Raw genomic sequence first — 144,179 nt, 5'->3', positions numbered from 1 at the left:
AAAGAGACCTGAATGCAGACCTGGTCATCTTGGGAGTTTCTCAAGATCTCTATATTTTAAAAAAAAACCCTATACTACTGTGCTTCTTGGAGATAGGTTTGGAGTTACAAAGAAGTTATGAAGAATTGAACAACTACTGAAAGCAATCTGAAATCTCCCTGAATTAGGTCCATTAGAGATGAAGTTGTAGTTAACCCACATGGCCACATAGGGGCAGCACACACTTCATGAAGTGGTCCCATTGGCTTTGGTCTTAGTCCCACTGCACCATCTACCCTTCCACAGACTCTCAGAGCCTCACTCAGGGATCTAACTTTCTCAGCACCTGGCCTTCAACCCTCATTCTTGTATGCTAGGATGGGAGGGCCATCTACCTCCTGATGCCCTCTGGAGTCTCCTAGCCATGTTGTCACTTACCACCTCAACGTCCCAGCACCTTCCTTCCTACTTTCGGCTTGTCCTATCCACCTGCCTTGTCTCTCCAAGTCCTAGTCATAGTCTCCAACCTGGCCAGCTTCTCACCACTGGCAGCCATAGCTTTATCTCTAAGACTGCAAGTGATTTCACAGAATGTGACAAATCTGTGAGCAGAATGACCAAGGAGAGGAATCCAGCAGCCTCAAACGATGGGTTTTGAGTGCCATCATGGGGCACATTGTTCAGGCAACTGATATCTAGTTGATGCAGAGTAGCATCCAGGGAAAAGCCACTGATATGCCTTGAAAAAATGTTGACTTTCTGGTTTTGTTAACAATCAAGTCTGCCTTTTATTCTCAGAAATTGGGGAAAATTCATGGCAATCATGTGGCATGAGTGCTTCTTTAGCACAGTGGTCTCATCCTGGACATGTTTGCCAAAAGCCAGTTTTCCTTTTGCTTTTCTGGGAGGTCTGATCTACTTAGTTCAGGGAGGAAATATCATTGAAGTAGCCATATATGCCTGGCTGTCACAGGTGGCTGAGCAGGATGACACAACTTCTGGAGTCGTGGAGAAGGGACTCTGAATAAGAACTCTGAGAACGTGGGTGACAATGAGTGCATGCCAGTATTTTGACCTTCTACAGAGTCCAGTTCACCTCCTCCCAATCTGGAGAAAGTCTGGGATCTTTCCAGAGGGATGGAAGAAGTGTTGTACGTTGCCCTTGAATCCCTGCTTCAAATCCCACTGTCCTGAATAACCAGGTGACCATACTCTTTCTTTAGTTATCCAAGTGAACTGATGTGGGGAGGAACGCCAGGAGAAAGCTGTCTGGCTTCTCTGACACTTTCACCTCCGGCCTCTGAGCCTGTTAGTCTCAGCTCAGGCACTTGGTCTTTAGCATTTAGGTAGGAACTGAATCAGTTTTGACAGCACCCTGTGTAGTATTCACCTGATGTCCTTCCTACAAGGGGGCTGAGCCTAGTGTGGATGCAGAGACTGGGACACAGGTGCTGAGACTGTGACAGGTAACCCTCTTCCACTACAAAGCCAGCCAAACAAGTGTGGCCTCCAAAAGGCCACCAGAGGAGTGGGAGGAGGAGGGAGAGGCGGTAGGAAGCGGGGGCTCCTGAGGAGCCCATTTGGGTCAGGGGAACGGCAGAGATGGCCCCAGGTCAGCCAGGCAGCTCAGGGAATTGGCGGCAGCGTCTATTTGAGAGTTTATGGTAAGAGGCTGGAGCAGGCACAGACTGCACATCCCACCCTTTAAAAAAGTGGGGAGGAAAGCAGCAGGGGTGTGGTTAACGACTGGGAGGAGGAGGGGAAAACACCAACCTGTCAGCCCTCTTACTCAGCCACAGCCTCCAGAGCCACCGAACTGCACCGTACCTGTCGCAGACCCTGACTCACCTGAACCTGCGCAGCCCCCGACTCACCTGGCAGCGCCCTAGAAGCTGTCACCAGAGTCCGCGCCTCGCTCTCTGTGAGCTTCCTCTCGCGATTCGGGAACCCCTGGCACAAGGGTTCCTGGCTTGACTGGGTGGAAGGGGCTAGAGCGGGCGGCAGTTCCGGCATCGGGGTACCTGGTAGAAGGAACTAGGGGTTCCAGGAAAACGTGTGACTGACCCAGAAAGTGGGAGTCGCGGTGCTGTGCATGCCCTGAGCTCTCTTGCCTTCAACTGGGGGCCCAGAGGTTCTATTTTTGGAGTTAATTTGAGTCTCAAAGGTGTTTTTCCTTTTTGTGCTCTTGATATAGACAGGGGAGGCTGGGGCCACCGGCACGAAGGAGCGGAAAGCTTGTGCCTCTAAAAGTCAGAGTCAGAGCCATGAGCCAGTTGGTGGCTTGGGAATCCAACTTAAGCTCCTGCCTCCAACCTCAGCCCTTGCCCCGCCCGGCTCCATTCTCTAGGCCCTTCAGCACCCCCTGGGGTCACATTCTTCACCCACCCCATCCCACTCCACTCTTCAAGGTATTTCTTGTCTCCCTCCCAGTTTTCTATACACCGAGCTCTGACTGGAAGCAGGCTGGACACTACAAGGGGGTCTCAAGCCTAACTCCTAACTCCGGATGTGTGTGCTTGGATCTTTCTGAAGCTGTCTTCCAAATACCCCTCAAGGGTTAAGCTCTGGGCTGCTTGCTCCTGCTGCCAGGCTGTGTGTGGGCAAAGCTTTGAGTGGGTGAATATGGAGCATATGGGTGATGTTCTGAAACCCACCAAACGCTGCCACTTGCCCTAACCCTGGGCCATATGACACCAGAATGTCCCCACTCCCAAGGGGCAAGCTCCAACTGAGATCATTTAAGGAACCAAGTTGGGACCAAGGGGTGGCCTTAGCCAGCAGGACTTGGAAAACAGAGGCAGAAGAGGTTTAGGCAGACCTGCAGCTAGGCTGGCCTAATGAGGACATGAACAGGGTAAAGGGTGCCAGGAGTTTCTTCCATGTCCTAGCTGCTCTCTGCTCACCTGAAGGGCTGTTGCTGACCTAAGCATTGCTGAGGTTAGGAGGGCAGGGGGGAGCAGGATGCAGTCAATGAAAGTGACTCAGGAAAGAAGAGAGAAATAAAGCAGTCATTCAGAAGACCCAACTTTGGCAGGACAGTCTGCATTCATTCATTCTCTTAGTGTCTTCTCACCTGCAACCAGGTGCTGAAGCTAGGTGCAGAAAGGCAAGGTGAGTCTGACATGTCCCTTGCTTGCCAGGACAGAGTGGGGAAGAGCAGGGCATGCCATGGGAAGGGGCAGAGTACAATCAATCCAGTGCTTGGGTGGAAGAGCAGAGCCAGTCAGGGATAGCCAGGAAGGGTTCCTGGCACAAGTGGCTCTAAGTCAGACTGAAGGATCTATAGGAATTTGCCAGAAAAGAGGAAGAGGGGGAAGAAGACAGCACAGAGGAGGGAAGTGTAAATATCAGAGGCCAAAAGCAGCAAGTTAGAAGCAGCTTGACAAATGGTGTAACTGAAAGTAGCTTGATTAGTTGGGAGCCTAGAGAGCACAGGGGCAAGGGGAAGCTGCTAGGCTGCTATGGCAACTCTTGCTGGAGCAAAGCTTGGGACCTGGAGCCCAGCATGAGACTTCCCAGCATGCCTTCAACTCTGGGATTAAGGTGCCAGATTTAGCAAATAAAAACATGGGACACTCAGAATTTAATTTCAACTAAGCATATTTGAATATTTTTTTTCAGTATGTCAATTCAAAAATTTGGGACATACTTATACCCATACTTATGCTTATTCACCATTTATTTGCAATTCAAATCTAACTAGGTGTCCCATATCTGTCTGGCAACCTTTCTCTAAGTTGGAGTTCTTCTGGGAAGTCAAAACTGGGAACTGCCTTGCTGCCCTGAGACCGTGTCAGGATACATTTATCTTGTAACCAAATTCTCCCGGATTCCATTTTGGACTTCCATCACTGAGTGACCTATGATTATAATGATAATGATGGTAGTGAAGAAAATCAGTTCCTTGGTCAGCTCATTTGTCTATAGAGCTGGAGGAGGGTGGTGTCTCAGAAAGAAACTGGACTTCAGAGCCCTCTATGGCAGGATTCAAATTCGTGGAAACCAGTTAAATTCTCTGAGCCTCAGCTCCTGCTTATGGGGAGGATGGGTGACAGTGCACTCTGGAAAAAGTGGTCCATATTAATTTTTATGACACATTCACAGAGGGTGACCAAAACAGCACCCACAAAGTGCTTGGAGCTCCCTGATTTTCATTCCCATCCATGAAGCCCTCAGAAGTGTTGGGGGAATATGTGTAGGATTGTTCCTGATTGGGGGGATAGTCCCTGGGCAGGGAAGGGCTGGTGTTTTTTCTCAGGGCTACCATACCCATCTACATGGCCTGTTTCAAGAAGAGGAGATACCCAGGCTTGTCCTTGGAGGGTGGCAGGTAGGCCAAGTGGGTATGACTCAAAGCCCAGTTAGCTGAAGGGAACTGTGAAGGAATTAAAGGAGAATCCACATCAGATGCCTAACAATGCCTGATGCTGACAAATTCTTCATAAAATGAGGCTTTGATTATTCGTAGTTTTATAATGAGCTCCTTATTAGAAAAGTGGAGCTCTGGGATGGAGGGAAGAAGGGTGCCTTGTAAATCAGGCTTTGACTTTAATAAGACCATTTGTAAGGACAAATTAGAGGCTTCCTGAAATGGATCCTGGAGGGACTTAGAGTCTGTTAAGAGAAAGAGGTAATGGAAAGTGTGTCTACCTTGTGGGAACTGCAGGGTTATAAAGTGTCCCTCTTTCCAGTAGTAAATCTCCCTATCCCCTGCCGCAGGCCAGCTGGCTAGGCAAAATATCCGGGGGGGTGACGAATGACTTGTGTAGATTGATGCAGCAGGAATAGGAGCCGTTTATTGTAGGATCTGAGCGATATTTATACATTTTACACAGCTTATCTAATTAGCATAAAATAGATACAGCAATCAACCAATAAGGAATCTCCACACTTAATGGCTCGCTTTTGTTACTTCACAAACCACTCCCTCTGGCATTTGGCCAGGTGCCATCCAGACTTGTTTACAGACTTTAACATTTCTCTGGCAAAATAACAGGTGCCAATCTGACTTGTTTACAGACCTTAACAATCCCCCTGCCCAGTAATAAGTATTTTTGTCCCTAGTCCTTTAGGGCAGCATTTGCCAGGAGTGTTCAGAAAGACTCTGTGCCATGAGATAGTTAGAGGTGCTCCATTGGCAAAACATTCAAATGAGGTGTGTCATTCATACTGGCATGGTCAAGGTTATGGTAAGTGATGCTGAGTAAAGTATGCATCACTGGTTTTATGCAAGCACTCATTGAATGCAGCCTAGAAACCTTGAAAATTTTAAAGGATGTGGCATTAGGCATGTAGTGAGTATGGATTGGGGCACAGGGCAGGTGTCACAAAGGACTTCTGAAGGTATTGTTCCTCCTCTACCAAGGACCAGCCTATATCATCCTGGACTTAGCTGTGTCCACCTCAGAGATCTTTGGGGAACAAGCTCTTGTGTGCAACTCTCCTGGCATCACCATCCTTCCTTGAGAGACTCTCCCCGTGTTGTCCTAACCCTTCCCCTGCATCTTATGCCCCGTGTCCCTGATAACAGTATTTCCACATTCCTAAAAATGCTGATAAGGCTAGGGGAGAGGATATGGTGGTCCCCCCATGGACTCACGTGTAAGGTCTCTCAGATCTAGTTTTCCCCAAGTGGGCCTGGCCTCCTGGGTCAATGGTGGTTACACAGGGGAAGATGGGAGCAGAGAAGCACAGGAGCAGAAGTCAGTTTTTTGAGGGTATGGTACTGAGCAGTCTGGCTTCATGACCATTTCTTGTAGAATGGACCAGTTGCAGGGCACAGGAGCGAGAGCAGGGGCACAGTCTCTACAAGCCTCATGTGTGCTTCCCTCCTAAACAGGCCAGTGGTCAACAACCGAGGCTAGGAATCAGCATGCGTAGGTTCCAAGCCCAGCCCTGGGACTCTCTGTATGATGCTGGGCAGGTCGTTTAGCTGTAGTTTCCTCATCTGTAAGATATCCTTATCTTATGGGGCTTTGGTAAGGCTGGGGTGAGATAGTATACACTGGGGACACACACCAGAGATGACACTAGCATGACCCTAAGCAGATGGGACAGGCACTCTGCTGTTTCAGGATCACCCCAATAGTGGCAGATCAGGGGGACTATGGAAAAGAGGCAGGTCTTCAGGGGGCTGTGACATGTACCAATAAGTACAGACTATTATTTCAACATTTTGACACCCAGATGGCCTATTCACAATTTAATATCCTCAGCTGCACATGAAATATTCAGTCCAGTAACAGGCACACGGTGGGTGCCGAGTGAATGTTAGCTAATCTGTTTTGGCTTGTAGCTGTACCTGAGCTTGTGGGAAGCACTTCATTTATTTATTTTGTTAGTTAGTTATTTAGTTCCAAAGGCTGTGGGCCACTTTCTTGAGGCAAAGAAATCTTCCCTGGGAGCTGCCTCATGGGCACATATGAGACACTTAACAGTATTTACTCCTGCCCGTCCCCCTCCCAGTCCACTGCACCTTGGGAATAGCCAGGCCTAATTGACTCTTTAGCCAGCAAAGACACTGTCCAGAGATGCCCATCAGGAACTGGAGACCCAGTGATCATTGAAAGTATTCAGAGAGCTGATAGGAGAAAATGGTGCCTGTCCTTTCTGGGCCTCTTCATACTGTGTGCAAAGCTCTGAGCTGTGTGAGGGGGTGGGTTGGGGGAGGGGACGGCTTTTTGAGTCACTCTGCTGTTTCCCAAGGTATAATTATTACTCATGATGACAGTTTGATTAAGAGAGCAGACTCCAGGCTGCATATTCTGATGCACTTTTTACCTAGATGCAATGGGCAGATAAAGAAAATGTTGTGGTTTTATTTTTAAGAGAATCTGCAGGTGGGCTACAGGGATAGGCACTGCTCTAGGTTTTGGGGTCTTCTCCAGGTCTTCCATTTTCCACATGTTAATGGTGGGATTTGAGCCCAAATCCACAGCCACTAACATCCATGGAAGAAAGAGGGTTCCCTTTTTGCATCTTGGCTAGGGTCGTTAACATTCCCCCCCCCAGTTGTCTCTTCCTTTAATGTTCTGAGCCCCCACCCCTAGCATCTGGCAACAAGAAGATCACTCACTAACCACAGGACAGATCTCCCTCCACACTGGGCCAGCTCTCCCACCAGCCTTAGGGCTCCCCATTTTCCATGCTCTTTCTCTTTTGGAGGGTCTTCCATCTGACTCTCTGAGTCTTCCCCAAGCTAGGGCAGTCCCTCTGGTGCCCACAGGGTTCAGGAGGCTCCTCTCAGCCCCTCTGGGAATTGCACTCAGGGTGGTTTTGATCTTCAGGGGTTCCTGTCCCAGCTGTGTGGGAAAGGCCAGACTACAGTCCTGGCCCCTTGAGGAGGTAGCACACTTGGTCCTGGTTTCTAGTTAGTGTGCTTTGTTCTCCTGACACTTCCTCAGGCACCCAAAGCTCCTCTTTGTTCTGCAGGAGTGTGTAGCTCTAGAATCTTTCCATGGGGCCTCACCACCCACCAGCCCAAGTGCCTGCTTCTTACAGGTTCCAAGAGAGCTGATTCTGCTGCACCTGTGCAGACACTCTTGGCAGCATCTGGTCTGTCCCCTTGCTGTGGCACAGGTGGTTGGTGCTGATGTACAGAGCTGTCAGTTGAGGCCTTTGCAAGGGCCTCACCACAATTCCCATTCCTGAGCCCCAGATTCCACTGCAGCCACAGGTGGAGCTTTCTTGGGAAGTGGAAGGAGGGTCCTGCTCACAGCCTGGGCACTGTCTTCTTCTGCCTGCTAGCTGTGTGACCTTGAGTGTCTCTACTCTTCTAAGCCTCCCTTTCATGTTTGAAAATGAAGACTTTGTCCCACCTCTTTTATGGGGTCCTTGAGAGAAATACACTACTTGTGTGAGGATGCTCCAAAAAACTCATGGGAGTTGGCTCAGGGAATTGAAAGAGTTTGGGGACAGAATGATGTGGGCCTGAGTCTTGACTGATTTTGCCAGGTAATGGAACTGCTCTGAACTGCCCTTTCCTCCTGGAAACTCATTCTAGGCCTTCATTGAGTGTCCTTCCCCTGCACTCTCAGAGTTCCATCTTTTCATCCAAATTTGAAGGAGTCTGTCTGTCCTTGCAGGTTTACAGTCTGGCATGGGAAGCAACACGTGGAGGTGAATAACTGGCAATATGTGAATTTGCAATCCATTACAGGGGCACAGGGTGCTATGAGATTAGATGACAGGAAGACTGGTTAAGAAATGTGACAGAGCCTCATGAGGAGTGGCATTTGGAAAATCTCTGAAGGGACAGGTAGGATTCAGCTGTGGGAACTTGGGAGGGTGATGTAGTCAAAGAAGAGTGTAAGTAAAAGCAGAGAGGTGGAAAGACCTGGTCTCAGTGAATCATTTGGTGCAGAGCCCAGGGTGGCAAATGACAACAGAAAATAAGGGTGGAAGTGAGGTGGCCTGGATCTGGAGACGGAGGAGTGTGGGACACCATGGGATTTTATTGGAAAGCAGTGGTGGAGAGCTGTTGAAGCTGTTGCCTTGGGTGGAGGGGCCTTAGTCAGATTCAGGAAGTGGTGCGAAGTGGATTGGAGAGTGGATTGGAGCTTTTGCTTGCTGGATAAGGGACTTTGCAGTGGCTCAGGTCCTGAGAGTGAATACATTGTGTGGTTTGGGTTGAATGTAGGGTCTGGATGGTTTCTGTGCATCAATTGGAAGCTTCTACTTTCTCAGACCTGAAATGGGTTCTTTGACGACTTAGAAATAGGCTTGTGGGAACGTCAAGTGGTGTAGGCTCTATAGGTAATCTCCCTATTCTGAATTTTCTTTCTTCCACATTCTCGATTCACACCTACGTCCCTTTCTGGGGGCCTCACCTTGGAGGTGCTGGGTGCTGATGACTCCCAGGTTCTGCCTCACCCAGGCCCTCCATGGCCTCACTTGAGAAGCTCATCTTAAATGCCGCAGCTTTGAAATGAGACCTGTCTTTCTCTCTCCGCAAAGCTTGTCCTCCTCCTGCAATCTGCCTTTCCCTCTGCAGTGCTTGTTTTCCCGCAGGCTGGGTCGGAAACTATGGCTGTCTCTCCCCTACCTCTCTGCCTTTGCTCTTCTCTGCTCATATCATGCCCAACACTAAGTCCCACAGATTCTTTCTTCATGCCTCTCCTTCCTTCCTTCCTTACTCAAGCCCAGGCCTTATTACCTCATGTTACTATATAGTTTCTAAGGGCTTCTCTTCGAATCCCTCGAAAGTTCCCCAGTGCCTCTAGTGAGATCTAGATTCCCTTAAATTTACCCTGACTTTAATATCCCCTCCAAACCCAATGTTTCTGTACTTTCCAAAGGAAGCCCTTCACCCCTTCCAGCCTGCTGTGCTCACTGGTGACCATCACACCTTTGCAGAGTCCTGGGTCCTGCCTGGAGCACCAGCCCTGTATGTGTGCCCCAGTACCCAGTCCTGCATACTCATCCCTCAGGACTCGGTTGCAGGCCCACCCATTCAAACCCAAGCTCCACTGCAGCCTCCAGGCTTCTCTGTGTCCCCTGAACTCCCAACATGTATCAACTCAGCCTGCTGCTAAATTCCCCCAAGATAGGGAAACACTTTTCATGTTGTTCTCCTTCCTTTTGTCCTCAAATTGTCGGGCTAGGCAATTCCATTTCCCTGGGCCAAGAAGTAGGACCCCACCCCCACTGCACACTCATGCCTGCTCACCTGCACAGACACCCACAACCTCTTCCTCATTCCCTACACTGGGCATCTCAACAGCCAGTTGCGACATCCACACGGCAAGGACCATATCCCAAGCCTCTTGAGTTCTTGCCCCAGGGACAGGATGCCCTCCTAACCCCTCCTGAAGGTGGAGACTTCTGGTAGCCCAGAGAGGAGTCATGGATCTGCCCCCAAGTCTCCCTATCTGTGAGGTCCTGCTCTCTCTTCTCTTTTGTCCTCTGGCTTTGAGCCCTTCTGGGCCCTGGTGAATGACAGGAGACAGGAATCGGGTGGGAGTAAAATTCACCCCAACTAAGGGTGAAATTGCAGTGGGAAAACAGGAGAGAGACTCGTGGGGGTAGGGAAACAAGGTTTTAGTGACCTGGACTTTGACCTAGCAGTGTGCACAGACTTGCCATGGTCACTGGACTCTGAGCCCTCAGCTCATCCATTCCCAAGAGGTGAAAACACTCCATGTACATTAACTTCCTTATCTATAGAGGAGGCTTCCATTGTCCCCAGTGTGATCGCTGAGCCCTCTGCCTCCATCTTTACCTGACTCTCCTTCACCCATGTGCTGAACACTCAATCCCCACCCCCCACTGGGTTCTCACCCCGGACCCCTGGGGACATGGGTCAGAGATCTCTGGGTAAATGGCTGCTTCCTGGCCATCCTACCACAAGCTTCTGGATGGGTCACCTGAGAAAGCCTGAGTGAGCCTTAGGATTCTCATTTGTGTACATGATAAGGGGGTTGGGGACTTTTTAACAAGAAGAAAGCTTTCTTCAAAGTAGATGGTAGGTGGAATCCCAGTATATAAACCATGTGAGAATAGACCAATCAACAGCTGAAGTGGGGAGGGGAGATGCCCCAGTTCCTCTCCATAGTGGCTCCTGGGGTCATCTTATGAGGTCTATATTGAGGGGGGTTGTATTTATTGTTAGGGGTTCCATTAATTATGGGGGTACTATAAATGTTGAAGTGGGGTTATATACATTGTTAGGAGTAGTGTACATCATTGGAAGGTTGTATGTAATGTTTGGTGTGCTGTATGCATTGTTAAGAGATTGTATGTTTTATTGGGGGTATACCATTATTGGAGGTTTGTATATATTGTTGGGAGACTGTATATATGAACCCTCTGAAAGTAAATACTTTTTACCTCTAGGCAAATGCAAAAGTTCATAGCTTTCATCTGACTCTCCAAGGAGCATGTGACCCATAAAGATTAGGAAGGCCTCTTATAAAATGTTATCAACATTACACGTCATTCATACCCATGGCCATAAACTTGGGCTTCTCTTTAATTCTAGGCTGAACGCCCAGTAGACAACAGAACCACACTGTTCTGATGGCCATGATCACCGCCCCAGGATGCAGCCTGGTGCCAGACACATGGGCGTCATTCAATGTATACAGCATGCACCTAAGTGTTCTCCTAATAAGGAGGGCTTTTAAAAAAAGAAAAATATTAATTTGAATTTGTAAACTTTTTAGGGTAATATTTTATATACTATTTTAGTGATGGACCTTTTAAATGACATACTATATAAAACAATACATTATCTTAAAAATACTACATTCCCCAATGCTCCCTGATATGGATGGCTTTGAGCAGTTTTCCCATCTGTGATGCCAGCATCCATCTCAAACTCTTCCTATATCAGCTCTTGGTTCTGCACATACCTCCATCCCCATAGTCTAGGGAGAATTGGCTGTTTCTTATTAATCCACAACGTGTTTATTTTTTTTAATAACAGCCTTTTTGAGAAATAATTCACATTCCATAAAATTTACCCTTTAAAAATGCACAATTCATCGGTTTTTCAGATTGTGCAATCATCACCATTACTAATTGTAAAATGTTTCATCACTCCAAAAGAAACTCTGTCCCATTAGCAGTCAGTCTCTCCAGCCGCTGGCAACACTAATCTACTTTCTGTTTTTATGGAAAAATCTTTTCTGGTCATTCCATGTAAATAGCCTTTTATGAATGGCTTCTTTTATGTAGCATGTCATTGTACCTATCAGCAACTCACTCTTTTTCATTGATGAATAATATTCCATTTTATGGATCTGCCACATTTTATTTACCTTTTCATTTACTGATGAACCTTTGTGTTGTTTTCTCTTTTTAACCATTATAAATAATACCTCTATGAACAATCATGTGCAAAGTTTTTTGTTTTCATTTCTCTTAGTTATATACATAGGGGTGGAGTTGCTGGGTCACATAATAACTCTTTGCTTATCATTTTGAGTAATGACCTAACTATTTTCCACAGAATTTGTATTATCTTCTATCTCCACCAGCAGTGCATCATGGGTCCAATTTCTCCACGTTTCTGCTGATGCTCTTTGTTGTCTGTGATTTTAGTCAAAAAGGGATCTTAGTGGGGATGAAGTGTATCCTATTATGATTTTTCACTTGTGTTTCCCTGATCACTAATGATATTGAGCCTCTTTTCATGTGTTTGTATGTCTTTTTGGAGAGATGTCTATTACAATTTTTTAGATAGTTTTTATTTTTATCCCAAGTTCCCCCAAAAAAAGATGTTATTTATTTTTGATGCCCACAATCTAACCACTTGGTTCATTGCTTTTACAAAATGCTCTTCTATAGGTTTGTTTATGGCATTTAGCATTGGTTTTGATAAAAGTCTCTGAATCTATATCATAGTAGTAACCCACCTGCTTAAAAAAAGTCAAACCATTCTATCAAATGACCTTTGAAAGCACCCTAAACTAGCAAAACTACTAAGTGATTCCAGGCTAATATTTTTCCCCTGTCTATTTTTGTTTAAAATAAGGCAGTTGAGAAAGCAACCCATAATATGAAAGATCTGTAAGGATTTGACTATAGAATTCTTCATTTCTGACAGATATTTAGGGAAGGAGAAGTTTACCTTATATTTTACCATATGTGACATTGAAACACAAATGGATGTTGGATAGAAGAATGTAGATGTGGATGGATGAAGAAATAGTGGGTGGATGGATGGATGGATGGATGGTGGATGGATGGATGACAGACAGATGGATGATGGACAAGCAGACCAATGAATGAATGAACAAGAAAAGGCACCAGTGGAACAGCCATGGCAGTCTTTCCCTCAGGGGGCTGGGGCTGTAGCTCAGTGGTAGAGCACTTGCCTAGCACAGGTGAGGCACTAGGTTCAATCCTTAGAACCACATAAAAATAAATAAATAAAATAAAGTTATAAAAATGCTAAAAAAAGATTTTCTAATATCCACTTAGAAAACTGGCATTAGCCTTTAACTTACATTTCATAGAACTGTTTATAAAAGAATTTTTAAAACAGATTTGTGGTTACAGTTTAGAAGTCAGATGCATTTTCTGTTGCCTCATATATCTTGACTATGTTCCTTTAAAATGAGGGAACCTGAGGCTGCCCAGTTTCTAGATGTGGTCAAAACTCGGTGACCAAGTGATGTAGCTTCAGATTCTTTGTCACTGGAGAGGACCTTTGTGTCTGTGATTCACACAAGGATGTTGGGTTTGCCTTATTCAGGTCCTGTCTACACTGAGTCCTCGCTCTTTCCCCAGGCACCTTTCCTTCTCTCGCCTTAACATGGGACCGTCTGGTCATCTCAGGGACCAAACTCAACATGATTCACCACCAGTTTCCACAGAGAGATTCCCTTTCTGTTTTTCCCATTTTGTCCTCCCCCAGAAGACATATGGGAGCTGGCAAAGGGAACTTAAAGTCTGGGGTGAGAGAAGAATATCAGTTAAGAAGATAAGAAGGGAGCTGTGGCCAGACATGAAGAAGTGGCAGACATAGTCCCACTCTCCAGAGATGACTTTTAAAGGCTCAGACCCTGAGAGAGAAGAAGGGACAACAGTATTGCTCTCTGGAGAAAGCTTCACAGAAGCAGCTTGAAGGGCAGGTTCCTGTGAAGTTGGTGCTGGGAACTGTGGTGGGGGAGCAACTGCAAAGAGCAGCGTGGACAGGGCCGGGACCCCTTCCTGTTCCAGTGGGGTGCAGGGGGTTAGAACTAGGGCTTCAGATCTGAATGGATCAGATGAGCATCCAGATCCTTTCCATAGAACTTTAGTCCACTTCTAGATAGAACTGAGTGTGTTCCAGTGGAGTGACAGCTAGTCCTTCTATGCTATGTCAGGAGTGTCTGCCTGTCCTCCATGCCTGTCCTCCAGGTGGATGTTTCCCTGGGTTTTGAACATCTGCTAGGAAAAAGCCCTTATTCTTCCCCAAAGTCATGCTTCCTTTTTCAGGGGTGTAGAGCTGGTGGCTTTGAAGCAGTGAGTCTGGAGACCACCGCATTCCAGTTAGCCCTCTGTTTAGGTGTGTTCCGCATCTGCCAGTTAATCCAACAGTGGATGTAACAGGGCCTCGATGTTCACATCTGTACAGAAGGTGTGCAGATTTGTTTTCTTGTCATTTCTATTTTAACAATGAACTGTTAGGACTATTTACCTAGAACAAACACGGTATTAGGTATTATAAGTAATATGCAGATGAGTTGAATGTACAGAAGGATGTATACAGGTATGCAAATATGGAAATACTGTGCCATTTTATATAAGGCAAGGGACTTGTGCATCCATGGGGTTGTTATCTACGGTGGTGGTGGGGGGGTCTCAGCACCAGTGTCCTGTGGACACCAATCATGACTGTATTTACTACAGATCAGGAGCTATGCTGAACACTGGGGATGCAGAGGGGAGCAGAAAACTACCCTCAAGATGAAATAGCCAAGCACACAGTCATATGAAAAAAAAATTGTTCTGCCAGATAGCAATGCAAATGCCATGGAGCCACTAGGACAGAGCTACCAGTGTCCCAAAGGAAAGGCTCAAAAGGCATTACAAATGAAGAAAGATTGTGAAGAGTGGATAGAAGTGACCTGGACAGAAGAAGGTGGTGAGGTGCTTTCTAGAATGAAAGCAAACGTCCCACTGGGGATGCTGTGAACAGCCCAGGGGGCTGGATCTAGCAGGATCATGGTGGAAATAATCCTGGTAGGATGCAGACAGGCCTTCTATCACAGTGGCTTGCCATTAACATTATTCTCTGGCATCAGGGAGCTGTGGGATGTTTAGGATAGGATATGTAGCTGTTTTCATGGAGAGGAGAGTCAGTGCTTTGTTTTGGAGAGGACTTTGGCCCCAGAGGAGTGCTTGTGCCAAGCACAGAGAAGCTCTGAGTGGGAGATCTGCAAACAGGCATTCTTGGGTGTGGCCAAGGGCAGCAGGCAGGGCCGGGCCTGTGCACAGTCACAGGAAGTGCAAGCCCTCCAGGGGCTTGGTCAGGTCCACAGTGCCTGCTGACTGCTGCCAGAGACTGGTGATCAGGGCTGGTCCCTAGGAAGAGCCCACTTTCTGCTTTCTTTCCCTGTACTCCTGTTTGCAATAGGGACATAGAGAGAACAGCGGGCTTGGCCAGGTGAGCAAGATGAGACCTGCCTCCAGCAGGAGGCACGGAGGGTGAGACGTGCTTATTCCACAGGTGGGGAACCCACAAAGAGGATACCTACCTGGAAAATAAGGGGGTGGCCAGGCATGTGTTTTTGCCTGAGAGTTGGAAGGGCAATTGCATAGGAATGCTGGAGCAAGGAGGATGTCCAGGAAAAGGCTCTAGGGGAGGCTGAGGGCTTGGGCAAGGACAGGGGCTGGCATTCTGCCTCCTGCTGCCCCCCTCCCAGAGCACTTGGCTGCGGCATCCAGTTGTGCCTGGCACATGTTTTCTTGAGATAAAAATTATTTTTCACAAGTACACTCCTTGCTAAATGGAGTGGTGGGAAGGCAGGGGCCTTGCTTTGTGCCCTTTGCCTCCTAATCCAGCAAATGTAGAGATTCACAGCTTGCACTCAGGGAACATTCATCCAGATCTGAGGAAGTTTTAGGGAAAATACCAAAGGAAAAAGTACAAATGTGGAGATGGTTTCCAGTCCCTGTGGGAACAAAGGGTATCAGAGGGATTCAGATTCAAACAAGATGCACAAAGTCTCGTCAGCTGGTGAGGGGAATGCAGGCACAAGGGAGCCCTGGCCCTGGGATGAGGCCACTCAGGTGGAGAATGTCCCAAGGGAAAGCATATGTGATGACCCAGGAGAGTAGGTGCCAGCGATGGCCACTTTACTGACCACACAGTGCCATAAGTTTCTCTAGTGTAGAATGGGGGTCATGCTTCTTCAAGATATCAGAATCACCTGGATGATCTTTAAAACCCAAGTCCAAAATTTCAGCTCCAGGGCTTCTGACAGTATGTGAAGGCTGGGGCCTGAGAACTGCACTTCTGACAGGGTGGCAGGTGGCCTGGAGATGACATGTTGAGAACCACCTGGGCACAGACCCTGTAGGACAGCACCTCAAGTACCTTTCCACTTTCCTTCCTCAGGGGTGTACATGTGGGGCCCCTCACCCTGAAGTGCTTTTCTCACATTCTTGTGCCTGTTCATGGAAGGACTCAGATGGCCATTTCTCCCTCTCACTCAGGTTTGCTCCTAGAGTTCCAAAAATGGTTCTGACACCCATCCTGGTTGAAACACTCTGCCAACTCTCTGCCCCCGGTGCCATGACCACCAGGGTAGCTTCCCTGGATAGCCTTTGTCCACAGTGTCATCTCAGTCAGGACCCCTCCCCTGGATTCCCACCTTCTCCCTGAATGGGTTCCTGTCCCTGACTCTGCTGGGACTTTCCTTCTGCCTTACTGTACCCTGTATTATACATATGACTTTCCCAGTTAGATGTGGAATCAGGGGGACAGAGTCAAAGGCCCCTGCCCCTCATGGGTGACAGTGGAGACCCTGTTCCACAAGAGTCAGCTGAACCATAGAGAGGAGCTGAAAGCAAACCAAAACCAGCCAAGAGCAATTTGCATTGGTCCTTTCTGGCCACCTTCTGGAGAGTGACCTACAGAGGCCTAGGTGATGGGGAAGAGGTTGCTATTGCAGAGCCCACCATGAGATGAGGTGGCCCAGAGCCAGAAGTGGTGGGCTCCTCAGTCTTAAAAATAATGCAATTACTAATCTTCTTAGGGAACTGCCACCCCCAGAGCTGTATTAGGAATGTTTTCCTCAGGCAAAGAAATGTGCTGTCTTTGGTATCCAAGCCTGCCTCAGGAATTTCATTTTATGATTTATCCCTCTTTTTTTAATTGTTGGCTTTTTTCCCTACATTCCTGTAGTTCTTCCAGATCCTTTCCTTCCAGATCTCTCCATCAACACAGCCAAGCCTTCCCCTGCATTCCTTCAACACTCACATGACTTCCAAACACAGTTGCTCTGCACCAGGCCTATCTTTAATTCTTGTCCCTCATTCCTCTCCAACAAAGCGACCATGTCCCCCAGGTTCAATGGTTTCCCCTGACCTGCAGACCCCACATGAGTCTCAGAAACCTGAAAAGTTCCAGATGCTTCTCTGGGACACCTGTATAATAAAATGGCAGCATCATCTTGGAGAGAATTCAATTCACATGACATCCTTGAACTGGTTTCAGTTCAGCTTCTCCGCAGAGGTGCTCTTGGAAACTGCCCTTCAACTTGTACCTAATTCATTAAACATTACCATTGTCCCCTGAATTCTGGCCTTTCTCTTAAAACAAATCCCTCTGAGTACATGTCTCAGATTGAAGAAAGGACTCCTAGTCTTGGTTCCTGATCCTGTCTTTCACTTTTCAGGAAAATGGCATGTGTGTCCCCTCAATTATTTGTGTGCCCACTCTGCTATGTTCCCCCAGGCCTCCCTGCCACAGCACAAAGTTAGAGCTGATATTTTTGCTTTTTAAAATATGGATCAATAAGTCTCCCAGTTTGGGGTGGGGGACATTGGTTTGCACTTAAGCAGTTCTCCAGTGTATTAGGGAGGCAGGCCATAAGGTTGACACAGGACTAAAGCTCAAGGTGTGGCCCCTCTACTTCCCAACCATGTGACCCTAAGCACTTCTCAGCCTCTCTCAGCTCAGCTTTACTACCTGCTAAATGCTTATGGTAATTGTGTTTTCCTACAGCAATATTACAAAAATTAAAAGGAGATATTGGCATTCATAGTGCATTATACAGAATAGGTACTCAATCCATTAGCTATTCTGTGTATCGGTGGCCACCACATCACTAGAGGACAGATGAAAGGTCAGTGGGGTGTGCCCCTTGCCTAGCTGACCACACTTGGTGCAAAACCCAGCTCCTCAGCCGGTTTCAGCCCCAGGGCCTCATCGGATCTCTGCTGGTTCTAGGGCACTCCCTGCTCTGTACTGACCTCTTGGTTAGCCACATCACTCCAAGGTGCACAACTCACCTCTTTAACCAGTGACCCAGGAAGTCACAGACCATACAGAACACTGGTGATTTTGTGGGCTACGAAGGAGAAAAACAGAGAGGAAAATGTGTGATGTGAAAGCGTGTAGCAGTCACCACTCCTCTGGCCTCCTCTCCTCCTGCCTTTCCCTTCTTTCACAAAGCAAGGCACTAATTACCCCCTCCCCCCATCCTGACTCCTGGAGCCTCATCTTCTAGCTTTAATGGGGCAAATTTCTACACAAATGCTTTTCTTCCTAGAGGGACTTCTGTCTCCATCTCCTCTTCATCTATTACAAGTGTTTAAATAAAGATTCTGTGTCCTTGGGGCAGAGAAGCCTGTGCTTACATCTGGGTGGTCTTGAGAGGCAAGTGGAGGAGCTGCCCATAACTGGGATGGAGGCCTCAGTGGCCTGGAGAACAGCCACCATCTGGAACTGACATCCTGGGAATTTTGGCAAAGTGAGCCAAAGTGAGGTGCAGATGGCTGCTACTGTTTGTGAGGGGAAGGGGTGCTTTCCCCAAACTGCAGACCTGATATTCTGACTATGGGACTGGGTAACTTATTCATAAACAATCGAAGCACTGACTTTATGGTGAATGAGGAGATGAAGGAGAGGTAGGCTGGGAAACAAATGAGACCTCTGACAGGCCTGACACGTTCACGGGAGGGTGAGTCAAAGAAGAACTGCAGCAGGAGCTGCAGATACAACAGCTCTTCGGAACCCAGGGGCCCGGGCCCTGGAGTCCGCAGTGAGGGCTGCAGGCTGCATGGAGGAACTTAGGGATGCAGGAGATACGCCAGTCACTGGTTACAAAGTGACTGAGCCTGGCAGGATCCTCTGGTCCCCAGATGGTTTTCACCTCTCCTTCCATTGCCGGAAGAGCTATCTCTTCTACCCAAGCGTTCCTCATCCCCTCTTGCTTCCTATTTCTTCATGTTCACCTTTAATTCCTCCCCAACTTTCGGCCATACCACATCTGTGAGGCTGCCTGGCCCCCCTCTTGCCTGGGTCAGATTTAGTGGCCACAGCAGGCACCCTCCTCCTTCATTGTGTGAGTGAGCCTGCAGAAAGCTTTGCCTATCTTTAAATCCATTTTCAGCCCTGTCTAGTGACCTGGGCATTATCTGGCATGTAATCAGTTCTCCACGTAGCTTTTAGAACTCCATTCAACACGTCATGAAGAGTGGTTCACTGTGATCCCAGCATCGAGGACCTGATTCAGCTACATATCTGGTGCTCAAGGCCTTGGTGGGTGTTGGAAGCACTTCTCCACTTGTAGCTCCAGTGTTCCATTTGCAGATGGGAAAGAGCCCAAGAAAGAGGCTGTGTAGGTTCTCATGTTGAGTCTGTTCTCCTAGAATTCTTTGTTTTCTGCTCCATGCTGCCATAGTAGAAAGTAACATAGAGTCTCCTCTTGTCTCAGAGAAAGGGAGCATCACAAAGGACTGGAAATGTCCCCAATGAACAAAGCGTTTGGGAGTAGAGGGTGGACTGCTCAAAGTCAGCTAGTGCGAACTCCTTCTTGGAGAGAGGTTTTCTTTTCCTCCAGTGCCTGCTAGTTTTGTCCCATGTGTTCCATTATTGGATGCTTCTTACTGCTAGAAGGTTGTTCCTCTCACTGAACTGAAATCTCACATGCCCTGGTTCTAGAACTGCACTGTGCAATAGCCCAGGATGGTGGCTGCTCCTTAACACAGCCCTCAGAGATAAGAGGGCCACCTCCCACTCACTCTCTAACCTCGGCTTAACATAGAAAGTTGTTCCCATTTCTTTGCTTGCTGTAGTGGTCCAGATGCACTGCCTCTGTGGACCTCCAGGGCTGGACAAATAATTTTGTTACCATCTTGAAAAGTCCTAGCCAGCGGTATACATTACCACAAAAAACAGAACCTCACAGCTGGTGGTTTGCAGCCTCCTGCTGGTGTGAGCTCCTATCTTCTCCTCTATACATGAACTTTATGTTTTGCAATACTTTTTTTGCTAATTAAGTTTAATAAGTAACATGCATCTACAAATCCCTTCATTTTTGAATTCCTCAGCCTGACATTTACGACCCCACAACTCCTCTGTGGATCTCCATTCTCCCCACCTTGTTCCTCATCAGTCCTGTGTTAGTCAACTCGGGCTGCCATAACGAAGCACCAGACCTGTGGCTTCAACAGCAGACCTTTACTTTCTCCCAGTCCTGGAGGTTGGAAGTTCAAGGTCAAGTTGTCTGCAGGTCTGCTTTCTTGGAAGGCCACTTATCTTGGCTTGCAGATGGTTGTCTTCTCCTTGAATCTTTTCAGAGTCTCCCTCTGTGTGTGTCTGTGTCCTAATGCCCTCTTCTTCAAAGTCACCAGTCAGATTGGACAAAGGACCACCCATATGAACTCATAGTATCCTAGTCACCTCTGTGAAGGCCCATCTTCAAATGAAGCCATATGCTGAGATACTGGGGGTGGAACATATGAATTTTGTGGCTCATAATTCAGTCCAGAGCTCTATGTTCAACTTTCATCTAGTTATGCTGACCTCATCTCCTCTTTTCAGAGCACACCCTTTATTTCCATCTCTGTGCCTTTGTCTCTGCTACCCTCTTGTCTTCCCGGGATGCTCTTCCATTAATCTCTGATGCTAAGCATCATCCAGTCTGCTTAGATGCCTATGGAGATAGACAGACTATTTCTCCTGATGTATCCCATTCTGCTTGCTTCTAGAGACTCACATCATAGCAAAGCTGTCTTGTTTCACAAATTGAAGGTGCTTTTCTATCCAATTTAGATAAAATGATCTCTAGATAAAATGAGATCTGAGTAGCATATGAAACAAAAAATTCAAAGATCCCAGGAAGGTGAAATCTGATACCTGAAACCTGTCTATTGGAAGGTAATGCTCTTGGGGAGCAGATTTTTTTCTTTTGAATTTTTTTCTAATTAGTTATACATGACAGTAGAATGCATTTTGACACATTGTACACAAATGGAGCACAAATTCTCAGTTCTCTTGCTGTACATGTTACAGAATTACAATAGTACTGTAATCATACATTATATAGGGTAATAATATTGGTCTCATTCTACCATCCTTCCCATCCCCACAGCTTTTCTTCTCATTCCCCTCTGCACAATCTGAAGTTCCTTCATTCTTCCCCACCCACTCCCCTCCACTTATGGATTAGCACCCACTTATCAGAAAAAATATTTGGCCTTTGGTTTGTTTGGATTTGCCTTATTTGGCTTAGCATGATAGACTCCATCTCCATTAATTTAACTCCAAATACCATAATTTCATTCTTCTTTAGGGCTGGGTAATATTACGTTGTGTATATATACCACGTTTTCTTTATCCATTCATCACTGAAGGTCAACTAGGTTGGTTCTATAGTTTAGTAATTGTGAATTGAGATGCTCTAAACATTGATGTGGCTGTGTCACTGTAGTATGCTAATTTTAAGTCCTTCAGCTATAAACCAAGGAGTCAGATAGCTGCTCAAATGGTTGTTCCATTCCCAGTTTTCTGAGGAATCTCCATACTGCTTTCCAGAGTACTTGTACCAATTTGCAGTTCTTGGGGAGCAATTTTAAGCAAAATCTGGCCCTATTCCTATGCTGAAAAGAGTCAAATGGTTCTTCATTTGACCCTGATCATTCAGAAGTCCTGTGATCTCTACCTGTTTCCTCTGCAAGACAGAGCACTCCTAAACAGCACTTGCCAAGACCTCTCAGTTGAAGCAAAATCAACAGAGCCTACTTTTTATATTTCAAAGTATAAATCTGTATTTTATTTTCAATTTTTATTTGTTCTAATTAGTTATACATGACAGTAGAATGCATTTTGATACATCACACTTAAATGGAGTATAACTTCTCATTCTTCTGGTTGCACATGTTTAGAATCACACTGGTAGTGTATTTGTGTGTGTACACAGGGTAATGTCTGCCTACTTTTCTTACCACTTCACTTTCTAGCTCTTCCCCAGCCTGTGCACTCCAACATGCACACCTCCTAGAACTTCAGCCTTGTGCATCATCTCAGTGCTGTTTCCTAGTAATAATATGCTTAGCAACCAGTAAGGGAAGTGTGATCACACCTCCCAGCATTGTACTTGGAGCACTGCAGACAATACAAACAGTTCCCTGATTTCTCTCTGCAGCTAGAGGAAGGTAACTGTCAGAGGTGACCAGCATTATGCTCCAGAGATTGCGCTCATCATCTGGAGGCCTGAATTGGTTGCTGTTTGGCTTTTACTTGGCATTGGGTAATATCTTTGTGGGGGCGGCTGGGTAGGTTGGTTCTTGAAGGGCCAGATCTCTCTGCTTGCACTTGTTTTCAGGATGCTTGCAATGTGGGCAGGGCAGCTAGCAGAACCCTCTCTGCTCCCACACAGCCCTGCCCTTCACCAAGCCTTTGTCCCACTATCCCCAGCCGCCTTGCTCCCCAATGAATCATCTACTTTCAGGGAGTCCTTCTGTGCTCTGGCACTGCCCTGGCCCCTTCCTGGTGGCTCTCTTGCTCTTCCAGTGCCCTGTGTCTGCCTTTTGGATGCTTTCCTGTGATGCTGGACAGCACCAACTTTTTGTTTGAGGCATGTCCTTCCCCCTCCCTTTTTCTCAATTCATGTGTATCCCAGGGCCCAGTCTTTGGGCCAGACACCATACAAAGTGAGGTGAGGCCCCCCACCTCCTGCTCTCATTGGCATTATGATTAAAAACTGGAGACTTCGCTGGGGATTCCTAGGTGTCCATGGTGTGACACAATATAGAAAGGCAGATGTCTGAGTCTGAGATATGTGTTTCATACTCAGATATTTTTCTTTACTTTCCCTTTGACTATGTAATTTAGGCCACATTTCCTTAACCTAAGTCTTAATATTCTAAGGAAACAACTTTGCTGTTAATCTAGAAATTTCACAATGACCATGCTGGGCACTGGGCCAGAGTTGAGGGTAAAAATAATATGGTCTGGTCAGAGCGTTATACCCATATTCATTTCCTGGTTTTGATGTTATAGTCCAAAATGTCACCATTGGGGAAAGATGGATCATGAATACACAGGACTCTGTGTGCTATTCTGCAATTTCCTGTGTGTCTATAATTAACTCAAAATGAAAAGTAGAAAGAAATATCTACAGGGTAAAAATCCTGAGAAGCTGCATGAATCGGACCATGGAGGTGGTTATTAATATAAACACTTCTCAGAAAAGATGATGTTCTTGTTGAAGACCTGCAGTCAGTAGCAAATTTTTAAAAATGGAAGTAACCCACATGACCTTCATTGGGTGACTGGTATATCCATTCAGTGAAATACTACTCAGCAATATAAAAGGATGGAATCACAGAAACACACAAACACCTAGATTAATCTCAAGTGTGTTATGTGGAGGGGATAAAAGTCAATCTTGAAAGGTTATATGCTGTTTGATTCCATTTACTAGCATTCTTAAGAGGACAACATTGTGGAGACAGAGAACACAAGAAAATTGCAGAGATGAGGGGCTGAATATGACTATAAGGAAGTCCTTTCATAGTGATGGAGGAGATAACGTGTCCTGATTGGGGTGGTAGTTACATGACTACGGATATGAGATGAAATTTCACAGAACTACATGCACACACATACATGCACACAAACAACTCCATGTGAAAAGTGGTGAAAATGGAAAAAGGTCTGTGGTCTGGTCAAAGTGTTATACCCATATTCATTTCCTGGTTTTGATGTTATAGTCCAAAATGTCACTATTAGGGGAAGATGGATCATGAGTACACAGGACTCTGTGTGCTATTTGTGCAATTTCCTGTGAATCTATAATTATTTCAAAATGGAAAATAGAAATAAATAGCTACAGGGTAAAAATCCTGACACTTCTGTCTCCTGGGCTTTCCTTACCACCCAGATAGTTCCAAGGCCATCTGAATTGGGGTTTACCTCATCTTCTTCCCATCATGGCCAGTCATTTGCTCATAGACATGTGGAGAGGGAGGTGAAACCAGCCTCCCACCACAGAGGGGAAGGGAAAGCTCATATCCTCCCAGATCCTCAGGCCACCTTGTGCCTACCTGCTCCCTCGCCAACGTCCAGGCACCATTTCCCAACCACCAGCCTAAAATTGGCTGTGTTTGTGAGACACCGGTGATGCTGTGCCATGTGTCAGGAGCCAGGCTGTCTTTCTCTTTGCTGTCTCAGTGCCAGGCATCACTTTGCAGGTTTTATGAGCAGACCAGGTAAAAATGGCAGCTGGTCTTATGAAGATTACATCAGGTGGTCTGGATGCAGACTTCCTGGCTCACCTCACATATGACCTTGAAAATTTCTTATTATCTTTGAAGCTTAGTATTTTGTTTGTTGTTTGTTTGTTGAGGGATGGGTTACTCATAGCAATTGGATTAACTAAACCAACCTCCTTGGATTCCTCTGTAGCCACATGAGAGGTTTCACCTAGTACTTAGCACCGTGTCTTAAATAGGAGCTGCTCTGTGTTCTCTCTATGTTTGCCCGTCCTCTGTGAACTTCACTCCCATATGCACTGCCTAGAATTGTCTGAATTCCAGCAGGTTATGCACAGGGCTAAGGACACAGCTCAGTATGGAAGGTTTCCTTGACTTGAACACTGCACGGTTCTGCTAAGCTCAGGCCAAATGAAGTTGTGAAGGAGAAAAGGAGGAATTCTTTTTTTCTTTCTGCTGATATTTGTGTCATATTCTTTTTAATTCTCTGTGTTTTGGTGCATATAAGTTTATGATTGTAACTTCTTGTAAATTTTTCCTTTTTAACATCTTAATTTCTCATAACTGTGCTAAATGGTTATTTTATATGTCATCTTCCTTTCATTTAGTAATGGACTGATTTATATTTTTCTACCTCTTTCTTTCTATTTTGTTTTAAGATTTTAGATTTAGTTCTTGTAAGATTCATATTTAATTCACAATTAATCCAGATTTTTAAAAAACTACTAAATCTAAAGATCTTTATATTTTAATGGGAAATTTAAGCTACTTATTTTTAAAATTTATTTATTTTTAAATAGTTTTAATTTTATTTATTTATTTTTAAAATTCTGATACATTTGAATGTTTCTCCTTTATAATACACTTGTCACTAATGTGGCAATACTAAGAGATGGTGCCTTTAAGAGGGATTGGGTTATGAGGGCTATTCCCTGGTTAAGGCCTTTTCAAAAGAGGCTTAATAGCTGCTCCCATGCAACTTGCCAACTTGCCCTCTGCCTTCTCCCATAGGAAGTGTGGGCCCTTGACTTTGGACTTCCCAGCCACCAGAACCAAGAGAACAAATCTGTTTTGTTTTAATAAATTTCCCAGACTCGTGTGTTTTGTTATAGCAGCACAACATAGACCAAGACAACTTTTCATATATTTAATACATTCCTACTCTATTATTTCACATTTTTAAATTAGCTGTGTCTTATATTAGACCTTCCCATGCTCTTGCCTTTATTGGATTGATTGCTATTATTTCCTCCTTTATTAGTTCTACTCTCTTGGTGGTTTTATGATTTTGAACATGGACTTGAATTGAAAGTCTAAACATGAGTTAGTTGCATTCTCCTCCTCCTCAAGGTGGAATGGCTTGGTGACACCTTGACTCTAGCCTTTCTGCCCCTTTCTTCTAAGCTATTGTCAACTAGCGTTTGAGTGTGGCCTTCCTTTTAACATTCTCACTCCAGGTTAGCAAGTGTTCTACCACTCAGCTGCCCTCCAGATCCTCTACTGGTTTTTAGTCCTCAATGGCTCTGCTCACTGCAGTTCTTGATTTTTGACTCTGGCTTGTGTCCCCTGCCTCTTACTCAAGGTTGGCAGAGGATGCATGTGGATCATAATTGTGAACCGGGAAGGGAGTGAACTTTTCACATATATTTGATTGTGGAAATGTCCTACAGAGTGTTCCTTGTTCCTCTGCCTGAATCATTTGTCACCATTTCTGGATTTGTTTATGTTTTAATTACTTGGGTTGGAATTCCCGCTGCACTGAGTAGAATAGCACAGACTTTGGTTATTATAATTTTTTCTTTCTTTTTTTTTTAACTGGAACCTGGCCAGAGGTCAGGCTTCCCCATGTGTGGAGAACTGGTAATCAGTGTGTCTAGAGCCCGACTTTGAGTTAGGGCAGCTGTTTGTTCTCTGTGTTCTGTCCCTGCCTCACAGGGATCTGAAGTCTGATGTTACCATTCTGCATGAACATGAATCCCCAGCCCCAGCTCCTGGGGATGATCGTCTGATACCGCTGGGGCATCCCCAGCTTCATCACCCACCCACTGCTCTAAATTTGAGTATCATTTCTGATACCTGGAGATTTCCTTGGTGCCACATGGTTGTGACTGAGGCTTTTTTGTTATGTCCACCCCCACCCCAACCCGGAGCACCCATGCATTTGGAGGGGTGAGGCCCAGTCTGCATAAGGTCCATATGTTGGAGCCACTGCAACCCACACATGCCCACATGCCATGGGTGGAAGTTTACTTCATTTATTCAGGCAGCAAATGTCACTGAGGGAACTATAGCCTAGGGCTACTGTGATAAGGCAAGAGAAAGAATTCTCCCCACCCTCCCAGAACCCCTCAACCGGAGGGGCACACAGAGTTGACTCCAACAGCCTAAATAAATATGACTCTGCAGCTCTGGAAATGCTTCCAAGACTGTACCTGCTGTCAGGGAGGCCTGGTCTGGCCAGAGGTCAGGAAAGAGGCAGGGAGAGGTCACAGAGGCCAGCACAGCTAAGGAGGGCCAAGCTACAGGGCCCTTCCTCCTCCCAGCTCTCCCACCTTTACCTGGGAGCTAACCTGCTCCCTGATCAGGTACAAGAAACCCAGGGTGATTAAGTCCTGAGGGGCAGGGTCAGTGAGGGGGCAGGCCTGGCCCAACACAAAGCCCAAATTCTGTGAAGCAATGACAATGCTCATGCTGGGTTAAGAAATAGAAGCATGAGCAAACTCTGCAGGAGCTGAACCTGCCAAACCTTGACAAATGGAGTGGGGTATGAGGGTTAAGACCCCTTGCCCTCTGGGTCTAGATTTCAGGATTTCTTCTTCCAGATGATATCAGGAAGAAGGAATCATAGTAATTCTCTAAATACAATGTGTTGGTCTTTGAATTGTCAGGGAGGTGATGAGGGAAAGGTCAGGCAGGGTTTGAGATTTTAGAGGCAGGAGAGTCTTGGACTGGGAGGGGCAGAGCTCACCCTCTGACTGGGGTGGGACTGTAGGTGGGGTTCATTGGCACCCACCTTCTCTGTAAAATTGGGAGGGTATACAAAGGCTGGAAGGACCCTCTATCTCAGCACCCAGCATTTCCAGGGCTCCCAAGGTTACCTCCTCCCTGGGCCTGGCACCTGTATTGATTGGCCTGGAGCTTGACAGCCCCCTGCTGCCTCACCCTCCCCACTGTGTCAAGAGAATGCAATCTGTGTGCTCTGAAGGCCCTTTCCAAGTGTGTTCATGGCTTACTAACCTGGCCAGGTCTGCATGATGGGAGGGGAAGCATGGATCTCACTTGGAACTTCTTTTTATGCATACAAATTGCTAAACAATCCCCAGCAGCCTGTCCTAATCCAGGTCTGGCCCTGAGCCTCTGATCATTTTGCTGACTCAGTTTGTCATCCTGGAGGCAGGACCTTGAGTTGAAGTCAGAGCCTCTGGCAAGGCCATGATCCTGCGCCCCAAGTGTGTCTCCCTCTCCCCTCCTCTCTCCAGACCTTCCCTGAGGCAACCTTCTCCCATTCTGCTTCCGGGGTGTGATTCACAGGCAGCTCCCTCTAAGCATGGCAGGTATGTGTCATTTCCTTATGCTAGAGAGACAGATGATGACAGACAGATGGCAGTGTCCACCATTCCTGCTACTTCCCTGGCCTGAGCAGGGCTGGACAGTCGCATCCTCCTAGGAATCTGTCCTGTCCTTGGCACCTGTTCCCACCTGCCCCTCCTTCCTTGACACCTGGAGTCTTTGGCAAACCAAGACCCCACCCCATTCAATTTCAGCACTGTCTGTTTCCCCACCAATGCTCTCCTGAAACCCTTTGTCCTTGCCCAAAGCCCTTTGCAGCAGCCTGCCCATGCTGAAAGAGAAAATGGACCAGTTCTCCAAGTCCCCTACTGGCCATCTCTCAAAGGAACTTAGCAGACCAGAGTGAAAGTGTCGGATGTGGGCAGAGAGCCTGCCCCACATGAGGCTTTGGAAGTGAGGTTCAGTAAGCTTTGTAGTGTCACAGATCAGGAGCATTGTCCCAATTCTTGGTGGCAAAGGACACCTGAGATGCCCAAGTGGCCAGAGTGGGCAGGGAATTCTTGCATGTCTCCGGCAATAGCGTCAACTCCTGCCCTGCTCATGGTGGGAAGTGGGAGAAGGCTCAGTGCATGTTGCTGGCTGAAGGCCCTGATTCTGTGGGATGTAGGACGAGGGCCAGCTCCTTCTGTTAGGTCGTGGCACTTCTGTGCTTGGGTCCAGTTCTGAAGGATCCTCTTCAACCCGCTAGAAAGACTTTGGGGCAGCAAAGGTGAAGAACCTGAAGAGGACATCTTGTGGGAACTCTTTGAAGGATTTGAGGCATCTTAGAATAAAAAAAACTGGGAAAGCAGATGAACAGTTTTCTCATAGCTTAGGTGGCCACGTTGGTCCCCAAAGCAGACCCAGAAAGTTGCAGAGAAGTACATTGGGTTTTTTTTTAAACATATTTACTTTTTAGCTTTTTATGTGGACACAATATCTTTATTTTACATTTATGTGGTGTGGAGGATTGATCTCAGTGCCTCAAGCATGATAGGCAAGCCCCCTACAACTGAGCCACAACTCCAGCCCCCTACATTGGGCTTTCAAAGGAAAGCTTCCTAAACCTTAGATCTTGGAGCCCATGGAAGAGGTTGCAGAAATGCTGAGATAGGGAGTCCCCTTTATTGCCAAAAGAATTCAAGCAGAAAGTGGCAAAAGGGAATTTCTATCTGTGCTGGGCTTAAGTGAGGCCAGGGTGACCTCTGACAGCCCTCTCCACTCTGAGCCTCTGTGACTCTGATTGGGATCTAGCAGAGCCCTGTATCCAATCCCTGTCTTTCCCATCAGAGACTTCCTCTTCTTAGCGAGGCAGAGGCCAAGGTATCACCAGGCCTATATCTGGGGTGGGTTATTATGTGATGACTCTTGGATGAAGCCCCAGGAATGTCTGCCCTGTGCTTAGCTGGTATGGTCACTTAGCATCTCTGGGACATGGATGTGTAAATTCTAACCGGTAGTTTCATCACCCCCGTTCCTGTGGGTCACGATTACTCTCCCTTGCGCTGAAGAGGAGGAAGTGAGGAAATAGCCAGGCCACTGCAGAGCTAAGGTTAGAGAGCCTGGTGGTTGCTGCTCCCAACATGCTCCTGCATGCAGAACAGCCAGGTGCTTGCTAGCTGACAAGTGTCCTGGGGCCTGGCGCTCTCCATACGGCCCATATGCATCCAGCTGGCTTTCGATCCTCATGACTCCTAAACAGCTGCATTATTATTGCCTTGTTACAGGGGAGGAAGCCCAGCCTGGAACCATTGGCAAAGGGCTTGTGACATGGCTGTCCAGGGGTGGAGTTGTGACCTGCCCCCCAGGATGCTCTGTCTATGCTGCCAGCTGCCAACAGGAGCTAGAAGTGAGCATCCAAGGAGGGTCCCGTGCACCTGCAGAGCACAGCTCAGGGTCTTGAGCTAAGCCCATTAAGCTCCACACTCACCAGTGAATGATAGACTCCTCTGGATGTTCCAGGTCCTATGCCAAATATGACTCAGAAGTATGTCACATACTCTTCCAATTTATGAGAAACCAGTAGCCCCAGAGTGAATGTATCTGCAAGTTGTACCATAAAGGGTGCAAGAGCTTATCCTACTGTGGGTGTAAAGAAAGACTTCAGGGTGGAGGTGGCACAGTTAGGTGGACTTGCAGAAAGGAGCACTGGACAGGCGAGAGATGGGGTGAGGGGAGCAAGCTGCTGCATTCAGGGCCAGAGGGACCAAAGAGAGTTTTGCCATGAATTCTTGAGCTAAGGGAGCACTATTGACTTCCCCACTTTCTCTGCCCTTCCATGGATGGCCCCAGCCCCAAACAGAACTTTCCAGACCAAATTCTCACCTGACTTAATGACTGGCCTAAACTTGGTCCCTCTCATTGCCTGATGCTTCTCTCCCAGTCAGCTATGGATTCCTGTAGATGCCATCTTGGGAATCTCCCCCAACCTGTCCCTTCTTTCTCTTCAGTGTTGTCCCCATTCTTGGTGAGACTCTATTCTTGCTAAAATCAATGCATGGGCCACCAAGATGCTGCCCCAAGGGACTTTTCCTGCAAGTCCATTCCTTACTGTGGGTAGAGTCACCATAACCTTTGTAAACCCTTTCACTTTTGACAAAATTGTTAGCAAGTCCAGAGTTTCCTGCTGCTTTGTCCCCATTCACTCTGAGTTTTGCTAACAGCTTTGCCACCCTACTCCTCTTCTTTACGAGGCCGTCCGCCCTGAAAGTCTGGGCTCAAGCAGTGCCACTCTCCATGATGTAAGATTAACTGCTTGCACTTGCACAGCCTCCTGTGTAATCTGTATCTCTCTTGTATTTTCCACACTGCCAAGTGGCATTATCTGGTGGAAAAGTCTGCCCACCTTCATGTTGGTTTCTGGGTCATTCTTTCCTGGTCTTTGTATTCTCTCTTGTCCACCCACCGGGTAGATACTCAAGAGTGTTTGTTGAATTGATTGTAATCTCAATCGCTGCACTTTAGCCCCAGTCCAGCCGAGGGTAGGCAGGAGGAGACAGGTCACTTAACCTTGGCAGCTTTTTGGTCATTGTTGTTGTTGTTGTTGGAAAAGAAACAATTAGCAAGAACAGGGACCTACCGAAGACCTGCTTGCTTTCCTCATGATCCAAGGTAGATGCCATATGTCTCCTTCAGAGATGGTATTGTGTGCCAGTTAAGGACAGAAGAGCCAGATCTGCCATTTCATAGCTCTGTGATGTTGAGAAAGTCCCTTTGATATGTCCATGCCTCACTTTCCCCATGTGCGTCATGGCTGGAAAACAATAGTACCTATCTCTTTGCTTTGCTTTGAGAAATAAATATATTAATAATATTTGTCATTGGCACATTTTAAAAAGTATAAAATAAATGTTTATTACCTTAAAGTTATTATTATCAATAGCCTGTGTCCGCTCCTAGACACAACAGGCCCACAGCTTAAAACTAGAAAGGCTTGAGATGACCCTGATGATGGGGACAACTTGCTTGGTAATCTGCCTTACTCCCTCCAACCTGAACCTCAGGATTGGAATATGGAGCAAGATGATGAGGGATTAATGCTTACAGTCCTGGGGAAGGACACCAAATGACACGCATCATACCTTGTTCTTTTTTCTTTTTTTCCTTGGGGCTTGAACCAGAGGTACTTAACCACTGAGCCACATCCACAGCCCTTTTTATTTTTTATTTTGAAACAGGGTCTCACTAAGTTGCTTAGAACCTCACTAAGGCTTGTTCAGGCTGGCCTTGAATTTACAGTATTCCTGCCTTGGCCTCCCGAGTTGCTGGGACTACAGGCATGCACCACCATGCCTGGCCATCATGCCTTGTTTCTGTGCATTTCCGTTGACACTGAGACATTAGAATCTGGCTGGCCTGCCTTTTGTGACTTCTCTCCTCTGTCACATACACCCTGGTCCAATCAAGCTTCTTTGTCAAATAGGACATGACCTGATACTTCTCTTTTCTTTGTCAAATAGGACACGACCCACCTGATACTCTACTTCCTGTGATTGGCAGGAAATCTGAAAACCCAAGAGGTGACTCATAGCTCTCTGATCTTCGAGTGACACAGAGCTTGGAGTGACTCCATCCCATACCCAACCTGAGAGTTAGTTCAGCATCCCTGGCTTCAGCCTCCTAAGCACCCCTCACACCCCCCTCCTCCATCTCGTCATCCCAGGGATGGCAGCTCCTTCTGTGGGGCAGGGCTATGGATAGCTTCTCCACTTCCTTTTATGCTAACCTAATTTGTCTCCTGTGTGGACAGCACAGTCTCCCCAGCAATGTCCAGCTTCCAGATTTGAGTATTGATGGTTCTTGTGGTGGTAGGCCAGCCTTCACCCAATCAAATCTGGGAAGTTTTTCCACCAGCCAGATCCTGCTCTGCCCCAAATCCAACAGGGTCAGAGGCCAGGATGAGAGCAGGCATCTGGGCCTGGCAATGGCTTCTAGTGCACTGAGTTCTCCCCTACCAGCTAACTTCCCATTCCCAGGCAGATATTTCCTGAGCAGGGGTCCTGTGCAGGTCAGTCTTTGCAACATGCAAATTTCCTGGGACTGAACTATGTCCCCTGAGAATACAGGAAGTCCCATGTGAAACAGAGAACACAGAGTAGAGGTTGGGAGAGGACCGGGTCTGAGGTTTCTGCTCCCAGTATGTCATGGGTGTTCACTTTTGTGTGTGACAAGTGCAGGCACTAATGGGCAGGGACAGGGGTGGGATATGTACAAAGGGAAGCAGTCAGGCAGCCTAAGAAACAGATTGGAGAGGAGAGAACAGGAGGGAGAGAGGCCATCCTCTGCTTGCCTGGCATTTGCAAGCTCAATTTGAGGAGGTAGAGATTGCTGAGAACAGAAAGTTCCAGAAAGGTCTGGACTACTTCCATTTTTAGAGGCTCTCTTGGTTATAAAAGAAGAAAAAGAAATGCCAAAATAGGGAAGCAGACTGTATGATGTATTTTAAATGTTGGCCTTTACCAATTAATAATTTAATGCCCATATGCACACACACATGCACACAGACACACACGTACACAAATTGATTTGAATGGATTCATGTAGAAAAAATGTTCATGCTCATGTATTCCATGAGCCAGAACCAAGTGGCTTTCTGGTTTGAGGAGTTGCCCAGCAACCTCAGCCTGAGAGATTCTTTAACGGAGTAAGGGAGGCAGGTTTCATAGACCATTAAAGGAAAAGTCCCAGGTGCTATGTCAGGATAGCTCCTGGACCCTCATGACTCGCTGGGGCCCAGGAGGGGCTGAACAATCTAGGTGTGGAAGTGTCTGGGCCTTCCCAGATGGGTCCAGCCAGTCAAGTATCCATTTCACCAGGGAGACAGGCTGTGGGCCCCCAAAAAGAAACTCTCTCCCTCTAGGCACCCTAAGTCAGGCCCCTGCAAGTACAGAATGTGTTGCAGGGGAAACTCCTGTCAGGGTCTTGGATTCCTCATCAAGAGCCAGGAGACAAAGCAGCCCCTACAGAACAGAATGCTGAGGACTCAGGTCAGGCTGGGCCTGCTCTGGGCCCAGGTTGGCAAGCCTAGGCTGCCCTTGTTTTAACCTGCCACATAGCCTTGGGCCATTCTTTCCCTCAGCTGCAGGGTGACCGTATGACAGATAGGGACTCATTAGAGCTGATGCTCATGTGGTGTGAGGAAGGGAAAGAGCTATGTCCCCAAACACACTGCTCTCTCTACTTCCCTTCCACTGATGAGGATGCCCTCCATGGCCAAACTTTCTCTTCTTGACCAGGCCTCATCCTTGACCTGCTAAACCTGTTCACCCTGCTATCATTGCTGCTTAACTAAGGTCCTCTTAGTAACTGTCCATCCTGGTTTCCTCTCCGTGCCCTTGGCTATAAGTCCCCAGCTGCTCCTCTGTGGTTGGAGTTCAATACCCCCCCCAGCAAGTCTTGGCTTCTTAGTAATACTCTTGAAAAAGCCTCTCCTGTTGAACTCCATCTGTTGTGATTTCTTGTGCACTCAACACACATAAACTATTAACTCAGGTGCTTCACAAACCATCTTATCTCCTGCTCTCAGAAAAGTTGCTTGATAAGGAGATTGAGGTCTGTGGAGACATCACCTGTCCCGTGTGGCCAAGGTGTCCCTGTGAGGTACAAGCTGGCCAGGCTCCTTGTGTTCTGGGAGTGACTTTGCTCCCTGGAGTTCATGAAAGATAAACCAGGACTGCCTTGAGTAGAGAAATTGGGGAAGGGCGGGTGGGAATAGAAAGAGCTATCAGGAGCATCTCACCTCTCCTGGCCCTTCTGTGTTCCCATCCCTTGGAAAGGGTTGTTCCGAGCTTGGTTCCTACAGAAGCATTCTCTGTCATTAGAGCCATTTCTCGGCATATCTATTTTGGAGCTGCAGCTGGTTGCTTCCCAGAATAAACAGAACTGTGATATGGGGATAAAAGAAGAAAGGAACCTCATGTCCTCTTTGTGTTTTTGCTCATCCCAAAAGCTTCCCAACCTCCTCTTCCCTCTTCTTAAAGGTCTTGCCCTAATACCGCTTCCTCCACACTCCCTGCTCTATACCTCTTCTTCTACCATCTTATAACCATAAAGGTCCTTCATAGGCATGTAGGGAACACTGCTATGGCCAGGCTGTGTCCTGGGCTCAGAGGCTCCAGGCATGTGTACCTGCAAAGACCCCGTGTCAAGTGAAACAAAGATTCATATACAGATTGAGTGGTCCCTTCTCTGAAATGCTTGGATGCCAAAAGTATTTCAGATTTTGGAATGTTTATACATAAATAAGAAGAGATCTTGAGGATGAAACCCAAGTCCACAGGTGAAATTTATGTATTTATTTTTGTTCCACGTATATCTTATACTCATAGTTCGAGGGTAATTTAGACTGTGACCTGTCACATGGGATTGGATGTAGAATTTTTCACTTGTGGTGTCGTGTCCTCCTCAAAAGGTTTTGGATTTTAGAGTATTTCAGATTTTGGGTTGTCAGACTGAGATGCTCATCTTGTACTAAGGACTTAAATGGAAGAATGTAAAAGCTTACACAGCCACTTCCTGCTGCAGCGAGGCAACTGAGGTCCCCTCCTGGGACTGCTGTGCTCAGGTTCTCAGGGCTCCTGAGAGGTCAGATAGGGCCATAATACCTGACCACACAGGCTTTCCTTGGGCCTTCCTCTGTCTTTATCAGCACAGCTGTGTTGTAAAATTCCTTGAAAAGGGAGCTGAAGGGGACAGAAAGATAAACCAGACTATTGTTTGTCTCAGACAAAGCTGTTTTGCTTCCCCAGTGTATTTATGGAGTGAATTGGCTCCCAGGGAAATTAGGGATGCTTTCTTGAACCTAGAGTGAGAGTTTCTGGTCATGAACAAGCAAAGGAATAGACTTGTGTGTAGACTCATCTGAAGCCAAGTAATTTGTCATTTTCTAGCACCTTCTACAGCAACTGGGTCTGGCAGCCTGTGGGGACATGTGGGCCTCTCACCTCTGCGTTGGTCCCAGGGTCCTTTGCCCCTGTGCTCAATGTGTTTTTTTCTTTCGTGAGTTGTGCCCAACTCCACTGACTACCTGTCCCTTCTCTGCTATCCTGCCCTGTGGCTTTCCCCACAGGCAGCTTGAGAGCACAGGAGTTGGTATTCCTGGACCCTGGACATGGGGCCTCAGACCCTTGTCCCTCCCCCAGAGTGATCAGCCTCCTCTTGCTCTGTGGTCTCCCTTCTCATCCTGAGCATCAGGTGGCCTGGCTCCTCTGCTACCAAATGCAACTCTGAGTAAAGGGGGCAGCTTGGACTTGTGCAGTGGATTTTCTCTCGTGGTTTTGTTTAATTTTTAAACATGAAAACTGTGGTTGGACTTCTAAATGAGCCTTTAGAAACCTCAGTGGATAGCTCATAGCAGAGCTGTCTGTCTGGAGGTGGCCATGGCTTCCCAAGCTGCAAAGGGCCAAACTCTGGGCATTTCCACCACCTAGGAGGGTCATAGGTATGAATTTCAATGTCAGTGGAAACGAGACTGACTCTTGCATGTAGAGTGGGAGGAGAATGTCGAGACAAGAACGTGGATCCTGCCACTCTGTAAGGCAGCATGGAGATTCCTCAAAAAACTAGGAATGGAACCACCATTTGACCTAGTTATCCCACTCCTCAGCATGTATCCAAAGGAATTAAAATCAACATACTACAGTGACACAGCCACATCAAAGTTTATAAGAGCACAATTTACAATAGGTAAGCTATGGAACCAAACAAGGTGCCCTTCAACAGATGAATGGATAAAGAAAATGTGGCATATATATACTATGGAGCATTACTCAGCCATAAAGAAGAATGACTTTATGACATTTGCTGTTAAATGGATGGATCTGGAGACTATCATGCTAAGTGAAATAAGCCAATCCCCAAAAACCAAAGGTTGAATGTTTTCTCTGATATTTGGAAGCTAATCCATAATAAAGTGGGGAGGGGAAATATTTAACTTCTGTGGATTAGATGAAGGGAAATGAAGGGAAGGGTGGGAAGAGGGAATCAGAAAAGGAAAGACAGTGGAATGAATCTGACATAACTTTCCTATGTACATATATAAATACACCACAGTGGATTTCATCATTTTGTATATCCATAAGACAATAGAGTCCTAATTAGAACAAGATATATTCCATACTTATAGAATTATATCAAAGTGTACTATACTGTGATTGATAACTAAAAGAAAGAAAGAAAGGAAGGAAGGAAGGAAGGAAGGAAGGAAGAAAGAAAGAAAGAAAGAAAGAAAGAAAGAAAGAAAGAAAGAAAGAAAGAAAGAAAGTTCATTCTAAATTCAAGTGAATTTGGGAGCATATCTCAGTTCCACCATTTCTGAGCCCTGTGGCCTGAGACCTTATACTAGTAATTTAGTTTCTTTGGGAGTCCATTTCTCCATCTGTAATATGAGAATATTAACAGTTTTAAAGAAGAGCACATTGTTTAACTCAATGCATCACGTTTCTGAGCACCTTTTCTACACCATGTGGCTTACAACCTGGGAAGAACTGTCACAGTTCTGTCCTGAGGAGGCTTGTAAGTTCTGCTGTTATGTGGATTACACAAGAAAGCATATAGGCATTGCTTAGTACCATGCCTGACACATAAAAGGTGCTTGATAATTGGGTGTATTTTCAGGTACAGTGTCTTTAATTCTCCTTCAGATTAGAAGCAGGAGAGATGGGCCTTGGGATCAAATCTTCTAGAGCTATAGAATAGTGAAAATCATGCCACCTCACTTCTGAGCACCTCAGGGAACAGGGAGGGTGAGATGGGACAGAAAAAACCTCCAGAGAGCTCAAGGCTCCAGCTTTTAAAGATCTGAAGAAATGTCACATTGAAAAGGGATTGGAGAGGACAGATGTCCACCCACCAGCTAAGAGAAGGCAGGTATGTGCTGAAGGGAGAAAGGCTGGGACAGAAGGCAGTGAAGGCCCAGGCTGACAGACAGCAGGGGCTAGAGAGGGCTTCATTGTTAGCCTGCAGGCTGCTGGGGGGGGGGGTTCCAAACGTTTTTCATGCATGCATAAACTCTGAAAATTTTGCAGAGCACACAAGAGGTAAACTGGAAGGTATTTGGAAACCCAAAACAGACTGTGTAAAAGCCCAGAGTATCTAGGATTACTTTCAATCAGATGCTACAAGACTCGCCTGTGCAGACACAATGTCATGAAGGAGGAAGTCTGTACTCACAGTAGTATGAGCCACACAGGTCATGCAGGGACCCTGTGCAGGTCAGGAGGCTGAAAGAGCATTTATTGTGTTTTCCATGGGAAAGAACAGGTACGGCAGGGTGAGTAGGTATAGTATTGGCTGGAGTGGGTGATTTCAGCAGACTCTGGGGAACAGGAGTAGTCCCCAGTTGCCTGATACCTAGCTGGGGTGCTTAGGGTAGATGGATATTGAGCCAGAAGTGACCTGAGAGTCCAGCCTTACTTCCTCTTCAAAGAGACCTGAGCCTAGGAGAGATTTGAACCACTCTGTTCAAAGTCTCATAGTTAATTAAACCAGGTACCTGGAACTCAAGGCTTTCCCAGCATTCCAGGAGTTTGCAAGGCACTGGAGGGAGCATGCATGGGGTCCTCAGTTATGGGAGTGCATGGACACTGCAATATAGAGGCTCAGAAATGCCTCCCACCAGCAGTATTGCAGCTCCCTGGGGCACTAGGAAAATGGGGGCAATAGGAAGGTGGGGGCTGTAGAGCAGACCCTGCCAGACTAGTGAAGCTGCCCTAACTCTAAACCTGGCATGGACACACAGGGAATTCTTAGAATCCAAGGTCTTAGAGCCTGGATGCAGCCTGGGATGAGACCTCGATCCAGTCACAGCTGTGCCCTGAATCAACTACTTCTGCTGAAATGAGGATCATTTTCCCCACCCATTCATTCTGACCGGTAGGTCTAGGGTAGTTACGTGTTTCAAATGATTTTAACCAAGAAGCATCTGAACTCTGGAAACCAGCAGACCAGATGCTCTCTGAGACCCTTTGGTCTGGGCTAGTCTACGTGGGTAAATCATCACCGCTGAACCACAGAGAGGGCTGGACAGAGGAAGCTATGCTTGAAGGTCACAAGCTACTAGGCCCCATGGGCTGAGAAACAGAACTCCTGCCCCTGGGGCATTGGTCTTCCTCTGCCCTGCAGCAGCCCCTTTCTCCCCCCCACGCAGCAATAAACTGGGGATGCCCACTGTACGTAAGGTGTGCCTATTCACATGGACATCTGGTGCAGCATTTGCCCACATGACCTTTTTTTCCCAGAAGGGCAGTGAGCTGCAGTGGTGAGCAGGGAAGCCAGTGCTCTGGATCCTCCTTACCCTCACCTGGCACACAGCCAGGCAATTAGACACTTGACAAATTATGGCGATGTTAACAGTCAAGAATAGAACACAAAGTGGGAGGTTAGTCTGCTCAGCCAGTGCTGTGGGCATGAAGTGCATGTGGTTGCTACCTCATCTAGAGGATGAGCAGGGACCAGACTTCAGAGTGGATGGAGCACCAGACAGGAGCCACACATATGGGCTGCAAGGCCATAGGTAAGGATCAGGGCACACGAACTTCAAGGCTGATTGAGCTCCCAAATCCCAAGACCCCAAGACCTAGGCCAAGAGAGGAGGAACTACAGGACAGGTCCAGGCTGGGCAAATGTGGGCAGGGCCACCAGGCATGGCTGTTTTCCTGGACCTTCCTGGGAGTGGCCTTTCAAACTTCTAGCTGCCATCACTGATGTCACCAGATCTCATCAAGTCTGATGCCTACAGGTATCTTGAGGTTGGGACTAAAATGCATATGAATAGAAGATGGTCCTGGTAAAGAAAAATCTGTGAACCCCAAACCCTTGTGCTTTCTATAGTTTTCTGTTTAGAAACAGAGACTGGCTGTGCAAAGCCAGAGCAGGCAGGGCCAGACTCAGATCCTGCACTCCAAGGCAGCCTGTGCTGGAAGTTGTGGAAATTTCCTTCAACACATTGTTGTGAAGACCTCTCTGGCACTGAAAATGTCCAAAGCATTTATGCAGATTCTTGAAGGGACCTGAGAATCTGTGATCATGACCAGTAGCTGGCATTGGAGATGTGTAGTTTACAATTAAGTGCTTTATATACATGAGTATTGCTAATTGTCACAACAGTTCTAGGACAGACAGTTTCACATGCCATACCTCAGTGGACAAGCACACTGAGATTTGGGGAGGTACCAGGATTTGTCTCAGAGGAGCTGACTGATGAGTTTCCTCCATACCCAGAACAGTGGAACTTTCCCTATCTAGAATCCCTCCCTAAGCAGAGCCTGAGAGGCTTCTTCTTGCTCAGTTTCTGGCTCCAGTTGAGTGTAGGTCTTAGCCCTTTCTGAGCCAGTGTCTCCTCCCTATAAAGGGCCAGCATCGTCTCCAGAGTGCGGAGGGAGGAGAGAAGCTACCACAAGCAATTTGTGAGAGGGAGAGCATTTGTACTGAGGCCACAATTAGATGAAGACTCAGGGCCTGGGCAGGGCGCACATTGGCTCAGGCCAGAAGAAGCCTTTCCCTGAGGGCAGGGCAGGGTAGAGAGATGCTGGATGTGGTAGAGAAACTTCTGGAAAACAGCCCTCTTCTGTTGAACTCTGTACCTAGGATCATCTGTACAGTCAGCCCTGAGGGCTCACATGGTCTCCAGCAGCCACCAGGGGCATACCTGAGAAGGTGGGCCTCCTGAAAAGCTCAGAGGTCCTTTGTCCTATGCAGCAGAGGACCCCTACTCTGTTCCCTAAGGCCTCAGCTTTGTGCCTTTGGAAGTCACTTAGCATCTCAGCTTCAGTCTCATCTGTGAACAAAGGAAGTAAAACAAATGACCTGGAACCCCTTGAAGCTCCAGTTCCCACTCTCGGGGAGCTCACAATCTTCATTATTTCCACCTTCTCTATATCCCAGTATTGTATATCTTTCCTTTCCTAACTACTCCCTTAAGTCTTTTTTCTCTTGCCTAATCTCCTCTATTCTGAGATGAGAAAAACCGAGTTCCAGCAGATGGACAAATGTGATGTCTTGCCAAAGTTATCTTAGTATCTTTCTGTAATGTCAGTTGGATGTGATTCCAAAGAATTCTTATCATTTTCATGACTGTGTGTGTTTGTGGGCGGGCACATACTAGAAAATTCCCAGTCAGCAGAAAGAGAGCTTACTCCCTTTGGTGGTGCTTGAACACTTGGATGTGGACATACATCCGCCCAACACCCCACTCTTCTGCTTGTTCTGCCAACCTTGTCTGGCCTGGGAGGCGTCCAACATGCAGTCCCCTGAGCCTCTGACCTCTGTTCTCTCCCTCTGGCCTTCAGATTGTGGTGAGCTTTGAAGTGAGCTTTTTTCTGACTTCCTGTGTTCTTCAGAAACCTTAATGAATGAGAGCTGAAGGAAGAAAGGCCAGGGACTGTTACACCAAACACCAGCTAATATCTGATGTGAGCTGAATTCATGACTTTGACAAATAAAACCCATGATTCTGACTACTCTGTCCCCAGCTTGGCTGCAGAGCAAATGCAACTGCTTGGAGGCTGGAAGTAGGGCCTAGGACCCTCATTATTTTCAGACTTGGATCAAACTTATCTAAAAGAGAGCTAAAGTGATCCTTCACCATTGAAACCAAGCCAGTGTTGATGGGAAAAAACAATTTCCTCTCTACTACAATTGCTTTAATTTCTCTATTTCCTCTTACTATAAAACTCAATTGTAAATATGCACGTTAGCAACTTTTTGTCACTGTGTCAAGAACTCAAGTAAAACAAGTGAAAGGAGGAAGAATTTATTTGGCTCACACTTTTGGAGGTTTCAGTCCATGGTTGCTGGCTCCATTGCTCTAGGCCTGAGGTGAACTAGAATATGATGGTGGAAGGATGCAGCACAGGAAAGGTACACAGTTCATGGCAGCTGGGGAGCAGGTAGAAATAGAAGAGAAGGGGTAAGACCCAGGGACAAGGTGTAGTCCCCAGGTACATGTCCCCAAGGACCACTCCCTCCACCAGGTTCTACCTCCCACAGCCTCCTCCACCTCCAGGATCCATCCAGCTATCCATGGATTAATTCACTAATGAGATCATGTTCCAGTGACTTCCCAAAATATTCCACTTTCTGAACATTACTGCACTGGTTTCCAAGCCCTCAACTCACAAGTCTTTGGGGGACGCTTGATATTTAAACCATAACACTGTGGGAGTACATTTGTATAGTGACTGTGTATATAATATTTGGAGTTTGCATATTCCTTTAATTGAATATGAATTACTTTAATTGAACTGTCTGCTTATTAATTACTTAATAATGAATGAGGCTCTGTACCCAGGTGAGATGGTACTACGGCCAAAATATGATGTTGCTTCTATTTTTTTTTTTTTTTGGAATGCTATGGTAACTGTCCACAAACTCCCATTCTCAGGGTCTTGCTACTCAAATTGTGGTCCACACACAAGTCTAAGGGTTGATTCTTTTCTGCCCAGCCCTCTCCCAGGTCTAAACTTTTATGCCTGGCTCTTGTTCCATGTGATTATTTTCTTCCCAAACTCTTAAAACCCCAAGACTTGTCTTTCTACTGTTCATGTTCAAGAGAGTGTCAACGAGGTTTTCTCTTTTATTTCACTCTCTAATCAGGGAGGAAAACTACTAATCAGCCTGAGCAGTGGTGGGGAAGTTGCTGGAGAAGAGCTTTGTACTGGGGAGTTTCTTGGGTCTACACCCAGACTCTCCACTTGGAACTTTCACGGCTGGAGTTTCAGAAGACCAAAGTTCCCTAAATTTTGTAAGCTGTGAACAATTGAAACTGTTTTTTTCTCTTTCTGCCCATTTCCCAATAAAGGGCTTGGATAACCAGAAGAAACTAAAATAGAAACCAGCACTGTACTCTGAAATCAGAGGTCCAGAGACACATAGGCATTTACCAATTGTAACCCATTAAGATCTGTTGCAACACCAAGCTTGGCGTGGACACCACCCTGAACACTGAACATGTGGTTCGGAGGAAGGGATGCACAGTGGGGGGTCTGCCACCTGGGAACTGGGAGACCCCAGTTCCAGCTGAGAGACTGCACCACTTAATCTCTCAAACTCAGTTCTCACCAGTGAGGCAAGGACCAGAGCAGTAGCTCCTGACTCTCACTGGGCAGGCATTTATCATCACCCCCTGGATAATGGGGAGATGGTTGTCAAAGGAGACAGAACTTCTAGGACACGGAATTTGTAAGCCCTAGAGGTCTAATGTCCTGTGATTTATCACACTGTGTTATGTACTGGATATCTGCTGAGAGTGGATCTGACATGTTCACACACACACACACACACACACACACACACACACACACACACACATACACAGTAACTATATGGAGAGATGAATATATTAACAACCTTTATCACAATTATCAGTTCACTATGTATATGTATATCAAAATATTACACATTGTACATACAATTGGACATACAATTTCAACTAATTTTTTTTAAAAAAATAAAGCTGGGCATGGTGGTGCATACCTGTAATCCCAGCTACTTGGGGGACTGAGACAGGAGCAACTTAGTGAGATCCTGTCTCCAAATATAAAATTAAAAGGGCTGGGGAATATAGTTCAGTGGTAGATCACCCTTGGTTTCAATCTCCATTAACACAATTTTTTTAAAAATTAGCTAAAAACTATTAAAAATCAAACCCAGGATTGATGGCACATGGCAATAGTCTCACCACGTGGGAGGCAGTAAGAATTGCTTGAATCTAGGGGTTTAAGGTCAGCCTGGGCAACATAGTGAGACTGTCAAAAAATGTTTTTTAAAATCACAAATAGAGAAGGCTGAGACCATCCACACAGGTCTACACTCTAGTATGGAGCTCAGGCCTGGGAGGTCCGAGCCTCACCTCCCCTAGTGACACACTGATCATGTGTTTAGGGGGAGGGATGCACAGTGTTTCTCCAGGTTATGTTTTTAACCTGGAAAGTTTAAAATCCAAAGCCCCAGGGCACTTTTCTGGGTGTGCTGTGGGGTAAGGCCTCCTGGGTGGACAGGCCTGGACTCTGGCTTACTGCCAGGCCCTTCATCACTGCAGGTCAGGGTGGCAAAGTGCCCTCATCTGGAGCCCTGTCCAACTCCATTGTAGTCCCATTTCTGCTCTCCACTTGCTGTGTGACCTTGGGAGTTACCTGCTCAGCCTCAATTGCCCCATGGATGAGACAGGGGATGCAAGTACCTCCCTGTTGAGCTGTTATTAGGACAGAATGGACTCATGGTTAAGGTGAAATGCTAGGCTGGGACAGGGTGAGGAAAGTGATCTGTATAATTTCTCAGAAATGAGAGCAGGGAGGGGTGAGAAAAGGGCCCAGGTGGGGCTAAGGTATGAGGGCTGCAGAGCGACCCACAGTTGCAGTGTAGGAAGGAATCTTGAACCCTTGCAAGACACTCTGGGTTCCTCACAGACTATTTAGAATCAGGGACAACTCCTATGGTCTCAGTCTCTCCTGTCAAATTTTACTGAGATGTCTCTCTGCATTGTTTACCCCAAACCTGATTTTTTTTATAGGATCCAGAAATTTCCATTGTAGGTGCCATATGTGCTCTCTAGTCTAGCTTTGTGGCAAGAACATTGGCCACCCTCTCCATGGGCTGCATGAAGAGCACAGAAAATCGGACCACAAGAAAAGGCTCTAGAGGCAGATGCACAGGAAAGGGGGACAGCTTTATCCTTGGGGACAGACTGTACATATTTTTAAATATATTTAAGAAGTTTAACAGTAAGAGAACAAAGACCTTTTAATTGCATGTAACTTTAAATATAGATGTGTTTTTTTGTAGTTATAATAAGTATGTAAATTCCATTCTCTGTCACATTACATTTTTATATAAATCTTTTCATGTGCAACTATTCCCCATATTCTTCTCATAGTATATCATGATTGGTATTGCTTAGCTTTTCCTCTGAAAATTTCCCTGAGCACTTTGTCTGGGTTCTCATGATTTCACTATGATCAGTGGTACAGGTGTGAACATCTTCGTGCAAATGACCCACACCCCCTGTGCGGTATGTTTCCCACAGGTGGAGGACCAGGTCAACATTTAAGTTATTTTATATTTAACTAAGTTGTTCTTCAGGAAGCCAGTGCTGAGTTCATTGGCAACTGTACCAGTTTCTTCATAAGATATAAATGTAGGTGTTTTTTGAAATATTATTTGTCTTTAGGTCTCTTGGCTTGTTTGATGAGTTTCTAGTGATTCCTTAAAGTATTTATTTCATTTGCAGTTTTAACCACTGAGGGGTTGCCCATATATTTTTCAACTTCCGAAGTCTTTCACACACAGGTGGTGTCCAGTTTGCTTGACAGGGCATCTAAATTGGTATTTTATCCAGCTCTTGTTAAAATGAAGGCTGACTGCTGCAGTGTACAGATGGGGGCATTGTCAAGTTGGATGTTTTCGGTGTTTGTTTACATGAAGCAAGTTTTTGGTGCAGACTGCATTTGCAATGAGTGGCAGATTGGAGGCTGGCAGGTGGAGATGCTTGTTCAAGGGATGTTTGTGTTGCTTCTAAGGTGATGATGGATGCACAGGACAACACCTGTGCTGTTAGACCTGTGTTTGTGCTTTTGGATTTTTTTAAAAAAGAAAAGTACTGAGTCTTCTTTTAACCACCAATTGTTTTGGGTTGTTTCTTTAATGTATCCTATGAGATGCCTTAAGAAAGCTCTATACCTCTGACATTGCCACACCTATTAATAGTGTTGAAAGCTCACATTTATTCCAGGGCCACATGGCTAGATGCTGATAAGCTTACAGTGAGCAGTTTGGGTTCTATCAGAATTCTGGAAAACAGGTTCCTCTGAGCACTTCTTGGGCACAGAGACAGAGGTGCGGGAGACCTGAAGTCTTAGGTTCTGTATGAATGTGGGGTAAGATGGGAAATCTGAGATCTGGTCCAGGCTCTGCCACTTAAGAAAGGAGGCCCTAGGCTGGCTGGCTTTATTGGGTCACTTTTTCTTATCCTCAAACTGGGAGGGACATCTGCCTTGGGAGACATCGGCAAATTAGCAAGGGTACAAACACATTAATGGGCAACTGTCATTCAGTTCGCCTTCCGTGTCTGAAGGTTCTGCATCCATGGGTTCAACCAACTGAGTATTGAAAATGTTTGAAAAAAGAAAAATACTTCACCTGTACTGAACATGTACAGAGTATTTTTAACTTGTAGTTAGTCCTCAAATAAAAGGGTAAAACGACTATTGACATACAATTTACATTATATCCGGTATAAGTCATCCAGAGGATGTGCTTAGCTTAGATGCTAGTACTGTGCCATTTTATATAAGGGACTTGAGCATCCTTAGATTTTGATTATCTGCAAAGTTCTGCAATCAGTAATCTGCAGATTGTGCTTAGCTTAGATGCTAGTACTGTGCCATTTTATATAAGGGACTTGAGCATCCTTAGATTTTGATTATCTGCAAAGTTCTGCAATCAGCAATCTGCAGATATTGAGGAATAATATATATATATATATATATATATATATATATATATATATATATATATATATATATATCCTCCTCCCTTCTATCTTCTGTGTGTTGCATTTTATTTTAAACCTTGACCTGGTTGAAGAAATCAGATTCATCTTATTTTTTTTTTACATGGCATCTCAACCATCATAGGAAATCTGTAATCCATCCTGCCTTCCCCAGACTCACTTCTCCTTTTGGTCTCAGCGGTCTGCATCCTGCACCAAGGTCCCTAGCTCACAGGGATCCAATTTTCACACCTAGAACACAGACTCTTAAGCCTCTGGGCCCTTAGCAGGCAGTGCTGAGCTGGGACCAAGTGTGCAAAGCCCAGGGGAATTACTATTCTCCTTTTCAGGATTTTCTAAAACCTCAACACTGCATTAATGTTTTGTTTTGGGCAGCCACATCACAGTGACTAACAGTGAGTTTACAGTTAGCTTTAACCCTGTTTTTTTAAAACCATACTGCTGCTCAAACCACATCTTCCTTATCGAAAACTGGGGAGAACTATATGTTGCTGTTTGCCTTTAAGAAGGCTACATTTATTCCATTTTCTAAGTTACATTTTTTTACATGGGAATGTCCTGCCAGCTTGTGAGGACTTCAGGGATCCTTTATTTATTGATTTTTACTTGTAGATGCACAAACATCCTTATTTTGTTGATTTGTTTTTACGTGGTGCTGAGGATCCAACCCAGTACCTCCCACATGGGAGGCAAGAGCTCTACCACTAAGCCACAATTCCAGCCCCTGGAATCCTTCTTTATCCATGGCATGAATCATAACCTCTCCCAATCCTTTACTCAACTTGCTGCCTCTCATTGGATGACCACAAACTCCTTCATACCAAGTTAAAAGGTGCACACGAGGAGCATTTAGAACATCAGTCGGTCCTTAAGGTTAACATGGATATTTTGATCAGCAGTCTTTGAGGAAACCATTCCACCTCTTATGAATTTTCCTGCTTATTATCTGGCCTTCTCCTTAACTTTTGAATCAAATGGGGAAGAACTCAGTCAAAGATCTAGCCAACGCATTGATTAATCATGCCACCAAATTTCCCTGCCTGACCACCAACTCTAAATCCTACTCACAGAGGGAAATGTGATTTTTTTCTGGGTTTGGTGGCAAAAGCTGAAAGCATGATTCAAAGTGGAGAGTCTAGTTTGGGGTTAGAGACAACAAAGAGTGTGGCTTTGAAAATTACAGCTTCTAGGAGATTGGACAGTAGCAAGTTCCTTGCAGAAGGGCCACCTCTTGAGTTGTGGAGCTTCTGTGTCTCCTGTACTTCACTGTCTTGCAGTGCTGGGTGATGACACCACTATAGGAACAAATGGAAATCAAGGGTCAGATGCTGGCTGGAGACCAGTGACCCAGAAATCTGCACTCTTTGCCTGGGTTCTCTCACTGTCCTCGCAGTGGTGGGCTGTAAATACCTCTCATAAGTGGTTGGTGCCCATTTCTCTCCAATTCTGCTTCCAGTGAGGTTACTCTTGTAGCTTCAAATTGGCCAGAGAAAGTTAGAGCAGAGAAATTCGCCAATGCTACAAATTGAGGCCTCCCCTCTCTGGTTTGCCAGTGGCTAACATGCACCAACCTATACTAATGGTTTCGCTATCTCCCAGCTCACCCTGGTGCTCATATTTTGCCAGATTTATAATTTTAAGATGAAAATCTGCTTTTCAACAGAAGGAAGCTCAAATTTCTTAACATACTGCCATCTTCTAGCCTTATTTCCCGGCAATTCCTCACCTATTCTCTTTCTCAGGCTGACATCATGTCATTTGGCTTCCTCATCTTGCTTGGTCTCCAATCCAGTCCTCAGCCCTGTCCTGAGGTCCTCTTGTGCTAGGCCACACTGTGACTGGTGTGTGAGTGTGTCTTTTCCCTCTGTTCTGAATGAGAAGGGTCTGTCTGTTAGGCAGAGACCCTCTCCCCTCTTCTGCTTATCCTCATATTTCCAAGCTCTGGCATGACTCCTGAGACACAAGAGGGTAGATAGGGAGAGAAGGGAGGAGAGGGCACAGGGGGAAGGAGGGAAAGAATGCAGGAGGAAGGAGAAAAGCCATTCATGAACTGCCAGATAAAGAGCAAGGGGATTGTGAATTTTTGAAGGGTCTGGAAAGCAGTGGAACCCAGAGATCAAACAGGAGGAGAGGTGAATCTGGCCAGCTGAGGGCAAAGGCCTTGAACTGGCGAGGGAAGCAGAGGTCCTCTCAACAAGGAAGAACAGGGTAACATGTCTCATGGCACCCTCCTGCCCTCCTGAGTCAGCTGACCCCTTGGTGGGCATGTGCTGGCAGCAAAACTACTCCTGGTGGATAATGGGCCCCAGGGTGGGAAGCCAAAGACATGATAAAGTCTCAACAAATGCTTTTAGAATTATTCTGAATTATAGCTGGCAGTAATCACAACCTTTCTGGCTCCTTCCTTCACAAGGTAATGGGGAGGGATGCCTGGAGAGCAGAGAAGGGATTAGCCCAGTGCTGGGCTCAGAGGCTGGCAGCAGAATGCTTCCCTGCAGTAACTGGGGACTGAAAGGGCTTGGGCAGTGAGGGGGCACCACTTGGAGCCAGCAGGGCCCAACCTTGCCCAGAGACACAGGAACGGCTCCCTGACACTGCAAAGCCACTCACAATGAGTTAAGTGGCTTTACCCAGCAGACCTACAACAGACCAACATTTCCCCATGTTGATGGGGAAATGGCAAGGGAAGTGACTCAGACAGAGTGGAAATCAAGTGTGCTTCTTGTGACACTCTGACTTCAAGCTGGATCCAAGGAACTGGTGCTCTGTCTGTCTTCTGTGAACTTCCTTCCACAGAACATGCTTCTGAGTGCTCAGGCCAGAGCAGTAACCTGCATGTGAGCAGAGCAGGAGGGAGAGTGACCTTCCTAGGTGGTGGGTGGAGAGAGGAAGGTGGACTTTGAGGTGAAGGGAGCCTCTTAGCTCTGGAAGATGAAGAGGCTGTGGTGACTACCCAGTCCCTCACTTACAAGGCCAGGTGTTCTTTTAAGAAAGGGTCTAAGTAGTACATTTCCAGTCCTTTCTTCTGCCAATTTATAAGCATTTTTAAAACATATGAGCCAGGGACTTTACTGAAGTATCCTCTGATTCTCCAGAAAAGTTCTGAAGAATTCAGCCTTATGCCCCAAGAAAGGAAACTAAGGCCTAGAGGGGTCAGTCACCTTTTCCAGATGCACAGCTGGTAAGTGGCAGACATTTACAGCCCCAGATTACCAAAAATTATTTTTCTCCTTTCATCAATGAATGAGCATCATAAATACAGGAAAAGGCAGACAGCATAATGTTAGAATAGGACTGTCCTTCAAATTGAGCTTTATCATGAATTTTCTGCAGTGTCCTTATTTTTTCCATTTTTTCATGGACACGTGAAAAAACATCAAGGCCACCATCAACCTATCAGCCACTGTTGGGGAGCCTTATGTTTCCAGGCATCAGAGCCAGTAATGGCAGAGCTGTGACATTACCCCATAACTGTGGTAGCAGGACATGACACCTGCTCCCAGCATTTGGTAATTAGCATTAGTGAGAAGGGAGGTGTGACATCACGGAGAAGGCTGACACAGCTGATTCATTCAAACCTGGATTTAAAACCTATGTCCTCGGGGCCTCCATGACACATCACTACGACATTACTTACTCTGGACTTTGAAGTCAGGCAAAATGTCTGCCACTTACCACCTGAGTGATCTGGACAAGACTGTAGGCCTGTTTCTTCTCTCAGGCATGACACGAATATGACCTACCTGCAGAATTTTTCTGGAAAATCAGAGATTATTTATGTGAACTCCCTGGCACACAGTATATGTTCAATAAGGCATAGCATTACCCTACAATGTCTTCAAGGGCACGAATTCTCTTTTTCTGTGATGTTTACCCCTGTAGCCCTAACATCTTCTTCAGGCCAGGATCACCTGTGAAATCTCCAAGGGATGGACATCCTGCCTCAGTCGCCCCTCCTTCAGACAGGTAAACGTCTTGCCATTCAGGAAGAGCATAATTTATCTTCTTCCTGAAGCTTCTTGGACTCAGAGATTGAACAGCCTCCTTGAGTACCCATTGCAGGTTAGGGCCAACAAGTTCTTATAGCCAATCAAGACATTTCCTGTTTAATCTGGGCCCATTTACTTGTGTTTGTTATACTTTGACTGTGACTATGGAAGACCTGAGGGCTGGAAAGCAAGTTAGAGCCCAGCATGGCTCAGGGCCAGGGATTTTGCTAATGCCACAGCATATAGGCGCCTCTGACACCACTCAGTGGGTCCGAGGCAGACCAGGACAAGGGAGGAGCAGAAGCCAGGGCTGGGAGAGTCAGGAAAGAGGTCTGGAGAAAGGGTCAGGGCTTTTGTCTCACACATTGAGGGTCAGAAGACTGCAGTTATAGAAAACCAGAGATGGGCTATTGATGAGAAATTCAAATATTCAGGCAAAATTCAAAGGAACAATCAAGTTTGCTTATCAGAAAGAGGAGCTGGAGCCTTCTAGAGGATTGTGCTTACCTCTACCTGACTAAACTTTCAATGATATATGTTAGTATCTTGAAATAAGCCATGGAGGGAATATTTACACCATGGTAATAGGCAAATGCTGGAAATCAGATTTTTTTCATTATAGAGAGCCATTGGCAGGAGGAACAAAATATGGGAATTGTTTTAGTCAGCTTTTTCACTGTTGTGACTAAAAGACCTGACCAGAAAAATTGTAGAGGAGGAAAAGTTTATTTGGGGCTCATGGTGTCAGAGGTCTGAGCCCATAGACAGCCAGCTTCATTCTTAGGGGCTGGATGTGAGGCAGACCAACATGGCAGAAGACTGTGACAGAGGTAAGAGGCTCACATGATGATTGGGAAGCAGAGAGAGACTCCACTCACCAGATACAAAATATATATCTCAAAGGCAAGCCCCCAATACCCACCTCCTCCAGCCACATCCTACCCATCTTCAGTTACCTCTTAGTTAATCCCTCTCAGGGGATTAATTTACTGATTGGGTTAAGCTTCTAAAACCCCAATTATTTCTCCTCTGAACCTTCTTGCATTGAGTCACACATGAGTTTTTTGGGGACACCTCACATTCAAACCATAACAGGAACACATGCAAGATTTCAGAAAATAGGCAACTAAAAACTGTGATGAGACTTGCCATTGAATGCTGTTAATGAACATCAATTTATGTTTTCTACTTCATTGTCACAACATTTCCAATAGGAAAAACAGAGCAAGTAGCCCTGTCCCCATTGTATAGATGTGGAAAATGAGGCAGAGAGAGGTTAAGATACTTGTGTTAGGTCCTGGAGGTAGTCAGAAAGTGAGGTGGAACCCAAACACAGGCAGAGTGAGCATGGGGAGTGTAGAGGGGTGAGTTCTCCAAGACCCCAAGGACAGGTAGCCTGGATCTTTCTTGTGTGACTCCTCTCAGGTACTCTACTTCAGAGAGTTTGGGGAGTTCATTACAGATCTGTATCTACTAGTGAGAGTTTGGGGCACCCTTGAAGAAGCAAAGTGCATAGTTTACACTAGGGCTCACTCCTGATGCTGTACTTCCTATTTTTTGGACAGAAGCATAAATACCTGTATTCACCATTACACTACCGTAGTGAATAGTTTCACTACTAAAAATTCTTCATTCTCCACCTATTCATCTTTCCCTTTCCCCTAACCCTGGAAACCATTGATCTTTTCACTGTCTTTATACTTTTACTTTTTCTGCAATGTCATACAGTTCGAATTCTACTTTGTAGCTTTTTCAGATTGACATTTTTATTAAAAATAAATATTTAAGGTTCTCCCATGTATTTTGTGGCTCCAAAACTCATTTGTTTTTAGTTCTTATATTTCATTGTATGGATATACCAGTTTGTTTATTCATTCACCTACTGAAAGGCATCTTGGTTACTTCCACCTTTTGGCAGTTATGAATAATACTATTACAATTATCCCTGTGTACATTTTTGTATGGACATGTGTTTTCAGTCCCTTTGTGTAAATACCAAGCGGTGTGATTGCTAGATCTTATCATAAGAGCATGTCTAGTTTTGTAGGAAATTGTGAGGCTGTTTTCCAAAATGGCAGCATCATGCTGCATTCCCACCAGCAGTAAAGGGGAGTTCCTGTTTCTCCACATTCTTGTGTCCTGTTTTTTCTCGAGTTTAAAAGCACTATCTGCTTTTGTACCATCAGCTGTAGCAGCTTAGGCACAGAAGCACATGTAGATTCTAATATCGTCCCCTCAGACTTTGCCCTGTCCCTGTCACAGGCATGGACTTCTAACTGTCCCATACCACTATGCTTCCACACTCCACCTGCCAGTAGATATATATAACACTGAAGATGGAGTTTCCCCAGATCCTACCAGTGAATCTCTGAATTATATAGACATTTTATTCCTAAAACATTCTCTCTCATATTCTTACCAGGATAATTTAGGAAGTCACTGAAGTGTCTTGTGTGTACTCACTGGAGTATCACCCTTTGGTAAGAATGCTGGCTGGGTTAAGGTGACAATTCTTAGGGCACCCAAATCTTCAGAAACACCAATTCCCTTCATGAAAGCTATCTGGGAGATTGCGGTATAAGCAGCAGATATGGGTACAATGCCCTTCTTTCCAGATTTTAGACCATATTCTTACAAGCATGACATTGCAGCATTATAGGTGTCCAAGTTTCCCAGTGGCCATTGGGAAGCCAGGCTGTCAACTTTCATTTTAGAGTCCTAGGAGTTCTGTCTTAGTTTGGGCCATTATACAAAGTACCATAGACTGGGTGACTAGAACAACAAGCTTTTATTTCCCACAGTACTGGAGGCTGGAAGTCAAAGATCAGGTGTGAGCATGCTCAGGTTCTGATGGGGGCCTTCATCCTGCTGATACATGTGGCAGAAAGAGAGTGACACAGTTCTCTTGGGTCCCTTGTAAAAAAGATCCTGATTGATCCTATCCATGAGGTCAAGCCACCAGCTCTGCATCTTTGTTAAGGAATTTCTCTGTTCTCCCTTGCATAGAACTGGATGGAAATGCTGGGGACAATGGCTGTACGAAGCAGAGTCTAAATATCCCAGGTCTCTCACGGTCTGGGTGGGTGTATTCTGTCAGGCTCCCGGGATTCCCAGCAGAATTAATTAAGCTGTTCAAATGATCCCTCAACAGACAGCTTTTTCGTAGCTATCTTGCCTTCCCTTCACACATTCTGTACTCTCTGAGTGGTATTCCCTGGGATCATCTCTCAAATGACCTCCCCTAGATTCCTTGTGGCAGGTCAAGGGGAACTGAGATCCATCCCACTGCACAGCAGGCACTGGCACCTTGACGTGTTCAGTGATGTCTCTGGGAAGATGGAGTGGACACTTCCATGATGCTGGGTGGATGGTGTATAGATATGTACATAAAGATGTACATGTATATGTAGCTTCCCTGAGAACTCTGAGCCTGGTGTGTCCCTTTGTCCATCTGCCCCTCAGCTGAGTGACAAGCCCTGCTCTTCCCCCATCATTACAATACCTCTTTGAACTTTCCTAGTACACATTTGCTTTTTAAAATAAATGGTTCCTCAAAGCTGCTGTCTAAATCTTTTTTTTTTAACTAGTGCCCAGCATAGTATGTTTAATTTTCTTTTAAAATCATAGGCTGTAATTCCACTTTTTAAATATTTGACCCCACACTTGTTTTTTAATATGGCCAACTCCATCATGTTTCCCCCAACTTCTGATCCAGAAATTTTCCCTTCATATCATAGGATCTTTTGAGATCTTTTTTCTGTAAGGGTAGATTTCACCATGAGAGCTGAATGTTAGGGCACTCCTAGAAATTTAAAATATACTAGTGTTCAGACCTCAATAGCCCTTTTGTAGACAGGACCCAGAGTTAGTATTCTTTAAAACTTCCCAGGTAACCCCAAAATAGAGCTTCAGTTGACACCATCAATCCAAAGCATTTCCATCACTTCTTTTGGACAACCCTGTTTAGACCTCTAAAAAGTAGGTTCTTGGAAGTCTTATTGGATCCAGAGAACAAGATCAGTTTGCTGAAATTTGGGGTGAACTACAGACTCATGGGATTCTTATAGCTTGATCTGCATCAAGCTAGGCTATCATGAGAACTGGATTAATCTTAGAGTCCAGACCCTCCCACCCTAAAGAATACACTTTCATAATACTGGAGAGAGGGTGGGAATTGTCCTTCGTGTGCTGAGGAATGCTCTATTTGATGAGTCCCTGGGGGATCCAGGCTTCCTATCATGAAAGCTCTGGCTAGCAGCTGAGGCTGTGGAAGGTCAGGACATCATTCAAAAGCCAGGTTCACCATCTATCCCCTCTCTTGCTTTCTCTGTTCCAGGTCCCTCAGAGCTATTCATTCTCCAAATCTGTCTCTTTTCTGCTTTCTCCCCCTTTTCCCTGTTTCTTTTCTGCTATTTTCTCCTGCCCCACTTCTCACGTTTCTGCTCCACTGTGCCTTGGAACCAGGCTGTGGCCGCCTCCTCTCAAAGCTTCATTTGCTCTATGTGGGCCCCTTGCCTAGGAGCCATTGTGCGGGGAGAAATGGGAGGTAGAGGGGGCTTCCAGAGGAGAGGGCTAGCATGCTTGGAAGCTCCAGGTCCAGATTTTATACCTGAATGTTCATGTATCCTGCTTCCACCTGCTGCAGATTCCCAAGAACATCCAAGAATGCTGGATGCTTTTGGGGGAGTTTTCAGGAAGAGGAGAATAGGTCATTTGCTTGGTGGTTGCACCTGGGGGGCTAAGGCATGAGGGATTCTAGGCACTCATTTCAGTACTGTCTCTCTGTTGTCTCCAGAGGACTGAGATGTGCTGGTCCCAGCTGCTGTCTGAGAGGATGTCCGGGATGTCCAAGCCCTGAGCTGAGTAAAGGTGGGCACATTCGCCGGCCTGAGGGTCCCCCAGAGCCCATGGTGGTGGTACCAGTTAACATGGAAATGGCAGATGTGTTCATCCTCAAGGTTTGCTTCTAAAGCAACAGCTTCAACCATGGGAAGAACTTCAAACTGGTCAAATGCACTGTGCAGACAGAGATCCAGGTAAGCTAGAGACCTGTGCACTCTGTTTGTCTGTTCCACCCTCTGCTTCCTGGACAGTTGAGCAGAACTCCTTCAGCCCAGCAGGCTCTCCTGTACTGCCTGGCAGAGAGAAGTTGGCATCAGGAGAGATGTTCTCAGCTGATGTGGCCAAACTCCTCTCCAGGTGTGCAACTCCACTTCCCTAGGGGCTTGGGGGACAGATGCTACAGCCTTTGTTTGAAACCCTGATTGTTTGTTTGGTCTTTGTTCAATTCATTTCAACTCATTAAGTATTTATGACATTTGAGTCTCTGCAAAGGACTTAAAAGTCCCCTCAAATACTCTCCAATGTAATTTGAATTAGAGGCATATGCAAGTGATTACATTTTCAAAAAAAGCTATCTAAGGTTTCTGCTGGACATTTAGAGGATGGAGCTGGTGGGGCATTTAGAGGATGGTAATGAGCTACAAATGCCCTGGGCTAGATGGGCGTCACCAGGCTCTTTTGCCAGAGCAACAGCTCAATGGGCTTATTCTTACTTAGGGTCCTAAAATCTGTTAACAGATCCAGGTATCCACCTCATCAAGGCGTCTAGATACCAGGAATTCAGTTCAATTTAACTAAGTCTATATGAAATTTTCATTAAAAGCAGAGATCCAATATACTGGCTGATTTCATCACCTACATGCATTGAACAATAGCTACATGGGAGCAGTTAGGTGTGTCTTTCTATACTCATGATCTCATTAAATCCTCTAATGGCCCCAAAAGATGGATTCAGTGAGAATGCATCTTTCCTCTGCCCAGAACATTCCTTATTGATAATGGAAGGGAAAGTCAAATGGGTTCTCAGAAGGTTGCTTGGAGGATTTGTGATTTGAACAAGGAAGCAGGGAACTTGGAGGAAAGGCACCAACTCTGGGACAGCTGCCTGAGCTCTTCTCCATGGCATTGCCAACCCTTCCTGTGTCCTGAAAACCCATGCCTCTCAACTTTGTGAGTGGCTCCTTTGGTTGGTGCTGTGGCAGCTTGGCCAGTTACCATTGTTGATTCTGGCTCCATTGACTCCTTCTGTTTCCTGTAACTGATTTGATAAGGGCCTTGATTACTTGTCATATGGTTTCTGATATGGGATCATAAATGTGCCTGAATATAAGCCCTGGCCCCCTTCTTCCAGGGGACATTTTTCTATTTTCTTAACTGTCCATTTCAAGAGTCTTCCTTCAGGTATGTCATTTTCATATATAGATGATGCCGTCCACTGCGAGCCTCACTATCGTAATTTTCAGAAGTTAACCTGATCTTCAAGTTTGAGGAGCACTCATCGACCTTTTGTGCTGAGAAGCAGAGAACATCTGGTTGGTTCCACTTGGGACAGGTTTTATTGAGTTAACAGTGAGAAGGGCCCTGAAAGATGGGTGGGATTTAAAGCAGAGACTCTGGGGTAAGAAGGGAGCAACACAGATAGAAGCTGGGAGACTGCTGGATGGTCGGTATTCTGGATTGATGGAAGCATTGGATTTATTTAGAAAAGCATCTCAAGTCAAGGCCAAGGTAGAAATTGAGGGCAGATAAAGAGGCCTAGAACATCAGGTTAGAAATTTGGAGTTGGGCAGGCACTGGGGGACAGCACCTAGTTTTTAGGAAGGGGGAGAGAGATTTTCTTAGAGTTGTGTGATGGCCTTGTGGGTGTCTAAGGGGAGGAAGAGCAGGAGGCCTATAGAAAGGGCAGTAAGGCCCAAGCTCAAGAATGGCTACCAGTTCTGGGGGCATCATCTGGACGAGTGTGGGGACAAAGGTGAGGCAGCAGCAATAACAGAAGGATGGAATTGCCTTCTAGGAGTTTCTATCCATATTTTGACTTTTTCTGCTTCTAGTGTCTCCTGCTGGCTAAAGGTCACCTTCTAATGTCACTGATTATTACAAACAGCTGTGGCCATAAAGCCACTTGGACTTCTAGCCATGAGCTGTCCTACCCTTAGTGGTGTGTGGCCTTGGGTCTAAATGCTTAACCAATCTGCACTTCAGTCTGCCCCCTGGGGACCATGTCCATCTGCAGCCTTGCTGTAGGATTGGAGATGGCAGATGAAATGTACCTAGTGCACAACAGGGTCTCAAATAATTGGAAATATTGGTTGCATGGATGAGTATTAGGTGATTACCCTGCTCAAAAATCTCCGAGGATCACTAATTGCCCAGAGAATGAAGTTCAAGTTGTCTTCTTTGGGTATTTATCCATTCATCTTTCTTATTTTCAAACTGAGAAGACAATCACATTAGTATTTTAAAATAGCACACGGTGTTCTGAAAGATATTAATGAGGTTGCCCTGGAGAAAGGGTCTTATCTCAAGGAAGCTTAGAAGATAATTGGTTAAACAATTCTGAACAGATTCTTTTATAGCAAGCTTTCTCAGAACCTTTAATAAGCTAATATGCCCAGTGAGTCTTTGAGACAGGGGCACAGAAGTATTATTTTCTACCTAGCTGTTTCTTATTGGCCTAAAGAAATGCTCTAAATGCTCTTTTAAAAGTTGGTCCACTAGTCTTCTGAAAAAATTATTTAGGGAACTTTTATCCCCAAACCCTGGCAGCAGAACACAAAGGGTTAGAGAAAGAAGCTGGTAAATGGGAAGTGGGTTAGGTGGCTGTTGTGTGAGAGGGAACTGATGAGGACCTGAACTAAGGGAGCGTCACTGGGAACAGATAAGTCAACCCATCTGAGTGTGTCTCTGGAGGCAGAGTCAACAGAATTTGATGATTAATTGGATGTAGGGAGGGAAAGAATGGAAGGAGACAAGGATGACTCAAGCTCTTGCCTGGGCAGCTGAATGGGAGCTGGCACCATTCATTGAGATAGGAGCAGAGAAAGGAAGGGCCTTGAGATTCCAGCTCTACTTGTGGTGTGTTTGAAGTGTGTTAGAAGCACCTACACAGTGAAATGTGGGCCTGGAGCTTAGGAGGGAGAAAGGACTTGGAGGTAAAGATTTGGCATTGTCATGCGATGGATGCCAAGCAAGAGGGCAGAATCATCCATGGAGGTTGAGTTGAGCAAGAGCAAGAGTTCCAGTAGGGAAACCTGGGGAAGTTAATTTCCAGAGGAGTCATGAAGAAAGAGAAGCAAATGAAGGAAAAGAAGAGTCAACAAAAAAAATGAAGAGAACTGAGAGAACCAGTCAGGGGGGCCAAAGGCCAAGGGGCTTTAAGGAAGGAGTGTTTAGCAATGTTAGGTGCTCAGAGAAGTCAAGTCAGGGGAGGGCAGAAATAGGGTCATTGCCTTCAGCCACAGGTGCCATGGGTGACTCTTTTCTGGGCAGTTCCAGTGGAGAGATTGGGGCAGGGATCATTGTACAATGATGGTTTAGTAGAGATGGTGAGAATAACTAGCATTTTACAGTTTTGACCATGAAGTGAAGGAAAGAGGAGAAAGCAAAAGAAACGAAGTCACCAGCCCAGGCAATACCACATGTGGTAGTCCTTGAGTGGAAAGGTAGATGGCAGGTTGGAGGCTGAGAGTTCCTTAAGATTGGCTTCTTAAAACATGTTAATAGTTTTGATCTTTACTCCATCCCTTGTGGGAAGATGCTGATGTAATTTAATCGATATCCAGAGACTGTAGGAGATGGAAGAGACAGGCTTTGGTGATGGATGGGAGGTGCAGGAGTGAGGGATAGGGAGGTGTGAAGAGTGGCAGCCCTGGTTCAGGTGGACAGGGCCCCCTCCCTAAGATGATGAACACTGGAGGAGAGACTGGGTGGGGAGTGACGTGTTCCCCAGTGCAGTTACAGATCTTTCAGTGCGATTGAGGTGCTTTAACACTTTCACATGGAAATGTTGAGTAACCGTTGGTGCATGTTCTGGAGGGGAGAACTAGTGTGAGCACAGACAGTTGAGTGTGGTCAGCCTCAAGGTGGTGGTTGAAACCATGGCTGTGGATGAGGTCACTGTGGAAAGAGTCTTGAATAATTCCATGTTCCATTCCACAAACAGAGTTGGGTGCCCATCCCTGGCACCGTGCTGGCCGTGGCCTGGGGCAGCAAAGTACCCCAAAACACAGGTACACTCTCTGCTTTCACAGGGTTTCCTGGCCAAGGGTGAGACCAAAATTGACTCAAACCAAAGAACAAATGATTACAAACTGAGGCAAAAGCTCTGACAGGAAGAAACAAGGCGGAGGAGAACAAATAGCACAGAAGAGTTGGGTCTGAACATCAAGGACTAGCTTTGCTATTCAGAGCCCACTAGAGGTGTCCAGTAGGGAATGTCCAATAGGGAACCCAGGCCTGGCATCCTTGACTGAGATTCTCCTGGAGAAGTACCTCCCTCCATCTACTTCCTGACAGCCTCCTTTTCCTAGCTTGGCTTTGACTTCAACAAATTTTTCATATTCAGCTCCATATCTTCTTTCACCATCCTCCGAGTACTCAAAATGCTGCCAGCACTTCCAGATTTGCCAAGCACATGTCCTTCCATAAAAACACTCCTGAAATTCCAACACCCCCCACTTGGCTGCATCTGATCAAATAGAAGCAATGGAGATTCACCCTGGCACAGCCGCTGCCGGGGCATCTTTTCAAAACATGATTACTCCAGGCATACTTGCTTACTTCGTAGAGTTATCTTTATCCCCAACTTACTTCTATGCAAATACAATAGACTCATGATGCTTGCCACGTTCAAAACCACAAAAGTACTCCCTGGATTTGGTTCCTAGGACCCCTCAGAAATCAGATAGATGCTGGAGAGACTCAACAATGTGCCAAATGAAAACCATACTTGGCTCTTCTTGATTTTCCACTTCCCTTTGGTTTGCTATTCAGAGGAAATTGTGTTTGTTTGGGAGCTTGGAATCTCTGTAGCAAGCAGAGGCTTATATCATTCTATTTTCTTCTAATGTGCTAATTTGCTTGTCTTGGAAAGAGGATAAAATGGCATTCTGAAAACAACTTGCAGAGCATCACCCAGACGTGCCAAAACGGGGTGTCTCCTTCATGATCATGATTACGTGCACGCAGTCCCCATCCTCTCTCTCTCTCCTTCTCCCTCTCCTTTTCTTCTCATTCTCTTTTTGGTGAGAGGGCTTACTATATGTCCTGGTTTGTCTCAGTTCCAGGTTACACATAATGTCCAGGGATAATCATTAGGAATGTCCCTGCCAAGCACCAAAGTACAATGCATGTGAGGTTGAATTGTTGGTCACCTGCTTCTAAGTGCCATGTTCTGTCGTCCCCGTGCCTGGCACACTGACTGCCTGTTTCGTGGTGTCTTCTCCCTCTGGCTGTCACCAGCAGACCCACTCTCTGTGTGTGTGCATCCCTATTATCAGATCATCTGTTTTTCTCTCTCAGGAGGGTAGTAAGAAAAAATGGGCATTCGTCCATGATATGGTGCAATGCAGAATTGCTGGCAGGACCCCCACTCCTAACCTATCTCTCAGCCAGCCTCCACTAGGCTGAAAAGCTGCATTTGAGATACATCTTCATTTTTTTCCTGAAGTGTCACTGCACTGGGAATTCATATTTGCATTCCCAGGAGGGACAGGAACTAAAGCCATTCTGTGTCCTTCCTGTCCTTCCAAATGCATTCCTCCCACCCACAGCAGAGTCTCTGCATTGCAGGTGTGGGCCCTGGGTGTGGCTTCCCTGGAATGGGATGAGGGCAGAGTCCAGTTTCCAAGTGTGCCCTGTGCTTGTGTGACACCATCAAATTCCCATCCAACTTAGCTTCAAGCTTAAACCACTCACCTGATGTGGCACAGTGTGCTATGCACTGGATGTTTTTTGCTCCTCCCCAATTTACATGGTACAGTCCTAGCCCCTGATGTGGTGTCATTTTGGAGGAGGGGCCTTTGGGAGCTACTTGGTCAAAAGGCTACATTGGACCTAATACTGAGTGTGACAGCATCAAAAGCTCTGGCCCCATGAATGAGATTATTGCCCTTCCAAAGAGGTTGAAGGAAGCACCCTCTTCCCTTCTCTGCCATGTGAGGATGCAGCAAGAAGGCACCATCTTGGAACCCTCACCAGACAGTGAATCTGGTGGTACCTTGATCTTGGACTTCCCATCCTCAGGATCTGTGAGCAGTAATTCTCTGTTGTTTATAATTATCCCTCTTAATGTATTTTGTTATAACAACAGGAACAGACTAAGATAGGAGGTAATTAGATTTAGGTAAGACCTTGAGGGTGGGGCCCCCATTATAGTATTAATGCCCTCAAAGATGAAGAGAGTCCAGAGCACACTCTGTCTTAGCCATGGGAGACACAGCAAAAAGGGAGCTGTCTGTAAGCCAGGAATTGGACCCTCACAAAGAACTGGCACCTTGATCTTGTATTTTTCAGCCTCCAGAACTATAAGAAGTTTTGTTTAGGCTGCCCTGTCTGTGGTATGTTGTTTCAGCAGCCCAAGGGACAGAGACACAGGGCCAGCAGCTCCCTGAGTTTGGAGGAGCAGTCTGGCCTTCAGACCATTGGTCCAGGTTCTTGGTTTCCAGAGCATTCCTGCTGCCCTCGTTCAGATGCAGCTAGGGCAAGGCCTCAAGTTTGGGATGCAAGGTTGGGGTGCAAGAGGAAAGGAGGGGAGGGCTACCTGTACTAAAAAAAAACCTACCCTAATAAGAATAGATGAAATTATAGAAGGCCAGCTTCCCGTGCATGAGAACGTCACTGGCATAGGAGAGGAAAGGCTCATCCAGGAAGCCACAAGCTAGTACCACACAGACACTCAGAATAATATAGAAGAGGCACACTCACAGGCCTCCTCCTTTCTGCACCCTCCCCATTTCCTGTGAGTGCTCCTGGCCACCCACCCACACAGACACCTACTGAGGCAAGCGCAAGGCAAACATGCAGAGTTCTGGGCCCCTCTGTTTATCTGTATGCTTAGATTCATGACAATGACAAATTTGCAGTCAGATGTCTATCTTTTTATTTTTAACCTGGTGGTTGCTTTGCTAAATGTCCTGGTTAGAGGCTTTTATCACCTCTAACTGAATGCTCTCAGAGTGAGAAGTTATGCTAACTTTTATTATTTTGTTCTTCTATCACTTTTTTAAAAATTATGCCTTATGTGTTGAGGACATGGAACTCAGATGGCCTTTGAATCAGTTTCCTATTTCAGTCATAATGTATTACTACAAACCTGGGACTTCAAAAACATAGGGATGGTTCCTTTGCAGTTCTGGAGGCTGGAAGTCCCAAATCAAGGTGTCAGTGGGGCCTTGGTCTCTCTGAGGGCTCTAGGACAGATCCTTCTCTGACTCTTCAGCTTCTGATAGTCCAGGTGTTCCTTGGCTAATGACAGCATTGCTCCAGTCTCTGCCTCTGTCTTCACACACCCTCCTTCTCTTTGTGTGTCTTTTATATGAACATTGCCATACAGGTTATGAGCCAGAATGACCACAGTCCAGAATGACCTCATCTTGAAATTCTTAACTCAGTTACATCTATATAGACCCATTTTCCAAATGAGGTCACCTTGAGGTTCTGGAGGTTAGGACATAGGCATACTTTGGGGGACCCCATTCTTCTACCTCTTGATAGCTGTCTCTCACTATCACTGTGTTTGTCACTGGTTTCTGTATGTAGGCTAGCACAGACCAGGACATACAGATGTACAGACCTAAGTGTGAGCTTTCTGCACACACTCCACCCAGACGCACAACTGGCGTTGGAACTGACCTTTGAACTTGGCTGACACAAGTCTACCCCTCCTCTCCACTTCCCAGAATTCTCAGCTGCTGGCCACCTGCAGGTTGTGTGCCCTAATGTGAGGCTTCCTGTGATGTTGCCAAGCATGTGACCCCCTAGGGTGTTGCCTTGTCACTCTTCAGGTGATCTCCTCCAGTTCCCCTACCTATGATTCTAACCTAAGTGGTGCCATATGTGTACTTCTAACTTCAGGCTCCCACGACTCCCAGTCTCTTCCCCACCTGCCAGGTTGCCGTCTCCACTGACCATATGTGCAGAATCAAACATCACCACTGGTCTTCTCCTCAGTCTTTTTCATTACCTCATGCTCCACTCTTTGCCAACAATGTCTCAGGCCTTAGAGCTGTCATGACTTCGTTCATTCTCTCGGACTCTATTCAGTCCACTAGAAAGTCCTTTCAGGCTCCACCATCACAAACACCCAGATTCTGACTCCCTTCAACCATCCATTGCCTCTTTCTTGGTCCAAGCCATCAGCATCTCTTGTCTGGAATAACTCATTTGCCTGCTAACTGCTCTGCCCTTAGACCCACATGCTCCACCCTATAGGCAGCAGCTATGGTGAATTTTTAAAACACAGGTCAATTAGAGGGACATGTTTAAGACATAGCTTAGATCATATCATTGCTCTGCTTTAAACTCTCCAGTGGCTCCTTATCTCACTTAAAATCTACAGTCTCACCTTGGTTCACAACAGGGTTTACAAGCAATTATTGTTTTCAGGCCAAATACAGCCGGTTGCTCTCATTTTTGTAAATACAGTTTTATTGAACCACAACCACACTCATGTATTATCTATAGCTCTTTTGAGCTACAGTAACAGCGTTGGGAATTTGCAACAGATATCCTATGGTCCACAAAGCCTCAGATATCTTCTACCTGACCCTTTACAGAAAACATTTGCTGACACCTGGCAGAGCCTCCCTGACCTTTTCTCCTATCAGTTCCCTCCATGCTGTCTTCACCCCAGCTCCTGTGGCACCAAGCACACTGAATCCTCACATCCTCCCACCCAGGGCCCTCCATAATTTCTGGACCATTTGTCTGGAAGGCTCTTCTACAAAAAAGCAGCTCTGTTCCCCTCTCTCTTACTTCCTTCATTTCCCCAATTTGCTGAATTAATTAATGAGTCCTTATTTAATGATGGATGGACCAATGGGTTCCAGTTATAAAGCCCAAAGAGAATGGCCACAAATCCACATTGTCGTCACTGTCACCACAATTGGGGTCTGGGGCGTGGCTGTCTGTGGGCTGTAGCTATTGGTGTAGAACAGACCCACATGACAAAGAAACTTCTTGCCTCAAATGTTAGTGGTGCCTGTTGAGACTCATTGATGACAATTGTGGAGCATTATAGTAAAATGGGTGCCTGGGACCCATCACTGGACATGAGAAAAACCTGCTTTACCTGGACACTGAAGTAACCCACGTCACCCACCCCTCCTGCTGAGGCACATGCTACATGTTGACTTCATAGTGAATTGGAAAGTCATTACTTTAACAGGCAGAAATTTTTGAAGAAATACACCACCTGGTACTTTCCTTCCTAATCTTTATTATCCATCATTATCCATCATTCCTCCAAAACTTAGCAAAAGGCCCAAACTGGTGGTATATTAGCAAATCTGAATATAGATAGAATAGTTTTACCTTTAACAGAGTGGTTTTTTTTGGGGGGGGGGAGGCACCTCTCATGCACTGTAAGTCAGCCACAGAGAAGCTCTTGTTCCTTCTTCATGGCTTCCTTGCGCCTACTTCTGGTCTCACTACAGAAGGGAAAAGGGAAGCTGCTGCTGGGCTGAGTGGGGTGCTGGGGCTGAGGCCCTTCATGGCTCTTGCTCTGAGCAGAAGAAAGTGTTTTTTTTTTTTTTCATTCTTTCTTTCATCCAGGTGGCATGGCTGCATCAGCTGTTACCATGGCCTGATTGTCCCACAGGATCATTTATCATTTACCACCCTTTACCCACCTCTGCTGGTACTGGCTTCAGCTCACCAACAGCCTTGGGTCCTTTTCTTTCTCTTTAATATTTATTTTTTAGTTATAGGTGGACACAGTGTCTTTATTTTACTTTTATTTTACTTTATGTGGTGCTTAGGATTGAACCCAGTGCCTCACTCATGCTAGGTGAGCACTCTACCTCTGGAGCCAGAACCCCAGCCCACCTCAGGTCCCTTTCTAAAGACTGCTTTCTTCAACACTTCACCCCTTCCTTGGAGCTTGCAGGTATTGAGTGACTGCATCCCACAGCTCTGGGCCCACAGCTCTGGCCCCTTCCTTTGGCCCCTACCTACTGGGTTTCTGCTTAGGCACTAGCTCCCACTCACTCAGGCAAAGCCTGAGCCATTGGAGAGATGCTCCATCCTCAGGTCTCAGACTTCCTGGGCCAATCAGTTCAGCTCATCAGGTTGACTTGACCTTTGGGCCAGGTCAAGCACCTACTGTATGCCAAACACTACACTAAGCTCTTTATGTATCTGTGATCCACATAAGGCCGGCCAGTCTTAGTTCAGTGTCACACTGCAGAAAATGTTAGTCTGACATCTAAAAATAATTGGAAATGCATTTAAATCTTTATTGTCATCACTTGGAAAGGTATGACTGGAAGATCACTGTTAAGACAGGTAACAAAATTTCTTAAATTTCTCATAACCATTTACCAATTAGAACTAAAATGAGAGTTGGTGTTTGTCTTATCAAAGATCAGACCTAGACTGTGGTTTTAGTTCATATTGAAAAATGTCTTCATTAGTTTCCCAGGGCTGCTATAACAAAGTCTCACCAACAGGGTGGTTTAAAACAATGAAAATGAATCATCTCACATTTCTGGAGGCAGGAAAGCCAAGAGCAAGACCTCAGCAGGGCCACGCTCCCTCTAAGACCTTAAGGGAACCCTCTCTTGCCTCTTAGCATCTGACGACTTTCCAGCATGCTTTGGTGTTCCTTGGTTTGCAGATGTGTCACTCAAATCCCACATCTTCACCTGGCACTCCCACTGTGTGTGTTTCTCTCTGTTTCCAAATTTCTCCCTTTTGGAGGATACTGACCATATTGGATTAGAGCCCAACCTAAAGTTTTCATTTGAGCTTGAGTAGTCTGCAAAGACCCTATTTCCAGATAATGTCACATTCTAAGAACTAGAGTTTAGGACTCCAATGTGTCCGGGAACAAACTCAATCCATAACAGTTTCTTGCTGGATTCATAAGCAAAGTCCTTTGTTATCTCAGTGATAAAACAAGAGCTCTGTCAAGGGCAGTCTGGAAGGGATTTCCAGAGGACTTAAGTATGGACTGGGTCCTTAAAGGATACCTGTGATGACTGGGAGATCTCCAGGAGAAGTCAGGAGACAGAGGGAGCCAGGCAGGAAGAAGATGTAGTCAAGCACAGAGAAAAGCAATGGCATGCTGTGGTGAGGGTGGAAAGACCAGCCCTGGGGCTAGGCAATTTGTGGGTCAAGAGGGGAAGACAGGACTGTGAAGAACATATGGAGGGACATTCCAAAGGGCCTTTTAATCCTAATGCTAAAGAAAGATTGGTTCTTATTCTCTTATCATATAGAAAACAAGGAACCAACGGGAATTTTCAACTGAAGTCACTTGATTTAAATTTGTTCTCAATCTTAGAGTGACACCTTTTTGGACAAAGTTGAAGCAAGACTCTCTTGAACCAAAGCTTAAGTAGATCTTATTCATTATAGGTTGAATTCTGTTATCTTAAAAAAGAGGATCATTTGGTCTTGGTAGGGCAATGAGAAAGGAGGGTGAACTGAATCAAGCCCAGAACATAGTCTACAAGCCAGAGTCCCAGTGGGGCTCCCAGGAGGCAGACCCGGCTTGGAGGCCTGGGTGGAAGAAGTGTGAATGGGGACTCTCACAAGATGCACCTGGAACAGGAGATGCAGGATCGGCTGGGGCAAAGCTCGGCTGTGAAACAGTCCATTCCACATGGAACTCTGGATCTCTGGAGCTAGGGCAGCTCAGTGACATTGACCCAATCAGGATGAAAGGACAGGCCTTGATGACTATCTATTGACCAATCACTGTATGTGAGCCATCCCTCATCAGGGATGTGACCTTAGGCAAGGACCATTTTTTGCAAAAGAGTGGAGGATGATGGGGACCACATTTATCACATTGTTTTGAAAAATCCAGCCACTGACATACAGTATGTCTAATAAGCTCAAGGAAAACAAAAAGATTAGGTGATGCCTAAAAACAGATGAGCCTGAGAAAATAGACCACAGAGATTACAGGGGAAGTACCTCAGTGTGATTGATGTGGTTAAAGACAGAGAAAGTAAATGGAGAAGATAAGTGCTTGGATGTCCTTTATGTTTGGGAGCATAGTCGAGTGTCACTCAATGACAGGAGAAATACATCTCGAGGTGAATTCATCCTCATGTGAACATTGTAAAGCACACTTACACACACATCTGATGTCACTAGATGGTATAATCAGAGTGACTGCTATCCTATATGTGGTCCATTATTGACTATGTAGTGCATGACTGTAAGTTTTCCTGCTCTTAGAGACAAGACACCCAGTCATATTCTTTCTTTGTTTATGACCTACAAGAGGAAAAGCCAGAGAATGGGGAGATAGGAGAAGTCTTCTGGAGGAGGTTTTCACACTATTTGGTAAAGAAAATAAATCATCATTAGCCAAAAAGAAAGAGAAGCCCTGGAAATGCCAATGTTTGCAAAAAAGCGCCAGAAGGCTTCTCACATCCAGGCTGTGCACCAAGGGCAGGCTGAGTGCTTGGAAGCTTCATCCAGGGCAAACAAGGCCTTCTTGCAGAAAACAAATCCTGGGCTTATCCAAAGAGCAACTGAGAAAACTAAGACCATTAAAAAAAATCATGTTTCATATGGCAATTGAGTGAGTAGTATGCATCTTGTACTATAATTTTAAAGGAGTGATTTATGAATAGAGAAAGAAATATTGACTCATTAGTGACAGGTGATGACAGTGGGTAGAGCACCCATGTTGCTGCTTCCACCATTTGAGAAGATGTGCAGGTACCAGAGAGCAGCAGGGAGCACAGAAGACAGGACCACTATGGGAGCCAACACAGGGAGGGTGGCCCCAAGGCCCTGAGCTTGTACTTCTCTGACTCCTCCCTGAAACTCAACCACTTTCTTCTACCTACAAAATCTAAGTTCCTCCACAGCTGAGGGCTCTGCATGCCAATGATGGAGCCCCTAATTTGCTCTGCACGGTGTGAATGGGGTCGATTTTTGCTGATGGTTTGAAGGAAGACCCTTTCTGCAGCTCAATAGAGAACAACTGGGAGAGGACTGTCCTATCTTGCTAAAAGTGTGTCAGAATTGGATTCACACCTTGCAAATCACTGGTTTGAGAAACTCCAAAGTTACTGTTCTTTTTGTGTCACTTGTGGTCATCAATCTTCTTTTTTCTCCCTGCTATGCCTAATGGATCAGCCCATTTGTAATGTAAATTCTGCAGTCCATATAGTCTTCACAGGTTGGGGGCATAGTCCACAGGACACCCCTCCCCTCAGACCCGAGATGCAGGCTCCAGCATTCTCAGACCACCAACACTTTTGATCAACTGACTATGGATGTGGGAGTTCCCTCTATTTGCTTAAGTTTCACCAAACCAACTCATAGAACTCAGAAAAGTGCCATACACATGAATGATTTTAGTTTTGACCAGTCAAAGGAAGAAATGCATAACACAAAGTCCAAGAGGATCCCAAATATGAAGTTTCCATGTCCTTAGGATGCATCACCAATCAGGAAGCTCACCTGAGCCCACAAGTTTCCAGGGTTTTCTCAGTGTTTATTATGGGGGCCTGTTTAGATGGTTGATTGAATCATTGGCCACACTGAACTTAATCTCCAGCTTTCTTCCCTCCTTCAAGATAAGGCCATCATGTGGCTCAAAGCTCCAACACTCTAATCACAGAGTTGGTCTTTCCAACTTGAAAGCCTGAAACATGGTTGACCAGGACCCATCCTGAAGTCATCTAGGGTCCCTCTCCGTTCATTAGCATAGATTCAAGTGTGGTCCAGGTACCCATCATGAATTTCAAAGGCAATCCTATCACTTGGGAATTCCAAAGGTCTAGAGGCTCCTTCCCCAGAACGAAGGTCATAGAATAGCCAGATTCTTCACCATACAACCTCAGTGACTAGTGGTAGTCATGTTGGTAGTTTCCCTGGAGATTCAGGTTTGTCCCTGATAAGAATCTTCCCAGCACTGGACAGCCTCCCAGAGAGTGTGTTTGAGCTTGGAGAAATCCCAAGTTCTTCCTTTCCTGGGGCTGAAATCTATCTTTCTATAAGCATCTGTTAAGCAAGGAGTTATGAATTTCCACTCCAAGGATCTAGAGTTACCCCACTATCTTCTCTACAGAATCTTTCACTTCCAAGAAAGAAACCTGGAAATTTATTGCCCAGAGCAGGTCCTAGAAAGTTTCACCAACCATGAAACAGAGAGCTGGACTCTGTCCAACCCCTCTCAGATTCCTTGGAAAGCAGCAAGGCTCTGTCTGGCCTGACAGAAGTTTTATTTATCCCCTTGATATAGTATTTTTCTTTCACATGTCCTAGGTCCTATAAGAGTCTCTCCTCTCTTTTTATTTTGTAATTATTTCAAATTTAACAAAAAGTTTGAAAAAGCAGTTCTAAGAATTCAAGTCACCTTCACTCTGGTTCCACAGTTTTTCAATGTCTTCTGCTTTATTTACTAGCTCTTTTTCTTCTTAAGCACATTCATTCAAGCATGCCCTTCATCTTTTTTTAAAACTATTTGAGGGCAAGTTGTGGCAATGCTGCCCATTATTAAAATGCTCCAGTGTTTATTTTCCCCAAACAAGGGCAATCTCCTTCCAAGTTCCACTACAGCCATGTAAATTGGGAAGTCAGTGTTATTCTGATACCACCACACAACTCACACCCCTGACACCATCATTCAGCCCATATCCCTGATATCACTGTGCAACCCACAAACTCCATCTGACTGACCCAGCCATGTCCATGTCCCTCAGTCCAGGAGCATACATTGCTGTCATATTTCTTCTGTTTTATCCAATGTGAAAGAGATCCTCAATCCTTTGTTCCACAGGGACTCTGGGGAGACCCCTCACTCTGGGTCTCATCACCAGTCTTGGGCCTCAAACTCTTGGCAGGACATCTCAGAAGTGAAGCTGTACTTTTCTTGTCACATGGAGGCAGGAAGCGCACCAGAGCTGCCTGTCCTAAACTGGGAGATGCTAACATGGACAACTGGGCCTTTCATGCCTGCCAGGTTTTCTTTTGTATTTGGTTGACATCTGAGGAGCAATGCCCTGAGACTGTCAATCCTCTGCCCACCATCAGACCTCCACTCTCCAACTTCATCATCCTTTGATGAAACGTGCACTGATTAACCAACACTGAGCTTGTTGCCAAATGGTGATTTGTATTTCCATCCTTTTCATTACATTTACTAATTGGCCTTCTACTAAGAAGAGAAGCATTCTCTTCTCCCCCGTTTATTTATCTATTCAGAGTATATTTTTTCCATTGGATGTAATTCCTATCATTATATGTTAATACTTAGGTTGTCCCAGATTTGGCCATTCTGGGTCCCTTCAAGCTCATTCTGTCTCATTGTCATATATTCCCAACATCCTCTAAACATTTTCTCTTTTCCTGGCACAAAAATGATGTTTCAGGCTCATTTTGTACTTTTCTCTTTTCTTCTGCCCCAGCTCTGGAATCACCCATTTCTCCAAGGAACCTTAGATAACTTTCAGTGAAGAAGGTTATTTATCTGTAAACTACGACTTGGGTGGTTGGTTTGCAAATCACTAGGGAATGTCCTTGCCCCTAAGCCCTTTCGTAAACAAAGCTCAGTCTCTTTCTCTCTCTTTGTCTTAAACTATGAGTCAAACACTATTTCTAATTCCAGTTCCTTATATGGGGTCCTCTATAGCCTTCCCCTCTCAATAGTCTGTGTACTCCTTCCACCAGTAAAAGTTTCCCAGCATCCTCATAGATTTCTTCTTTGCTCAGCCCCCTGTGTGGAGCCAATTTCCTAATCACTAGCTGACTCTGCAATGGGCCCTCAGCCTCACCACTTTCACCTTTGGCCGTGCCACCACCTCCTAGGGAAGGAAAAAGAAAAAAAAAAGAGGAGTAAAACAGGAGGCTCCAAAATTTTGTTTTCCCAATCTAGTTTATGAAGCACCAGACTTTGCAAAAGGTTGTTGTTAAAACAATGTTTTATTTGTTTGTGTTTTTAGTGTTTACCTTGAGTCAAGTGATAGTCTAAAGAGTTCTAATTAATTTAATTCTCACAAAACCATTCCAAATACTGCCATTTTTCCCATGTTCTAGATTTAAAAACAAAAAATAAAGAAATAAAGAAACAAAAATGGATTCCAGAGAGCATCAGTGTTTTCCAAGGACATCTAGCTGGGTACTGGTGAGTGGTTGGGCCCTGCTAGAGTGGCACCAGGGCTTGCTATTCCTGATATTTTCTATGTTGCTGTCTGGCTGTTAGTGCCTTGAAAGGAGCTCTCAGCTCCCCAGGCCTCTTCCATTTTCAGAGGACACAGATTTGTTCATAAAATAGCACAGAGATTTCAAAAACAGTGAAATAGCTTGGTTGGACTCATCTTCTTGCAGGTAACAATGATAAAACCAGGACAAAATTTTAAAGCCATCTCTAAGGACTGAAGAGTGTCTACAGCAAGCAGAGACTAAGAAGGACATCAGCTCTTGTGACATGGACTGTGATGAATGAGTGGGAGTGCCTGGCTTTTCTTTGGAGGATACTATCCAGTCTGGGAGGGGCACAGGCAGAAAGCAGCAGCCTTGCTAGCCCAAGGTGTAAGCGGTTAGAAACCAGGGCCGGCAGAGCAGCAAGAAGGGAGTCACAGAAATGGTGAGCAAAATGAATAATCAACTTTTAAAAATCCCAATTTAAAAAAGCATCGAAATACACCAGCCACTTAGGACTAAAGCCTATAACTGGAAACTATAAAGCATTACTTAAAGAAACTAAAGAAAATTTAAAGAAACAGAGAAATACCATGTTCAGAATTGGAAGACTCAGTACTGTTAAGAGATCCATTCCTGCATCCCCACCCCATTAAACTAGAGATTTAACACAGTCCCAATCATAATAATGCTACAAAGTTCTGGAAAAGAACAGGGAAAGCTGTTTTTAAAATCAATATGGACATGTGAAGATCTAAAAAACCAATAATCTTGGCGAGAAACAGAAGATTTATCCCATTTGACTTTAAGATCCCTAAAACTACAGTAATGTGTACATTTATGGTATCAGTGAGGTGTGAAGAAAGATCAATAGAAAGGAGTTAGAATTCAGAAATAGACCTAAACTTAGATAGCCAACTAATCTTTTACAAAGACAGGAAAACCATTCACTTGGAAAGGAAAGTTAACAACCAATGCAAATGACTGTAGAACTAAATGAACAAGTGTTTTTTCCCTGCTTCACACCACACAGAAACATTCATTTAAAATGCATCAAAGACCTAAAAGTAAATATTAAATCTATGAATCTTTTTAAAAATATTTTTTAGATGTAGGTGGACACAATGCCTTTATTTTTATTTATTTATCTTTATGTGGTGCTGAGGATCAAACCCAGTGCCTCACCTATTCTAGGTGAGCACTCTACCACTGCTCCAATACTATGACTCTTATAAAAGAAGACACAGTATATCTTCATGACCTGGAAGCAGGTGAAGATTTCTTAGGATGCAGAAGGCACTAACCGTAAAAGAAATTTTTGATAAATTATAGATACCGAGACACTAAAATGGAAATGATTACAGATCTGGAGAAGATAGTAGTAAAACAGATCATACAAAGTTCTTTTAGCTAAAATGTATAAAGATCTCCTAAAACTCAATCACAAAAACACAACATAGAAAAAAGGGCAGAAGACTTGAACAGACACTTCATAAAGAAGGAGTGTGAATGGCCAATACACACATAAAAATGTGATCAATGTCGTCAGCCATCGGAAGGTGCAGATCAAGGCACAATAATATACTACTAGCCCTGCCCCTCAAGTGGTTCCCACACTGATCTGCTAATACATGCATGCCGTGCCTCAGTTTCCCTACTGAGATGACACATATTAGAAAGATGACAGCACCCAATGTTGGAGAAGGTGCAGGGTAACAGAAGCCCCATGTCATGATGGAAACACAAAAGTGGAACAAGCATGGCAGTTTCTCATAAGGCCACACAATTCTACTCCTTGGTGTCTATTCAAAGGCCATAAGAGCATCTACACACAAAAATATTGTAAATTAGTTTTCACAGCAACTTAATTCATAATGGTCAAAATTAGAAATAGCCCCTATTTCTAAGAGTAGGGGGATAAATACACATATTGTGTTTTCTTTATAAAGTAGAACATCACCATTAATAAAAAGAAACACATTACTGAATTATACAACAATGTGGGGAAATTTCAGATATTTTTCTCGGTGAAAAAAACTGTGCCAGACACAAAAGAATGGCACCTATAAAATGACCCCACTTATGTGAAGTTCTGGAGGGGGTGGTTCCTGGGAGGGAGAGGTGGGAGTGAGCCACGAGGGATGACTGAGGAGGGAGAAGAGAAAACTTTTCAGGGATCTGGAAAACTGCCTTTCTTAATTGGTGTGTGGGTTTCACAGGTGCATTCATGTTTCAAAATCATACAGTTAAAATTGTGCATTTTAATTTATATAAGTTTTACCTTAAAAGAAGAACCACAAAATAAATTAATAGTTGAGTCACAGTTGGAGAGTAGGGGGTGGCACAGATGAAGCAGGAGGGGCAGAATGTTGGTCATTGCTGAGGCTGGGTTGTGTGTACAAGGGAAGCTATTATGCTTCTCTGTTTACCTTACATATGTTAAGGATTTTCAATAAAAAACAGCACAGGGACCCAGCCCTAAGGAAATTAGACATTACCCTAATGAGTTTTAACTGGGGAGAGGGAATGCTCTCAGTTTAAACACCTCAACTGGGAACTCCAGATGGGGCTCAGGAGTGAAAAGGGGTTGGGTACCATATCATGAGGACCTTGTGGACAGAGTGGTAAAGATGAGTGGTATAAGTGGGTGGAGAGTGACGAAACTGTCTACTTCACATCCTCTTACCCATGTCCCTCTCCCAGTGGGTACCCTAGGTCATTGCCCTCTTCCACATCCTGAGCGTCAATTGATTCCCATGCTGATTTGTTACAACTGATGACATGTTCATGCTATGCCTCAGTTTCCCCAGCTCTCTCACAGATCAGTAGTCAACTTCTCTGCAGTAGTCAACTTTCTCTGAGGGGAAAGGGAGGTTTTAGGCTGAGGGTCTTCTAGCATCCTGGTAGGAGATAGCTGGACCCAGACACATGTGTGCTTGGGCAGATGAACAACTGGGCATTTCTTCATAGTCATATTATTTTAATATTAGTTTAACATTCTCCTAGTGGAGATAGAAAGAAACAGATTTTCTTCTGAGAAAAAAGATGTCATATCTCCTTCTTTTTGTTCCAATTAAGAGATTAGCTGCATTTTATTTACTAAATTAGAGAATTTCTTGGAAGGCATGGTAAAAAATAGCAACAACAAAAAAATCATGAAATCTAAATAATAAACTGCCTCTGCTCTTTCTGGTCAGAACAGCAACTGCCTGGGTATCGATCCGTCTGTCACACCACCAAGCCATCCAACAGGATAGGTCAGTGCCTGCGGGCTTCTAAGTTTGCATCTGAGCCATCTCTCTGCTGTCAAGAGTCGGCTTCAGTCACCCATTACGTGTGGAACCACATAAGAGGCTTGAGGAAAAATGTTGCAAAAGTGATGTCAGAACAAGGCAAGGCCTCAGAGGTTCACATCCAGGCAGCCAGCTGCCCAAGTGGCCCTCCTGTCAATCCAGCTCTGGCTCTGGCCAGGAAGCTAGGACATCAGGCTGTGGGCAAGTGGCCCAGTTAACTAGAGGCCACCTTTCTTGTCATATCTTCATTTCCTATGACCATCCTTCTTGTGTAGGGACTGTGCCACTTGCTCCCTTGAGGTGAGTCTTGTCCTTCTGTATTGCCCTCTCCATCATCCCAGTGAATCAGCTTGGCCTAGTAGAAATCTAGAGTCCAGCAGGCCAGGGTTCAAAATCCCAGCATAATGCCATGGCTTGTGTGACCTACATCAGTTTCCTCTTTGTCACACAAGGACAGTGACACCTGCTTATTTCCCCATGTTGGACAGATTCAGTGAAATCGTGTGTGTAAAGTATCTAGCAGTGCCTGGTCTGGTACTCAGTAAGGATGGTGAACTTGGGAACCATTGCGAAGGTGCTTTTTACATGGCAGGTGCTCAGTGAGTATTAACTGGTTCAACTGGAATGCGTGCAGAAGCATAGCACCTGTGTTGTCTCCTCAGTTCTGTCTCTGTCTCATTTTGGCTAAATGAACAGCATTTGTTCATTCACAACATACAGCTCACTGTGTACCACATCTTGCACTAAGTGCTAGGGAATCAGAAACAAGTACATCGATAAGGCAGAATCCCACCCTAGAGAATCACACACCCTGGGGAACCCAGTAAGGAACACCCCTGAGTTGTGTCCCTCTCTTCTCTGCAGGAAATCATCACCTCCGTCCTGCTAAGTGGGTGGATTGGGCCCAACATCCAGGTTCCTGAGTGCTATGGACTGAGGCTAAAGCACATGAAGTCAGATGAGATCCACTGGCTGCACCCCCAGATGAAGGTGGGAGAGGTGCAGGACAAGTATGAATGTCTACACGTGGAGGATGAGTGGAGGTAGGAATGTGGGGTGGGGAAGCCCTGGAGGTCCTCTCCAAAGCACTCCCCATCCTCAGAATCTTCTAGAAAATCCAAGTGGCATCGTAGACTTAGACCTCCTACAATATCTAATGCATGCATTTTCAAAGCCTGACGTGGACTCACAGTAAATCTGTATCCAGAAATGTTCCCAGTTGGGATACTGTAGTGCTATGGTGAAGGGGAGCAAAGGATAGGGAGGATGGAGGGACCCACTTCCTCCTGGAGATTCGAGCTTCCTTGCATCACCCAGAGTCTGACTGCCTATCACAGGTATGACCTTCAAATCTGCTACTTGCCGGAAGACTTCACGGAGAGCCTGAAAGAGAACAGGACCATGCTGCTTTATTTTTACCAACTGATAAAAAGTTCCTCCAGAGTCCCATTGCACCCTCCAGACCAAGTGTATCCATAGGATGATGGAAAGACAAAGCCCAGATTTGTCTTTTTTGCTATGCCTGAGGATCATTGTCAGTTGTTCCAACCTTGGTGCAGACCAACCTGTTCCATAAGCTCCCAGCTCCTCTAGGACTTCCTTGGCTTCCCAGGTGATTGGGCTAATTAAGCAGGAGCAGGTTAACATACAGGCCCTGGGGTCTTTCATAACTGGTTTTTAGCCAGCTCTGCCATTTACTAACCAGAGACTTCATTTACCTACATGAAACTGTCTCCTCGTCTATAAAATACTAATACCTACTCAATGGGGGCTATTGTGAGGATCAAATGACATCATTGGCACTGTGCAGGTAAGCTGTCTCTGGGAAGATGAGACCCCTGGTTTAGAGCACCTGCCAATTCCCATGGTGTAAATGCTCCTTCCAAGACCTGATTCAAGCTACCAATGGGATATTCACCAGTTCATTAAACTTCTAAAGATGTGATAACTGGCTCTCTTGAACAATTGCCAAGCCTCTTTGACATGCCATAGCATTAAATAAGTGCCCAGCACCTGTGTGAAGATGTGCCAAGGAAGAGTGAGCTACTTCCATTATTTTCTAGCTAGTCTCAGCTGCATCTCCCCTCTGGTTTCCTGAACACTAATCCAGACAGGGCTTTGGAAAAATTAATGACTCCTCCCCAAATATGGGGGGGTCGGTTCTCTCCAAATTGGGATGGGGTGAAGACTCTGAAGCAGGAAGAGAATGTGTATAAAAGTTCACCTGTGAAGGGGCTCAGGGGCCCAGGGGGCAGAGGCAGAGCTGAGAGGGAGCTCCCATCCTGCTCCCCATCCCTGCTCAGTTCTTGTCTGTGGTTAGGTGAGCATGAGACGGCTCAGAGGCAGAGGTGTGTCACCTCCTGGGGCCTCTGCTCAGGGAAGGGGACAATGAGGGTGTGAGTCTGAACTGTGATCCTTCTCTTGCCAGGTCCGGAGTGACTACATGCAGTGCTATGCCAGCAAGGTCAGCGAAGGCATGGCCCTGCAGCTGGGCTGTCTGGAGCTCAGGTAAGTGGCCTCAAGGTTTCACCTGGGAGAGCTGGGCCAGAGGCTGGCCTGGACTTTCAAGCATCTAGGGTGGAAGTGGGAGTAGGCATGTGAGAGCTGAGAAGGGGAGGATAGGAAGCCAGCAGAGTGGGCCTCTGAGGTGCTCATCATCTGGTCCTTGGAATAAATGGGAGAGAAGGACCAGCTCAATCTGCTCAGTCCCCACCCCCTGCCTTGCCCTTTCCTCTGGGCTGCCTGCTTCTCCCTCTGTCCTTTTCAAGTGTTTCTGCAAATGCTTCAGAGCACAAGGCCAGGCCCTGGGGATATTGGTATGTAGGGGTACCCATCTTTGCTGCTCACTATAGCACCACAGCTCCAGGAGGTACTCTGTGTGAAATTAGCACAGCATTCAGCGATGTCCTCGAGCTCACAGTGTTTGGGAGGTGACAGATTTGTACATGGTATGATTTTCTGAACTCTTCCAGGGATGTGACTCTTGCTTGAAAATCATGGGTAACAGTCTCTTGTCCTGTTAACATCACAGATTATACACTTTGCCTATGGCTAACGGCATCACCAGGAAAAGAGTATGCATTGTTTCTTGGTGTAAAAGAGAAGTATGGTAGGTGCAGCAGACATGAGATTAGGGACATGAATCCTCTGTGGACTCAGATCAGATCCTATCTGGAGAATTGGATATAATGATGTACATCACAGGTCAGAAGCTGGGCTTTCTGGGCATGCATCCTGGGGCTTGCATTGACTCTGTTATTCTGGGCAAGTCGTCTGATCTCCCTGTGCCTCAGTTCCTTCATTTGTAAAATCGGAATGATGGAACAACTTCACAGGGTTGTTAGGAGGAATTAGTGAGTTACTATATTTCAAGTACTTACAACCATGACAGGGACTAAAGTGTTCTGTAACTGTGTATTTACTTGGCTGACATTTTTCTCTCAACCCTTATTTTATTTACTTATTTGTCTCTAATAGACTTTTGTTCAGAGAAGTTTTAGATTTGCAGCAAAACTGAGCAGATGGCACAGAGTTCTCTTGTGCCTTCTCTCCCATACCCGCACAGTGCTCCATCATTGCCACTCTGCGAGTGTGGAGCAATTGCTCCGATTGATGCATCATTATCACCCAAATGCCACAGTGCACATGAAGCTTCTCTCCTGGAGGTGCACATTCTCGGGGTTTGGACAAATGCTTGCATCCACAACTATAATATCATATGGGCTAGTTTCACTGCCCCCAAAATGCTGCATGTCCCCCCTCTTCATCCCTCCCTCCCACTTACTCCCCGCAACTTCTGGGCTTTAAATTGTCACCTTGTTTTGCCTTTTGCAGAATATCATATAGTTGAAGTGCAGCCTAACTGATGTTTTATTGATCTAGTGAAGATGCTTTACAAATGCCAACTATATTATTTAATCTAAATCTCCTGCTCTAAGTTAAAATGTGAAACTCATGGCCTATATGCTAGAAATAAGTTTGAGGAACCAAATGATTTGTCCCCCTGTGGCATCTTAAACAGACTCAGTTTTCCCCAGGTAAGAAGACCCTCTGTCTTACTGTGCCTGGAGTTCAGTGGCCTCCATTCACTGGGTAGCTCCATCCCCGTGTCTCCCAGCATGCTTATTTTCTTTTGAATGACAGCTACTTATGTTGCTTGACAATATATTCAAAGACACCATTTATTAAAAATTGTTCAGGACATAATATTGTATTTTTATGCTCCTATTGGAGGTTTTTTTCTATAATTTCATGCTTTAGATGTTCTTGACCCTGTGATATGAAAATATTTTCCTAGATTTCTTTTTCTGGCTTTATAATGGTTTTATTGCTTATATTTATCTATGTTTAATCTATATCTATATTTATCTATATTTAGAAAATAAATATTCTAGATAATAGTTTGAGGTGAGGATCCAACCTTCCTATTTTCTAAACAGGGTGAGCAGTCTGAGCTCATTGCTTCGGGGTCATAAGTTACTTGATTCTCTCTGCTTATAGTATTAGTAGCACAAAACTGGTCTCAGATGTCTATAGGACACCTGGCTTAAAGGATTACTGAGTTATTATTTTTTTCTTCTTGGTACTAGGGATTTAACCTAAGGGTGCTTTATCACTGAGCTACATCCTCAGCCCTTTTTATTTTTAATTTTGGATCTCACTAAGTTGCTGAGGCTGGCCTCTAACTTGAGGCTCCCCTGTCTCAGCCTCCCAAATCACTGGGATTGCAAGCATCAGTTACTTTAATGTAAGATTGGACAGTGTCTGAAATAGTCAGTGAAATGACTAGACACAGCAATCCTGACAGGGAAGGGAGGCTGGCATATGCAGGGACATTGGCTATTTGGTCTCAGCTGAAACCACCATTGCTACAAATAAATATGTCAGTCATGCATCAGTTACTAATGGAGATACATTCTGATAAATGCATCATTAGGTAACTTCATTGTCACATTAACACAATAGAGTCCATTTACACAAACAAAGACAGCTATGACTCTAGGTGATATAATCTTATGAGACCACCATGATATGTGTGGTCCATTGTTGACCAAAAGGTCATTACGTGGCATCTGACCGTACATACAAGTTTTCATGAATGCATATATTTTTAGGAGAAATGAGACTTGAAGAAGATGTGTCATATATTAATTGATGCCACCTCTGGTGGTAGGATTATGAATTATTTATATTTTCTTTTACAAATTCAAAAATTTTAACATGTTCATTTAATTATTGTTTAGGTGAACACACAAACATATGTACACATTTCAGAGATAGCAAATAGGCAAAAAAGAAAGTGCCCAGGAACCCAGGACCTGAAGGTGCAGGTGGTGTTCCTGGCCTCCTGGGCTTGGCCGCCATCTTCTTCCTCAGCCTCAGAGCCCACAGCCCAGGAACTGGGTCTCCCAGAGCATGAGGATGTTGCCTTTCTGGGAACAAAGTCTGGGGGATTTCCTAGTCCTCACTGTTTTCTGAAGATCCAATTTTACCCCCCTGCCACCTTGCTCCCTCTCCGCAAATCCCACCTCTGGCAGGGGAAGGGCCTCCAGGCCAAATCCTGGGCATGAGTGCCCTTTTATTTTATTTTATTTTATTTTATTTTATTTTATTTTACAGCCCTGATGGCCTTCTTCTCTAGTTACCGAGTCTCCCCTCTGTAACTCCTTTCTCTCCAGGCAGTTCTTCACAACGCCCTTGACAAGAAGTCCAGCTTCCAGCTCTTGGAGTAAGTGCAGGGCTGCCTCCTGACCTGCCTCCTTTCCTTCCTTCCAGAGCCTCCTTTCCCACTCAGCCCTGGACCAGAGCGGGGTAGTCAGGGCCTTTCTCTTTGTCCCCAAGCCCTGGTACCTCCTCCCGACTAGCCAGAAGTCCTGAGCTGGAGAGAAGGAGAGTCAAATGCTGCTTCTATTTCCCTGTTTTCAGAAAGGAAGTGGGACTCGACCTGTTTTTCCCAAAGCAGATGCAGGAGAATTTAAAGGTGAGAAAATCAAAGGGTGAGGGGCCCAGAAAACCCTTCTTTGTGCAGATCCCCTGGGCTAGAACTACAAGGATTGGGCTGGGGATCCTCAAAGAAGCTGGGGCATCTGTGCTGTCTTGAGCCAGGACATTGGACAGCCAAATGCCCCCAGTGGGCCACTTCTGTGGTGGAGAATCAGGACGGGCTGCACTTGGCTCTAGCCTCCCAAGAGGCAGTCTGAGCCCTGGGAGGCTGACTTCGCTGCCTCCCACTCAGGGTTAGGGTGGGCCCTGCCTGAGACCACTGAGTGTGTTTTGAGGAACAGGTCAGTGTTGCTTTCACGGCAGGAGCCCTGGGGGCATATTCCAGCATGGGCATCCTCCCAGTGAGACCTAGTGGAAGGACAGGTGCCAGGAGGGGCAGGGCCTGGCTCATCACTGCCAACCTTTCCCCAGCGTAAGCAGTTCTGGAAGATGATCCAGCAGACCTTTCAGCAGTACGCCTCACACCAGGAGAAGTGTGTCATGAAGTTTTTCAATACCCTGGCGGGCTTTGCCAACATCGATCAGGAGACCTATCGCTGTGAACTTGTTGTAATGACCACCCTCCTTATTCTCTCTGGGCCTGGGTTCTGGGCCTGGCAGGCTAGGGGGCCAGGGAGCCATTTGGGGCCAGGAACAGTGTTCAGACAGCAGGGCTTTGCTGTTACCTGCCTGTGGCGGAACTCATGTTAATCCATGTGCCAAGCAGGGAGCTGAATGTTGGCCTCCAGCTGTGGGAGGTGGGCAGGTGGGCAGTTATCCAGAGGGGTGAGCTGTAGAGACAGTGGTCCCTGTCTAGCTTCATGAGGCTTTCTTAGAGTGTCAACACACCAGGTGGCAGAAAAGAGATAACAGTCCTCTCTCTCCTCTATTACAGCAAGGTTGGAACATTACAGTGGACCTGGCCATTGGCCCCAAAGGCATCCGCCAGCTGACAAGTCAAGATGCAAAGGTAGAGAGCACTGAGGCCATGCCAGCCCCTGGCTCTAGGTCTTAGATTTCCGACTCCTTCTCTGTCTGCCCAATCATTCATCTTCCCCCATTCCTGAGAGCAGAGAGCCACACCCTTGGCGTGAGCTCTGTGGACAGTGTTTGGGGATGGCAGCTTGAGCAGATGGCTCCTTATTGCAGACATAGGTGCAGAGAGAGAGAAAAGGACATGCTTGACATTCTCCTGGTACAGAGAGAAGAGTAGCTCTGTAAGTGGCAAAGGGAGGCAGTTCTGGGTCCAGTTCTGATTCTACTGCCACCTTGACGTATAACCTTGGGCAAGTCCTGCCTTTCTCCACACCCCATTTTCTCTTCTGTAAGGTGAGGGGCTTGGACTTGATGATCCTTCCAGACTTTCTCCCTTCATCTGCAGAGAGACTCCCAGTCGCTCCTCCCTCCCCCTACTGACCCATCTGTATTGCCTGATCCCAGCAATGGGATGCTCTTAAGGCCCCCTTCTTCTCCACAGCCCACCTGCCTGGCTGAGTTCAAGAAGATCAGGTCCATCAGGTGCCTCCCACTGGAGGAGAGCCAGGCTGTCCTGCAGCTGGGTATTGAAGGCGCACCCCAGGTAAGCCTCTCTGGACACCTGGAGTCTCTTCAGGGGTATCACTTTGGGTTAGGATGCCCTTGGGTCGACATGACTGTGACAAGCAGGCAGCCAGGGCTTCAGTGGCTTTGAGGATCTTGTTAAGAAAACTGCACCCATGCCCTAACAAGGTGCTGGGATGATGGTTTGTATTTTTATTTTAATGTCAGGAAAGAAGTAGGGTCTAATATTGACCAAGTAAAAATGACTTATAGGTCAAGATCCCAGGGATGAGGGGATTTCATGGTGGAAGAATCAGAGACCTCCAACTGCAGAGCATCTATCTCTGCTCTCACCAGTCTGTCCCTGCACCACTCTGTTTTCCATTTTTCAGTTTCTGCTTTACATAGGGAGCACCCCACGTAGTACAAGGCATCCTGCTTTCTCACTAGTCTTCCCAGAGCTCAAGGTGGTTAGTAGGAGGGAGCACAAGCACGCCCACTAGTGGCAACAGAGAAGGCCAGCAGAGATGGGAGGAAGTGTGGGTTGGGGTTGGGGGTCCTGCAGCAGGGTTGGAGATGAAGGTCCTGCAGCCTCTCAAGCAGCACTAGAGGGTACAGTGTAGCCAAGGCTTGAGGTCTCACCTTTGGCTGGCTTTTTCTCTGCAGTCTTTGTCCATCAAAACCTCATCTCTGGCAGAGGCTGAGAACATGGCTGACCTCTAAGATGGTTACTGCCAGCTTCAGGGGAAACATAAAGGCTCTCTCCTCATCCATCCCAAGAAAGGTAAGTTTCTCTAAAAGGCACAGTGGACAGCTGCGTGCTGAGCCAAGCCTGCAGGGTGATGTGGAGGCATGGGGGGTGTGGAGCCATTGGCCCTTGAACAAATGCGTTCTTTTTTTTTTTTTTTTTTTTTGAGCTTTAAAATATGTGATTATTTTTATTCCTTTTCTCAAATGTGAGTGAATCAAAGGTTCAACATTGGCATTCCATTTGGATCACAAGAGGAAGGACATTTCAAAGACAAAAGCCCATCAGAGAATACAAATTGTTTCTAAGTCTTCAAAGTTCAAATGTAATAACCATTTGCAAGATCAGTTTAGTGGATATCAATGGCCATTGAGATTGCATTCACTTAAGGAGGACATCAAAGGAAACCAGAGTTCTCACCACATGTGATTTATGGATTTGGCTTGAACACTTGTAATTACTTCTTTTGCACTGGAGGAAGAGTATAGATGCATGAGAGCCACCAAGTTCCAATCCATCTGAAACAAATGCATTCTTCAGGGGTGTGAGGAGGCACTCAAGCAGCCCTGCAGGTGCTTCCTGTGGGGCCATCCTGGGTCGCCAGCTACAGGCCCTGGTCCTGGACAGCCACCCCTGGTCCTGCTAGTCTGAGCTTCATAGAGGCCAGCTTCTGGAAGTGCTGTATTTGTAGTACCAGGGAGATCAGAGCCATTGCTAGGACATGGGTGGACCTTCCTCATTTTGGGACCAGGGTCAGCAACTAGCTCTGAGATGGATCACAGGGTGCTGGCAGGAAGCCTACAAGGAGGATTCTGATTCTGGTCCAAAGCCTACATAGCTTCCACCCTGATGCTGAGAGGGGACAGAAGGTGGGGAGGGGTCTCCTTGTGGAGCAATGACAGGCCCTCCATCCATCCTGGACTCTGTGTCCCTGGCTCCGATCTACCCTCCTGTCCTCTCTCTCCAGATGGTGAGATGCGAAACAGCCTGCCCCAGATCTCCATCCTGTGAGTACAGTGGGGATTTGGAAGGGCCCTGAGCTCAGCCAGTGTGTGCTGGGAGGAGGATGAACAAGCAGGGTGCCCCCACCCCCTCATTTTTGAGAGAACTCTAGACCCTGGCCTTTCCCACAGTGTGTTGCCCTCCATGCAGCCCCCTGGTGACATCCAGGAAGGATTGCTGCTGAGCCCCATCCCAGGCCCAGGCCATGCCCCAGCTTGTTGCAGCCAGGTGGGCTACTTCTGCTATCAGGCGGTGGGTAAGGGGGACCAAAGCTCTGGGGGAGCTTTGCAAGCTCTGGGTTTATCTGCCTCCTGCCCTCTCACCTCCTGCAGAAACCTAGAGGCGAGGTGGTCCCACCTCTCAGAAAGCTGCAGCATAGGTAAGCCTGCCCACCCTGCCCACGGCCTGTGCCCACCCTGTCCATGGCCTGTGCCCACCTCCCCATGTTTGGTCCCTCTGCCTGCTCTTCTGACCATTCCCTCCAAGTTACAGAAAACAACCTTTCCTATCCCTTCTCAGCGCTGGCTTTAGAATATCGCCAGTTGTAATAGCAAGCATATATTGAGTAGTCTGTACACATACTGAGTTTGTCATAACGAGAGGTGGCTCCAAACAAAATCCACAGACCACATGACTACAGATAGACATTGATTTCTCACAGTTTCAGAGGCTGGCATGTCCAAGGTCAAGGAACCAACAGATTCAGGTGACTGCCTTATCACTGTGTGCTCCTGTGGGGCAGAAAGAAGGAACTCTGGTGGCCATTCCTCCTCTTATAAGGACACTAATCTTGTAATGGGGGCTCCACTCCCTGACCTCATCTAATTGCCCCTCCAAGCTGCATATCCTAAAACCATCAAATTTTGAGTTTGGGCTTTGAGACACAAGCACACAGTTCATAATGGTTTTAAATGGGTGGTAGGCATGTTTGAAGGAGATGGATTTGCCCTAGATAACAAAACAGAGACTTGAGCCAAGACACCCCAGGCTCAGTGGCTGCCCCAAAGCCTGGAACAGGAGCCACAGACTTGCCCAGCTTCCTCCCCCCCTTCAGCACCCTGACCTCTGGCTGTGCTGGGCTCCAAGTGGGAGCCACAACCAGGTTCCTTGCCTTATGAGACATCTCACCCATGTGCTGGGCATCCTCCTGTCATTCCAGAGTCAGACATCTATGCAGAGATTCCCAACGAGACCTTGAGATGACCGGGAGGTAGGTCCTGGACCCCACCAAGGTGACCAGTCAGGGGTCTGGGAAGTGACATGATGAGGATTCCTGGGACACTACCGTGGAGCTTCCTGCCCTCCCTTCCTCCTGCCCCAAGTGTGCTCAGGAAGCAGCCAACCTGGGATCCTGTGGGTTGAGAGATGTGGTCCTCCCCTGATGGATTGTGTGCTTTTGTGTGTCTGTGGGATATGGGGGTTCTAAGAACATGAACCTGGGACCCAGGAAACGGGGTGATGGATCCTCCATGGATCTGGAGCAGTGGAACATTCTAGATCCCCTTTCCCAGCCCAGCCTGTGCCTTTTGGCTGAGGTGTTATGGGGTTCTGGGGCACCAGGGGATGCCAGCTAGTCTGTGTGCCCAGAGGCTGTGTTCTCCATCTGTGCAGGTCCACAGTATGGCATTGCCTTCGAGGATGTGGTTCTCAACCGTGTTCTAGGAGAAGGCTTCTTTGGGGAGGTCCATGAAGGGGTCCACACAAATCACGTGATTCCCAGACTCTTCCTGACTCTTTGTCCACCTGTGTAGGGGGTGAGGCTTTGGTAGGAGAATACACGGAGGGCAGGAGGGTGGACCCAGCCAAGTGGAAGTTCATCCGGGGCACCTCTAGGTGGACAGGCTTCACCTTTGTGGCCATGCTCAGCAAGCCTGGGGAGGGCAGCGCTGGGGTGTGGGCAGGGAAGGAAGGAAGCACAGTTTGAAGCCAAGTTTAGAGAGAACAGGGCCAGCCAGCCCACATTTCATGAAGGCCTGGGGTCACCTGCTAACCAGGGCAGATCACGCGGCCCCTCATCTCAGCATCTTGGTCTGAACAGCTGAGCTTGAGCTCTTTGATCTCCAAACCTCATTCTGGGTCTAACCCAGCCTGGTCCAGAAGAAAGGGGAAGAAGAGGAAGAGAAGGGGAAAGGGGAGAGAAATTGAAGGAAGGAAGGGGTGGTGTGTCCTGCAGAGGCCAGGTCGCCTTGCCCCTCAGCAGTTGGCAAAGTCCGTGGGAAGGACCTACTGAGGCAAGGGCGGGAACGGTTTCCTTTGAGCACTAGGCTGGACCAAGCTTCCCTAAACCCTCTTGTTGCAGAAAGGGGATAAAATCAATGTGGCTGTCAAGACCTGCAAGAAGGACTGCACCCTGGACAATAAGGAGAAGTTCATGAGCGAGGCAGGTAGGCACACCTGGGCGGGGCCCAGACTCCCTGGCCTTCTAAGGAAGAGGAGAGGGGAGGGCTCTCCTTCCGCTTTCCCCATTCCCCTGTGTGACCTCCTGCTCCCACTTCAGTGATCATGAAGAATCTCGACCACCCCCACATCGTGAAGCTGATTGCATCTTCGAAGAGGAGCCCACTTGGATCATCATGGATCTGTACTTCTATGGGGAGGTGAGCTGAAGGAAGCAGGCCAGGCACCCTGAAGATAGCTGGGACACCAAGGGAGCAAAGGACACTTCTCCCAGTTTCCTGCCTTCCATACTCAGCAGAAGCAGAGGCCCTGTTAATAGAGGAAGTCGCCAGAACATCTTGCTGACTTGGGGTTTGCCCCAGAGGAAGGGGAGGGTCAGTGGCTGCCAGCAGCCCTGGCTCCATGCTGGGGTCATGACAGCACCTCCCTTCCCACAGCTGGGCCACTATCTAGAGCGAAATAAGAACCCCCTGAAGGTGCCCACCCTTGTCCTGTATGCGCTGCAGATATGCAAAACCATGGCCTACCTGGAGAGCATCAGCTGTGTGCACAGGTGGGTACACGGAGACAGCAGAAAAGCGAAGCCCATCCCTAACCCCAGAGGAAACTGAGTATCAGGGCCAGAGTCCCACAGGGAGGAGCTGGAGTCCCTGCCTGGGCCTGCACCAAGCAGCTTAGAGCACTTGAGCACCTCTACAAAGTGTTTTCTCACTAAAAAGCCAAAACAGTTGTGTGGGCCTCAGAGAACTGTCAATAGAAGTAGCTCCAGAGCAACTCCAAAGCTTAGCATCTGACTGTAGCTGAGACCTTCTGGCCCTCCCCTGAAATGCCAGGAAAACTCCTCCCACCCTCTCAGAGCTTCACCTCCTCCAGCCTGCCCACTTAGCTGCCAGGGGTCCAGGAAGAGGATCTGAGCTAATAGAGCACCTGGAGATCCTGAGGTTGAGGCCCAGCACCACCCTCATTCCCCAGCCCCTGGGGCTGTGGAGCTATCTCTTCCCCACCTGGCCTTGTTCCCATTCCCTAAGAGGAGGCTACTGCCATGGGAACATAGCCCCAGGAGACTACCTGGGCACTTACTAGGTGCTTCCCCACCACTGACGTGGCTTGTGTGGCCTTGTGCCTGACCCTATGCAAAGCCACACAGGAAGCATCCATTCATTCAGTGAGTATTATGGAGCTCCTCCTGGGTGCCAGGCACTGTCCTAAATTCTGGGACAAAGTTGTCACCCAAACAGACAAACCTTGTCCTTGTGAAGCTCATGTCCTAGCATGAACGTCAGGTAAATCATGTCAGTGGCTGTAGGGTAAGGGAGTGGAATGATGGGTCTGGCCCCTTGGGGAACTTAAGCCTGCATGCTTTCATGTCAGCATTTTAACAACAGAAGCAGACTTTTTGTAGCAGAGCTGCCTGCGAGAAGCCAACGCGCCCACTGGTTTGGGGTGGGGAGCCATGCTAGGACCAAGGCCATCAGTACCAGTAGCTCCTCTAGGAGGCTGGAACTCAGCTCGCAGGAAGCTAACTGTATACAACCTCTTCCTTCACTCACCTGCTTGGAACGTTCCTTCAGCTCTCCCACCTGCCCCAGGGTCCTAGGCAGTGCCTCATCCTGGTATCCACATCCTTCTCTAGGGATATCACCATCTGGAACATCCTGGTGGCCTCCCCAGAGTATGTGAAGCTGGGGAACTTTGGCCTTTCTTGATACATTGAGGATGACACATATTACAAGGATGAAGGAACTTCCAGCCCCTGCTTTGTCTCTGAAACCAAAATCTCAGGAGCCTACAACTGGGGAGCCCAGACCATGAGCTTCCTGACAGTAGGTTGTTTTTCTGGAAAGTTCTAGATCTTTCTTCCCTTAATAATACCTGTAAACCTCTTTGCCCACCCCAAGCCTCTGTGACTCGTCTCCCCATCAAATGGATGTCCCCCAAATCCATTAAATTCTGCCGCTTCATGACAGCCAGTGACATCTGGATGTTTGGTATGAGGCAATTCAGGAGAGTGGGGAAATGGGCTCAAATTTTCCGTGCGGGTTGACCAAGAGGAGGATGATCCCTTCACCCAAATAGCCCATTTCACTGTGGCCACTGAGAAGTCCCAGAGGTGGGGAGGTGGTGGTAGAGTCATAGGTGACATGAGCCAAGGACTGGCCTAGAAAATCTGGGTTCATCCTCCTGTAAAAGGCTCTGATAAGCATGGACCCCATCAACCAGCTCTGAGGACAAATATGGGGATGCCTTGGAGGGGAGATTCAAACACAAAACTCAGGTTTTTCATGAAAGGAGAAGCAGGGAGTGGAGAGTGCCTAGCTGGGTGTGAATTGGCAACCTCACCAAACACAGCACTTCAGGTTACCTGCCAGTTCTCCCACAGCTGACTATAAACCTCATCATTGTTACCCCCATTTTCCAAGTAAGAAAACTGAGGCTCAGACCATTAAGGGGCTTGCCCATGATCATACAGGCTGCAAGAGGTGGTGCCTGCCCTATTATTGTAGCTCCTAACCTTCCCAAGAAGGATCTGGTGTTTCCAACATGGGCCACCTCCTGAACCTACAGAATCCAGCCAGCTCCATGTTGAGAGAGTCAGGAAGGGGAAGCCCTGGTTCATGTACCACAGATGTAGGTTATTGGTCCCTTGAGTGGACCACCATGGTGGGTAAGACCCCAGTGGCCATAGAGGGAGTTGCAAAATAACACAGACGCTCCCTGCTGGGGCCAAGTGCTAATGGCCATAGTGTCCCCGGGGTGCCCACTTCCCAGCAGGGTGCCTGACCTTTCACCTCTTCCCTAAGCTATGTGCATGTGGGAGATCCTAAGCTTTGGGAAGCAGCCTTTCTTATGGCTGGAAAACAAGGATGTCATTGGGGTGCTGGAGAAAGGGGACCGGCTCCCCAAGCCTGACCTCTGTCCACCTGTTTTTTACACCCTCATGACTTGCTGCTGGGACTATGACCCCAGTGTCTGGACTCACTTCACGGAGCTCGTGTGCAGCCTCAGGTGAGCATGGGCTGGGGAGCTGGAGTGGGGGACATTGGCTGGGTTGCCCCAGAGGCAAGCTGCTGCCGGTGGCACTGAGAGGTTTACAGCTAAGTCAGTGCACTCAGGTGCTCCTCAGGCCTATGCAGCAGGTGGCCCCATTCCCATCTGCTGAATGGAAGAGTTCAGGTTCAAAGTCAGTGACTTGCCCAAGGCAGTGACAGGAGGGTCAGGACGTGTACCCAGACCTCCCTTCTGATCATCTCTGAGCCACATGACCACACAGAATGAGTTGGTCCTTGGCAGAGGCATGATGAGCATTGGGCACTCGGTACAGAAGCAGCTCTGTCAGGGGCTGAAAGGCTGAGGCCAGGTTCACTGTCAGATACTAGTTCAGAGACAAGGTGAGCCTGGGGAGGCCTTGCTCATCAGGGCATCTCCAACCCAGCCCTGTGCCTTGCTCATGCTGTGCCTAGAAGGTATTTTCTCTATTGGAATAAAAAAATGTCCAGTGCAGCCAGACCTGGTGGCACACACCTGTATCTCAGCAGCTTGGGAGACTGAGGCAGGAGGAATACAAATTCAAAGCCAGACTCAGTAACTTAGAGAGGCTCTAAGCAACTTAGGTGAGACTCCATTTCAAAATAAAATATAAAAAATATCTGGGGATGTTGCTCATTGGTTAAGCACCCCTTGGGTTCAATCCCTGGTACCAAAAAAAAAAAAAAAAAAAAAAAAAAAAAAGATGACCCAGACACCTATTGTCTGCAGAGTTTGGCTGGAAAACACCTGTCTCCTGAGTGGGGTTCAGAGTCTGAAGCCTTATCTTTCTCAGTGCCAAGACACTTGTTCCCCTCTTACTGGAAGGTCACAGGTAAAGGGTGTTTCCATTTCAGAGGTCCAGGAGTCCCAGTTTGCTTGGTGGAATGCCTGCCATCAGTGCTCCCAAGGGTGGTCCCCTTCATTAGGCATACTTTAGCAAGGAAGTCAGCTGACCTTCTCTGTAAAGGACCAGATAGTGAATCTTTGGGGCTTCTGTCCAGTCTTCTCATCTCTGCCTCCACAGCTTAAAAACAGTCATAGGCAGTAGTGAATGAATGGGGGTAGCTGGGTTCAATAAGAATTTCAATACCATAATTTTTATGTGTCATACAATATCATTTTATTTTTATTTTTTTAATTATTAAAAAATGTGATAACCATTTTTAATTTGAAGCCATAGAAAAATAAGTGGGAGACCACATGTGGCCTTTGACCATGGTTTGCTGACCTCTGTTTTAGGAGATCTCTTGCTTAGTTGACCTTTAACAACATTAACATGTTGTTAATACTACTCATTGATATCATATAAACATATTAGCAAATTTTAGTGAGGGCAAGAAAATTACCTCTACAAACTGGCTGGTTGAAGGCAACCAAGGAGGAGGCTGGGAATGCCCAGGCAGGGGGCAGCAGGGATGACCGTGCATTTATTTGTGGGGCAGGGTCCCCAACATAGTCTGCAAAACCTCTAGCTTAAAAAGCTTCTCTGGATGGGTGTGGTATTGCACACCTGTAATCCTCTTTGGCTGGGTGTGGTATTGCATGCCTGTAATCCCCGTGACTTGGGAGACTGAGGCAGGAGGATTGCAGGTTCAAGGACTGCCTCAGAAATTAGTGAGACTCTAAGCAACTTAGCAAGACTTGTCTCAAAATAAAAATTATTTTCCTCCTTCATTGGCTGTCCTGATTAATTCATCTGCATTGTCCCTCACAAGGAAGATTGAAGAAGCCAGGGAGTTCTAGGAGAAATGTATTGAAAGCTGTACTTTGAGAGAGCAGAAGTTCTGAGTGAGGACGGTGTGGTCTTAATCCATTATGGGATCTGGAGAACCAGGGGAGGATGATGGGGTGCCTAAGATGAGAGGTGTCTCCTTTGGAGGCAATGGGCCAGCCACCCCCCCCCACCATGATGCAGTTTAAAGCAGGCTTCTCTGATGCAAAGGAAGGATACTCAAAGACCCAAAGGACCCCAGCTGCCTCCCTCAGTTCACAGTCCCTTCTTTAGGGGAAATAAAGGTTTTGATTATTGTTTCCCAATCTTGTAGGGGTAGGAAGGGCTGTTTTAGAGGTCAAATTTGGAGAATTCTTCCATGTAATCGTAATTTTAGAATCCTTTGATTGGCAAAATACATTGTGTTTGAAAACAAAGTACCAGGCAGTATTCAAAAGTACATAACACTCTGGGGCTGGGGATGTGGCTCAAGAGGTAGCGCGCTCACCTGGCATGCGTGCGGCCCGGGTTCGACCCTCAGCACCACATACAAACAAAGATTTTGTGTCTGCCAAAAACTAAAAATATATATATATAAATTTTTCTCTCTCTCTCTCTCTCTCTCTTTAAAGAAAAATAAAATAAAAACAAAAGTACATAACACTCATACCCATTTGAAAGTATGGATTGATGGAGCCTCTGCAGTAATTACAGAGGCCTCTGGGGTCTGTGATGCCCAGGTTGAGAAGCACTGAATTGGGGCAGAAAGGTGAGGGGCACTAGCACGGCTAACAGGTGAGGGTTGGGGGAGATGAATCCACAGCCCATTTGCTCACATCAGAAACCAGATGGTGAATTGTTTAATGACAAGTCAAACCCAGGCCTTCATCATGAAGTTGACTGGGACACTGGAAATCTAAACAGGGTTGGCACCAATAGCAGTCACAGAAAAGCAGGAAGTGTGGGGAGCTGGGGATATAGCAGGCTTCTGCTGCCCTGTTGGGTTAAGTCTGGCTCTCCAGGGACCTCCTCCCACCTTGGACCCATCCCTGTGGTCCTCCCAACTTGGTGCAGGGTGCCCTCAGGATCCATACCCCAGCCTGTCTCAGAGGGGTCCCCCAGGTCACTCTTCAGAAAAAACAAATGAAAATGGGATCAAGGCCCTTGTCCAGGCCACTCCTAGTTTCAATGTCATAGAGAGGAGTGACTCGCTTTGGCCCTCTCACCCTGTCTGACCTGCTGCCTTGGCAGTGACATTTATCAGATGGAGAAGGACATTGCCATAGAGCAAGAACGGAATGCTCATCTAAAATACTGGAGCCCATTGCTTCCCAGGAACCCCCACCCAAGGTAAGCCACCCCTGGCCTTGCTATTAGTTCCATGAGCCACAACAGAGCCAGTGCCTGTGTGACCCACTGCCTGTTCAATGGAAGCAGGATGCTTTCCTACAATCCTCTCTCAGTTCTGCAACTCAGCTACTTATCAATCACCCCTTGTCATCTTCATGCCCTGGCAGGTGTCATCTGAGACAGCAGACACCTTGTGGAAAAGTCATTTCTCAGAACTTTCCCTTGGGAACCTGGGCACTTTTCTTCTGAGAGTTTCCTAGGGCTAAGTTAGCTCTCCCTGAGGATACATGGATGGAGACTATCCTAAGTCCCCAAAGTCCATTCTCTGTCCATGCTCTCCATGACAGCCTTGGGCTCAGGAGCCAGAGCCCAGCTGTTCCACCATCAGGTGGGGGAGGGGTCCAGAGACCATGCCTGTATTTGTCAGCTAGAGCTGCCCTAAAAAAATCCTACAGAATGAGTGGCTTAAATCATTCACTTATGTCTCTTCTGGAGGCTGGAAGTCCAAGGCCAGGCTCTAGCAACTTTGGTATCTGGTGAGGGCCCCTTCCTAGCTTTCAGATAGCCACCTTCCTAATGTGTCCTCACCTGGTGGAAAGAAGAAACCTCTGGTCTCTCTTCCTCTTCTTATAAGGGCACTAATCCCTTTATGGGGCCCTATCCTCATGAACTCATTGAACACTAATCACCTCCCAAAATCTCTGCCTCCTAAACCATCACACTGGGGTACAGGACTTCAACATATGAACTGAGGGGAACACAAACATTCAGTCTATAATAATGCATAATGTGGACCAAGGTCTTTTCTCATTGTTCCTCCTGCCAGGCATCTGCTGCCCTTTCCCTAGGGCCCAATGCAGCTTTTATCTCCATGAAGTTTCTGTGAGTCCCTGAGCCCTCAGTGACCTCCTGCTTTGAATGTGGCTATCCATGGCTGTTTTGTCAGGCACTCCCACATACAGGGAGGCTGCACACACAGAGGTCATTAAACCCCCAATTAGCCGTAGCCCAGGTGGCAGAGGCCAGCCCCTGTGACTTCCCATCTCTCAGCATGTAACTGGTGCTCAGAAGTGGATGCAAAATTATTTTAATGATAACCTTGTCCACTATTGCTCCTTCATTGTGAATAAGGCTGAGCTACATTCAACCTGATGCTCCCCTTAGTGGGCCAACTCATTTATTAATGGGAGAAATGCAACTGACACTGCTCTATATCCTGTTTTCCAGCCCAGCCCATCCAATGACCTCTTGCTGTTTAGACCCCCTCCACAAACCAACCTGCTCGCTCTCAAACTACAGTTCCAGGTAAATGTGTAACCAGGGGGCTTGGAATGGCCAGGCCCATCCCTTGTCAGGTGTTTCTTGAAATTCCATTCCTGTGCCATTAAGGAGTAGCAGTCATCTGCTCAGATGATAAAGATAGCTGGGTTGACTCTTCTTTGTTTCTTTGTTTGGCTCTTTGATGTGAACTTGAACTCACATCAAAAGAATAGCAACTCAGTCCTGCCAGACTGTCCTCAGCTAAGCAGACCTTCCTGTAGCCTAGTCTGTCTGTCTGCAGTGTCTGCTGCTTTGTGTACCTGCTTGTAGCTCCCTCCCCATGTCCAAGACTTCCCTGGCCTCCTACCCTGAGCAGAGCCTCTGAGAAGTAATCCCTAGGAACTGGGGATGGATGATGTCTCCAGAGAATAGAGTGGATCCCTGAGGCTCCCTGCAGAGGTCCTGGCCAGGACCTGGGTAGCCAGTGAAGGGAGAAGGGTTCCATCTGAGCCTTCTCCACCTCTGCCACCACCAACCATGTCTCTCACCAAGGCTGTAGGTCCCTGACTCAGAATTCCTCTGTCCTGAGTCCTTCTTTTGTGTCTGGGTAAGAGGGAGCCCAGCTTCATCTCTGTCCTTCTCTTTCATCCCCTAATCAGTGTTGCCATTCAGAACTGGAATATCTCAACCAATAGCAACAATGTCAGTTTACTGATGCTCCTTACAGGGGGCTGTTCCCCAGGTTTGTGTATCTCCTCCCAAGGAAATGCCCTATGCCTGAGTAAACCCAACCAAGAACCAACAGATAAATCCTTTTTTAAAAGAGAGAGAGAGAGAGAGAGAGAGAGAGAGAGAGAGAGAGAATTTTTTAATATTTATTTTCTAGTTTTTGGTGGACACAACATCTTTGTTTGTATGTGGTGCTGAGGATCGAACCCGGGCCACACGCATGCCAGGCAAGCGCGCCACCACTTGAGCCACATCTTCAGCCCCAGATAAGTCCTTTATGTGAAAATAAAATGCTTTGATTCAGAAGGTGGAAGCAACGTCCTTAAAAACTAAACATAATTAAAATAGTGATGTTATTTAAATTTTATATTAAACTATATATAATTATTGAAAATTACACATACACACATACACACACATGCACACACACACACACACACACACGCACACACACACGGTTGGCTTTCCATATTCATGTGTTCTGTATCTATGGATTCAACCAACCAGGAATCAAAAATATTAACATAGGAAAATAAATCTCATTTATACTGGATATGTACAGACTTTTTCTTGCCATTCCCCTAAAATTACTGTATGCCAGCTATTTGTGTAGTTACATTACATTAGATGGCAAAAGCAATCTAGAGATGATTTAAAGCATACTGGGAGATATATGTACATTACATGCAAATACCATGCCAGTTTGCTCAAGGAACTAGAGCATCTGCAGATTTGGGATATCTTCAGGATGTCCTGAAATGAATCCCCCTTGAATATGGAAGGACAACTATGTGTGTGAGAATTTATTTATCCATGGGCTAATCATATCTGTCAATTTGTAACATGACTATGAAACATAACTGTTTGGAAAAGGGCCCAAGGGAGGAGTCATGGTCTCAATAGCAGCCTGCATGGACCCTGTGTGTGCAGAATACCACTAGGGGAGTGTTAGGCAGATGAGAGGCCATGATGCTCCACCAGGTGTCTCCAACAGGGCCAAGGAAATGCCACACCACATTCTTCAGCAACTCTGAGAGAGCAAGTCTGTGTCCCCCATGATGCTCTTGTATCACTTCTTTGTGCTCCTGTTTGTAGCAGCTGATTGTCCACCCCCTTGCCTTGTCCTGTGCCTAGTGCTTCTTTGCTTCTCCTTAATAGGTCCCTGAGGGTCTGTGTCCAGCTCCCCTACGCTCACCAGCCCTATAGAGTACCCATCTCCCATTAACTCGCTGTGTACCCCATCTCTCCACCAGCACAATGTCTTCAAGCGCCACAGCATGCCGGTAAGAGGGCACTGCATGCTGAGTCCCAGCCTGGACTGAGGAAGCTGCTGGAGGGAGGTGGCCTGGGATACTAGGAACCCCACATTCTCAGCCTCAGGGGGTGCCCTCCATGCTTCTGTGTGCCAGTCAAGTCATCAAGGTGTTCTGTGACTCTTCCCTTTGCAAATATATCAAAGTTGGGATGAAGTTAGGCTCTGCTCCTGGGGACACCAGTTGGACACCAGCTGGAACTACCCTTGTCCACACTGGAGCTGTGGCAAATGATGTAAAATTCCCTATCTTTTCTGAGCCCCAGAGGCAGAATGCAGTGCATTAGTGTGGAGGCTGGTGGGTGGAGTGCAGCCAGGCCTGGTGGTGCTGGAGAATAAAAGACCCTGGATGTTCTGCTCCACTCTGCCATCCTGCCTGATTGCTAAATCTCTCCTCCATCAGAGGAAAGAAAGGCTTCCTGGCAGCTGCTTCTACTGCTGCTGCTTTTGTAAAGGTGTTGCTGGGTGGGAAGGAGCTTAGGGGATATTGTGGTTACAGGCTCATGAACTGCTAGAGAGGCTAAGCCACCTCCCCATTGATCGCTATGTCATCAGCGACTGTGAGACACTGAGTACTTTGTGGAATATCTGTTGATTGTCAGATCTTATGTAACAAAACCATCTTTGCTGGAAAGCAGATGCTCACTTGCCACCAATCATCTCCTTTAATGCAATGACCTCTTGCCACTTGTTGCCATGAAATCTTGACACATTTTACCAAACTGGGTTACAAAACAGGCTAAACTCACTATTTGAGCTCTTACTTGTATATATGTCTAATATTTCAGGCTCAACATATATGTCTCTAAAAATTTGGAGGCAAGGAAATATGTGTTTATCATAAGAGATTTGGAAATTTGGGGCAAGTATGTTGACATATATCTGTACTGTTATTCTTTATTTAGTAAAAATTTGAATGCCCATGGTAGCTTCAAATTCCAGGCTGCGAGATCTATTGTGAAATAAATTCTCCCCAACCTACCTCGTTTTTCTCTCTCACATTAATTTAAACAATTTCTGTCTTCTCATATGCATAACAATAATAAAACTATGGTTCTAAGCATGTACTATAATTTAGGCAGTATGCAGTTTCTCTACCCTTCTGCCCTCGACTCTTTATCCATAATTAATTAAGTTTTAGGGAGCTTTACTTTAAAAATTGTGCTTTTAGAAAGAAGCTGTTTTGTATACATGAGGGGCTGCATGGCCTTTGTCTAAGCCCTGCTCCACTGGGAGGATTTTGTTCCATTCCATAAAGACAGACTGTGCCACAGAAAAAAAAGACCTTTTGTGTCAGAGGTTTAGAAGTAATTGCTAAGAAAAAAATCTGCCTGCAAGAACATAATGAGCACTTCTTTAACCAAACAAAAAAGATTAAAAATATAGATCAGAAACACTGAGAAAATTCTCTCCCAGGCGAAGCGCTGACGAGGTTCCCTGCAAGGCAATTGGAAACATTAAAGCAATGCTCAGAGATGGTAACAACAATTTTCCTCCTGACTGGCCCCATGGCCTGGCTCATCTGGGGGCCTGTGGGATGCCTCAGAGTCAGGATGGCAGCATCTCCTTTCCGGAGTCTTCACAAGTCAGTACTGAAGTTCCACAGGGCACAGTGGGCCTGTGCACTTGCGGGTGCTGTCCAAGATGCTGAAGGAGGAACACGTGGTTTTGCTTTCAAGGAGCTTACAGTCAGTCAGAAGGAGCAGGTCAAGTGCAGGTTCATGGGTAATGTGAGCCAGAAAGTTGTGGGGGCCATGTAAAGGGTATTCAGAGGGGAGAGTGACTCCTGCCTGCTTCTGGCTTTCAGTGGGGCACTGAAGGATGGAGAAAATTTGGAGTGGAAAAAACTGGAATGTAGGGATGGAAGAGGCAGGGGCAAGTGGTGTGGTGTTTGAGCAAGGAAGGGTATATATGGCGGCAGGGGGGAACGAGGCTGGCAGGTGTTGTGGCTCATGAACATCATTTTAAAAGACAAAGGGAGTGTTAACTGTCCATGACCTGGGAAGAATACCTAGAGTGTATTTCAGAAAAACCAGCCTAGACATTCAAGGTTGTAAAGTCTCTCATTTTTTTTCCTTTGGTCTTACTACGAAATTGAAAGACTCATTCTGTTGAGTCTTCTAATATTTATTCGTTAAAGATTTGCTAAGATTAAGCTTGGAACACACAAAACCTGAAAGTGGTGGCATTTGTAAAATTATACAGTATTTTCTGGACTCCAGTAACTCATATTTTCTGCATTGAATCTTTCTCAGTCTGTGTATTTTTTTTTTTACACCTAGATATTCTTATCTCTGGATATAGAACCTCAGGCACTTAGTTCCTTTTTATCACTATTTGTCAATAGTATAAAATGGTATGGGGCAGCCATACCATTGTGTTTACAGGTATTGACACTTAACCAAGGATATTTGTGGCCTCAAAATTTGTTCATTTTGGAGTATCAGATCTAAGCTTCAATTGCTTAATGAGTACTTATTCCTTTTTGTGTGGCTATAACAAATGCCTGAGGCTGGATACTTTATAGAGAAGAGGGGTTTGGTTAGCTCATAGTTAAAGAGATCCAAGAATAAAACACTGACCTGTGCTTAGCTCTTGTGAAAGCCTTCTGGCTACATCACAGTCTGATGGATGGTATCACGGTGGGAGCACATATAGGAAGGAGAGATCACATGGCAATACAGAAAACAAGATCCCAAGAGGATACATTTTTCATAGCAGTCCCCTCTCTCAAGAATTAATGCACTCCTTCCACACATGGCCCACTCCCATGAGAGAGCATTAAACCATTTGTAAGAGTGGCACCCCTGCAGCCTAGTTATGTCCCACCTGGCCCCATTTCTTTTGGAGGTTCCAACACCTTGGCACTGCCACATGGAACCCAGCCTTCATCCAGAACATGAACCTCTGGGGGTCAAACAATGCCCAAACCATAGCACTCTGTCTCTGTGAAATAGATCATATATTCAGCAATCTCAGGGTTGTAAAATACCCTTACATTCTGAAATCTGTTTTCTTTTAAAAAGGTCTAGCTCAGTGATCCCCAGCTGAGGTGTTTTGCTTCTGTGGGGACACTTGGCAATGTCTGGAGACATGTTTGTCCCAATGGGGAGGGCTGCAGGTACCTAGAGGGTGGAGGCCAGAGGCTGCTTTGCATCCTACAAGGAAATTTCCTTGAAATAAAGGATTGATTGTCTGGCCCCAACACTGGCCTAACTATTGTTTACTGATCCCCATGAGAAAAGGAACATCTTCTATTTTAAAATTACTATTCTCCCAGCAGCCAGTTCTATGCCTGCTTCATAGCATTGCTTAATGAGTACATACTGAATAGATCATTGAATAAGGAATATTTTAGCAAAAAAGCTAACTTGTAGGGAAGGTATTATTAGAAATCAAGATTGGTAACTGAAGCTAAATGAACTCTAGGTAAACTGTCCCAATACAGCTGTTTTTAGACTATACTGTAATATTCAAGTTTATTTTATAGGGTGTACTGGGAAAACTATTTTGAGAAGCTTGGCAGGGATTGAAGCTTTCTAAAAGTATATAGAGTTTTTCTAGAATTTTCTTTACATAATTTGTGTGTGCACTGGCCACTTTGAAGGAAAGGAACTGTTTTAGTTCATTTTGTGGTGCTGTAACAGGACACTGGAGACTGGGTGATGTATGATGAACAGAGATCGATCTTTTACAGTTCTGGAGGCTAGGAAGTCCAGCACCAAGGGCCACAGCTGGTGAGGGTTCTCTTGCTGTGTCATAGCTTGGCAGAGGCATCACCCATGTGACAAAAACAGTATGGGAAAATGAGGGAAGGAGGCCTAACTCGTTATTCTGTCAGTCTCCCTTCTTGTGCTAACTAGCCCACCCCTGTGTTGGTGGCACTGACTCATTCATGAAGGCAGAGCCCTCGTGGCCTAGTGGTCTCTTAAAGTCCCCACCTCCCATGCTGTTGTGCAGGAGATTAAACATCCAACACATGAACTGTGAGGACCACGTTCAAATTATAGCAGGAACTGGAGTGCCTGTAGACTTCCTTGTCATGGCTGAGTCCTGTCACTGGCAAAGGCTCCCTGGGGAGTACTCAAAAGAATGCCCCTGGCACTCTCCCTCCATCCCAGATGCTAAGCGGATCACTCTACAGCAGGGGGAAAGCAGAGTAGTTGGAGGGACTAAACAGATAATTACACAATTGAACCATAAAAAGGAGGGAAAATAGGAAAACACCGCGCTTTCCATTCACCACCTCGGTCTGTAGGTCCACAGTCCCACAGGTGAGTGAAAACAGGGTGAGGTTAATAAAGCTGGGGAGATCTGCAGAGCTTTGCTTCTTTAAATTTCATTCTTCATATTGACTCATAGCTCCTGCAATTCTGGCCTTTGGTTAGATAACCCTGGCGGCTACCTTAACAAAGCTGAGTGGGACTACATGCCAGAGAGCTGGAGGCCGCACCTGTGTCCCATGAAGCTTCCAGGACTGCCACATGGCACTTAGATGGAGAAAAAAAAAACCCAAAGGGCTTCCAGAAGCTGGCTTTTCATTTCTAAATCTATTAAATGACAGCAACATCACCAATGCCAACTGAGAAAATATAATGTTAAAATGTCATTGATAGTTCGCGTCGCAGCTTGAGTACAGTGCATGTTTAGCAGTGTGTGCTGGGGTTTGTCATTCCTGCTGCCACCAGGGCCATGTGTGAGGCTGACACCTGATAATAACTGTCTACATATAGGGCTGCCAGGCTAAGAACAAGCTAGAAAAAAGTGGCTGCAAGGCCAAGGCTTGTGACTCCCCTGAGGCTCTTCTGGGGACCGTCCCTCCTCCAAGCCTGGGATGGGGCTCATTGCATCTCTCCTTTCTCTCTGCTGTCCTCCCAGGAGGAGGACTTCATCTCACCAGGCAGCAGAGAAGAGGCCCAGCAGCTGTGGGAGGCTGAGAAGATCAAGATGCGGCAGATCCTGGACAAGCAGCAGAAGCAGATGCTGGAAGATTCCCAGTGGCTGAGGCAGGAGAAGTCCTTGGTGAGCCTGCGTGGAACACGGGAGGGGTTTCCCTGCTCTCCCCGTGCCCTCTTTGCCTCCCACTAACTGGGACAAATGCATGCCATGCATTCTGGTGTTCAGTTCCAGAATCCTAAGTTTTTGCCTTTGGTCTCCTCTGCAGGACCCTATGGTTAACATGAATGATAAGTCCCCATTGGTAAGTCACCTGGAGAGGCCTCTTTCTAGAGCCACAGCCTGGAAAGGCCTGGTTGCCCCAGGAATCACCAGTCCCTGGGTCTGCCTTTCTCCTCCTTGGGGCTGCCCATCTTGGGACCCTCCCACCCCATGGCCACAGTCTCTAATCACACTATGGATGAGGGAGGGGGGGACAGTGGGTGGTCCCCAGAGCTGTAGAAGTGACTGTTCTCTTCCCTTCTTTTTTTGTAGACCCCAGAGAAGGAAGCCGGCTACAGTGAGTGTTCCTGCCCTTCCTTGGGGAGTCCCCACCTGGGTCTCTGTGGTACCCCATCTTTGTTTACTGCCTGTGCAGGGGGCAGCAGAGTATGTCTTCAATGTTAAGAACCGTCTATTTGCCTTGTTTTTAATGTGGCATGTGCAAAAGTGGTCAGCTTAGAGTGGAGAGCTACTCCCTGCTCTGACCACCTCCTCGGTCCTCTTCTCGGTCCATCTCCTGCCTGCCTTTATTTGGCAGAGTGGGTGATTCTCGCCTTTCCACTCCTCACTCTGGTGGAGGAAGGTTAAGTAGTTCCATCCACCTCCGACTTCTCCAAGCCCAAGGAATGAACAACACCAAGCCAGGGAGATCTCTCCGGAATCTTGTGCTGAAGTCAGGGAAAGGAGGGGGTGGAGCTGATGATAATGATAAGAAGAGCAAGGACAATGGAAACAAAGAACTTAACACAAGCCAGGCACCAGCCCAAGTCACAAGTATTAACTCATTTGTATTGTAGCAACTCAGAGACAGGCAGTATGTCTCCATTTTACAAAGGATGCAACTGAGACACCAGCTGGTTGATAACTTGCCCAGTGTCACCAAGCTGCTAATTAGCATGGCTCAGGGGTGAGCCTAGGCTCTCTGGTTCCAGGTGACTTCAGAGCTAACCCTCTTATTCTGCAGATGAAAATTGAGACTGGGGGAATACAGATGTGCTGTCTTGGGTGGCAGGGCTCTTTGATGGTGGAGGTGTGAGCAGAACCAGGTGTTCTGATTTCCATCCTTGCTTTCCCTTCCAGCAGCTGTGCAGGGCCTGTGTGTGTCTTTGTTCATCAGAGTGGGCATGAATAGCAAGGCTCTACTGGTATTTCATTTACTTGAGCCCCAAATGCTCAAGGAAAATCATTATAGCATCCTTACAAATCTACCCATGAGCGGCTGATACACCAGGGTGGGGGCTCCATGGACCCCCATTGCCTGTAGAGAGTGAGGCTTCTTTTTCATGGGTGACCAAGGCCAGAATGTTGCTATCCCTTGGGCCTGTGTCTATTAAGGAGGAAGCATGCCAGAGCTGGAACTCCCATGAGGTCACCCCATCTCTGCTGTGACTTTGATTTTTTTTCTTTCTATAGAAAACCACAGAGGCCAGCATGCTCTTCCCCTCCCATCTTCCTGGGATTGGGGACTAATACCCCTGGAGTCTCCTGATAATGGAGGAGAGGGCTTTGCTTGATCATCAGCGGGTATAAAGGCAAAGGCCAGCTGCTGAGACCCCTCTACCCACTTACTCACTCACTGTCCTTCCCGTTGCAGCAGAGTTCACAGGGCCCCCACAGAAGCCACCACAACTGGAGGCACAGATAGGTGTTGGCTCCCCCAAGGTTGGATATGAATTGGAGTGGGGATTCCCAGGACTGAATACTATGGTATTTAAAGACAAGCACCTTGCCTCAGGCTACCTCAGTTGGTTCATGTAGAAGCAGGGGTAGAGCCAGGCTCCTGTCCCCACTGCCTGACCCAGAGGAAAGCTCATATGTGCAGCCCTGGGGGAGGACGAGTGGCCCCTGTCTCTTTTGATCGACCCTTAAGCTTTTGGCACCCCTCACCCCATCCTTCCAGTAGCCTGGGTGGCCACTGGTATTCTTTGCTCTAGAACAGTGGTGCTCGATTTCGGCTGCCCATTAGAATGACCTGACGGGCACTGACCAACCTGGACCCCAAGGCTAGGTGATGGTTCCATGGGTCTGGTTAGGCAATCACCAGAATGTGATTAGGCTCCCTGGCTGGACAGCCATTGTCCTGGAGGCAGAAGGGAGGGATACAGGCCCAGGAAAGGTCACTATTTCTCCACAAAAGAGTCCTTCCTGGTGGGCTGGTGGCTGAGTTGCCTATCCACAAAAGAACAGCAGTGGTAGCAGTGTCCTCCCAGGTCCCCCAAGCCCCCTCTACTTCTTGTCCTTAGTCCATCCAGTCCACAGCCAACCTGGACAAGACCGATGACCTAGTGAACCTCAATGTCATGGAGCTGGTGCGCGCAGTGCTGGATCTCAAGAAGGAGCTCTGCCAGCTGCCCCCTGAGGGCTACGTGGTGGTGGTGAAGGTGAGAGCCCAGGCAGAAGGGACCCAAGGAAGTGGGGCTGTCACCCCTGAAGAAGGGGGTGGTGTCTCCACCCATGGTCAAAGGGAAGTTGGTTCCTGGAACCCCCAAGATGTGCTCTGGCCAAAGCAAACAGGGCTTTGTGGAAAAGAAAATAGCAGGTGCTAACAGCTGCCCTGTGCCTTCCTCCTTCCAGCCCCACATGGGGCTGACTCTGAGGAAGCTCATTGGGAGTGTGGATGATCTCTTGCCCTCCTTGCCATCATCTTCGAGGACAGAGGTAGGTGTCCTATCCTAGATGGTGTCGAATCTGTCCCTTCTCCCCATACCTCCACCTGTTCCTAGTTGCATTTCTAGCAGAGGTCCCTAAGCCACCTGGGCAGTCCCATTTCTGTCCATCAGGAGACTGCACAGCATGTCTGGGCAGCCACCATCAGAGGGCCGAGAGGCCCCCAGGAGCCTGGCCAGCTTCTGGGGTGAATTTCCTATCAGGTCTCAGATTGCCATAAATTTTTATTGAATGTGGATGTGCAAGAGGGCATGCCTGTCTCCTCTCCCCACCCTTTATCCTTTATCTACTCACTGGACCAAGGTCAAGGTGAATGTCTCATTGAAATCCTGTCAATGAAGCCCTGGGAATCCCGGTGTTCTGCTGACACAGCCCTGTGATGGCCACCAGGGACCTAGCCTGATCCCTGGGACTTGTGAACACATTATCTTACAAGGCTAAAGGGGTTTGGGGGATGTGATCAGTGTGAGGCTTTTGAGAGGGGGAGATTATGTGGATTACCCAAGTGGGCCTGTGTCCTTGTTAATGAGCAGCGGGAGGAAGGTCAGAGAAGGGCTGTGATGACAGAAACCAAAGTCAGAGGGACACTGCTGTTGGAAGGTGCAGTTTCAACCCAGGGAAAGACAGGGAACACCCTGCCCAGCTCTAGAAGGAATGCAGTCCAGTCTGCACCCTGGTGTTAGCCTCATTGGGCCCGCTCAGAAGTCTGACCTGCAGAACTGTAAAGGAATGACCTGTGCTGCTCGGAGCTGCTAGGTTTGTGGTCATTTGTTACTGCAGCTGTAAGAAGCTGATCCAGGGCTACTGGACATTTGTCGGTTGTCTGTCTAGAAACCAAATGTGGACCTCCCATGGAGCCATGGGATCCTCTGCCTCTCATGGTCAGCCATCTGCCACATGATCCATGTGGCATGTGGCCCATCCCATCACCACCCTAACCATCTGCCTGCTCAAGGCAAGACAGAGCAGGGACACTTGGGACATTTCTCAACCTGCCTCTGGGTGGCAGCAGTAGCCCACAGAGGCACCCCATCTAGGCAGGTACCATCAGAGGGCTGAGATGGCCACCAGGGACCTAGACAGCTTTAGGGCAAATTTCCTGAGGAGAGGTCAGATGTGATATGATAGCTTTGTATCCTAGGGATGACCATGTACTCACTCGCTCATTCAACAAACATCTCTTGTGTTTCATGTGCTCAGTGGGCTAGGCTCTGGGCATGTGGTGGTTAAAAAAAATCCCAGATCTCTTGATTTGATGGTAGACAGTTACAAAATGGCACAAGGACGTGGACCCTGACCGTTCACCTGAATTTTGGTGGTGTGAAGGGTTGTTGCGACTGGATTGCGTATGGGGTGGGGTCAGGCCATGCTCACACGATTGGCTAGGGGTTGGGATGCCCACTCCAATCTGTATGGGGGGCTGGTTTCAGCCAGGCCTAGACCCACCTTGTCCCCAGGGACTTCAGCCAATACCCTTCCCAATGGCCAAGCAACTCGCCTGTTTGTGTGCTTTCCCTACAGATTGAGGGGATACAGAAGCTGCTCAACAAGGACCTGGCAGACCTTATCAACAAAATGCAGCTGGTGCAGCAGAATGCCTTGACCTCCCTGAGTGAGGAGTGCAAGCGACAGATGTTCACGGCTTCCCACACCCTGGCCGTGGACGCCAAGAACCTGCTGGATGCCATGGACCAGGCCAAGGTCCTGGCCAATCTGGCCCACCTGCCTGCAGAGTGACCTAGCATGGTGGCCACCCACCTGCATCTTCCACCCCCACTGGTCATGCACCTCCCCTGCCTTGCCTTTGGTCACATGGTCTTCTCAGGGAAGGACCTGGGTGAGGGGTCCTTCCCTCACCACTTTGCATGAACCCCTCCCCGCCCCACCCCAGACTGTTCTGTTCAGGCTGCAGCTGGATGGAGGGGACTCTGGATATTGACGCAGGGTGGGTGTGACACACATGGTTCCAAGATCACTGTCGTCGCCAGCTACCCCTCCTACCCCAACCTGGGTGCTGAAGCCTCATTGGGGTCACAGTAGTGTCCCTAGCAGCCAAAACACCTTATGCATGGACATGGCGGGCCCATATGGGAACCAAGCTATTTCTTCTCCTTCCTCTCCAGCCCTCAGGGATCCCCTGATGCACAGAGGGGCCAGGGAATGGCTTTATTGGGGGGGGGTCAGGAGGCTTGAAAGATGGGGGATGGGCTGGCTTTCTTGTACAGTGTATATTCAAATTTATTTAATGTGAGTTTGGTCTGGACTGACAGCTGGGTTTCCTCCTGATGGGGAATCTGGAACACAGTCCAAGAACAAACTGATTGGGAATTCTGGCACAGGACACTGTTGTTATCACACCAAGTATCTGGGGAAGGAGCAGAGAGACAGTGGCCAGGACTGGACTTTGGACTACAATCTGCTTTATCCCTGGCAACCTCCTCTCTTTCTTCCTTAACCTTCCCTGCCTTTTCTTGCTCCTCTTCTCCCCCTTTTCTCATCTGACCCCTTCCTTTCTCAAGTGTTTGTGTTGAGCCTTCTTTTGCCTCCTTTCTATCAGATTTGTGGTTGAATTAAACTCATACCATTTTCTTTGTGGTTTGTTGGACTGTGGTGTTGGTTTGATGTGCCCTTTGTGGGAGGAGGCTGGCCATGAACCACAGCCAGGCAAGAGATGGATGGTGTTCTTTTGGGTGCAGATCAAGGGCTGATGGATGCTGGGCCATGGCCAAGGAAAGCACCTGGCAGTGGGACAGGTGTGCTCCAGTCCTTGGTCCCAACTGGTCAGTAGGGTACCTGACTCAGGGGCCACTTTCCAGGAGGGACCCAGGGCAGTTTCATCCATGTGGCATCTCTTTCAGCTGCACCCAGACCACTTGGGCTCTAGCGGGTCACACAGCTGAAGGAACAGCAGACTTGGCTTTATTTAACCACTTTACTCACATGCAAGATGGATGGACATGAAACATTAACAACACAGATCTCCATGCTGTTCCTGCAGCAGATCACCTTTGGGAGCCTCAGTTAGGCAGAGAGACAGGGGTTTGAGGGCGGGGGCTACAGAATGAGGAGGAATGAGGCTAGAGGGCCATGGAGTTGGGGGGGGGGGTCTCAGGAGAGAACTCAGGAGCAGGGCCTGGGCCAGGGTCACAGGTAGGTAGGTCTTTCCAGATGTGTGAAGGAGTGTTGTGTGCTGAGGAGGAGGAGGTTCAGAAGGACAGGACCCCAAGATGGAGGGGAGTCGGCAGTTTGCCCTACTCTGCTTGCTGCCTGGTTCCCAGGAAGCAGACAATGATAAAGAGCCAGAGGAAGATTCTGTCGATGACCATGGCAACACACTTCTAGTCTTCTCTCACCTGCGGGAGAAATGGGCTCACAGTGACAGAGGCCAGGTCTCAAGAAGTGTTCCTCTCATGCTCAGTCCCTGTAGGGACAACCACAGGGCAAAAGCAACTGTCCCCTGAGACCCAAGGGGAAGCTAAGACTGGCACAGGTGCAGAGATAGGGTGGAGGGAGAAACAGAGCTGGCCCAAGCCCCATACCACCCTCTCCTGTGTCCCACCTATGTCACCCTTCACACTGCCGGGGCTCAGCAGGTTTCAGGCAAAGGGACTAGAGGAACACAGAGAGGTGCTGGTACCATCTAAGGAGATGGACTCCCAGTGGCTGCAGTGATTTCAGTGCAGAGAAGGTAGTGGGTGGGGTAGGTGTGACTCAGGGCAGGTTAGTGGGTGGGCTTTGTGTAGCCTGGATTCCCAGCCCAGGCCAGGGATGGATGCCTAGCTGCTCCCAAATTAATGATTAATTTTCTCATTCACTTATCAAGGCTATCCAGTGATACTTTCCAGCCTTTCACCCTTCCCTAAGTTGATAAGAAAATGCTGATGCTGAGTGCTAGATAAGGCAGAGGCTGCGGAGAGGACCAGCCTCGTACAACCAAGAATCTGCAGGGTTTGTGGTTGACTCATGAGCTTCACAGAGGGCCTCATGAGCAAAGAGGAGAGGGGACCATCTAGCATAAAAGAGGAAGGCCACTACCACAGGGGGCTATCCCACCAGGCTCTCCTAATCCCCCCTCCACCTCCCATCCCTGCCAACTCCTGTAGGTAGTGGCATAGCATGGCACTGCAGAGTCCACATCTAAGCATGCCCTTCTCTGCTTGCTGTCTCCCAGTTAGGCTGAGCAGGGACATTCTATTCCTACTGCCATCAAGTGTCCCAAGAGCCAGCTAAATGTTCTCTCCCAATTGATTTCAGACTCTTTGGAGCCATGAATGAGTGAGGCCAGCCCACAGGGAGGGGTCCAGGTTGGTCTAGCTACCACCTTGAGGTGGAAGTTTTCCCTGCTAAGCTGGTAGGGTCACCCAGGGGAGGCCCTCACCCAGATCTCACTCACCGAAGAGTCAGCATCCTCAGACCACAGGTGGTCAGTAATATAGTGCACACCTTCCAGGGCTTTCTGTATGCAAAGCGACAGCAAGACCTCAGGCTCCCCAGAGTGAGCCTCGGCCCTGGGCCCTGAGGCCGGTGGGTTCAGGCATCTGCGGCCATAGATGATACCCATGGAGGGGGCTGGATGGCCTGCACACACCCATCTGCCTGTCTCTTCTTCCTCCTCTGCCTCCTCTCTCTCCTCTGCATCCATGTTGGTCTCCAACCAGTAACAAGATGGGCCAAGTTTCAGGCCTGGGGAGTCGTGTGGCTCCAAAGGAGGCCAGTTCATCAGTAGCCACCAGGGCACACATCCCAGCAGGGCCACCCGCACCCAACAGGGCATGTTGTGGGTGCTGGGGAAGCCGTGGTGCACGTTGAGCATGAAGACGGTGATGACAATGGAGAGGGTGACGAAGATCATAGTGAAGAGCTGGTACTCGCTGGTCAGCAAGAGCAGCATGGAGATGCACAGCGTGATCTTCTCGCCGCAGTCAGAGGGCAGGTAGAAGACCAGCACGGTGAGGCAGGAGATTAGCAGGTGCGGGATGATGAGGTTGATGGTGTAGAAGAGCGGCAGCCGGCAGATGACAAAGGCGTAGGTGACGTCAGGTTAGATCTCGGGGTAGCAGTCATACTTCTTGCTGTTGTAGGTGCCCGTGGCATTGATGATGGCCCACTCTCCACTCTCCCAGTAGTCCTTCAGGTCCACCGTCTGTTCCATCGGCTCCAGGTCGATCTTGCTCTTGTCATAGGTCCAGGAGCCAGACTTCATCTTACAATTCTGCTGGTGGAAGGGGAAGAAGGTGACGTCGATGCTGCAGGAGCTTTTGTAAATGTCGGGGGGCACCCAGTGCACAGTGCCCATGGAGAAGAGGTGCGCTGTGGTCAGGTGGGTCACCACAAACTCCCCATCTGCACTGCGGAGAGAAGACCAGCTGGGGGCTCTGCACACCCACCTGACCCACCCAGACTGCTGCAGAGAACAACCTGAACAAGGCAGTTCTTAGCTGGCCAAGTGTCCCATCTTTTGCAAGAGTATAAAATTCCCCCAGAAGATGGATATACTTGAGTTTTCTTTTGATATAATATTGTTTTAATTGCAAAAGTTGGAGTTTTGAAGAACACTGGAAAGTACCAAGACTTTTTAAAATACCCACTATTAACAATGTGATATGATACATGTCTATTCTACTGTCACGCAGACAATGATTCTGATGGTTTTGCATATTTGAGGTCACAGGGTGTATGCAGTTCCATTGCCTGTTTTATTCCTTTAATATTTTAGAGTGATAATTTTGAACTGTACTTTCCTAGCACACAGTGAGCAAGCAGCTTCTTAGGTAGAAGATCATGACTTTCCCACTTGGATCTTTTGTTCTTTGCTCAAGAGACCTAAGATTTTGGCTAGTGAGGAAACTTCCTGGAGTCCATGCATCTAACCTCAACCACTAGGGCCCCCCTAGGAGGCAGCTTGGCACCAACAGGAGGCTGGCTGCAGTGCTCAGGGAGGACTCAGCCAAGGGAGGGGAGGGGGCACCACAGCAGAGGGCCCTGCAGGAACAAGAAATAGCTGTGGCCAAGGAAAACCTTAACAGTGCTCACTGGAGCCACCAGGTGGGCATCATAGTGACTGTGGTAGATGAGGTTGGGGACTTCGTGGGAATGAGAATCCAAAGACCCACAAGGACTATGGGGACACTGGAACAATGGTGACCAATCAGATGGGACTTCGTCAACTCCCCCTTAGCTTCCTACGGTCTGTCCTAAAGTCCAGGGAATCAGAATACAAGGGAGTTTCCCATGGAGTAGTTCCAGGGTAGAGAGACAGACTGGCTGGAAACAGGAATTTTGAAAGAGAGTAACAAATACATCAGGCAAAAAGTCAAAAAGAAAAAAAGAAAAAGAAATTAAAGGCATTTTGGTCATTTCACATAATTGCCACTAGATGGCAACATGCACCCATTTGGTTGAAGGAACAGTTCTATTGATTGGCCAGAGTGTAGTACCTGGGTGGAACAGATGTTTCTTTATATGTCTACAGAAGTTTAACTGGGCTTTTCTTGTGAAAATCAAGTCTTAGTGGTCATGGCTTTATTGACAATCCTGAAAATTGAAGTTGGATTTGACCCTAGGACTTTGCTCATATCTCTGCCAAATGCTCAGGAAGTAGAAACTAGAATGTTCCTGGGTGCCAGCTCCTGGGTACAGAGCAATGAGGTGGGGGTATGAGTCAGCAAACACAGGTACCTGCAGTGTCAGACCTGCCAGGTCACCCAGTGGCAAGTGTGTGTTTACCAAGACGGCTTAGGTGAGAGGGCGCTGGGCCTGCCCAGGACCAGACAGTGTAAGAAACTGGTGTAAGGAACCACTGACCTCTCTCGAGGTCTAGAAATGGACTCTCTCTCTATGTTTTATTGGTCAAAAATATCATTTCCAAGGTAGGGTCCAAGGGATTGGGAAGTGCTCAGTAAGCTGGTTTCTTTGCTGCAGGACTTAAAACAGCATTTAAAACGCTATTGCGCTCTGCTGGCTTCCAAAGCCCTTGGCAGGGGATGACAGACATACAGTGTGATCCAAAACCATGACCACAGAACCTTGTCATAGGTATTCATATCTTAAGGAAGCAGCAACCTTCTTTAGAAAATGGTTTTAGACAATTATAACACCTTCTTTTAAATTTGAACTTCTTAACTTCTCAATGAAGAATTGCCTGATACTAAACAAACTAATAAAAATATAGATTTCTATTTCTCCTATCAAAAAGTATGTTAATTCATTGATTTTTGCCCACTGGGATTCTCTATATACTCCTCCCCCCCCCACCCTCCAGCTTCTGTTAGATTCTAGTTGTTAGGATGAGATTGATCCTTTGGGTCTTGAATCCAAAGCAAGTATAAGAAAACATGATTAAAGAAAAAACATACCCAGTGAATTTGTTCTTCAAAGGTGCTACTATAGTATGCCACTTACCTGTTCAGACAATATTGTCATCCTCTAAAATTTCAACTCTTAAGTGTTTTTAGAGAGCCTGAACCACATTTTCCAAAGGATACTCAGAGTTGGCAAATCTGTCCCATATCACCTTGCTACAAATGAATACATCTTCAGTGCCCAGTAAATGGTGTGTAGGAGGGAGAGAACAGAATGAAAGGAATAAAAGAATACAGAGGAGGGGGTTCTCTGCTAAGTATTGAGAGGGAAAGGATGAAGCCCTCCAAGTCCCCTTTACCATCCCTCCTGGTGATCTTCCCAGGGCTCCATGGCTTCCTACTTGTTGGAAAGGACAATGTCAGGGATCCAGATCATCTCTGAAGGGACCCGAAGGGAGGTGATGTTGCCAAAATCAGCGAGGTTCCAGCACAGCTTGTAGTCCCTCCACTCCTGCGCAGGGGAGGGGTCCCATCACTGCCATGCCAGGGAGGGGCCTCTGTCAACCTAGGCTGAGCTAGGGATTCAGGAGCCCCCAGAGCCCCACCCAGCCCCACAGAACGGAGAGGCTGCAATGCCAGGAAAGGGCTCTGACCAAGGAACCAGGCACACCCTCCCAGATAAACACCCTCCTCACTTTGCCCCCACTTCAGTAGCTAACTCCCAGGCAGGTGGTGTCCCCATCCATGCCCCTGGTTCTCTTTTGCCTCCCTGGCTGACTCCGGTGAGGCACTGCAGGATCTGAGCTGAAGTCGTGTTTCAGCACATCACAGTTTACAGAAGTGGTTAGATTCTCCATCCAGGTAGAGGCTCCAGAGACAGCCGGCCAGGGCATGCTGAGCAGGTGGAAGTGAGGACCACAGAGGGGAAAAGCCACCTGCCAGAGGCATGCGGCTAAGGCTCGGAGCTATTTGTGACCTCCAGAATATGTTCCAGAGATCTCCCTACCCAGGGGATGGCCCAGGAGGGAGCAAGAGTTGCTCTGGACTTCACTCCTGCTCCCCCCAAATCATGTCCAAGTGAACCTATGTTTCTTTCCTCCGATCAGTTTTTATTCTCTCTCCATTCCATTCATCATGTTTTCAGTTCCAATCAACATTTTGGGGAACCCACATCAAGTTGGGGCATATTACTGTCCTCAGGCATGTGGTAGTAGGTTGAATCACATTCATTTTACAGATGAGGAAAATGAGGCTCAGAGAAGCTGAATAACATGCTCAGCATCTCAGGCTAGTCAGAGGTGGTGATGGATTGATAGCCCAGGTCCCACAGCAGTGTATGTTCTCACCTCCTGCCCAGCCCCTGGCCCAGGTGACCAGACCATGGGGACAGCTGCAGTGACCTAGGTTCTAGGCCTACCCCAACTACACACACAGTACCTTCCTTGTTCTGGTCCCCAGTTGGCACATCTGTAAATATGAGCCTCCTCACGCTCCAACAGCTCTGGGATGTACAGTATCCACTCAGAGTCTCTGGACCAAGGTCTAATTTAAACTAAGTAGCTGAAACACCACACCCCAACACCATCCAGGGCCTCCTGGGGGACAGGGATTACAGAAAGGGCACTGGAGGACCAGGCACCCATTCAAAGGACTCAAACAGAGATGCCAATCAACATTCTGGTGGGTGTGGCTCTCTGCATGTTTACCTCTGCCCAGGGACAGTCAGGTGCTGGTAGGGCAGGGCACCAGCTCCTCTTTCTCACATTCTACTGCCACCTCTATGTCAGAGGCCTTCAGAGCATCAGAGCAGATCAGGAGGGGTAAGAAGGGAGGGAACACACTGGGGTTCTCATGAGACCTGTGCTCTAATGAGTCTGCCCTAGGAGTGGCCCATCCAGGAGGGCCACATGCTCTTTGGCTGTCCTTCCACTGAGAGGTGGGGTCTATGGCCCCTCCATGAATCTAGCTTGACTCCTGTATTGCCCTGACCTACAGAATATGGCAAGATGGATGCTGAGCCCATTCAGGCCATCAGAGACCAGCAGGTTCTGCCTCTCTCTAGGGACCTTCCTTCTGGGAGCCCTGAGCCACAGGTGGGAATCTGACTTCCCTCCTGGAGACACTGCAGGAAAAGACCCCAAGAGGTCCTGGGCAGGGCCAGGAGGCCAGCCAGGCCCACCCTTTCAGAACTTTCCAAACACCCCTTCTGTGAGTAAAATTTGTCCTTAACCCTTCAGAACAGGACAGCCACCAGCCAGATGCTCCCAAGTAGTCGCCATGCAAAGCAGAGGAAACACTCAAACTCCTGACCATGAAACTGAGATACGAAGCATCCAAGTGGCTCTAGTTGGCGAGCTTCGGGTTTGTCAAGCAACACAAACAGGGAACTCAGTGTTCTTTGGTAGAAGGAGCAGAGCCAGGCACACCTGGGTGCCCCCCTTTACTGTCCCAGCCACACCCTGCTTCTCATTTTCCTCAGCTGTAAAATGGGCAGAATGAGACCCCCCTGGGGTTTTGGTGACAATGCAGCCTGTCCCCAAGCAGCAAGGAATATGAAATGTCCATTTCTAAGAAAGGCATCTCTGGCTCTCTGGTGACATGTCCAGGGAGTAGACTCAGAGCCTGGCCATGAAAGCAAAGTCCGCTGGAGAGGTCACTTGCAACCAGATGACCCAAGTGGCAGGTGTTCACCAACCTTGAATGCAGCAGCTTGCTCCTGTCAGGGAAAGGTACAGGGAGGGGTGGGGCAGGGTCCAGCGATGACTTTCCCCCCCTGCTGGGAGAATCCTCACCTGCCTCAGCCAGACATTGGTGGTCATCATTTGGTTCTTCTCATCCTGGCTGGTAAGAGGGAGAGGGCAACAGAACCCGAGCACAGGATGAGTGAGGGGGCTGCAGGGATCCCCACCCACAGGAAGAGCCTCTGTGCGGCACCCAAGCCCAGCATCCCTCCCAACATTCCCCTGGACTCAGATTCTTCAGGGTCACACAAGAAACCCCCCTGCTGCCCTCTGCTGCCCCAGAAGGGGATCTGAGCAAGAGAGGGGAAGGGGCTGTGGCAGCCCAGGAGAAACAGGCTGAGGTCCCCGCTGTAATGGAGATGGGCTGGGAGGCTGGGGGGACCCTGGGGAAGAGCCTGGGGTCTGGAGGCTGATTCTGAGGGGCCCAGGATTGGGAGACAGGCCCACCACATCAATGGGCTGGGCAATGGACAGTCCTAAGCCCACGATCACCATGTCTGAGGTGTTGGGCACCAGCCGTGCCCAGCGGTTATAGCACCTGAAGAGGTATTTGAAGAGGCAATCCTCAGCCTGGGTGTGAGGGCCTCACTGAGTCAACACTGTGGGATGGGAGAGAAGAGGAGAGGTCTCCAGAAGCCAAGGAGGCAGCGGGCATCTGGCTTCCCATCAAAGCAGAGGCCGCCATCTGTGTGAGCTTCAGATTGCTCATCTGTCAAGTAGGATGTGAATCCAGATTCCACTTCAAACCCTGTGGAGGACTCACTATGATAATGTTCATCACAGCTGTGCAGAGCCCCGTAGCCACAGTGCACTCGCTCGTGCTGGTCGTCAGTACTGGACATCAGTACCTGTGTGATATTAGATAACAAAGCCAGAGTGCAGCGGCAGGGAGGGGGGAGATCCAGCCCAGGTCCCAGTTAAGGTGCAGGGAGGGGACTTGCCCCATGACAGCAAGCCTGGTGGTGAGCAGCATTAGTTCCCACCCAGTCATCAGAGGAACCAGCGGTGCCAGCCGTAGCCCTTGCCACTGAGGGCACCTCCCTGAGTTGTTCCTAAACCACTGGCACTTGCCACCTCTCATCAACTAGGCCAACCACTGTCAATGGGTCTCTCAGGGGGTTTTCAGTACTCTGCCAATGGCTTTGGCACACCAAGGCTCTGCCACTGAGTGAGTGGACAGCTACTGCTCCAAACCCAGAACCGCAGCAGCTCCAGCTGGGACAGAAAGCCTGGCAAGGACAATAACCACCACATGTGTGTCCTGGGTGCCTCCTATGACCCAGGTGCTAGGCACAGGCTTTCCTTCTGTCCCCACAATAGCTCTGGGAGGTCCGCTGCACTATTTGTGTTTTGCAGATGAGCAACACTGAAGCTGGGGACATTCAAGGTAACACAGCTGTTAATATCAGCGCTGTGACAGCCCCTCCATCTTCTCCCTGTGGAACCAGGAACCAGCCTATGACCTCTAACATCCTTGCTGCCTTGAGGACTGCAATGAGCCCACCTGCAGGATATCCCCTCACCTGGCACATGAGCACACAGCGGTGAAGTCCCAGAGATTAGGCAGCCACTCACCTGCTGGGAGCAGAAGGGGCCACCACAGGCCAAACTTCATCCAGGGTGGCAGTGCAGAATGGGAGGGGTCCATGGTCTCAGAGGAGGGTCTGGCTTCCCCTGCACATCCAAAAGAGGGCAGGTACAGCTTGCTGTGGTCTAATCTGGCAGGATGTCACCAAGCTGGCATGGCAGGGGGCCACTGGATTCTACAAGGCTCCTTCTCCTGAACCTGATCAAAGCCAGAGAAGGACTCTTGAGTCATGCCTCCTCAACACTCCACAGAGGGGTGCAAGGCCTTCCAGGAGCACCGGGCTCCTGGACTATCCCCAGCTTGACTGAGGAATCCATGTCTCCCACTTTCCAGTGTCAGCCGGCTGCTCTCCCTAGACAAGGCTGACCTACCAGGGGGCACCCACGTTCCCATCACTCTGGCTTCAGCACCTCATCTGTAAAATGGGGATAATTTCACAAGCTAGTCAGCAGAAGAGCACAGGTACCAGTCACAGTAGCCTAAAGGTGGAAATGGTCCAACGTCCACCAACTTATAAACAGATGAAAAAAGCCATTGGATGGATGTGATGCAATGTGATTCAGCTACAACAAGGAATGGGGTACTAACATGGGGCCACCACGTGGAAGAAGCTGGGAAATAGCCCAGACCTCAAGAGGCCAGTCACAGAAGCCCCTGTAGGATGAGGACAGAAAACTCCACAGAGACAGAAGGACAACCAGGAAGTGAATCTGGGGAGGGAGGGTGGCGAGGGATTGCTTAAACATCACTGGGGGGTTCCTTTTGGGGTAACAAAAAAGTTCTGGAAATACACAGTGGGATGACTTCACAATTCTGGGAGCATTTCTAAAGGGGCACTTCTATGCTATGTGAAGTATACCTTGAAAATGCTGTCGTTAAAATGCTTCTGGATTAATAAGAAGCAGCCACTCTCAGGCCATGAGGATGGTGGTGTGTGCAGAACACAGCAATGAGATGGAGGCAGCGTCAAGAATGTCAAGAACGGTAAACTGCTCGACTTGTCATGGCAGCAAGAGTTGGGGAATGCAGTATTTTAGGTGTATATATTATTGTATGTCCTATGTGATTTTAAACTTGTCACTAAGGTAACATGTTAAGTATTACCTTTAAAAGTGGGCCCATTCATGGGCTGGGATTGTGGCTTAGTGGTAGAGTGCACCCCTAGCATAGGCAGGACCCGGGTTCCATCCCCAGCACCACATAAAAATAAAGGCATTATGTTGTGTCCATGTACACCAAAAAAAAAAAATGGCCCATTCAAATTAGTTTTTTTAAAGAGCTGTTTTTATTGGGAGAGAAGATGCCCTCTGCTTGGGTACACTCTGCTAATGGGGTGCAGACATAACATTGGCTTTCTGCACAAGCTGTGGGAGCAGGGTCTCCTTTGGGGATGGTAAGAATGTTCTAGAACTAGATAGTGGTGATGGGTGTAATGGTGAGTTTTATGTTAAGTGTATTTTAAACACAATTTCTAAAAACAAACAAACAAACAAGAACAAGGCTAAGAGAGTGCTTTAAAAATGTAAGCCACCTCGTGCATGACAGAATTAGAATAACCGTTAACAGAGGCACAAAACCACATTCTCCTTCTCAGCCCTTCTTGTCCCAACATCTCAGCAGTGAGTCCACACATCACCCATGATCTTCTGCTTCTCCCCAAACCTGTCACACTGCTCGCTTCTGCCCTCTTGCCAGGAAAAGAGAACTGGCCTGGAGCTTGCAAATGTGGCTATGGGTCCTAGCCAAGTCACTAGGCTCTGCTGGAATTTTGGCTTATCCTTCTCCTGCCCTGCCTACCTCCAGGACAGGGGCAGGGAACAAGTAGGATGGTTGTGCTCCTGGAAGCTCCTGGCCCTGCAGTGGCTGGGCTGGGCACACTGCTACTGGGCTTGTCAAAGCACCAAGGCCCAGTGGCATCACACAGAGACAGTTCGTGCCAACTGGGGAAGAGAGGGTGTGGGAAGGGCTTGAGGAGAGTGTCAGTGTCCTGCAATTTCTGCGACTTATTTATTGCCACAGGCTCTTCCAGTGTGTATTTTGGGGCAAAAGGCCTCCCCAAATCAGTTTTCCCAGGAGGTTTCAACACAGAGACTCACTAGAAAGTGAGATATACGTTTGTCCCCTGTTCCTTGAGAGAATACTGCCCCTTACCACCAGCAACTCTTACTCATCTGGTGCCACACTACCCCACTGCTACCCTGGGGTTTCCTGCTTCATTATACCTCTCTTAGAGGTGACTGGTTCCTTCCAGTCCCCCAAATGGTTCCCAGAGGTGGCTGTTCTGGAGAAGGGGTCCCCACATGGGAGGGACAGGGGTTCTTGGAACCTGCCTCCCACAACAGACCCAAGCTCAGACACCTCAGGATTTGCTCTGTCCACACACCAGGTGTTGTGGCACAGCTGCCCAGGTTCCCATGAGAGTGCAGATTCATGTACTCACCAACTAATGGTCCCCTGAGTGCCACATAAGGTTTGTGCAGCACCCACCCACCTGGGATTGGCAGCTTTCCTGACCCTGGTGAGCAGAGCCGCTTGGTCCGGGGGTCTCTAGCCCTCACAGGGGACTGTCCCCCTTCCTCCAAGCAGACCCTCTGCAAAGACAGCAGCATAGCCAGGCTCTTCCTAGGGAAAGCTCTCCTTGCTGTCCTGCTTTCTCCTCTTGTAACCGTTTCCTCCAGGTACGTATAGATCACCTGCAATCTCAGGGATTAGAAGCCATTTTACTTGTCTTTGACACTTTTCCACACTTATCAAATTTTCAACCATAAGATGCATCAGTTAATTAATACAATAGTGCATTTGTTTATTTGTTTGTTCCCTTGCTTTTATAGGCAGCAATGCCTGCTATGCTTGTATATGTTCTCCCTCAATCTCATGGGGAAAGGGGGCTCACAAAAAATCATGTAAACTCTATCCAAACAGAATGCAATAACCCTGGTCAACTGTTGGGAAAGGGAAGCCACTCAAGCTCAGATGAATTGATACACAAAACGTGGACTGTGCATACCGTGGAATATCACTCAGCCTTTTAAGAAGAAAAATTCTGGTACCTGCTACAACATGGATGAAATAAGCCAGACGCAAAAGGACAGATACTGTACAATCCCACTTACACGAGGGACCTGGAGTCGCCAAATGCACTGAAACAGGAAATAGAATGGGTGTTGTCTAGGGCTGGACAGAGGGGAGATTAGGAGTTGCAGTTTGGAAAGATGATGAGGTTCTGGAGATGAATGGAAGCAATGGTGGCGGAGCAGCCTGGATGGACACACTACCACTGAACTGCCCAGTGGTTAAAGTGGTAAATAAAAATCAAAGTCAGCTGTGCTCACCTGGGATTGCCTTAGCTGAGGCTTCCAGGCCTCTCATGGGGCCCCACAACTGGGGCATGGTCTGCAGAGGCTTCTGGAGAAGAGCGGAAATCCCTGCTGTGAGCTGGCTTCTTCAGGGTGAAGGCTGGGTCTCTTCCCAAGTATCCAGCCCAGGCCTGCCTCCCCAGACACCTTTTGCCCTGTGAGTTCTAGGTAGGCAGAGCCTCCTGGGAAAGTACCAGGGAGGAAGAGTCCCTGGGAGAGTGGATGGGGAAAGCCAAGGCTGGCCAGGGAGTTTAGGACAAGACTACAGAAGACATTTACTCTCATAATCTGATTGTTTGCTTTTTATGATTTATCTCTCCATGACTTCATCCTTTACCAGGACCAAGGATGTGCTGGGTAACAAGACAGAGAACTAAGTTACTTGACCCCAGAGGTACACAGTGGACACAGGAAGAAAGACAACTCTGGGTTCTCATTTACTCATCCCCACCTGCTGCCGAGCTTGATCATATTCATTTAACCCCACTGGTTTCAGAGTCATCCAGGGAGGCCCAGGTGCACCCAGGCTTCCCTTCCAGGCTTTAAACAATTCCCCATGTTGGGAAGTCCCTCCCTGAGTCTGATTCTGGGTAAGCACCTGAGAAGCTTGAGTAGAGCTGAGCTAAGCCACCAGCGGCTAAACTTCTTTACCACCCAGGGGAAGCAGGTGGCACTTCCCCTCTGTTCTCTGTTGTCTTTAGAACACCTGACTTTCTATTCCTTTCTCCTCTTTCATCCTCTCTATCTTGAAGGACCTCAAGTGTCCCAGGCCCTCCAAATTCACCTGGGGATGCCAATGCTTACATATCACCTCATCCACACTCTCACCACCTACTGGAATTTTTTTGTTGTTGTTTTGTTTTTTGTTTTGCTGGTTAAAACGAAGAGGAATTATAAATTGCAATTGCTTACCACTATCATTGCACAGGCATGATAGTTTTTCTTTTGAAGTTAGAAAACAGGGCTAGGTAAGTGCAGAGAAAGAGGAGGCCAGGGTTCCTTTGGTGCTGACCCCTGAAGGTTTTCCTGAGAACAGCTTGTTTATGCCATTTGCAGGTTCAAAAGGCATTTCTGCAGCTTTGGGCTCACCCCACCCCCAAGGGTGTGTGGAGGAGAGACATTACTACCTATTACAAGTAAAATAAAAAGCCACACTCAGAGAAGTTGGCTGATTTGTCCAAATCCACATAGTTTAAAAGTGATAAAGCTGGGATTCAAACTCAGGTCTTTAGTTTCTGAATTATAGTGTGGCAAAATGCTCCTCAAGAAGTGCAATATGTGTGAGCATCTCAGCCAGAACTTGCCTGCTTTCTATAACTCCTGGCACCGTGACTGCTATTGCTAAGCCACTATCAAAACTGAGGTCAGTTGGAGATGGTGAGAAAGGATAGGTGCCCATCCCAAAGCTGGGCTCACCTGGATCCAGGGTGCTCCATGTACAGATTACTAACTTCTTCCATCCAATATCATGGCTGAAAATTCCACAGTTATAATCTGTTTCACCTTTTAACTAAATACATTAAATAAAAAACTATTTTTCCCTTATTAATGAGACTAGGAATCCAGGCATACTGAAATTGCATCATTTAGAGACGCAAGGAGAGATACTTGGACTCTCTGCAAGAAGTGCAAATGAGATATCACTGACTCTAGAGGATATATTCCTGCAACATGCCTCAAATTTGCATCCTTTATAATTAGCCCATAATGATAATTTCATTAATTTGTAACCAGAAACCAAAGTGGAAATTGTTCCAGGTAATTGACAGTAATTAGAGTCAATGTCCACAAAGGTATTTAAAGAGAAAGAGCTCTGGACTCTGACCCCCTCCATGACTGGAATGGCAGTTTTTTTTTTTTTTTTGGTTGTTGTTGGGGGGCAATCACAGTGGGGGTTACATTCCTATCTGTAAGGTCTGGGTAAAAGGGATGCACAGAGAAGCCTTTGCATAAAAGATGGTGTGGGCCAAGTGCTCAGACACCAACATCCCCTTCGGGCTGATGTTCACGGTATCCCTATTTCTCCCTCACACCCCCACACTCCATGCAGCCTCTCTCACCCCCTGAATCCTGGTTCAATTAAGTCAGTGTAACTTGAATCCTATTCCCCATCCATCTTCACCCTACAGCTGTTTTTCAGCTTTTTACCCACTGAGCCATGTTCTGCGCTTTTCACAAGCACCCCTTCCTCCCAAAAATCTACTTGGGTCCCCCAGCCTCTCTGTGCCATCCAGAAGCCCCACACCTCATCCTATGCAAGAGACTCCCAGCTCTTGCCTAACTGGCAATACCATACCCCAGAGGAAACTCTGTGACTGGAAGAAATGTCACTGTTTCTCTTTTCAAACAGAGTGCTTCAGGGATAGCATACCTATTGCTTTGATATCTGCTCTGCATCACAGAGGTTTATTCTCTCAAGGTCAGGTACACTCTTAAAGGTCATCTGCACTTCCAGCCTCCCATTCGGGAATCCTCCCCACCTCCAGCCTCCAGAAATCCCAGTGTGAAGGAGTTGCTACCTCCCAACTATAAAGCTTCATGTAAGATTTATAGAATATTTACTGCATGAATAAATACATGAGCAACTGAGTGAATGGTAGAAATAAAGACATAGAAGCAGATACTCAAATAGCCGCAGCAGCTCAGAGGCATTATTGCTCACACAGGGCTTTGAACAGCCCTGACAGGACAACCAGGAGGCTAAAAATTTTCCCAGGAACAGGCACCTTCTGCCACTCAGACATGACCCCCTCCCAAACATCCAGGAGCTGCTAGTATTCTTGTGAACCCACACCCCAGTCTCCCCCTATTCACAACACCCTTTGCTTAGAGGAAGACAGGCCATTTGAGGGATGCAGAGATCTGGTCTAGTCTGGAGATTCAGAATAACTGATATAGTCCCCCAGAAGCAGAGCAGCAGGGGCAGAGTGGAGTTCAGTCACTTCATTCCATGGTCAGATGCAGAAGCTTGGGAGTTAGGTGACATCTTGTCGGACTGGGGGAGATTTGCTGGAGGGTTGGCGTGGCTTCCTGGGGATGGCTGGAAACTTCTGCAGAGTGATCAGTCTTCCTGGGATGTCAGCTCTGGGAGCCAGAGAGCTTCATGCAGGTGCCATTGCAGAGGGCATCCTGGAGAGCCAGCCCCAGGGCACAGCAGGTGACAACTCAAACTGGACCCTGGCAGAGTAGCAATCCACCCTGTGCAGACTGACTGACTCTCTCTCTCTCTCTCTCTCTCTCTCTCTCTCTCTCTCACACACACACACACACACACACACACACACACACACACGACACACACACACACACACACTCATACCCTCTCTCTAGAGGGGCGGGGGAGAAGCCTGTGACTGTTCAGCCTGTGTCCAGTGGGGACAGAGGCAGCTTTGCAAGGTCTATGATGCCTCGCTTACTGCTGAGGGACCCTCCACCCCAGAGCCACTGTGCTTCCTGAGCTCACCCCAGGTGAGCCTCCTCAGGTCTCTGGTCTGTCTGTCATAGAGCAATAAAGTTTTCAGTAAAATAGGAGGGAGGACAGAGGCACGGAGCCACCCAGTCTGCATGTCTCCCCTCCCCTCCTGTCCTGGATGGCCACTCCCCCACACCCAGCCACCTGGGGACCACCAGCTCTCTCATGCTGCTGCCTGGCCTGGCTGCTTTCCTATCCCCATCTCAGCCTCCCTACAAGTGACCTTGCCTTCTGTTGTCTGGAGAAGTGAGGTCATTGTCTCCCCAATCCATTAACTGACCTCTGTCTCTTTTTGTCTAGTATCATACTTGCCTGTGACCTTGACCCCTAGCCCCAGGCATCCTCATAACTGTGCCTGTCCCTCCTGGAAGGCCATTCCCTCTTCTTGGAACCTGAATAAGTTTATTCCCTGCCCTAAAAGCTCTGTGTTCTGCTCCCCATGCTACTTGCTATCTCAGTTCCCTGACTTTGTTAAAAGCAGAGGCCCCGTATGGGGATTGCAGAGGTTGGGTTTCTGGTTCTGCTCCTAAATAACCATGGGATCTTGGGCAGGTCCAACTTTCTGTGCCTCAGTTTCCTTATAGGTCAAAGGAGGATGGAAACAATGGTTTCCACCTCATAGGCTTGTTCTGAGTTAGCGTAAATCCAGCAAAGTGCTTATGAGAGTGGAACTGTACACAGCACGTACATACACACACACATATGAACACACAGTCATTTACTTTTGTATATGACTGCTAGTATCATCTTTGAGAAAATCATAAGGTATAAAATACAAAATATCCATTAAACACTCATAGTCTCTCTATCCATAATTAATTATTGTTACCACCTCACCATATTTCTACTTATATTTCTACTTCACCATATTTCTCACTCATTCTACTTCCTTAGTGGAGACTTTCAGATTGAGTTCTTTTCTTCTGTACAGTTTATGTCTTACTGCAATTGCTTCTCAAATACTGATCCCCATACTTATAACCTGGAAACTTGTGAGAAATCTCAGTAGCAGTGGGGCACAATGACAGGGATTACTTACTCCACACTGACTGAATCAATGAGAGAGTCTGCAAATGACAATGTTTTCAAAGCTTTGGAAGGCTGTCTTTTACACTAAACTCTTGAGTTCCTCTAGATCAGAGCCATTTATTTATTTTTGTGCCTCCTTACAAGATGTCAGTTTATGCCAAGAATTTCATAAATGTTCAACAAGTGAAAGAGACAAAATGGAAACAAATGGTTCAGTAGTTATTTAAGTAGGAGTAACAAAGCCAGGGTTCCGTGGATGCCTCTGTGTTCAGAGATTTTTCTACCACCATGCTATGCCAAATACAGAATGATACACTTACAACAAAGATAATTTCAGTGGCAAAAAGAACTCTAGAACATGAGTTCCTCTTGACACTTGGTTGAATATCATTCCATTGTGTCATTTGGCCTCTATCTGTCAAGAGAACAAATGGATTGAACTTCTGTTCCCGCAGTTCAAATTTTAAAGAGCATCTGCCAAGCTATATATATTTTAAATTCCTCATTTGCTTATTTATTCAAAACATGCTTGAATATTTTGAGCAGAAAGCATATGTTTGTATAATTGCCACCAATGTATTTTGCTTTGCTTTCAGTTTTGAAATAACAACTTTATCATGCCATAAGTGACTTAGTCATTTATTGTTGGTTTATTATTATAGTTTCATCATGTGTCAAGTACTGCTATCAAAAAATTCTGACTCTAAGAATCTTACAAATGACTGGCGGAAATAGCCAAAGAAGCAAGCAGCTGCAATGGACTTTCAGGAAGAAAGGAACACAGCATACTTGCTATGGTCGGAATGTTGTGTTCCCTGCAAAACTCATTAAAATTCTCACCCCCAAGGTAATGGTAGTAGGTAGTGGAGCCTTTGGGAAATGAATAAGTCATAAGAGTGGGACCCCCATGAATGGGATCCGTACCTTTGTTCAAGAGATCTCAGAGAGGTCCTCATCCATAGCAATGAGGTATTTTCTGTGAATCAGAAAGAATATCCTTACCAGACACTGAATTTTCTAGTGACTTGATCTTAGACTTCTCAGCTTTCAGAACAGTGAGAAATACTTTTTTTGCTTGTAAGCTTATGGTGGGTTTATGGTGGGTTTGTTTGTTTATTTGTTTGTTTGTTTGTTTTTTGGAGGGGAAGGCAGCAGCCTGAATGAGCTTAAACAGTACTAAAGGTCATCTAGTAAGAAAAAGGACCTGGCCCAGTTTTGGAGACCTGGAAAGTATTTGCAGAGAAAATAACAGTGAAGCTAAATTCCAAAGAATGGATAGAATTTAATTGGGCAAATTACATTGGGTATGATACTCCAGACAGAGTAGAGATGCACATAAAAAGACTTAAGAAAAAAAGAAATAATGCAAGGCTCATTATAACTAAAGGTAGTTCAGTAAGGGAATAGCAGACCTTTGCTGGTACTGGGAAGGGAATGTTATGGAGAATGATGAGGGTTTAACCCAAGATTAGGGACTGTGCTGAGCTCTCTGTAAAGGGATGTGGACATCCTTCTAAATAGTAAGAGTAACTATGTGACACATTTCTAGCACTTACTATGGGCTCTGCACTGTTCTAAACTTTGCCAAAGTTGCACAGCTGTGAAGTAAGAGAACTGGGCTCTGGAAGGCGATGGGAAGTAATGATGTAATCTTTATTTTGTGAAGAATAGAATGGCTCAGATGTGAAGGAAGAATTTGGAAAGATATTTTAGTAATCCAAGTGAAACAGGCTGAAGGCCTGAACTAAGTTGAAGCAATCTGGAAGGAAAGATGTGATGAGTCGACAAATATTAAGGGGCTAGCATGTGATTCAGTGATCAGTTGAAAACTTTGAAGACCAAGATGAGCTTCTCAAAACAGTGCCTGCATCTCATGTTTTAGACATAGGTAATCAAACATATATGCTTCTCTGTAATGGTATTTTTTAAGGGATACAACAAGGTTGATTTGAATATATAATGTGAAATAAATCCTCAGAGAGCATAGAAAGGAACATAGAGTAACAGGTGATTTTTAAAATGACTGCTATTGTTAGAGCTGATAGAATGTTCCATGGAGGTTGACATAATGGAACCCTCCAAAATGACGTGTATTTTTTTCCAACTTTATCATGTTAACTTGATCTTGAGGCTGCCAAATATAGGCCACTAAAATAGTTCTTTCAGAAAATCTATTATGTTCACATAATTCAATGCAATCTATAATTCTGTTTAACCATATAAAAATACAAAGAATACAAAAGCTTTTGTTTTTGTCTACATATTCATAAAACATTGGAAATCAGGCAATGCACAATATATACATCATAGGTAAATTGAACCATATGTATGAAAAGTTAATGAAAAAGTCAGACTTTACATTAACTAATATTTTATTTAAGTTAAAGAAGAACTTGGTGTTATGAAAAAGAACTAAAAATTCTCAAATAACTCTTACTAATGAAATTCACCAATCATCTATCTATAGTAAATTGGGAATTATCCAATAATCTCCAGTTGTGTTTGTGTGACAAAATACAACCACTATTGGCTGCCATAATTTGGGGTTAGTGTAGTTGATTAAAAGGAACTTCTGAATGCATATTCCTGTTCTGTGACCATGGAGCCAGTCCCTCAGCAAGATAGTCATTTTCAGTCTGACTCTAAGCTTTATGAAATAAAATCCTGTTTGGATCTGATATTAGTTTGAAGAGACTAGAGCACACCCATGGTCACACCAAGTACTTTCACTAGAACTTTCCCTCTAGCACAGATATGACTCAGGCAGGGAAAGTAAAAACCAAAAGTACCTTAACATCATGTTGCTATATGAACAGCCATTTCTCAGTGCTTAGTACAAATATATTATTTCTCTGTCATAATCCTATTTAGAAATTGGGATCCATTCTACAGCCAATGGAATAGCAAAATCTGCAAGTTTTGGCAAATATCTTTGCCTAAAAGGCGAACCTGCATCTCTGAATTCACAAGACATTATTCTGTTTTGAAAGTTCTGTGTCATTCACATAGATGGGAGCTATTGCACATGAAATATCTGAAGATTTTCTCTTGGTTCAGTATTGGTCACCAAAAGATGGATCCAGAGGATTCCCCATAAACATTTCTCTTGAGAATCTCCATGATAGATACACTGTGAAAGGAAAGCCAGCCAAAACTCTGGAGTGATATCACCTTTTCCTCTACGAATATTGTGGTCTTTCCCAAAGGAGAATGGAAAGATCTTGTTTTGGCTGGAAATATTTGGATCATCCTTAGAGGTAACATCCTGGCCACTGAAGCAATGACTCAGATGAGGTGAATTAAATGGAAAGTCCCCAAATTTCCTCATAGAGAACCTTGAAACTAAGTTTCTCATGAATGGATTTCTGTACCAAAGATGCACACTATCTTGGGAAGTTGGTGGATCCTGAGTTTGTTATTCTTGTCTCTTGGCTATCTCAAGAGAGTCAGGCTTGTTAGAATTGAGGAAGTTAAATAAGACTAAGAAAAAAATTTCAGATTTTTGCTCCCACATTAGAAAATTAGATGCGAAACAATGAAATTTAACTGTTTTTAATAATTTGTAGTTATACCTGCTTGTACACTCACATGAAACAATCCATTGGAACTTCAGAAAACCTAGCCAACTTAGTTCATAAAGAGTTCTTTAACCATGTAGTGGGTACTGCCAAGTCCTAGGCATATGACTCCACCATGTGGATGAATCTCTGCAAATAAATCTGACAATAATGTTTTTTATAAAGAAGGAGGAGAAAGTTGACGTTATTATGAAGTCTGCATATCAGTGGTCCTACTCTCATTTCATAAATAAAAGGAGAACTAGAGAAGTTAGTGATTTATCCAAGGTTAAGTGCACAAGGACTAGGATCTTGGGACTCTTTTTATTAAAGCAGCTGTTTGGACTAAATCTTACTGTGTTTCACTCACTCAATAATTTTTGTTATTAAATAATCAGACTGAGCATGTTCAATGGATTTTTACTTTTATATGTGCACAATCTAAGCTACTTTATATTTGGGAGGAATTATGTTGAGTAAATGCAGTGAGGGAAGGTTCCCCATCCCTCTAGAGAACTGGAAAGAATACTTATCTCCCTCCTTCATCCCAAGAGATAAGATGCAGATAAGTCACTTAGGTTTGAGGACAGCATGTCTGTGCAGGAAAGTTGGATCCATAGTAAGTGATGTAATTACAAGCAACTTGGACTTGTTCTGTAGGCCCCAAGGCCAGTCAGGCAAGTAGCCAACAGAAATGCTAGGTGTTCATGCCAGCAGCAGCAATGAGGATCCAGAGATGTTACTGCTAGTGGCAAATGACCTTTCAGGCTATTTCTGAGATGTGAATTTAGATACATTTTCTGCTTCCCAGTTTCTCATTTAGTCCAATTCTTGAGCTTGGTTCTTTAGTCCTCTATACTCTCTGAACCTATAGTCTTTCAAAGGCATCCTTTTCTGGTTAAGACAAAAGTCAGTTTTTCTTTCACTTTGATTTACACTGAAAATATTAGCACAAATAAGTTGCAAAATGGAGCCTCTGAGAAACTGGAAAAATCAGGGTTCCTGTCTGACCTTATTGAGGCTAAAATAATTTCAATTCCTCATCATTTTAGGGATGAAATACAGATCTACCTAATCCTAATATGCAAAAATAAAGCAGCTAATTATAGCCTGTGGTTACCTGGAATGAAATCCTACTACTCTCTGGCTGTCATGGTGTGTGATTACCAAGGGAGGGAACATAGGTATTCATCTTTAAATCAGCCCAATCTAGGTACTGAACTTGTGGTAAAGAGGCCCTCAGATGGTTCCAGCCCACAATCAGAGTCATCCCTAGGCATTGAGACTTCTGAACTGAGGCTTCAGACTTCATAGAGCAGAGAGAATACATCCACAGTGTGTTACACTTGAATTCTTGATCTACAGAGTTCCATGATTATAATAACATGGTTATGAGTTAATTTTTCATGCAACAACAATGACCAGAAATACATTCTATACCAATTTAGTGGATAAGAGGTTGGTTGGAGTCCCAAATACTTGCAAAGCACTGGATTGGAGGATTATGGAGGGTGTTTGGAAAATGAGTATTCAGAAGAAATATAATTACTCATAATGAGTACAAAAGGTGAATACAGTTGGCCCTACATCTCAGCTGGTTCTGTATCCTCAACTTCAAGCAACCACAGATTGAGAATATTGGAAAAAATAAGTTGCATATGTACTGAAAATGTGCAGACTCTTTTCCTTGTCATTATTCTCTAAACAGAAAACTATTATTTATACAGCATTTACATTGTACTAGATGTTACAAGTAATCCAGAGATTATGTAGGTTATATTCCAGTACTATGTCATTTTATACAAAAAAAATTAGCATCCATGGATTTGATATTTGTAGGGTTAGAAGAGTCCTCTAACAAATCTCCCAAGGATGCCAAGAGAAGACTGTATAGCTCTTGGAAAATTATATATCCATTAAAAGACCTATAGTGTAGACTAGGAATGAAAAACAGTGATAGAGCACTTGCCTAGCATGCTTAAGGCCTTGGGTTTAATTCCCATCACAAAAAGGAAAAAGAAAATGGAACAAATCATATTTAACCAATAAAAAATATAAAAAAAAATTAGTGTGAATAAGGTGACACATTCAGTAGCTAGAAGTTACCTTTCTCAGCAATATCAGTAGCCTCATGAACCAAAGAGTATTCTGGAAGGAATGAAGAATATTCCTGGTTTCCATAACCTTAACAAAGGGTCCACTTTCTAGTAGCAATAAGCAGCCATGAGCTCTTAATTGGCATCATACTAGAAGGACCAGAGAAATACTTGGTGCCAGGTTGTCCCTGGTAACTATAGTATCAGTAGAAGGAGCAGCATTTTTTCCTTATTTCAATAGATATTTCTTCTAGTTTTGTCTTTTTGTTTGTTTGTAGGTTTTGATTGGGGGGAGGGTTGCTTTATTTACATTTGTTTTAGCTTTCCCTGATTATTATTATTTTCTTCTGTCATTACACTATTTGCTGCAAGGCCATGGTATCTCATGGAATTTCCTCAGTTTAAAGGAAACAAGTTTCTTATTATCATTTTCTAGAGAAACAAGCAAAGTAACAGGCTAATGGTTAAGGGTTTCACTGGTCTTATCATATACTGCATGACTCAGAAGGAATTAATTAATGAAGACTTGAATGAATTTCACTCAAAGGTCAACCACTTGGGTGTCAGAGGTGCTCACCTGCAAAATATCATTCAGGTTCTGAACCACCTGGAGTTCTTTTCCCCTTCAGGTGTAACACACAGGTCTGGAATCCCAGGGTTGGAGATTGCAAAGGAGGGTCTTCATATTACAATTACTGATTCACTTTCCAATTATTTGATTTCTGTCCCTTTGATTTGAGACCCTTATAGAATTGCATCAAAAGAGGAGAAATTCTCTGATGAGGGAACACAAAATATTCCTTTAAATGGGAAGCTAAACCTGTACCTAATGAATTTAAGTGTTTTATGTTCTATGTAAGCAGGTGGGAAAAAGATTCTTAATATTATTATTTGTTACTGTGTTGCCTCATTCTCCTTAAAGGAAAGTAGAGTTATTGATGCAATAGGAAGAAAATGTCAGTTAGATTCTACCACCACCTGATTCAGGTAAGGCCACTGAGAGTCAGATCCCTCACTGTGCTGGATAAAGAACTCTATCCCACAGGGATTCAAGCTTAAGGCAAAGCAAGTGTAGTAGAGGAAGGGAGTTACAAAATTCCATTAGATCTCAGCTGAAAAACAAGTCTTGTAATACCAAATACCTTTGACTATATTTTGTTGCTGTGTTATTTTATTTTTATTTTTGTCATTTTGCAACCTAGGACTGACTAGTACACCTTCTTAAATGGTTGTAGACTCATATTTATCTGGAAAATGATAACAAAAACAAAATTCAAATTTTTAGTTTATATCTTATTGGAAAAATACAAATTTACATCTATTTTTAATTATATTACTACAAGCAATCCTAGCTCTTAGAGATATACTTTATTTCAAGTAAGTGGGCAAATAAAAATTTTCAAAATAATTTATTTGATTGAAACATTCAACCAAGTAGTGATTTAAACCCTGGAAAGAGGCTCATTTCTGGGATCTTACAGTTGTAGAGACTGTACCTGGGATGTTATAGGTTTTTAAGATGACCTTTTTTTAAATTAAAAGTGTTTTTCAGTTTTACATAAAATCTTTTCTGTGCCAACCATAGAATAGCATTTCAACTTGTTTCTACCATGAAAGTGAGCTCTTTTTTAAAATATTATTCATAATATAGTTTTGAGTCTGGCACTGAACATTACTACTTCAGTACATTGCACTAAGTAGCTTATCATTAGGGAAACATGTCAAACTTTAAGCATATGTCATTATTGAAGACACTATAACTCACTATGGTGTTACTATATTAACATACAAATATATTGAATTGCAAAAAATGACCAATAGCTATAGGATGAAAATAAACATTTTATAAATGTTAGAATTATTTGCCATAGAACAGAAAAACTCTGGACAAAATTTGGATCACACAAAGAAAATAATAAAATGATTTGAGGTTGAAGTCTTCCAAAATAAATTGGTAGTTATGGAAAAATATTATTTCAGTGTTTATAATTTGTTACAGAAAAATGTTCAATCAAGACCCCAAAATGATTAACCACAGACATTTTAAGCATATTCAAACATTTCTGCACAGATTGAACAGGATATAATTGGATGTTACACTAAGCAGTGCACCACTGCTGCTCCTGTGGGAATCACAGAAATTTCTTTGATTACTGCCCTTTCACTGTGTATTAATGTATATGTCATTATAGGTATCTTCATATGAGTCAAATTGTAAATTAACTTCAATGGACCACTTTAAATAACAAAATGGAGTTTTCAGAATGTCATATCTATTTATGTGAATTAATGCACTGTTTGGAATTTAATTTATAAATAAGTACCTTAAGGATTACTTCAAATAAAACCATGTATTTGGACTAAATAATTTCCCCATTTTATCTCTTTACATTTATCAATGCATTAATTGATTGGCTGTTAAGATGGCTATTCAGTTTTTTTTTCCTAACATAAAAATAGGTAAACATAATCGATACTTCATAATCTTGTTCTTTTGGGCTTCCTGATACTCACACAAATTATTTAGTCCCTATTTATTTATATCCCAATTGTACCAAAAGCAATGTATGGCAGATTTTGAGAGTTTTTTGAATACTTAAAGATGAAAACTTTTATGTTAATAAGTACATTTAAAAGCAACAAAGAAAAAATTAAGAATAGAAGAGTTTGAAGGAGCCAGGAGTGAAGTAGGCATCTTAAAACACACACTTGCTGGTGATGAGCTGCAAATTTGGCTCCAAGCTCTCCAGCAGCCAGATATTCCTTAAATAGCTTGGGGCTGTCTTCACATAGAAGCCAAAAACTAGTCTGAATGACCTTGAGGCTATTCACCTTGCTTAGTAAGTATAAGAAGATTACAAGTAGATAGTCATTTACACAATAGGTTTGCTACCGAGAAATTGTGGACATAGAAATTTTGCACATGAAATCATGTTATAAATGCACTGATAGAGGAATCATAAATGACTCCTTTAAAAGAAAACTTATAGGGGAGTCCTATAACATGGAACCAATCTAAGTTTGAAGTGAAATCTGACTGTAAATCGAAGATCCTGCTCCTGAAGTATTCCCAATATCTTCCTCCCTAGGGAGGCCAGCTCAAGGGCAAAATTCTTTAGTTTGTGACGTGTTTGTTTAGTTGATTTGAGGTACTAGAAGTGGGAAAAAATTACTTGCTTTTCCAATAACAAAGAAACCTCTTTGTCTATTTATCTATCCATTTTTTTATTGTGCTTATAAAATCTTTTGCATTCCTCAAGCAACAAAGGAATTCAAGAAGAAAAATTGCACAGTTTGTATTTCTATTTTAACAACGTTACTTCCATTGATTCAATGTTCCCTTTCAGTTTGCTCACATTAGATGGGATAATCAAAGTATACAGAGAGATTATTTGGTGCTATGCTTTTTAATTTTTCTCTATTTTTAGGCAGTTCATGTTTATAATTATTTGAGAGAGCAAAATATTGCAGGGATGTTTATTTATTTTGTCTTTTGTTGAACAATCACTTTGTTCCTTAGGTTTCTTTTATAGTTAACATTACATTTGAATTCTCTTAGCATTTGTATATTTTTTTCTTTTTAATTATTGCCTTAGGATAAATTCCCAGCAATGGGAGTACTGTGCCAAACAGTATGAACATTTATAGTACTTTGCAAATGTTGCCAAATTGTTTTCTAAAAGGAATGCACCAATTTACACTTTCCTCAAGCAGTATCTGAACATAGCAGTTTTTCCCCAAAGTTGACAGTAATCTTGCTCTATCGTTTGTCCATCCTGTTTCCTCACTAAGTAGATGAACTCAGGGTACATGGGACTTTTAAAATCATCTGGAGTGACTGAAGAATCTTGTTTTCAAGATTTTTGTCTACAGACATTATGACATCCACTCAATGAAATATTATGCAGGAATAAGTAAGGAAAAACATGAACACCATAAAGTCTCATGAAAAACTTTCTGGAATTCAATTCAAAAGAAAAGGGAAACTTCAAGGTTTGGGCTAGTCCATGTGTGCTTTCAGCCCCATGCCATCTGAAAGACAAGTGTGTATACTCAGCCTTGTTTCATGCCAAAGACTTTCTTACAACACAGTATGTTTCCAAGAGTAATACAAATATATTTTTCCAAGAACACTGTTTGCTGCCCAACAATTTCTAGCTACATATGAATTTCAGAGGAAATGGACCAGATGAGAGACCTATACCTTTACTGGGTGGGCATAAAAGGCCAATTTGAGACCTCCCCAGATCAATCTATCTAAAAAGATAGGCTATCTATTGATTTATTTTCTTGGTATTTTTCTATCTGGTCCTTCTCTTACTAATTGCAAAACATGTGCTTTTTTAGAATGCTTGACTTTGACTGTAATGTTGACACATATTCCTGGTAAATATTACCCTCTTCTAAATCTATTTACAAATGGATTTTGGGATGAGTTTGATTGTATTTAAACCCCTATTTTGCCACTAAATTGTGATATTTTGCCCATTACTTAAGCTGGCTTTGACTTGGTTTATTCATCTGTAGAATGGGAATAATAATACAAATAGTAGTATGTGTTTTATAGGTCTATTGTAAGGATTAGGTTGAGGTATGTAGGACCACATAATAAAGCATTAAATAAATTTTCTATTTTGTTGTTATTATATTAGAAATCTGACTTTCTGTACTACACATGTTCTAAAAACCCAGTCACACTAACTTACTGGTGACCTTCATTTTCCCTCCTTGAATTACTATTTTTCCATTTAAAATATAATACAGAAAATAAAAATAATAATAACAGCTCTGTATCAAAGTATGTATGGCACATGGTATTGTTTTTATGCATTATCTCACTAGTCCTCATTATAACCTTATGAAGTTGGGATAAGTTTTCTTCAGGTGCAGTGACAGATGGTTAGAGAAACTAAATAATTTGCAAAGACCAAATACTAAGTAACAGAACATAAACTTGAAAGCAGTCCTGATTGTCAGAATATGTGCAGGAAAAGAAAGAAAATGTACCTCAGTGTTATTAATGATTGTCTCTAGATCACAAAATTAGGAGAAATGTTTTAAAAATCTCTACACTTGTCTGTTTAAAGCATATTTCTTTGATAATGAGAAATTATTTAAATCAATTTCAAATAAAGATTATAGCATTTATAATTCACACTCAATAATAGTCTTTGAATCAATTTCACAGGCATTTCTACCATAGCCTCCTAAAAAGGAATATGATATTAGAACCAGAATTCTACTTTTTGTTAGTGAAAATGTAATATGCACAGATTTTTTTAAAAAAATTAACTGTAATCCAACATTAATTTTATGTTGACATCAGAAGGGCTCCTTGTGTTGGCCCTTCATGTTGCTGAGGAGACAGCCCCCACCCAATGTGTTTGCATGGTGACAGGCAACAGAGTCCAAGTGGTAGCAGAAATCCAACCTCCTGCCTCAGAGGAGGCAGGTTTGTCCCTCACTCTCAATCACTTCTCAGAATTTGCAAGGAAAAGAGAAGAAAGAAAGGCCATGTGTGACAGATTAGATTTATGGTCAACTAACATTTACTCTAGGGCTTGCTAAGTCAAAGATGATTCTAGTATTATTCTTTTCATCCTCCAGGGCCAGTGCAAAATAGGTACTATCCATCCCACCTCAAAGATGAGGACAATTAAGCCCAGAATAAAACAGTGTCCTGGAAACTGCACAGAGGGAAAGTAGCAGAACAGGGACTGGAACGCTGGAACCCAGAATTCTTTTCTTTAAAAAATCTGCCAATAGGTTTGTCACTCCCAGTTCCCAGAAGTAAAAGTCAGTTAGTAATCTATTACTACAATAATAATGTGTAAGAATTATCCATAAATTGAATATATATAACAAAAATAATTAGTAAATAAGAGAGTACAGGTCTATTTGCACATCAGTTCTACATTTTATTTGCTGTTTTTATGTAAAAACTCGTTCTTTGATTACCTCCTTCAGATTAAAATAGTGTTTTTTAAGGGCTGGGGTTGTGGCTCAGCAGTAGAGCGCTTGCCTAGTACATGCAAGGCCCTGAGTCTGGTCCTCAGCACTACATAAAAATAAATAAAATAAATGTATTGTGTCCAACTACAATGAAAAAATAAATACTTTTTAAACAGTTAAAAAAATAGTATTTGCTAAACCTATTGTCCCCCCCATGCTGTGAAAGTTGACAATTCATTTAGTAACTCAGAGAAAATAAATATCATCTACAAACAAATTGTTAAACTCAAAATATAACTATAACTATAATCACGTTCCATGGGATAATTGTTAATTATTCTCTCCTCGGAGGTCTTTGGAAAAGTAATGATAACCAGTTCTGTGACCTATCTCTAAAGCTCATCATTTTGATGCTTCTGTCAATTTATTATTTTATATGTCTGTCAACATGGAGATTAAATGTAGGAGAATGTGGACGTATATTGCTTTCAGAACTTTATGAGGATAAGGACACTTAGACAATGGAATGTGTTGTAAGGATTTTTTTATTTTCCAACAGGCTGAGCCGTCATTTGCCTGGAATGGTTTAGGACAGTTCCGCTTGGAGGCAGGGCTATGGACTCATTAACCTCCTAGCCCTGCAACTCTGTCAATCTCTATTCTCACCATGCTGTCAATCAGATACAGCTGCCTCTAGTTTCATTCTGGTTGGTTTCAGGGTGGCTGTGTGCTCTTGCAATTTTCTGTGTTGCAGGAGAAAAAAACATCTTCAATATGTGCTTATTGCAGTGCATGATGCAGTGTGCATGGTTTCTTTAGCAAAAGTCTCAACATAAAATGTATCCATAGACAAATGCACTAGTATATTGAAAAGTGTCCAAATACAGAGGATTCTTATTATTTCTCTTTGCATATAGATGAACACACAGCTTCGGTATTCTCAGGGGGCCTAGAAGTTGACTTTGTCCAAAGGAATGAGTGCTATTTTTGCACTTTCCCTTACATTATTTCTCAAGGCTTGAGGAAATTTAAATGTGACTTACTTGGCAATGACAAGTTTCTGTCCCTTCGGTGCCTCTCAAATGAGATCATTTACACAAGTCACTTCTCCATAGAGAGACAGTAGCATTTAAATGGAATTCAGATTTGGAGAAAGGGCAGGGTACACATTCCCCCAAATGGCTACTTAAAAAAATTCATTATTAAATTTACAGTACTCATGTAATGATTCATTTAAATATGTTTTCTGGAAAAGACACCGGTCTTTTAAAAGAATGTTAGTATTATAAATGAAGGACTAGAGGATCTGCAAAGTTAATGATTTGGATATAGTCTCCTGGCAAGTTGATGGCATTACCACAATTAGAACCCAGATCACTGGTGTCTTAATCCAGAATGCAGCCCGTCCCCTCTATACCATGTGTTAGGCCAGGTAATACACATTGCTGAAGGAATCAGATACTAGCAATAAAATATCTTAAATAAATACTACTGAATTTTTATCATGAAATATAATTTTGAAACAAGGAAACATATTTATAAAGTACTGGTAACTAATATCTGTTATTTCTGATGATCCATATAAGAGTTTTATTATTAATGATTTAGCAAAATTGGCTGTTCCCTTGTGGAAATCTATTGGAATGGAAACAAGTAATAATAAAGCCAAGCTAAAAATACATAATGAATAAAAATTCAGAGACTATTGGCAGAGTTATTTGCCCTCATAGAAACAACAATGAGGGCCTGAAAGAAAGGTCAAGATTGGTTGGAAGCCTACTACTTTACACAGTGAGCAACTAATGAATGTTTTAAAAATTGATTAATAAACTCATAGTTAGAAATTTCTCATTTTGTAAGCTGCTTTTACAAGTATTTAAAAGAGTTTGTGCTTTTTAATGTATTTGTATGTATTTATGGAAGACTAACTATATTTTAAAGGAAATCTTAACAACTGTGAACAAATTAAATCTAAGTATCCCAAATTCCCTAATGTTTATTTAAAACTTAAAGGAGTTCTACAATAATTATGTTAAGAATGAAGCTAGGACACTGTCATACTATTATTCTATGAATAGTAATTGGCTACTCCTATTTTCTTACAATATTTATAGGAAGTTGGGTCAGTATTTCTAATGAGAATGCAAGAGAAAATTAAAATCTATCTCTCATTTAGCAAAATTATAATCTTACAAAAATTATAACCTTCTGTCTCACTCATGCAATCTTTCAACAAACATTTATTGTGTTACTCCAATGGCAGGCAGAGCCAAAGTGCCCAGATGTGTGTTCTGGTTTTCTGTTACCTAATTAAGTGGTCTTGGTTCACGTGTTTCTGTTTCCTCATTTGTAACATGGAAGTAATAATGAAACCTATTTTTATTATATATTGAATTATTAACTTTAATAAACCCCTTAGAAGAGCATATGGTAAGGAGAAAAAAACACTCATTGTTATTATCACATATTTGGATAAGAGGTGGAGGATAAATAAGACAGGTCTCTACTCCCCTGGAAAATGAAGGTTATGGGAAAGTAGTCTTTAAATAAATACCTATATAAACAACTTTTAAACTAAAACTATGTTGATTGCTAAGTTAAGCACAGTATAAATAATACAGCTCAGATCTAACATCACTCTCAATGTTCACATGTAGTTTTCTTCTGCTATTGCAACCAAGGGAAGCTGCACTGCACTTCACTTCTCCACATCCTGGTGAGTCTTGAAATCTTCCATGTTTCTATAACAAATCACACACTTTCAAGTGAATAAAAAGTGAAATTTTCTATCAGGAACATTATGTTGGGCAGACATTCTCTTGGAACAATTTATTCTTCTGTTTCTCTTCTCATTTTCCATGACCACTTAAAGTTTCAAGAAACAATCCTAATTTCATTTTGCTACATTCCTTAGGGCACAAATATCTGGGATGCTCCAGGGACCTTTGTCTGGATAATGAGTACTTCTGGGAAGAAATGAAAAGACCAACTGCCAGTGTTTGTTGAAGATGGGTTCAGTTGTTCATCACATTATGCAACAGATGGCATTGATAGACTGATGAGTAGGAAGGAGGAAACCTACATACCATCTACTCAGCCACTGTTATCTCACTATACAACAGCACATCAGAATCACACAATTCATTTCTTTTTCTAAACCTTCTTAGTCTTTTAGAACTGAGCTGATTTGGACTATCTGCAAAATACTAAGCAGACATAAGCAAAACTTGTATTGCACTTTGCTTTATTGTGCTCTGAAGATAATACTCCTTTTTTTTTAAACCAAATTGACCGATTTGTGTAAACCTGTTTATTGGTGCCTTTTTCCCAACAGTTTATATGATAATATTTTTTGTAATAAAGCATTTTTAACTAAGACATGCATTGTGTTTTAAAGATATAATGTTATTGCATACTTAACAGACCCAATATAAACATAACTTTTATATGCACTGGGAAACCAAACATTTTGTGACTTGCTTTATTACAACATTCACTTTATTGCAGTGGTCTGGACTGAACCTTTTATATTTCTGTGGTTTGCCTGTACTCCTAAATACACTTGGTATTTTGGCCCCAAAATATCAAAGATGTTGGAAGCACAGATTTTTAATTCATATTTAATTAAATGTAGACATTTTATATTCTTCTCTAGATGAGCTGTTCTGCAGACAGCTCATCTAGAGAAGGATATAAAAGAAAGCTGTCAAAGAATCTTCAAGTGTATTTAAGAACATGTCGTTAGCTCTAGTGAGAGGCCAAAAAATGGAAGCATTCCATATTGTTTAACATAAATTTAGCCACTATAGAAGTGGTATTGAATATTCAAAAACCGTTTATATCTTCTTAATGTACTATATTTAAAATGCTGGTTAAGAAATTCTGAGATGGAAATCTGTTCTTTATTAACTCTGGCCTTGTATGTTGGTCATCTCTTTGCTTTTACCTTCTGTTTTCACAGCAAGAATACTATGAATTCTTAACTCTGCTACTCTTTCCTTCTCTTTCTCTTAAAATACCATGGTCATAACCTTAGGGCCAGAATCTCATGTATTCACATTTGGAGTCTGGCAAAAGCTGCTTCTGAATATCTGTTTTTATCCAATTCTAGTGGATAACTTCAATACATCATTATTACCTTTTTGCTCACAAACTTCAGAGGACTAGTGCGTGAATTTTAAATTCTTAGCCTGGAACTCTAGACTCTCTCAATCTATTTCTTTTTTTTTTAATTCTTTTTTTTTTCATTAGTTGTTCAAAAATATATTTCATTTTTAACAGTAGTAGTTAATTATGCATTTGTTTTTATTTAATTTATATCATAATGAATATCCCTGAATCTACAAAGTCATGTAACAGAATAATAACATATCACCAATAATTTACCTATGTTCTTGTGTATCCTAAATCAATTCCCCTTCTTCTCTCTCAGTAGTAACCACTCTCCTTGAAATGGGTTTTTACCTACATCACTTTTTAAAAATATTTAGCATGTTTATGTACATGTAAATAGGCCATTTAACTTCACAAAAGTTTATTGTACTACACTTTGCCCTTTGTGGCTTGCTTTAAAAGTGTTTTCCTTGACATTGATCACTAAGACTCATCTGTTTTTGCATGTGGATATAGTTGATTAGTTTTCTTGTCATATAGTGTCACATTTAGCAAATATACCACAATATCCAAATATCCATTTACTTGACAATTGACACTTGATTTTTTTATTTCTCCTTATTATTACTACTATTATTTTGCCATTTTCAAAGTGTCTGATGTCTACTGCAAACTTTCATGAACATGACTCATGGAGAACACACTTGCTGTGGTTTCTCTTGAATATAGGCATTGTGTGAAACTGTTCAGTTTAAAGTTGTGCCAACAATGATCCTGGTAGGAACAATATCAAGTTGTGGAATGGGTAAAAATTTAATAAAAGAACTATTATGAGACAATTAAGCATGTGAGGAATAGCAAGAGCAAGGAAACAAAACTATTCCTAGCTCGAGGAAGAAAAGGGAAGGAGTTTATATAAGGAATCTCAAGTGAGTAGAAGCAGCTATAGGAGAGGATTACTGAACAGAGATCTAGCTATCAGTAGAACAGAGGTAACAACAGCTGAGTGAAAAAAAGGACCTGATATCACTAAGAACCCTAACCTGACTCTCTACCTTTCTGGTCTTTCCAGAGTCTCTCACCAGCTGAACCCAGCTGGAAGCCAGGACTCAGGTTACCCACTTTTGGAGGCTATAAAGCTCAGCTTCCAAGAACACAAAACAGGACGAAGAAGGTTCAGACTAGAATCAGAGGGGTAAATGGGTATGTGCAAAATTTATATATTATACAATTCCATCTTGTTTTCCAAAGTGTTTGTACCAATTTATACTTCCACCAGCAGTGTGCAAGAGATTAGACTGATTCGAATCCACGTCCATATTTGGCATCATTAGACTTGTGAATTCTGACAACAGCTGCAAATGATACCTCCTGTGGTCTTCCTTTGGATCCCTTCAATTAAAGGGTAAAGCTATTCTTCATGTTTACTAAACAGACACATTAACAAAGTTCCCAGTCACACATTATAGAACTTACGTTTATTTTAAAACTTATATGGAAGAGCAAATACCCAAGCTAGTTCTGAAGGAGAAGGAAAAGGAGTGACTTTCTTTTAAGATGTAAAGGTTTATTATAAGGCTATAATAATACATTGACCAAAGAACTAGAAAAAATAGCCCCTCAAACAAACTTACACATGTAGGGATTTATTTAAAAATTATAGAGTTAATGGGCCAGGTCACTGAGGAAAGGCACAGATGTCTACATAATAAGCTGAAAAGAATAACTATTCATCTATAAGTAAAAAGGAAAGCATATGGCTATTTCATACCATACCAAAAAAAAAAAAAACTCTTCAGATGATTTTAGACCTTGAATTTTAGAAACAAAATCTTAGAATGGTGAGAATAAAATATCCAAGAATACCCCTTCTGACCTCAAGTAAAGAAGGGTTTCTTAAATATGATACAAAAAATATTAACCATGAAAGACTACACTGATGTGTTCAATTACTTTAATAAGACTTTTTCACTTAAAGAACAGGAAACAATTAACAAGGCCCTAAGCAACTTAGTGAAACCCTGTTTCAAAATAAAAACTAAAAAAGGGCTGGGGATGTGGGTCAATGGTTAAATGCCTCTATCTTCAATGTAAGAAATAACAGGGTAATATCAAGAAAATATGAAGATCTTTCAAAAACAAAACAAAACAAAACAAAAAACCTAATGGGAAAATGGACAACTTACCTTTCTTGTATATTGTTATGACCTCATTTCATGAATTATCACCAGCCCATAATTCTTAGAGGACTAGAATTATGTCTTAGTCATCTTTGTTTCCTTATCACCCAGCATTCTGCCTGGTAGAAAGAAAATGTTCAGTGTATGTTTTAGTAAACTTTTTCACTGATATGACCAAAAGACTTGACAAGAAAAATTTTAGAGGAAGAAAAGTTTGTTTTGGAGCTCATGGTTTCACAGATCTCAGTCCATAGATGGCTGATTCCATTGCTCTGGGCCCCATATGAGGCAGAATATCAGGGCAAAAGGGCATGGTAGAGGAAAGCAGTACAGGAAATCAGAGAGAGACTAAACTAAACTCTCAAAATATAACCTCGAAGACACATCTCTAGTGACCAGCTATACCCTGTCTGCCTACATTCACCACCCAGTTAATCCCTCTCAGGGATTAGGTAAAGGCTCTTCATAACCCAATTATTTTTCTTTAAGCTTTCTTTCATTATCTCACACATGTGATTTGGAGGGACACCTCATATCTAAACCATAGCAGTGCATGTTTATCAAATAAACATTTCAACTTAAATACTTCACCTCTTATATTCACATTACTAACTTCTACCCACTCATCCTTGGAAGTCCTGCTTACTCTTTTCCCTTGCACCATAAAAGTCTTTGCAACCCCTCACATTTATCAGCTATTTCTTTGGAAATATCAAATTGTATTATTCCATATTCCTACATCCTTTTCCTGATTCTTAACTCTTTGAGAGCATGGCCATACTACTTTAAACTACCTGGTAAAACTTTATGAGATGCTGAACCAATATTGAGGATTTGGCATAATATGTGGTATAAATTTCCAGCATCCATCATGTTTAAAAATTGCAGAATGATCTGAGAAATATTGGTATCCTAGTCCATTTATAGCAGATAGCACAGGCTGGTCAATTTATAAATAGAAGTTTTTATGGTTCATGGTTCTGGAGATTGAGAAGTTCAATAGCATGACACTGGAATTTGGAGAGGGCCTTCATCCTGTGTCATTCCTTTGTGGAAAGCAGAAGTCAAGCAAACATATGAGAAAGAAAGGGGGTCAAACTAGCCCTTTTATTGGGGACTCACTCTTGATAATGGCATTAAGCCATTCATGAGAGTGGAGCCCTATGATAGAATCACCAAAGTTCCCAACTTTTAATACTGTTTCAATGGCAATTATATTTCAACATGAGCATTAGAGGGAACATTCAAATCATAGCAATTGGTCACTACATTATGATCTTTCCTAGGTTAGGCAACTGAGATGAGGTTGAAAAGGTTAGGAATGTACTCTGTAAGATATACTCATTGCACAGAAGGAAAAATAGTTTTGAAGACTAACTGTTCAAGAACACACTCGATATCTGGAACAAAGCAGCAGACTTTGGGGCCATGGTATCAAATGTCTTGAAACCCAGCACCACCCTGAGTGAGTTACTTAGCTACTCCAAGTCTCTTGAATCATATGGATGATAAAACTTAACTAAATGGTCACATACAGAGTAAAGGGTGCATAGGTCGTACTTGAATTTTTTTTTTTTTACTTCTTTGCCCAGCTTAAAAATGATGCTATGATAGATAGATCTAGGAGAGTGTGTTTTGAAGATGGAACAATAACACCCTTCAATAAACACTCTTAAATTTGAGATACTTTTGCCAAATTGTTACTTGTTTCACATCATCCATACTGTTTTGAATAACATTCTTAGTTGGTGGAAGAGAAACAAATGGACACAAATTAAATCTGCTACCATTCACTTGAAGAGTGTAATTTACACTAAAAAGTGGCTCAATAATTTATTGGATTTATTATGAATAATATCAAACGTGAAGAGTTAAAAATCATGTACCCACCACCTAGATTTAGCAACTTTTATAATTATCATGATAATGCTGAGGTTAATGATGACATCAATAGTATTTATGAATATGATTTTATGAAGGCTTGAAGGTGTATGAAAACCACCAAGGGAATTCACCAAGAGTTTCTTCTCTGAACTCTCAATGAACATTATATTGGATTGCTCTGATGGTGAACTATCAGAGACCACGAAGATTGAGCCACTTTTCTGCATAATGCCACCTCTCAGTTTGACACAGCTGGGCCTGGGCTTGCTCTCTTTTTCTTATGTGACAGATGCTACTTCTTGCTTCCTTATATTCTTTCCAGATTTTCTAGGTCATAGTAGTGTTGCCAGATTTAGCAAAGTAAAATACAGCACGTCTAGTTAAAATTGAATTTCAGATAAATAATTTTTAATATAAATGTATCACAAGTATTGCACAGGGCATACTTATACTAATGAATAATTCATTGATTATCTGAAATTCAAATTAACTAGCCCTAATGTATTTTATCTGGCAACGTTATGAAATAGACAAGTCAAAAACTTCTGAGGAGGCTGTGGATAACTTTGGGGCTCTCAAGTTTCCAGGTCTGCAGGAAAAATGAAGAAGTAGGATAAAGAAAAAGGAAATATTTCTGTACCACAAATAAGAACATTTAGAATTACTTTTAAGAAAATATTTCTGTACCACAAATAAGAATATTTAGAATTACTTTTAACTTGTTGGAAGCTAGACATGAGTGTCTGTGGTGTATTTGTGTTGGATTTAGTAAGTATTCTGGGGACTCTGGGGAGACAGGGTGTGTGAACTTGAACAGGTTGCATGTTTTTGATTAGGGTTGTGTTTAACAGGGAGTACTGTACTTATTACCACATTAATGCTCTATACCAACAAATGATGAAATCTCAGAGTTGTAGCAAGGGTGTGGGCCTGTGGCTAAGTTGATCTTGGATGGTCTGGCTCCTATCTGGGGGTTTGGCTACTGAATGACCTAGGTTGGCTTCTGTTGTGAGTCCTGCTTCCTGTTGAACTACTCAACTATCCCAGAGATGTCTTTCTCAGTGCAACATTTCATGTATGTTGAAAACATGCAGGAACATGCAAACCATTGAGACCTAGTCTCAGAACCTGTACAGTGTCATTTTCATCTCATTATATTAGGCATAAAAACAGCTTCTCTATGTGGGAGGAAATCAGCTTTACCTGTTTAAAGAGAGGAAATTCAAAGTCCCAGGGCAAAGTGTGTGGGTTGATGAATAAGAGATAATTCTCTATGACAAGGGGTATGCAGGAATGTAAGTATAAATTGGGGTGTAGTTGCTTGTTTTGTAAATTTGTTTTCACATGGAGTACCTTTTCTTCTCTAAGTAATGTACTGGATTTTAAAAAGAATTTTTCTAGTTTGTGAAGTAGCAATACCAACATTCCTATAAAAATTATGACAATGTTCCACAATTCCTAAAATGCTACCAGAAAAGTCCCTTTGAGTGCATGGTGGCACTTTTTCTTGCATTAAGCAAAATGCATCCAAATCAAGAGTCTATGATATTAAGGATGGAGATTTGTAGAAGAGTCGGTAGCACTGAGAGAAAAGGAAGATGGAAGATCCAGAACAAGTTACTGTTTTGGTGTCCTTTGAAATACAGCACCATTTTCTTCACCATCATTTGCTACGTTTAGTCATTAGAAAGAGCAGACTGGAAATCAGATGTGGGATTCTGAGACTTGCCAGGTTGTGTAGCCTTTTTAAACCTGCAACGTCTTTCGTCAATTTTTTTTTGTTCCAAATGTAAATTGAATAAAAATTCTGTATAAACTCTAAAACACCAAATAAATGAGTAACTTTTATACCAAAGATAATCTCGAAGAAACCATTTTAATTATGAAT

At 45.2% G+C, this 144,179-nt stretch overlaps 2 pseudogenes; one reads left to right on the top strand and one right to left on the bottom strand.

Annotated features, from left to right (window-relative positions):
- The first annotated feature begins 50,485 nt into the window (after window positions 1–50,485).
- On the top strand, window positions 50,486–104,759 carry LOC143389040 (protein-tyrosine kinase 2-beta-like; annotated as a pseudogene).
- Window positions 104,760–106,273: 1,514 nt separating this feature from the next.
- On the bottom strand, window positions 106,274–113,574 carry LOC143640646 (neuronal acetylcholine receptor subunit alpha-2-like; annotated as a pseudogene).
- Window positions 113,575–144,179: the final 30,605 nt, after the last annotated feature.

The sequence above is a fragment of the Callospermophilus lateralis genome, unplaced genomic scaffold, assembly GCF_048772815.1.
Source record: "Callospermophilus lateralis isolate mCalLat2 unplaced genomic scaffold, mCalLat2.hap1 Scaffold_43, whole genome shotgun sequence".
In the NCBI taxonomy this organism is placed as follows: Eukaryota; Metazoa; Chordata; class Mammalia; order Rodentia; family Sciuridae; genus Callospermophilus; species Callospermophilus lateralis.
The sequence above is the reverse complement of the archived record's forward strand: the minus strand, read 5'-3'. Positions and strand labels throughout refer to the sequence as shown.